Source organism: Glycine soja, chromosome 8 (genome assembly GCF_004193775.1).
Source record: "Glycine soja cultivar W05 chromosome 8, ASM419377v2, whole genome shotgun sequence".
In the NCBI taxonomy this organism is placed as follows: domain Eukaryota; kingdom Viridiplantae; phylum Streptophyta; class Magnoliopsida; order Fabales; family Fabaceae; genus Glycine; species Glycine soja.
Window position 1 is genome coordinate 20,583,293 of NC_041009.1, and position 113,787 is coordinate 20,697,079.

At 33.0% G+C, this 113,787-nt stretch overlaps 7 protein-coding genes and 1 pseudogene across 11 annotated transcripts; 5 read left to right on the forward strand and 3 right to left on the reverse strand.

Annotated features, from left to right (window-relative positions):
* Positions 1–12,355: 12,355 nt before the first annotated feature.
* On the forward strand, positions 12,356–15,070 carry LOC114422673 (pentatricopeptide repeat-containing protein At3g29230-like). Its single transcript, XM_028389148.1, has one exon. The coding sequence runs from the start codon at positions 12,435–12,437 to the stop codon at positions 14,247–14,249; it is 1,815 nt and encodes a 604-aa protein (XP_028244949.1). The 5' UTR covers positions 12,356–12,434; the 3' UTR covers positions 14,250–15,070.
* Positions 15,071–17,034: 1,964 nt separating this feature from the next.
* LOC114422675 (UPF0301 protein Plut_0637-like) lies at positions 17,035–18,578 on the forward strand. Of its 2 annotated transcripts, none has more exons than XM_028389150.1 (2): positions 17,035–17,265; positions 17,608–18,578. In XM_028389150.1, the coding sequence occupies exons 1-2, from the start codon at positions 17,118–17,120 to the stop codon at positions 18,363–18,365; spliced, it is 906 nt and encodes a 301-aa protein (XP_028244951.1). In that variant the 5' UTR covers positions 17,035–17,117; the 3' UTR covers positions 18,366–18,578. The 2 variants fall into 2 exon arrangements, with proteins under 2 accessions (XP_028244951.1, XP_028244952.1); XM_028389151.1 differs by having other exon boundaries at positions 17,128–17,265; positions 17,588–18,578.
* Positions 18,579–19,267: 689 nt separating this feature from the next.
* LOC114422674 (probable mitochondrial saccharopine dehydrogenase-like oxidoreductase At5g39410) lies at positions 19,268–22,855 on the forward strand. Its single transcript, XM_028389149.1, has 2 exons — positions 19,268–19,990; positions 22,008–22,855. The coding sequence occupies exons 1-2, from the start codon at positions 19,325–19,327 to the stop codon at positions 22,695–22,697; spliced, it is 1,356 nt and encodes a 451-aa protein (XP_028244950.1). The 5' UTR covers positions 19,268–19,324; the 3' UTR covers positions 22,698–22,855.
* Positions 22,856–23,067: 212 nt separating this feature from the next.
* On the reverse strand, positions 23,068–51,933 carry LOC114424004 (annotated as a pseudogene).
* A 1,532-nt stretch (positions 51,934–53,465) lies between these two features.
* LOC114422677 (tRNA (guanosine(18)-2'-O)-methyltransferase) lies at positions 53,466–56,349 on the forward strand. The gene is made up of 5 exons (XM_028389152.1): positions 53,466–53,965; positions 54,493–54,631; positions 54,957–55,018; positions 55,218–55,356; positions 55,835–56,349. Exons 1-5 carry the CDS (start codon positions 53,466–53,468, stop codon positions 55,961–55,963), a joined length of 969 nt encoding a protein of 322 aa, XP_028244953.1. The 3' UTR covers positions 55,964–56,349.
* A 630-nt stretch (positions 56,350–56,979) lies between these two features.
* Positions 56,980–62,231, reverse strand: LOC114424434 (phosphatidylinositol 3,4,5-trisphosphate 3-phosphatase and protein-tyrosine-phosphatase PTEN1). 3 transcript variants are annotated; one of them, XM_028391282.1, is made up of 8 exons: positions 61,884–62,229; positions 60,516–60,827; positions 59,715–59,891; positions 59,066–59,179; positions 58,653–58,847; positions 58,047–58,283; positions 57,734–57,835; positions 56,980–57,350 (listed from the first exon to the last, which is right to left on the reverse strand). In XM_028391282.1, exons 2-8 carry the CDS (start codon positions 60,789–60,791, stop codon positions 57,198–57,200), a joined length of 1,254 nt encoding a protein of 417 aa, XP_028247083.1. In that variant the 5' UTR covers positions 60,792–60,827; positions 61,884–62,229; the 3' UTR covers positions 56,980–57,197. The 3 variants fall into 3 exon arrangements, with proteins under 3 accessions (XP_028247083.1, XP_028247085.1, XP_028247084.1); XM_028391284.1 differs by lacking the exon at positions 59,715–59,891 and having other exon boundaries at positions 61,884–62,231; XM_028391283.1 differs by having other exon boundaries at positions 60,516–62,229.
* A 628-nt stretch (positions 62,232–62,859) lies between these two features.
* LOC114422678 (cyclic nucleotide-gated ion channel 2-like) lies at positions 62,860–68,356 on the reverse strand. 2 transcript variants are annotated; one of them, XM_028389154.1, is made up of 8 exons: positions 68,200–68,356; positions 67,354–68,029; positions 65,837–66,052; positions 65,418–65,731; positions 64,853–64,964; positions 64,493–64,729; positions 63,746–63,832; positions 62,860–63,643 (listed from the first exon to the last, which is right to left on the reverse strand). In XM_028389154.1, the coding sequence occupies exons 1-8, from the start codon at positions 68,223–68,225 to the stop codon at positions 63,155–63,157; spliced, it is 2,157 nt and encodes a 718-aa protein (XP_028244955.1). In that variant the 5' UTR covers positions 68,226–68,356; the 3' UTR covers positions 62,860–63,154. The 2 variants fall into 2 exon arrangements, with proteins under 2 accessions (XP_028244955.1, XP_028244954.1); XM_028389153.1 differs by having other exon boundaries at positions 68,132–68,345.
* Positions 68,357–101,430: 33,074 nt separating this feature from the next.
* On the forward strand, positions 101,431–103,735 carry LOC114422679. The gene is made up of 2 exons (XM_028389155.1): positions 101,431–101,586; positions 102,316–103,735. The coding sequence occupies exon 2, from the start codon at positions 102,452–102,454 to the stop codon at positions 103,253–103,255; it is 804 nt and encodes a 267-aa protein (XP_028244956.1). The 5' UTR covers positions 101,431–101,586; positions 102,316–102,451; the 3' UTR covers positions 103,256–103,735.
* Positions 103,736–113,787: the final 10,052 nt, after the last annotated feature.

Sequence of the window (113,787 nt, forward strand, 5' to 3'; positions counted from 1 at the left end):
CTATGGGTTATAGATATTTCATTACTTTCATTGATGAATTTTCTCGATGTACTTGGGTTTTCTTAATGAAAGAACAATATGAAATTTTGTCCATTCTCACTTCTTTTATTAATGAAATTAAAACTCAGTTTAGTAAGACAATTAAGATCCTTAGGAGTAATAATGTGAAAAAAATACTTTTCTTATGTTATTTCTTCCTTTTTGTCAGCGCAGGGCATTCTCCACCAATCCTCTTGTCCTCATACTCCTCAACAAAATGACATTGTCGAAAGGAAAAATATGCATCTTGTTGAGACTGCTCAGACATTATTATTTCATGCTAATGTACTTGTCCGACATTGGGGTGATGCAGTTTTGACAGTATATTTTTTTATTAATCGGATGCCTTCTTCCTCTATTAAAAATAAAATACCATATTCCATTTTATTTCCTAAAGAACCATTGTTTCATGTTGATCCACGTATTTTTGGATGCACCTATTTTGTTCATAACTTGTCTCCAGGTCTAGATAAGCTTGTTGCTCGAGCCATCAAGTATGTTTTCCTTGGATATTCCAGATTACAAAAAGGTTACTGGTGTTACTCTCCTATTCATAATTGTTATTATATCTCTGCAGATGTAACATGTTTTGAAGAAAAACCATACTTTGCTCCCTCCATGGTTGAGTCCAATACTCTTCAAGAAGTTTTTCCTATTCCATATCTTGGTTCATCACCTTTTTTGCAGGAATCAGAGTCAACTATAGATTCTACCATAGATATTCCTAAAAATCCTCCACTTGAGCAGACTCAAAGATCACTCATCGTATATCAACGTCGTCCTCGAATTCCTAACGCAGAACTTGAAGGTAATGAAAGACCAGCTGAATCATGTCCTACTCCAGTGGATAACCCAGCCATAGACCTACCCGAAGAGAATCTTGACTTGCTTATTGTTCTTAGGAAAGACACTCGATCTACGCGTAATCCTTGTCCTATTTATAACTTCTTAATTTATCATTGTCCCTATTCTTCGTACCATTCTTTTATTTCCTCTTTATCTTCTGTTTCTCTTCCTAAAAATCTTTGTGAAGCACTTGATCATCCAGGATGGTGACAAGCCATGATTGATGAAATGCATGCTTTGTAGCATAATGGTACTTGGGAGTTGGTTCCTTTTCCCCCAAGCAAGAAACCTGTTGGTTGTCGATGGGTATATGCTATAAAAGTTGGGACCAATGGATAGATTGATTGCCTCAAAGCTTGATTGGTAGCCAAAGGTTATACCCAAATTTATGGCCTAGATTATGGAGATACTTTGTCCCCTGTGGCTAAAATTACTTTTGTTTGACTCTTTCTTGCCATAGTTGCCATCTGTCATTGGCCACTGTATCAGTTGGATATTAAAAATGCATTCCTACAGGGGGAATTAAAAGAGGAGATTTATATGGAGCAACCACCAGGATTTGTTGCTAAGGGGGAGTCTAGCTTGGTTTGCAAACTTCAGAGGTCTCTTTATGGACTCAAACAATCCCCACGAGCTTGGTTTGGAAAATCCAGCTCAGTTGGTCAAGCTTTTGGGATGAAACGAAGTGAAGCAGACCATTCAATTTTTTTATTTTCATACCTCATTGAGTGGATGTGTTTACTTTGTGGTCTATGTAGATGATATAGTCATAACATGAAATGACCAAGAAAAAATTGCTCAACTAAAGGAACATTTATTTAGTCATTTTCAGACTAAGGATTTGGGAAAACTTAAATATTTTCTTGGAATTGAAGTTGCTCAGTCAAAAGATGGGATTATCATCTCACAAAGGAAGTATGTGTTAGACATACTTAAAGAAACTGGTATGTCAGATTGTAGACCAATTGATAGTTTCATGGATCCAAATCAAAAATTGCTACCCAATCAGGGGGAGCCTTATTATGATCTTGAAAGATATTGGAGATTGATTGGGAAGCTTATCTACCTCACTATTACAAGGTCAGATATTTCCTTTGCAATTGGAGTGGTGAGTCAATTCATGCAATCTCCTCATAATGATCATTGGGATGCAATAATTCGAATTTTGAGATACATTAAAAGGACCCCAGGACAAGGACTACTCTATGAAGACAAAGGAAGCACTCAAAAGTTGGATTTTGCGATACAGATTGGGCAGGATCACCCATTGATAGACGTTTCACTTCAGGATATTGTGTGTCTATCGGAGGAAATCTTGTCTCATGGAAGAGTAAGAAGCAAAATGTTGTTGCAAGGTCTAGTGTAGAGACTGAACATAGAGCTATGGTTGTAACCACTGTGAGCTCATTTGGACTAAACAACTTCTTCAAGAATTGGAGTTTGGAAATACTTAACAAATGAAGCTATGTATTGATAATCAGGTAGCCCTACATATAGCTTCTAATCCAGTATTCCATGAGAGAACTAAACATATTGAAATTGATTGTTCTTTTGTCTAGGAGAAAGTCCTATCTAAGGAAGTTATTACTGAATTCGTTAGTTCTAATGATCAACTAGCAGACATCTTTACAAAATTTCTAAGGGGACCAAGAATTCAAAATATTTGTTCCAAGCTTGGAGCATTTGACTTATATGCTCCAACTTGAGGGGGAGTGTTGGAATTACACATATTGTATGGGTAGTTGTTCCAATAAAGAATAGTTATTAATGTGCCTAGTTAGTCACATATTCATGTATCTACGAATTCACATGCATGTACATAGGTACTAGAACTTCATTAATATTCTTGTAAATTTCACATTGTATTTACTCCCTAAGTCTATATAAATATAGGATAACTGAGTGGGTTAAGCACTTAAGCATTCCACAACCTCTAGTCTCTTCAATATACTCACATTGTATGGGTAGCTGTTCCAAGATGTTCATTTGTGCTCTAAAGAAAATTTTTTCCAATAGATTTCATATAAATGAATATAATGAAACAAGTTTCACATCTTCAATTAATAAAAAAAATATGTTTAAAGTCATGTATGAAATCAAAAATAATAAGGTTTTTTTGAAAGGGCTAATGTGTCATTAATAAAAAAATATGAAACCATTTCAAAACTTTTAAAAAATAGGAAATCAATTTAGAAACAAAAAAAGGGCAATTCTTAGATTTTGGCCTAAAAAACTATTAAAAATAAAATAACACGTGAAATAGATGCACACTTACACGTAAGAATGCTAACAAAATACTTTATCAGTCACATAATAAAAAAAAGTTAAAAATACATATAAAACAGGCTACTAGAAAATTCATTAAAATCAAATACATAACTTTACATACTTGAAAAAATTTTAAAAAAATATGACACATGAATAACATGCACACTCACAAGTGTGTGGGCTAACAAAATGATTTAATACTCATACAAAAAAAAAATCTTAACAAATATTAAATTGGAAAATAAAGAATTTATGGAAAATGACATATAACATGTGATATACATACATGAAAAGAATGAAAAAAACATAACACATGACATACATGCACATTTACACGAAAAGTATTGACAAAATACTTTATTGGTCACATCATGAAAAACTTAAAGACAAAGAATAAATTAGCTAATAAAGAAACGGCAAACACATAAGAATGATCCGTTAACTAAGTTTCTATTTCTAAATTAGATCTATAATTTTGAAAGTTCTAAAATGACCTTCTTATTTATTAAAAGACATGTTAATCATTTTCATAAGCTTATCATTTTCAATTCTTGAGCACAATTTTCAACCTTTTATTGATGGACTTAAAATGTCAAACTTGTTTCATTATATTCATTTACATGAAAACCATGAGAACAAACTAATGTATAAAGCAAAAAAGAGCAATAAACATAGTGAAAATTATGTGAAAAATGAGTGTCATGAAAAAAAATGAGATTTTAGTTTTCAGTTGCCAACCTCACTCACTTTTTATACTAATTTCACCATGTTTATGTCTCTTTTTGCTCTCAAAGTTAGTTTGTTCTAATAGTTTCCAAGGAAGTAGATATAACGAGACAAGTTTCACATCCTAAATTAAAAAAATGAGTTCAAAGTTGTGTCTGAAAATTGAAAATAATAAGTTTTATATATGAAAGCGCTAATGTGTCTAAAATAAACTAAATAGGAGAGCATTTAAGAACTCTAGAAAAAAAACCAATTTATAAACAAGAAAATAAGTTAACGGGGGCAATTCTAACATTTTGGACTAAAAAAACTGTTAAAATAAAATGACTGATGACATAATGCATGCTTGCAAGTAAGAGTGCAGACAAAACACTTCATCAGTCACATAATAAAAAACTTTAAAATAAACATTAAATGGACTAATAGAGAATTCATTAAAATAAAATATGAAGCACGTTGTACATACCTAGAAAAATTGAAGAAAAAAAACATAAAACGTGAATAACATGCACAGTGACACGTGAGTGTGCCGACTAAACAATTTAATACTCATATCATAAGAACCTTACCAAATATTAAATTTGCAAATATAGAATTTATTGAAAATGACATATAACATGTGATATACATGAAAAGAATGAAAAAACATAACACATGACATAATTGCATGATCACACTGAAAGTATTGACAAAACATTTTATTAGTCACATCATAAAAACTTAATAACAAAGAATAAACTAGCTAATAAAGAAAGGACTAACACATAAGAATGATCCGTTAACTAAGTTTTTATTTCTAAAATAGATCTCTAATTTTGAAAGTTCTAAAATGACCTTCTTATTTATTAAAAGACATGTTAATCATTTTCATAAGCTTATCATTTTCAAATCTTAGGCACAATTTTCAACCTTTTAATGATGAATTTAAGACGTAAAGCTTATTCTATTATATTCACTTACATGATAACTATGAGAACCGACTAATGTATAAAGCAAAAAGAGAAATAAACATGGTGAAAATTGTTTAAAAAGGGAGTGTCATGAGCAATTAGAGAAATGAAATATTAGTTATCATTTTCTAACAAGACTCACTTTTTATACTAATTTCACCATGTTTATGTCTCTTTTTGCTCTCAAAGTTAGTTTATTCTAATAATTTTCATGGAAGTAGATATAACGAGACAAGTTCCATATCCTAAATTAAAAAAAAAGTTCACAGTTGTGTTTGAAAATCTAAAATAATAAGTTTTTTTAAAGGACCGATGTGTCATTAATAAAAATAAAATGACACGTGACATAGATGCACACTTATACATAAGTGTGCGGACAAAATAATTTATCAGTCACATAATAAAATAGTTTTAAAAATATTAAATAGACTAATAGAAAATTCATTAAAATAAAACATGAAACATGTTATACATATCTAGAAAAATTGAAAAAAAAATAACACATGACTAACATACACACTAGCACATGTATGTGCTAACTAAAAAATTTAATACTCATATCATAATAACTTTAACAAATATTAAATTGGAAAATAAATAATTTATTAAAAATGACATGTAACATGTGATATACATACATGAAAAAAATAACATGTGATATACATGCACAATTACACGTGAAAGTGTTGACAAAACATTTTATTAGTCACATCATAAAAACTTAACGATAAAGAATAAACTAGTTAATACAAAAATTTCTAACACATAAGAATGATCCGTTAACTAAGTTTCTATTTCTAAAATAGATCTCTAATTTAGAAAGTTCTAAAATGACATTATTATTTATTAAAAGACATGTTAATCATTTTCATAAGTTTATAATTTTAAATTCTTGTTCACAATTTTCAACCTTCTTTTGATGGATTTAAGAAGTGAAACTTGTTCCGTTATACTCACTTACTTGAAAATTATGGGAATCAACTAATGTATAAAACAAAAAGAGAAATAAACATGGTGAAAATTGTGTGAATAGTGAATGTCATGAGCAATCGGAAAAAAAAATGAGATTTTGGTTTTCAGTTTCCAACGAAACTCACTTTTCATACTAATTTCACCATGTTTATGTCTCTTTTTGCTCTCAAAGTTAGTTTGTTCTAATAGTTTTCAAGGAAGTAGATATAATGAGATGGGATTCACATCCTAAATTAAAAAAATATGAGTTCAAAGTTGTGTCTAAAAATTGAAAATAATAAGTTTTTTGAAAGCCCTAATGTGTCATGAATAAAAAAATATGAGACCATTTAAGAGCTCTAAAAAAACAGAAAACCATATTACAAACAAGAAAATAAGGTAAGGGGGACAATTCTTACATTTCGGACTAAAAAAACTGTTAAAATAAAATGATAGATAAAATATTAAAAAACAAAGATTTAATTGGACTAATAGAAAATTCATTAAAAGAAAATATGACACATGTTGTACATACCTAGAAAAATTGAAAAAAAAAATAACACATGACTAACATACACACTCACACGTGTGTGTGCCAACGAAATAATTTAATACTCATATCATAAGAACCTTAACAAATATTAAATTTGCAAATATAGAATTTATTGAAAATGGCATATAACATGTGATTTACATACATGAAAAGAATGAAAAAAAAAGGATAACATGTGACATACATGCACAATTACACCTAAACATGTAGACAAAATATTTTATTACTCACATCATAAAAACTTAATGACATAGAATAAATTAGCTAATAAAAAAAGGACTAACACATAAAAATGATCCCTTAACTAGGTTTCTCTCTCTCAAATAGATCTCTAATTTTGAAAGTTCTAAAATGACCTTCTTATTTATTGAAAGACACGTTAATCATTTTCATAAGTTTATCATTTTCAATTCTTAGACACAATTTTCTACCTTTTATTGATGGATTTAAGACGTAAAACTTGTTCTATTATATTCACTTACATGAAAACTACACAAAGAGGCTATGTATAAAGCAAAAAGAGCAATAAGCATGGTGAAAATTGTGTGAAAAGTGAGTGACATGAGCAATTAGATAAAAAATAATAATTTTCAGTTGCTAGCAAGACTCACTTTTTATACTAATTTCACCATGTTTATGTCTCTTGTTGCTCTCAAAGTTAGTTTGTTCTAATAATTTTCATGAAAGTAGATAAAATGAGACAAGTTTCAAATCCTAAATTAAAAAAAATAAGTTCAAATTTGTGTTTAAAAATTCAAAATAATAAGTTTTTTTTTAAAAGGCTAATGTGTCATGAATAAAAAAAATAGGAGACCATTTAAGAGCGGTAAAAAAAATAGAAAACTAGTTGACAAACAAGAAAATAAGTTAAAGGGGCAACTCATACATTTTGGACTAAAAAAATAATTAAAATAAAATGACAGGTGATATACATGCATACTTACACCTAAGAATGCTGACAAAACACTTCATCGGTCACATAATAAAAATCTTTAAAATAAATATTAAATGGACTAATAGAAAATTCATTAAAATAAAATATGACATATGTTGTATGAACTTAGAAAATTTGAAAAAAAAAATAACACGTGACTAACATACACATTGACACATGTGTGTGCCAACGAAACAATTTAATACTCATATCATAAGAACCTTAACAAATATTAAATTTCCAAATATAGAATTCATTGAAAATGACATATATCATGTGATATACATACATGAAAAGAATGAAAAAAACTTAACCTGTGACATATATGCACAATTTCACATAAATATAGACAAAACATTTTATTAGTCACATCATAAAAATTTAACGAATAAACTAGCTAATAAAAAAAGGATTAACAAATAAGAATGATCTGCTAACTAGGTTTCTATTTCTGAAATAGATCTCTATTTTTGAAAGTTCTAAAATGACCTTCTTATTTATCAAAAGACATGTTAATCATTTTCATAAGCTTATCATTATCAATTCTTGGGCACAATTTTCCACCTTTTATTGATGAATTTAAGACGTGAAACTTGTTCCATTATATTCACTTACATAAAAACTACAAGAACCAACTAATGTATAAAGCAAAAAGAGCAATAAACACGATGAAAATTATGCGAAAAGTGAGTGTCATGAGCAATAAGAAAAAAAAATGAGATTTTAGTTTTCAGTTGCTTATGAGACTCACTTTTCATACAAATTTCACCATGGTTATGTCTCTTTTTGCTCTCAAAGTTAGTTTGTTCTAATAGTTTTCATGCAAGTGTATACAATGAGACAAGCTTCACATCCTAAATTAATAAAAACTATGTTCAAAGTTGTATCTAAAATAAAAAATAATAAGTTTTTTGAAAGGACAAATGTGTCATTAATAAAATAAATATACAACCATTTAAGAACTCTATACAAATTAGAAACCAATTTAAAAACAAGAAAATAAGTTAAGGGACAATTCTTACAATTTGCCCTGAAAATTTGTTAAAAATAAAATGACACGTGGCATAGATGCACACTTACACATAAGTGTGTGGATAAAACAATTTATCAGTCACATAATAAAAAACTTAAAAACAAATATTAAATAGACTCATTGAAAATTCATTAAAATAAAACGTGAAACATGTTATACATATATGAAAAAATTGAACAAAAAATAATACATGACTAACATACACATTGACACCTGGGAGTGTGTGTTGACTAAACAATTTAATACTCATATCATAAGAACTTTAACAAATTTTAAATTGGCAAATAAATAATTTATTGAAAATGACATATAACATGTGATATACATACATTAAAAGAATGGAAAAAAACATAACATGTAGCATACATGCACAATTACACATAAAAATATTGACAAAACATTTTATTAATCACATCATAAAAACTTCAGGACAAATAATAAACTTGCTAATAAAGAAATTTCTAACATGTAAGAATGATCTGTTAACTAAATTTCTATTTCTAAAATAGATTTTTAATTTTGAAAGTTCTAAAATAAGCTTCTTATATATTAAAAGACATGATAATCATTTTCAATTTTTGGGCACAATTTTCAACCTTTTTTTATGGATTTAAGACTTGAAACTTATTCCATTATATTCACTTACATGAAAAAAATGAGAACCGACCAATGTATAAAAGAAAAAGAGCAATAAATAGGTGAAAATTGTGTGTAAAGTGAGTGTCATGAGAATTTAGAAAAAATGAGAATAGATTTTTTAGTTTTCAGATTCTAACAAGACTCACTTTTGATACTAATTTCATCATGTTTATGTCTATTTTTGCTTTCAAAGTTAGTTTGTTCTAGTAATTTTAATGCAAGTGTATATAATGAGATCGGTTTCACATCCTAAATTAATAAAAAATATGTTCAAAGTTAAATTTGAAAATAAAAAATAATAAGTTTTTTTTAAAGGGCTAATGTGTCATTAATAAAACAAATAGGAGACCTTTAAGAACCATGAAAAAATTTAAAAACTAGAAAGTAATTTAAGGAGTAATTCTTACATTTTGGCTTTAAAAACTTTTAAAAATAAAAGAACACGTGACATATATGCACACTTACATGTAAAAGTTCTGATAAAACACTTTATCAGTCACATAATAAAAAACTTAAAAACAAATATTAAATGAACTAATAGAAAGTTCATTAAAATAAAATGACACAAGTTGTACATACTTAGAAAAATTGAGAACAAAACCACACCTAACTAACATGCACATTGACATGTGTGTGCTGACTAAACAATTTAATACTTATATAGTGAGAACCTTAACAAATATTAAATTGGCAACTAAAGAATTTATTGAAAATGACATATAACATGTAATGTACTTACATGAAAAGAATGAAAAAATTAACCGTAACACACATGCACAATTACACGTGAAAGTGTTGACAAAATATTTTATCAGTCACATCATAAAAACTTAACATAAAGAATAAACTAGTTAATACAAAAACTTCTAACACATTAGAATAATTCGTTAACTAAGTTTGTACTTCTAAAATAGATCTCTAATTTTGAAAGTTCTAAAATGAACTTCTTATTTATTAAAACATATGCTAATCATTTTCATAAACTTATCATTTTCAATTTTTGGCCACAATTTTTCACCTTTTTTTATAGACATAAAGACACAAAACTTGTTCTATTATATTCACTTACATAAAAACTATGAAAACCGACTAATGTTTAAAATAAAAAGAGCAATAAACATGGTGAAAATTGTGTGAAAATTAAGTTTAATAAACAATAAAAAAAATGAGATTAGGTTTTTTTAGTTTTTAGTTGTTAATGAACTCATTTTTCATACAAATTTCACCATGTTTATGTCTCTCTCTCTCTTTTTTTTTTATTTTTTATCTCAAGGTATGTTTATTCTAATAGTTATCATGTAAGTAAATATAATGAGACAAATTTCATATCCTAAATTAATAAAAAATGTGTTCAAAGTTGTTTCTGAAAATTGAAAATAATAAATGTTTTGGAAGGGCTAATGTGTAATCAATAAAATAAATAGGAAACCATTTAAGAACTTTATTAGTCGCATCATACATATTTTAACGAAAAATATTGTATTAGCTACTAATGAAACAACTAACATACAAGAATGATCGGTTAACTTAATTTTTATTTCTCAGTTAGATCTCTAATTTTGAAAACTTTAAAATGACCTTATTTATTAAAAGATATGTTAATCATTTCTATAAGTTTATCATTTTCAATTTTTGGACACAATTTTTAACCTTTTTGATTTATTTAAGACATGAATCTTGTTCCATTATATTCACTTATATGAAAACTATGAAAACCAACTAATGTTTGAAACAAAAAGAATAATAAATATAGTGAAAATCATGTGAAAAGTGAGTATCATGAGCAATTAGAAAAAATAAAATTAGATATTTTAGTTATCTAGTTGCTAACATGACTCACTTTTTATACAAACTTTATCAATATATCTTTTTGCTCTCAAAGTTAGTTTGTTCTGATAGTTTTCATGTAAGTGAATATAATGAGATAAGTTTCACATCCTAAATCAATAAAAATATTTTCAAGGTCGAGTCTGAAAATAAAAAAAACAATAAGTTTTTTGAAATGGTTAATGTGTCATTAGTAAAATAAATAGGTGACCTTTTAAAACTTTTAAAAATTAGAAAATCAATTTAAAATCAAGAAAATAATTTAAGGGGCAATTCTTACATTTTGACTTAAAAACCTTTTAAAAATAGAATGACAGGTTACATACATGCACACTTATAAATGAGAGTGCTGACAAAATACTTTATGAGTCAAATAGTAAAACAAACTTGATAACAAATATTAAATGGACTAATAGAAAAATTATTAAAATAAAATATGACATATTGTTTACATACCTGGAAAAATTGGAAAAAAAAAAAACATCACAGGTGACTATCATGCACACTAACATGTGTTCTTGACTAAATAATATAATATTCATATCATAAAAACCTTAATAAATATTAAATTGGCAAGCTAAAAATATATTGAAAATGAAATATAACATGATTTGCAAACGTGAAAAAATTATGCCATATGACGTACATTCACACTTATCCGTGAGAGTGTTGACAAAATACTTTATTAGTCACTTCATAGATAAAAATTATCAACAAAGATTTGATAGCTAATAAGGAAATTGCTAAAATATAAGAATGACCCATTAATTTAGTTTTTATTTCTAAATTACTTCTCTAATTTTGAAAGTTCTAAACTAACCCTCTTATTTAGTAAAAGACATGCTAATGATTTCCAAAAGCTTAAATCAGTTTTAATTTTTGGACACAATTTTCAATCTTTTTTTATTAATTTGAAACCAAAAACTTTTCTCATTATATTTAATTATACTAAAATTATGAAAACCAACTAATGTTTTAAAAAAAACAATAAACATGATAAAAATAGTGTGAAAAGTAAATCTCATGAGTAATAAAAATTATGAAATTATATTTTTTTAGTTTTTTAGTTCCTAATAAGATTTGCTTTTAAGATAATTTTCATCATGTTTATGTTTCTTTTTTTTTTTCTAAAAATTAATTTATTTGGATAATTTTCATGTAAATGAATATAATAAAACAAGTTTAACATCTTAAATTAATAAAAAATTATTTTAATGGGCTAAACTCAAGAATGATAAGTTTTTATAAATGACTAATGTGTCATTAATAAAATAAACAAAAAATCATTTCAAAACTTTTAAAAAACAGGAAACCAATTAAAAAACAAAAAAATAAGTTAACCGACAATCCTTATATATTAACCTTAAAAGTAAAATTACACATGAGATACATATCACTTACACTTGAAATTAATGATAAAAAATTTCATTAAAAAACTGTTATAATTCAGTATGTTCGTAAAAGACTACATCTTATGCTAGTCCACATTGTATTCAATTATTTCTTTTACTACACGAAATAATATAAGTTTCTTATTCTCAATAAAAGTAAAAATAAAAAAAAAGAAAAGAAAAATGTGTTGGTATTCCTTTTCAAACTGTAATGTAAGGATAGCGTCGTCGTCTAGTGAAGCCGTTTGCTATGCAGTGTGTGTGTGTGTGAGTGGCGATGCAAATGCAAGTTCCGGTGGGAGGGCGAGTCCCCACATGGTTCTCTCGGCAAAGACTCCTCGAAGAGAAGCTGTGCGACCTTCACAAGTGCAGCAATTTGGACTCTGTGAACCAAATCCACGCTCAAGTCCTCAAAGCCAATCTCCACCAAGACCTCTTCGTCGCTCCCAAACTCATCGCCGCCTTCTCCCTCTGCCGCCACCTCGCCTCCGCCGTCAACGTCTTCAACCACGTCCCCCACCCCAACGTCCACCTCTACAACTCCATCATCAGAGCCCACGCCCACAACACTTCCCACCCTTCTCTCCCCTTCAACGCTTTCTTCCAAATGCAGAAAAATGGACTCTTTCCTGATAATTTCACGTACCCTTTTCTCCTTAAGGCCTGCACTGGCCCCTCCTCACTTCCTTTGGTCCGAATGATTCATGCCCATGTCGAAAAATTTGGTTTTTATGGGGATATCTTTGTGCCCAATTCGCTTATTGACTCCTACTCCAGGTGTGGCAGTGCCGGGCTTGATGGGGCCATGAGCTTGTTTTTGGCCATGAAGGAGCGGGATGTGGTCACTTGGAACTCCATGATTGGTGGGTTGGTCAGATGTGGTGAGTTGGAGGGTGCTTGTAAGCTGTTTGATGAAATGCCTGAGAGGGATATGGTTAGTTGGAACACCATGTTGGATGGGTACGCCAAGGCAGGGGAGATGGACAGGGCGTTTGAGCTGTTTGAGAGAATGCCCCAGAGGAATATCGTTTCGTGGTCGACGATGGTTTGCGGGTATAGCAAGGGTGGTGACATGGATATGGCGAGGGTGTTGTTCGATAGGTGTCCAGCCAAGAATGTGGTGCTTTGGACGACGATAATAGCGGGGTATGCTGAGAAGGGGCTCGTGAGGGAGGCGACGGAGTTGTATGGGAAGATGGAGGAGGCTGGGTTGAGGCCTGATGATGGGTTTTTGATTAGCATTCTGGCGGCGTGTGCTGAGTCTGGAATGCTTGGGTTGGGGAAGAGAATTCATGCTTCTATGAGGAGGTGGAGGTTTAGATGTGGCACTAAGGTGTTGAATGCGTTTATTGATATGTATGCCAAGTGTGGTTGTTTAGATGCGGCCTTTGATGTCTTTAGTGGAATGATGGCGAAGAAAGATGTGGTGTCTTGGAATTCGATGATTCAGGGGTTTGCCATGCATGGACATGGCGAGAAAGCGCTTGAGCTTTTTTCTAGGATGGTACCGGAAGGTTTTGAGCCAGATACATATACATTTGTTGGCCTTTTGTGTGCTTGCACTCATGCTGGCCTTGTTAATGAAGGGCGTAAGTACTTTTATTCGATGGAGAAAGTGTATGGGATTGTTCCTCAAGTTGAGCATTATGGTTGTATGATGGACCTTCTTGGCCGCGGCGGACACCTGAAAGAAGCTTTCACGCTTTTGCGCAGCATGCCTATGGAACCCAATGCCATTATATTGGGTACTCTTTTGAATGCTTGTCGGATGCATAATGATGTAGATTTTGCAAGAGCTGTGTGTGAACAGCTGTTTAAGGTGGAGCCAACAGATCCAGGGAATTACTCCCTTCTGTCAAATATTTATGCTCAAGCAGGAGATTGGATGAATGTTGCCAATGTAAGGTTACAAATGATGAATACAGGAGGTCAAAAGCCTTCTGGGGCCAGTTCCATAGAGGTAGAAGAAGAAGTGCATGAATTTACTGTATTTGATCAGTCGCACCCTAAATCAGATGATATATATCAGATGATTGACAGATTGGTACAGGACCTAAGGCAGGTTGGATATGTTCCGATGATACATCAGTAGAGATAAATGAATATCATTTGATTGCCTTAGTATGCACAGCACAGCACAGCTGGAATGATGCTTCAAGGAATGAATATGATTTTTTAGTTGAGCACAGTGCATTGCTGGTTTACTAAAAACAGGTAAACAAATCATTGTATTCATCACTACCACTGGTTTAACCACAAAGTTGTATGCATGGCTCATGGCTGAACCTATGCTTCTGGTGCAAGCATCACAGTATGGATCCCAAAACTCTGCTTTCAGCATGGCGTGATATCTCTTGCATGATTTTGCCTATCACAGTAATTGCTTGGTTGTTACAGAATGAATCTCATTGTTGGTTTAGTGATCCCAACTTGGTCAGAATTTTGCATGTAGTCAGCTGGTTGCTCAATTTTGTGTTTGGAAGTTCTTTTATGGTTTTACCTTTTAAATATGTTGGGGAGATTGAAGGAAAGAACGGAAGAAAGACTATAATATTGATGAGCAATCACGAAACAAAGTTGTGTGCATGGCTGAGCCTATGCTTCTGGTGCAAGCATCATCCACCTTCCTACTACCGTTGGCAGGAGCTCTTTTGTAAAGTCAAAGAAAGGGAAAATTGTGAAGAGAAAATGCTCTGATTCTTCCTGTCTACTACTTATTGTAAAAAGAAGCTACACTTAACATATGTATACTGGGTGGCAATTCCACTCTTGACCGTACCAATATTTCTGTGTGCTGGTTGTTGCCATGGTGCCAATTCAGCCCTTTTTATTAAACTTGAAACATTTACTTGAGCGAGATTATTTTCAGAGCTACTTGCTACCTCTAATCTACACGTCGCTCTACATTTGTCATTTTTTGTTTTTCTCAGTGTTAACTTCTCTCAGCCTATGCTTCTTTAGTTTTATCTCTGTTCATTTCTCATGATGACCAAAAGATCTCATGGTGACTAATTATGCCAAAGTGAATTGTGCAAGCCTTCATTTTGGATGATGGAATGCAAATGGATACTATGTTTGTTTTTGTTGACGTTGATAATACTTTTCTGCCCTTCATCTTGTTACTCTAGACAGTAAGTACTTGGAAACCTCTTTCTTTTTCTGCAATAAATCTTATTCTATACATTGATTCTTTTTCTTCATTTGTTATACTGTGTACATTCTTTAGCATTTGGTTGCTAATCTGACTTAATAGACTTTTGGATTAGGAATTATTTTTCTCTGAGTAGTTCATAAATCTTCCATTCATGAAACTAGGAGGAAATATTGTCCCAGCATGGCAAGCTCAGTAGACTACAGCACATACTGTATAAGTAGAGCATATTCATTCCTCACAATAGAGTATTTATTCTTAGCTAAACAGTCACTGCTGATGAACTGATAGGGAATGACATTGCATGCATAAAGTCTGTTCCATAGATGGTATGCCATTATTCACCAAAATAAAAGAAAATATAGATGGTATGCCATTGGAATCACTTCATGGTAACTATTAGTAATTTCTTTCCATATTCAGAAGATTCGGTTACATCATGTCTGTCCTACTCCTAACAAATTACTTCATATATGATCTTTGGATCCGTCAATGACATTGCACATTTGACAAAAAAAAAATGAAGGTGAAGGTTAAGGTTAAGCTGAAATTGTATTCTGGCATGCCAAATAGATGAATAGATGATGTATAATGACAGGCATCTTTGTTCATTAATTTTTATAATGACATCATATATAATGACATATCATGTATAATGACAGGCATCTTTGCTCTATAAATTTATTCTAATTTGAGTTGTTTTGCATAAGCCAATCCTTCTGTTGAGTAAGCCCCGTGACCCAACAAAGGGGTTCATCTCATGGTAGGCCACATAACTAAATGCAAGCATCATTTCTAAGGATATTGGGACCATAATCATCTACTTATCAGGTAATTGACTTGTTTTGAATGATAAGATAATTAGCAAATCGCTACCCTTGCACAGCATAAGAGTTTCTCATAGGAGGATCTCATCAAAGTGTTCATCTAGTACATCTTTATTGTTTTTGGGCTAACACATAATAACCGCAGAGAAAATTTTATTCGAAGCAAAACTCATTTAAGTAAATTTTTATGTTACAAAAGATTAGTCTCATCACTTTTACTTATGGGAATATTTTATTTTTAGAAGAAAAAAAAAATACATCAAATCACATAAATTATGTAGACTTGGATCTTGACCCACATTTTACCTACCCTTGATCAAGTCCAATCCAAGTTTGAATAAATAGTTTTACCAAAATATCATAAATATTCGTCTTAACTCGTATCATCAACAGAAACTTTCCTATTAATTCATCGACATTGATGTTGTCACATTGACCCATCTGGTCATTCTACGATAAGAGGTCAATTCCAGAGTAATCAAACACTAATATGTAATGTTCCTCTCTAGTTTAATGCTGCCTAAGTTCTCTCTCTCTCTTTTTTTATCTCTTTTTATCTTTGAATCCCATGTGTCCCCTTCTCTATAATGTCGAATATCAACAAGTTGAAAACATTTTCAAAATTGGAAGTTGGTGCAGAAACAAGTTAAGAGGCATAGAATCTGACACATCACCCAAAAAGTTTTTGATCCATCCAATACCCCCAAATAAAGTTCCGTGGAACCCTACGTGTTGGTCATTCCATGTGGCATTTGTCAAAGTTTATCCACTGGCCCATACTTTTGAGACACCCAACTTGGATTAGATGCCTTTGTTTATTTTATTTTATTTTATTTTTAAAAAACAGATGTAGATGTTGTAGAAAACACTATGTGGTGCAGATTAAACCTCTTTCCCCATTTATATTCATTCCACCAAAGTCTCGTCTCGTCACTTCATTTCATTTCACTTCTTATCTGAATTTACAAGGAACTCAACTAACATGGAAGCATGCTTTCTCTCCCACAATTCCTTCACCAAAACCACCGATCAACTCATCCCCACAATAAGAAACGGGTCTCTACCACACCATAAGCGATCTTCTCAACATCTTCAGTGTAGAAAAACTAGAATTCCACTTCCCATATCATGTAAGTTCCTCATATTAAGATCAATATTCATTCATTTTCTAGCACTGAAGTATGAGTAAAAATAGTTCACTTTTACACATCTGATCACAAAAAAATTACCATCTAAGTTGTGGAGGTATACAATATTACTTTAAAAATCATATATAGTGATAGTATTAAGATGTAAACCTAGAATTTTTTATAAACCATCCAAACCTTTCATCGCTGTAATTATACTATAGTGATCTTAGGTTTATGATCAACTTTATTATAGTTATAGACTTATAGTGCATGAAAATTAAGCTTATTTCATAGTCTCAAGATCTAATCCTTTTAATCTTAGAATTTGTGATGTGATCATAGGCTGCCACATGTCATCACCATCACCGTTTGGTGATGATGACAAACCTACCCTAAGTAGTGATTGGCGATCTTTCCGTGCAAAATTGGTGGCAGGAGAACAATTAACAAGGCATGTTGAGGAGGTGAATGATCTAGACACTGTTGTGGATCATCCTCCACTGATCACCATTGGTGACAAATGGGCACACGTAATCCACGAGCCCGAAAATGGGTGCTTACTAATTGCCACCGAAAAGCTTGATGGGGTCCATATTTTCGAACGGACGGTCATCCTTCTCCTATCAACTGGGCCCTTAGGCCCATCAGGGATCATCTTGAATCGTCCATCGTTGATGTCCATCAAGGAGACTAGATCAACGGCTCTGGATGTGGAGGGCACGTTTTCCAATAGTCCCTTGTTCTTTGGGGGGCCCTTGGAGGAAGGGATTTTTTTGTTGAGTCCAAAAGAGGGTAATGGTGGTGATGGGGTGGGGAAGAGTGGGGTGTTTGAGGAAGTGATGAAGGGTTTGTATTATGGGGCAAAGGAAAGTGTTGGTTGTGCTGCTGAAATGGTGAAGAGGAATGTGATTGGGCTTGGGGATTTTAGGTTCTTTGATGGGTATTGTGGGTGGGAGAAGGAGCAATTGAGAGATGAGATAAGGGCTGGGTATTGGACTGTGGCTGCGTGTAGCCCCAGTGTGGTTGGGCTGGGGAGTGTGGGAAGTATTGGGCTTTGGGATGAGGTTCTTGGGCTTATGTCCAGAAGGAAGGTCATGTGAGGTGATATAGAAATAGTTTCCAACAAGAAAGTGAGCTTTGGACCTGTTGTTATAAGGATCTGACAATTTCTAGGCATAAGAAAAGAAACAGAATTGTCTGATTCGGTTGAATTCTTACGTGCTGTAAGCCTTGTAAATTATAATTATTTTCCAAATTGATATGTCTTTGTGTGATTCGTTGTTGTGTTTAATTGTTTGATGACGTTCACTCGAGAGATTTTTGCGTTCTTCACGGTGAAAATATCTGGTCCTAAAAGCAATATATCTGTAATCCATAACTATTATAACCACAATTATTTCAATTGGTATATACATCTACTATTCTCGCAACTGTTTTTTCCATTATTACTCATCCAAAAAATAAAAGCAAGAAAAAAATATTATCGGTCTTAGGTCTCAGGTGAGGTGGATAACATACTTAACCGTCTTACTATCACACGAATCTCAATTTTTTGGTAAAACAAATTGCCTCATTTGGCCCTTGTATGTATAAATGCATTTCACCCTTATAAAAGTTAAATGCTAGGAAAATGATTTGTCATATTTGTGTGTTTCCTACAGTATTATTGTTCATTACAACCTGTTGTCGGAATGATACTGGAGCAAGTTATCGGATTCGACCATGATAGAATAAAAAAAAAAAATCACTGGTGAAAGATAACCAACATCGTTATTATGGTGACTAAAAAAACAAATTGTTTTTAATAATAATTAAGCCAAAATTAATGAACTTGAACTCTAATAATGTAAAACAGTTTTCTATAGGAATACTTGTTGGGGACAAAGCCTAATAAAATTACAAAAATGGCATTTATTTGGGCACGAGACGTGACGAAAGCATTTACGTGGCAATGGGTCGGTTACTCACTTACTCGGTTGGTTTTGGATTCATTTAAAACTTGTGAGTGAGAGTTGCCCTTTTAAACTTATTTCATTGTTCTCTTTGGAAGAAGAAGAAAATGGAGGAGGAACAAAACGGCGGTCGTTTCGACCTCATAATCCTGGGCGCCTCAGGCTTCACAGGCAAATACGTCCTCCGCGAAGCCCTCAAATTCCTCAACACCCCATCCTCCCCCCTCAAATCCATAGCCATAGCGGGCCGAAGCCCACAAAAACTAACCCAGGCCCTTCAGTGGGCCTCCAGGCCCAACCCTCCCCCCTCCCTCCCCATCCTCACCGCGGACACCGCCGACCCCTCCTCCCTCCGTTCCCTCTGCGCCCGCACGGGCCTCCTCCTCAACTGCGTGGGCCCCTTCCGCCTCCACGGCGAGCCCGTCGTGGCCGCCTGCGCCGCAGCGGGCTGCGACTACCTCGACATCTCCGGCGAGCCCGAGTTCATGGAGCGCGTGGAGGCCGCGCACCACGAGCGGGCCGTGGAGACAGGAGCGCTTGTAGTATCGGCTTGTGGATTCGACTCCGTGCCCGCGGAGCTCGGCGTGATGTTCAACTCCAGGCAGTGGATGGGGCCCGCCGCGCCGAATCGCGTGGAGGCTTACGTGGCGCTTGAGTCTGAGAAGAGGATTGTGGGGAACTTTGCTACTTACGAATCTGCGGTTCTCGGTGTTGCCAATGCGCACCAGTTGCAGCAACTCAGAAGGTCACGCCCAAGAAAACCTAGGCCTCAGGTTACATTTTTTTTTTTAAAAAAAGAAAAATGTTTAGTGCCTATACTATAGTTGAATCTTATTTTTACTTTTTAGTCTCTAAATTCTTTTATCTTTGGTTGAATCTTGTTTTTACATTTTAGTCTTTTAAACTTTTGAAATCATGAAATTTAGTTAGCTGAATTTTATAAAAAAAAAATAAAAAAAAATTGTTCTTAGTTACTCCTCGCAATCTGAACTCTGAAGTTAAAAAATCAGATGCAGAAATTAGGAAGTAAGCCAATAGATTAAAATTGTGTTTTTTATTATGTTATTGTAAAATTATGTCTGAAGCAATTGCTTTTGCATTCTTTTTTCTATACATATTTGTTGGATTTATGTTGAAATAGGCGTAGTAACATTTTCAACTGCAAATCAAACATGCATTAAATTGTATGATATAAAAGTTTGGAAACAAAAATAGAATTCAACAAAAATATAAAAACTAAAAACATATTTTATCTCTTTTTACAATTATTTACTTTTTTTTCTTGGAAGATTTTAAGATTGAGAAAACCAAGGTATCAAAACAAAATAAGAACTAAGAATAACAATTTTATGAACTTAAGATACCTAAGGAGAACTTTTGTTTAATTTTAATGTTTGGTTACTTTTTTAAGACTTAAAGGCTTGAACTTGTTTATTTCCTTGACTTTTGTTGGTATACTTGTTTATTTTGCTCAAGACATATAACTTTTTATTGTTAACTATGAATGTTTCATGGATTTTGGTTAATTTTTTAAAATTTGTAGCATTTATATGTATATAGTATTAATTATTTAATATGTATAAAAAAATTCACAATAGCTGTCATCTTGCTATGGCCTATCTTGCTATAGGGTAGGGTTTTGGGGTTGGCTGCTATGCACTGCTATCTGAGATTGATAACTATGGAAATAACAATTATAGGTGTAGATAGACAAGAGTAGTTCTTTTAGTTATTAAAAAATCTGATTCCAAGTGTCCTCCTTACAAGGCATATGAATGAGATTTTTGCTGGTATTCATAATTCAGAATACTGTCATGAGAAGGTATGCATCCTACAATTGCTTTTGCATTCTTTTTTCTATACATATTTGTTGGATTTATGTTGAAATAGGCGTAGTAACATTTTCAACTGCAAATCAAACATGCATTAAATTGCATGATATAAAAGTTTGGAAACAAAAATAGAATTCAACAAAAATATAAAAACTAAAAACATATTTTATCTCTTTTTACAATTATTTACTTTTTTTTCTTGGAAGATTTTAAGATTGAGGAAACCAAGGTATCAAAACAAAATAAGAACTAAGAATAACAATTTTATGAACTTAAGATACTTAAGGAGAACTTTTGTTTAATTTTAATGTTTGGTTACTTTTTTAAGACTTAAAGGCTTGAACTTGTTTATTTCCTTGACTTTTGTTGGTATACTTGTTTATTTTGCTCAAGACATATAACTTTTTATTGTTAACTATGAATGTTTCATGGATTTTGGTTAATTTTTAAAAATTTGTAGCATTTATATGTATATGGTATTAATTATTTAATATGTATAAAAAAATTCACAATAGCTGTCATCTTGCTATGGCCTATCTTGCTATAGGGTAGGGTTTTGGGGTTGGCTGCTATGCACTGCTATCTGAGATTGATAACTATGGAAATAACAATTATAGGTGTAGATAGACAAGAGTAGTTCTTTTAGTTATTAAAAAATCTGATTCCAAGTGTCCTCCTTACAAGGCATATGAATGAGATTTTTGCTGGTATTCATAATTCAGAATACTGTCATGAGAAGGTATGCATCCTACTTTCCTAGTGGATGATAAATTCTGTTCGTTTCTAAGATCATGTGATAAATTGACTCCACTCCCACCTGCTTGTTGTTTCTGTTGTTGGCTGGGGCTCCTCACAATGTCTTGGACTGAGATTAACTTAAGCTAATGTATATAGTGTCTATCCTTTTTTATAATTTTAACATTGTGTAATTTAAAAACTTATATTTTCATTGTTGTAGATTCCTGGACCTCCTACTTCAAAAGGAGAAACTATAGAGAACAACAAGAAAATTGGTCTTTGGGCAGTGAAGTTACCTTCAGCAGATTCAATTGTAGTTCGACGAACGCTAGGGATTCTAACAGAAAACCTCCATGGTCTCCCTGGGCTGAACGAGAGTGCTGAGACAGTTGAGAAAAGGGAAGCCTTCTGGTCATCTGTGAAGCCAGCTCATTTTGGTGTGAAAATAGGCTCAAAATCTTTCTTGGGCATTCTCCGAATCATCATGGTTGGAGTTTTCATTGGTCTTTTTGGAAGTATTGGTTTTGGAAGGCAGCTTCTTTTGAAATTTCCTGAAATATTCAGCCTTGGTTGGTTCAGGAAGAATGGCCCCTCTGAAGAGGAGGTGGAAAGTGCTTCCTTCAAGATGTGGTTTGTTGGACATGGTTATAGTGATGGGAGCATTGCTTCACAGGGAAACACAAAACCTGACATGGAGATTGTAACAAGGGTTATGGGACCTGAAGTTGGATATCTGACCACACCAATAATTCTTATTCAGTGTGCTCTTGTTCTTCTCTGCCAACGTGACAGCCTTCCAAAAGGAGGAGTTTACCCTCCTGGGATCATCTTTGGTCCAACTGATCTCCAGGAAAGACTTCAACAAAATGGAATATCCTTTGATGTCATCTCAAAAAGCACCATTTCTTGACTTTTGCAGTTTAGTAGAAACAAGTACTGTTCATAAAACTGAATTATTATAAATGAGTGGGGATAGACTATTTCTTTTGTTTAACTAAGTTTTATAAGGATATACTAAGATTTGGCTTGATATGCGTTTGGATCAATGAATCATATTTTTTTCTGCTATACTTGCTCAATTACTTTTATCTTGAGTTCAAACAACAGTGGGTGGTAGGGGAGAAGAAAATATCCATGTCAACCTAACATTAAACAACATATAAAAACATTTGTAACAAAATATATTTTAATTTTATTATTCATAAAATGGTGTAAAAATGACATGGGAAAATAAATGTGCATTTCAATGAAGTGTCAAATTGTTTTCCGATAGTATTTACTTATTTGTAAAATTCCATCAATGCCATAGTAGAGAAAGCACGACAAACAACTTGAAACCTAGAAAATCCAGAACGCTTGCCCAAACTCTCAAATTGTTTCTCAGTTCTTTCCCTTCCACCAGGTGTAATAAACATGATGATATCAAGAATTGAAATCATTTTGTAATCATTTGTAGGTTCTGAATCTACTGGTAGTATGAGATCCCCAACTATGACCTTCCCGTTTGGTGGCAAAGCTTTGTGACAATTGCTTAAAAGTTATATGGCTTTTTCATCCGACCAATTATGGCATAGCCTGGAACAATGTTATCCACATAAGGACACAAATTTTGATTACCAGTACATCAGTGAGATTTGATCAAGTTATCCAAAAAAGAATTATTGAACTTTAGGGAATGTGTTTACTAACCTTTAGCATTATGGCATCACCCTGTGGAACACCTTCAGACATATTCCCCCAATATGCTCAACCCCTAAATGAAATTTTTTATTTTATGAAAATTAAATTTTTTTTATAGAACTGGTCACTCTATCATTATACTTCTAGGAGATGTGGTTGAATGACTCCTCTAGAAACAAGTAGTTGTGGCTAGAGAGATGGATTGATTACCTGGGTGGTGAATTTTCAATCACATGTGGGAGGTCAAAATTAATCCCTCTTAATTGAAGGGTATTTGGAGATGATTGATAACAATTGTCAAATCATGTCAAAACAAATAAAAACTTAGAAATTTTGCAGTATATGATTAATCTAAATCGATTCAGAGATACGATTCAATTTGATTTTTACTTTAGTTCACTTATAAATAGCAAGGACAATTTCAACGAATAGTTTGTAGGCACTAGAAAGAAATGTAAAAACACATAACAGAAATGCGAAATCTAAATTGAAACAAAATTTTAGTTGCAGAATACAAACAAAATTGCACAAACAGGGTGTAAAATAGATTCGAGATCATCAATCCAATTCACCAAACCAATGCAAATCAAATTATCATAGTTCTGCATAGAATAATCAAGTTGTGAAAGTTCAATCAATGTCATTAGAGTTAGTTCAATCGAATTAATTCCTAAATTCAATGAGATCACAAATTAGGTTGGAATATCATCCAAACAATTTGTCATTAAGTTCAAAATTAGGAAAAGAATCCCTAACCTAATTTGTTTTCAATCCTAAGCATATTCATAATCATCAAAATTGAAAATAAGATTGAAAAAAAAGATAAACATTCACATAGACTAGAAATATTAAACCAAAACTCAAATTCAGCCTTGTTTGGATTGGATCTTGGATTGATTGAGTGTTTAACCTTTCATGATCATCACTAGTGGAAAAGCCATGAAATTTGTGCAAGAAAAAAGAAGAATGTTTGCTGAAAACTTGTTCCACTGGTCAGCGATGCTAATCGGCAAGTGCATCGAGTCGCACAAGTAATATAAAACAGTAAGAACCGAGTATCGAATCACATGAAACTTGTTTCATTCAGAAAGCATCATTCAGTAGGTAAACATTTGTATAAAGCCAGTAAATATAAAGAGAAGTTGTGTCTACAGTTCTAATTTAACTACAAAATTAACTACCTAAATGTGAGAGATAAATAGATGATTAAAACGTTGGATCTTTCTACTAAACAAAATGATGTAATTAACTATTTTTCTCTATTTAAGGTTGTTTCTGTGTTCTATGCCGAAAATGACTACTCAAACCAAGATTCTTCTAGTGAATGAATCTAATTCTATTTAAACTTCGTTCTAGATCCCTTGTCGAACTTAGCTTAAACGAATTGCATTAAGATTACGACATATTATAAACTAAATCCTTGCACTCTGTGTCCAAACATACAGTTCTCTAGCCTGCTCTATCAAGTTCTAAGGATTTAAAGTACTTCCCAATGCTAAAAATCCTAACTTTACACACAAATGGGTGATCAAGCCACAAGCATGCAAGAATTAAATACAGATAGAAGCAATGAACACATAAAAACAACTTTAAATAGATAGTGAAGAGTTTTACATCAAAGCTCAGCAGAAATCCCCAACAAGAAATTTAGCCTTCCATTGCAAGTTAGCACCTTTCAGCACCAAGATAAGGTTTTTGAGGGAAAATTAAGATTATAAAGTGGTGGGGATGTCTCCTCCACCTCTAGAAACCTAACAATCACTCTTAAACCTAAAATCCTCTTGAAAGCTGAGGCCTTTCGTTCAAGCTTTTCTCTCTTGCTCTGTTATGTCTCTCTCCCCGAAGTCTCTCAGAACTCCTCTTTTTTATTTTTTGACAACTTCAGTCTTTCAAGGGCTTTTTGATCCTGAAGGCTTGCTTAGCGCCATTTTCCTGCTAAGCGCGAGTTAGTGAATTTTTGCTTAGCGAGCTGGGCACGCTTAGCGTGAGAAGAGACAAATGACTCGCTGAGCGAGCGTTAGTCGTCATTTACGACTAACTTTTGTATTGAAAAGTTTTATGAAATTTATGTCTTTTCCCCGATTTATGGTTCTTTTTTTAGGATTGTACATATTTTTTATGTTTAGTTTAATTTTACTTAGTAGATACTCCCAATATTGTGAATTAAGGTGGTTTAACTTCAGTTTCAGGTCAAAGGATGGAAAAAAAAGAAGGTTAAAACAGCTGTTGTCTCACTAAGAGAGGCATATGAGCTTAGCGAGGATCATTCGCTAAGCGAGACACTCAGTTTGCTTAGTGGATTGAGAGGATTTGGAAGAGAATCTATCATTCATGCACGTGCCCAGCATGCCATTAGCTCGCTCAACGAGTCATTTGTCTCTTCTGGTCACTAACTCGCGCTTAGCGAGAAAATGGCGCTAAGCAAGCCTTCAGGATTAGAAAGCCCTTAAAAGACTGAAGTTGGAAAAAAAAGAGTGAGCAGTAGAGGAGAGACATAATAGAGCTGAAAAACATAACGAGAGAGAAGAGCTTGGACGAATAGCTTTAGCCTTTGAGAGATTTTGAGTGATTGTTAGGTTTTAGAGGTGGAGGAGACACCCCCACAACTTTGTAATCTTACTTATCCTTCCAAAACATGTTCTTGGGCTGAAAGGTGCTAACTTGCAATGGAAGGCTAACTCTTTTGTTGGGGGTTTCTGCTGAACTTTGATGTAAAATCCTTTACTATCTATTTAAAGTTGTTATTATGTGTTCATTGCTTCTATTTGCACTTAATTCTTGCATGCTTGTGGCTTGATCACCCATTTGTATGTAAAGTTAGGATTTTTGGCATTGGAAAGTGTTTTAAATCCTTAGAACTGGATAGAGTAGGTTAGAGAACTGTATGTCTGGACACGAAGTGCATGGATTTAGTTTATATTATGTCGTATTCTTAATGCAACTCGTTTAGGCTAAGTTCGACGAGGGATCTAGAACGAAGTTTAAATAGAGTTAGGCCATTCACTCGAGGAATCATGGTTTGGGAGAGTTGTTTTCGGCATAGAACACTAAAACAGTCTTAAATAGAGAAAAATACTTAGTAAGATCAAGTAGGTTCAGTAGGAAGACCCAATGTTTTAATCATTTGTTTATCTCTCACATTTAGATAGTTAATTTTGTAGTTAAATTAGAATTATAGACTCAATTTCTTTTTATATTTACTGGCTTTATACAAATGTTTACCTATTGAATGAATGCTCTTGGAATGAAACAAGTTCCCTATGATTCGATACTCAGTTCTTACCGTTTATACTACTTGTGACTTTGTACACTTGCTGATTAGTATCGCAGTTAGGTGAGTGCGAAGCGAACAACGAGCTGATGGCGCGTTGACCACGTGCATGAATGACAGATTCTCCCAACTTGCTAAGCGAGCTGAGTGCCTCGCTTAGCGAGACACCAGTTGCTTCAACCTTTTTCTTCTTCATCCTTTAGCCTGAAACTGAAGTTGAACCACATTAATACACAATATTGGGAATATCTACTGAGTAAAATTAAACTAAACATAAAAATATATACAAACCTACAAAAAGAACCATAAATTGGGGAAAAGATATAAATTTCATGAAACTTTTCAATACAAAAGTTAGTCGTAAATGATGACTATAAAACTCTCCCAGATTTACAGTTTTGGTTGTCCTCAAGTAAATAAAGAACAATTCACTTGTCCTCAAGTGACAAAATCACAGTGGTTATGCAAAATTGTATTTGTTCCAAAGCATTCAATCACATGAACACAAGTGGCAAACAATGCTTCAACCAACAAATTTTCATAAAGATATGCAGAATTGCAAAGATATGAACATGGTTATTAAGCAACACAAATGAAATAAGCTAGCAAGCAAGACAAGTATCAAGGAAGGTTCATCAAGCCAAATCCTCACGGTCACTTTTCACTCATAAGAACAAGTGTTTAAGGCAATTATTCAGTCAACAACCAACACAAGTCTCAACTTTTGCATTTCATCTCATGACATACAATCACAAACAGATAAATTGAATCCAAAGGACTTTCTTGGCTTGTAATGAGGCTGAGCTGCAAACAATTCATGGTTTTTCTAGGATGCAAAAGCTTAGGTTCTAGGAGAGCATTCATCCTTAGGTCAACTTTTTTCTTTTTATTCCAACTTCTATTGACTTGCCACATACATGTAAGGCACTTAGCTTGAGTAACAACACACACATACTTTTATTCTTGAAATTTCTTGAAATTTTCTTTGAACCATGATGCTCTCCTACAACCTAAGAAAAGGTAGATGGAGATTACAATTCAACAGGCTCAAGTTTAATTCAATCAATCAAATTTAAGCTCAACGTGGGTGCAAGGGATAATTCATTCATGAACAGGGTAAGCTATTTGGCTAAGTGGCTATTTCAATCAATCATGGCCTTCATCATTTCCAAATTCATGCATTCATTCAGTATTCAGAGATTCATGCAAAAGTTGGTACTCAATGCTAGTCGATCTCTCACAATTAAGGTTCACACAACTCACCGGGTTATGGCTAATGATTACCTTCACAATTTACCTGTCAAACCAACTAACATTTTCACTCACGTCCCTAATTCATGTTCTTTCTTATCTAATTATTGCATACTCATTCAAAGCATGTGATCTCATCATCGCAATTCACTCAATTCATGCCATTGATTGATTCAAATCATTCACAAACACAAAATTTTCAAACCCAAGCAAACCACTGCATATATAAATGTAAACTGTTCAAAAAGTTGTAAAATTTTCTGAAAAAGTAAAATAAATACTAAACTAAAACTGAAACATAAAAAAAATTGTATCTAAAAAGCAGAAAAATAAATCATAGTCTTGTCATCACTCATCATGCCCCGATGTGGGCTCATCCTAAGGTAAAGAAGGGGCATCCTTGGCTAGCTGAGGTGTCTCATGTGCTGTAGTGGGTCAGGGATCCCAGGTGCTCTGCGCCGCTGCTAAATCAGCTGTATAATTAGTGTCCTCGGTGCCTTCCTCATCCTCTGAGACCTCCACTAATGGTGTAGCAGCAGGTGAAGTCTGTGGAGTGGCCTCTGATGTGACCTCCGGTGTGGGTTGTGCCTCTGGCTGCGACTCCTGGGCTGTAGGAGCCTCACCTCCCCCTAGTGGAGAAGGCTGGACTCTTGGCCAAGCCACCTGGGCCATAAATGCCTCCATGCTCATGATGGGCTGATGCTGAGCCAAATCATGGATACTCTGCATCACCAAGCATAAGCCATGGTGAAGGCTTTACAGCATCGGCACTAGAACGTTTGAACTCTACATGGAGATGCCGAAGGCTGGAGCTGGAGGAGCAGAAGAAGAAGGGGCAAAAGTGTCCGATGGTCCCCGAGCCCTAGCTTTGCGGGTCCCCGAAAAAGTGATCGTGGGATCATCCGGGTTCCAGTAATTCTTCCTGATGTATGCCAAATTAATGGCAAGGCTCAGGGACTCGAAGGTCAATGAGTCTGGAACTACTCCTCGGGCCACGCACAAGGCTGTGATAAGTATAGGGAATCTAAGCCTAGAGGAGTTGGACTGAGCCATCTGTGAGATCTGGCCTGATATGAGTGAGCCCACGTCGATGTCCATCCTCATAACAAGTCCATAAACTAACCTCACGTTGTCCATATTCAAATCGGAGGTGTGAGAGGTGGGGGCGAGGTTAGAATATGACAGGACGCTCCAGGTCTGCGCCACTGTATTCAAATCCTTCCTCAGGAGCTTCCAGGTGCGCCCTCTGCATTAAGTACAAATCCCTTCCTTGGGATGTAGAGTTTAGCGACCAGCTCCTGAGGGTCTATGCGAGTGTTGCAGAACCTGGTATATGCAGTATACTGCTCCCCTGGCTCTAGAACTGGTGGTGTCTCCAGAAAAGCATTAAGAGAGGCAACATCAAATTTAATCAACTTCCCCCGCACTCGGACCTTCCTGGGGGATTTGTCTTTAGGATCATATAGGTTTGCATAAAATTCCTTGAACCAGGCCACATCTATGTGCCCATCCATCTACCTGGTCAAGGATTTATGCCAGTTCTGCCTCTCAAGTTCCCTGCGGAACTCATCGTACTCCGTGATGTAAAAAATAACATTCCTCTCTGGAAGAATGTTCCAGGAGTGAATGTTCTGATCATATCTCTCCCAGGCGCCCACAGATATGAATCTGGTAGTGTCATAGGGCTCCCTGGGTCTGGAGGCGGTAGCTTTTCTCTTTTTGGAGGCCATCTCCATCAAAAAGAACCACAGGAATCAAGTTAGACATGTTTTATTTCAAACTGAAATCAGAAAAATAAAACAGAATAACTGACTGGGCGCTTAGCGAGATAGACTCGTTTAGCGCGCCTTATGAAAATAATAAGATACACTTATCACGCAGGGCGCACTTAGTGCGACTACACAAAAACAAAGACTCTGGCTAAGCGAGACACACTCGCTTAGCTGAAATAGCACAATGGCTAAGCGAGCATGGCTCACTAAGCCTTATTCTCGGACATAGAGCTAATTGCGCTTAGCGAGATTGACTCGCTTAGTGCAACACACTACACAGGATTAGCGCCAGCAGGCACTTAGCCCAAATTTGACTATTGGAACATAATTGGCTTAGCGAGCAGGCTCGCTAAGCCCAATTCCAAAATAGAGAAGAAATTGCGCTTAGTGAGACTGACTTGCTTAGCGCAAGAACATAAAATTAGAAAACTAAATTTCCTTAGGCTTAACGAGATTGACTCACTTAGCCTAGGCTTATTCAAGCTACAGAGGCATGGTTGCTTAGCGAGACTGACTCGCGTAGCCACCAACAGAAGACCAAAAGCCTCTTAGACTCTGACCCAAGCAACACAACTCGCTAAGCATGGAACGCCGACTTAGTGAGTTCATACGAACACAAACAAAATCTGGAAATTTAAATGCTCGTTAAGTCGAAGTGCAGTGGCTTAGCGAGTTCATACAGAAATTCAAATATTCAAACAAAAACGATGAACACGCTTAGCGGGATAGGGTCGGCTTAGCGAGTTCATCAGAAAACCCCAAAATTCATCCAAAATTGATGAACTTGCTTAGCGAGCAGGCTCGCTTAGCGAGTACATCGAAAATTCCAGAAAAAATTGGGGCTTTGCAGCCCCTAACTACAGGCCACTATTAGGTCTCAAAACCTAATCAAATCAAAGCAATATAACCTACATTATGTGCGAAACGAAACCCCTAACAACATACAATCTAACAACTAAGCAAACAACAACAACATCAATCACAAAATCGAAACTTTAAGAGCAACTAACATGGCTTCTATCCTAAGGTTCAAAAACAAAAATTTAAAAGCAAGGTACAAGATACTTACTTGGATTTATGAGAGTGTTGAGAAAAGAAGGAAGCAAAGAAGCAAAGATGCAAGGGAAGTGCAGTGCAGGAATGTCAATGATGAGTATGAGAGATATTTTTAAATTATGCACAAAAGAAACTGCCTAAGGCAGCAATGTTTATTTTTGGCAATTTCGACTGTCTCACTTAGCGCGCGTGACTCGCTAAGCGAGCACTCAGTGAGGTTTGAATTTTCAGATTTTAAATTCACGCGCTTAGCGGGACATCTAGCTTAGCCCAATTTGAAAATTAGAAAACCCGAGAAGGATTTGGGCTTAGTGCGAAGGGTACGCGCTTAGCGAGATCTACAACTCTGATTGGTTTGCAACTTTCGCTTAGCAGAACATGTGTCTGCTTAGCGAATTAAATGCTTCTTGATGTAGTAGTGGGGCACGCTTAGCGAGACTATCTCACTTAGTGCAATTTCAAACCCGAGAGGGATTTAGGCTTAGCGGGCTGACCCGTTGGGCCCAATTCACATGAAGGTCCAGACAGAGAAGGAATTGCGCTTAATGCAATGATTGCACTTAGCGAGATGATGTTGTGTGCTTAGTGATAAGACTCGCTTAGCCTAATTCCATTAAATGCAATTCTAGAGAGGTTTTTGGGCTTAGCGCACAAGTCTCGCTTAGTGAGACCTCATTAGCCAATGGGTAGGGGTTGATGCGCTTAGCGCAAGTTGAGACTCGCTCAGTGCATGAATGATGATTCGCTTAGCGCACATGGCGCGCTGAGCGAGTGGATGACTGAAAATTTTTCTAAGAAGTTATTTTTCATCCACAACTTCAAAGAAGCTTTGACAACCCCATTTTCAAAACTGAACATGTTGATGACTTACTCAACAAATCACAAATAAGTTTATCCTAACTATATGCAATAATTAATGAAAATAAAAAGAGCTGGGTTGCCTCCTAGTAAACACTCGTTTAAAGTCATTAGCTTGACGCATATTACCTCATGGATCTAGAGCAAGCTTGGCTCTGACCATTAGAACCATCTCATTCTTAAGTTCCTCAACCTTTAAATAGACATTCCGGTCAAGTAAGTACTTTACTGCATCAAACAGATCAAACTTGATCTTCTGATCATCTATGCCCATTTCTAGTTTACCCTTTCCCGTATCCACCACACAACCGGCGGTTAACATGAAGGGACAACCCAAAATCAAGGGGATTTCAACGTCCTCTTTAATATCCATCACAACAAAATCTGCAGGGAAAGTAAAATGCTACACCTTGACTAGAACATCTTCAATCACTCCATATGGCATTGTAATTGATGTGTCTGCCAGTTGTAGTGTCATTCTAGTTGGCATAATCTCCAACTCTCCAATTCTCCTACACATGGAGAGGGGGCATCAAATTTATACTGGCCCCCAAATCAATGAAAATTTTACCAACCAACACTGCACCAATAGAGTAGGGAATAGTGACACTCCCAGGATCCTTATGCTTAGGTGGAAGGATTCTTTGAATCACCGTACTACAGTTCCCTTCCACCACAATGTTATCATTCTGGATGTATTTGCTCTTTCTGGTAAGCAGATCTTTCAAAAACTTAGAATATAATGGCATTTGTTGTAGGGCTTCTCCAAAGGGAATGGTTATCTCTAATTTCTTGAAGATGTCAAGGAAACGAGCCAGATGTCGCTCTTTGTCTTTCTTTGATGGCACCAGAGGGTATGGTGCTTCCTTCCCAGTACATGAGACAACCTCTTTCTTCTTTTCTCTTGCAAGCTCACTCTTTGTCTCCCTTTCTCCCTCTTTCTCTCTATTTTTTTCATTTTTTTTCTTCTTTTTCTTTTTCTTCATTTATTTATTTCTCTCTCAACTAATCTTCTTCTTCCTCTTTTTTTTTTCTCCAGCCACTAATTCTTGGTTGTCACTAATCCTTCCCTCATCCTCAACCAGGTTTGCCTTTTTGCTCTGGGTCATGACAACTTTGCATTCTTCCTTTGGATTCTTCTCACCGTTTGCTCCAAAATTGCTAGAAGAATTCTCTGCTATCTGCCCAGCTGCCCCACTTGAATCTCCAAGTTTTTAATGGCAGACTCGATGCTCTTATGATTTGACATTGTAACCTGCATAAATTGAGCTAAAGTCTCCTCCGGCTTGGTGGTTCTGTTATAGAGGCTAGACCCTTGGTTCTGAGGCCTATTGGATGATCCACATTGGTCCTTGTTGAACTGATTTCCAGGGTTGGACCTTCACTGCCCTTGATTCTGGTTATAATTTGAACCTTACTGGTAACCTGCATATCCACCTGCATTAAATCCTGGCCTGCTTTGGTTTCCCATGTGATTTACCTCTTGGGTTGTGTCATCCAGGGGAATACAGTGTCCGGATTCATGAGCCCCTCCGCATATGCTGCAACCTCCAACTTGCAAAACAACTGAATGTGAAGGTTGATTAACCTGCAATTGATTAGGCAACTGACTCAATGTTTTTGTCAATGTCTCAAGCTGCTTATACAACAAATTATTTTGTGCCAGTAATGCATCTTGAGAGGAAAGCTCCAGCAGGCTTCTCTTTGTGGGAATGTGAGTCCGATCATGCAAGATGGCATGATCACTTGTAGTCATGTTTTCAATGTGTTCCATAGCCTCTTCCGGGGTCTTCAATTTGATCTTCTCCTTTGCAAAAGCATCCAACAATTGCTTGGACTGCGGCCTTAACCCATCTATAAAAATGTTGAGTTGAATTGGTTTTGAGAATCCGTGAGTCGGTGTTTTCCATAACAAACTACGAAATCGTTCAAGTGCTTCACTTAGAGACTTATCCGAAAACTGGTGAAATGAGGAGATGGTTGCTTTTCCTTATGCTGTCTTAGACTCGGGGAAATATTTCTTCAAAAATTTCTCCACCACTTCATCCAAGTCTTGAGACTGTTTCCCTTAACTGAATGTAACCATCTCTTTGCTTCTCCAGACAATGAAAAAGAGAACAAACTCAACCTCACTGCGTCCTCAGGCACACCGGCAATCTTGGCTGTATTGCAAATCTCAATGTATGAGGCCAAGTGTGCATATGGGTCTTCGTTTGGCAAGCCATGAAATAGATTTCCTTGAATTAACTGTATCAAGGAGTGAAGGTATGTAACATTGTGTGCTTGAACTTCTGGTCGTGCTATACTTGTGAAGAATTGTGGCACAGTCGAGCTAGAGTAGTCTTCAAGGGTAACCCTTCTAGGTTGATCTTCAGCCATGATATTAGCCCTAGATGCACCTACTTCTGGTTCTCTTTGCTCTGGAAAGATAGAAGATGCCTCAGAAGATTGAGCTTCCTCCGAACCTAGTTGTGCTGTCCTGTCTTGCAAAAATTTTCTTTTTCGCTCTGCGTTATTCCTCCTACAAGTGGCTTATATCTCCAAATCCAATGGAGCTAAATCACCTGCAGAAGGGTTACCTCACATACAAAACTCTAACAAGAGAAGCAGTTAACCAAATCAAGAGAAGAATAAATTTATTCACACAAAAATCAATCAAAGAATAAAAAATCAATGCCTACAAACTGAACTATACTTCCCAAATGGAAAAAAGTTCCCCGACAACGGCGCCAAAAACTTGTTCGCTAAAAACTTGTTCCACTGGTCAGCGATGCTAATCAACAAGTGCATCGAGTCGCACAAGTAATATAAAACGGTAAGAACCAAATATCGAATCACAGGGAACTTGTTTCATTCAGAAACATTCATTCAGTAGGTAAACATTTGTATAAAGCCAGTAACTATAAAGAGAAGTTGTGTCTACAGTTCTAATTCAACTACAAAATTAACTACCTAAATGTGAGGGATAAACAGATGATTAAAACGTTGGGTTTTTCTACTAAACAAAATGATGTTATTAAGTATTTTTCTCTATTTAAGGTTGTTTCTGTGTTCTATGTTGAAAACGACTACTCAAACCAAGATTCCTCTAGTGAATGAGTCTAATTCTATTTAAACTTCGTTCTAGATCCCTTTTCAAACTTAGCTTAAACGAATTGCATTAAGATTACGACATATTATAAACTAAATCCCTGCACTCCGTGTCCAAACATACAGTTCTCTAGCCTGCTCTATCAAGTTCTAAGGATTTAAAGCACTTCTCAATGCTAAAATTCCTAACTTTACACATAAATGGGTGATCAAGCCACAAGAATGCAAGAATTAAATACAGATAGAAGCAATGAACACATAAAAACAACTTTAAATAGATAGTGAAGAGTTTTACATCAAAGCTCAGCAGAAATCCCCAACAAGAGATTTAGCCTTCCATTGTAAGTTAGCACCTTTCAGCACCAAGATGAGGTTTTTGAGGGAAAATTAAGATTACAAAGTGGTGGGGATGTCTCCTCCACCTCTAGAAACCTAACAATCACTCCTAAACCTAAAATCCTCTTGAATGTCGAGGCCTTTCGTTCAAGCTTTTCTCTCTTGCTCTGTTATGTCTCTCTCCCCGAAGTCTCTCAGAACTCCTCTTTTTTATTTTTTGACAACTTTAGTCTTTCAAGGGCTTTTTGATCCTGAAGGCTCGCTTAGCGCCATTTTCCCGCTAAGCGTGAGTTAGTGAATTTTTGCTTAGCGAGCTAGCGCGCTTAGCACGAGAAGAGACAAATGACTCACTGAGGGAGCTGATGGCACGCTGAATGCATGCATGAATGACAGGTTCTCGCAACTCGTTAAGTGAGCTAAGTGCCTCGCTTAGCGGATGTTACTCGCTAAGCGCATATGCCTCGCTTAGCGAGATACCAACTGCTTTAACCTTCTTCTTCTTCATCCTTTAGCCTGAAACTGAAGTTGAACCACATTAATGCACAATATTGGGAATATCTACTGAGTAAAATTAAACTAAACATAAAAATGTGTACAAACCTACAAAAAGAACCATAAATTGGGAAAAAGATATAAATTTCATGAAACTTTTCAATACAAAAGTTAGTCGTAAATGATGACTAACAAAGAACATAAGTGAAAAGTGGGAGAAGAATGAACAATAGTTGAGAGAAAAAGAGAGAAAAAAGATTTTGATCCTAAAGCTTGCACAACAAGTAACTAAATCTATTTTTGTACAAAATGAAGTAACTAACTAACTTCAACTAATATATATGGTTACTACTCAGAAGGAAGGGATGGGCCCTGATTAGACCCATCTAATCAACCTAATTAAACTAACTACACAAAGCAAACCCTAAATTCGCAGCCCAATTACTCAAGTGCAAAGGTTCTGACTTCCAAGCCTAATTTGAGCCTCGAAATGGCAGAACTGGCCCAAGCTTATTTGTTACAAAATTGAAGATCATTTTCTTAGCTTTACAGGGACTACTCACATGTTCCATTTGGAGTTCTATAGTGTCCTATAGTCCCTGCACAAGTTAGATAGGTCAAGTAAGCAAAAAAATCCAAAAATAAGCCACAATTATCAGTTAAGCTCAATCATTTTCCTAAGACCAAAACTAAGTTAAAGTGAGAAAATAAGGGTCAAAGAGGTTTCAATTGAGCTAAAAATAATAGAAAATACTAAACTACAAATACTCAATCAAATTCTCCCATACTTTATCTTTTGCACTCCTAGGCAAAACTAAAAGAAAGACTAAGAAAGAGAAATCAAACTAAAAAAATTACCTCGACTAAAAGAAGGGTATGAACAAGGCACACATATTTTTCAATGGATCTTAACAATGCACAAAAATGAGAGATAAAAAATGGAAGAATGGTCTCAAGGTAACAAGCAACCCATGAACACATGATCACAAAATGCAAAGTGGACAAGTAGTCTAGTCAAAATTAAGAATGTACCATGGTGATAGAAATCTTTCAAAGAACAACACTCAACCTTTCCAAATGTGTATGGGTTTGTGTTTACACTCAAGTACCACATGTAGCTAGCACATCCAAATTTTGACAAGACTCTAATCCATTCAACTTGAAATACACATGCATCAAAGATCAAAAGGACTTTTATTGGTTTGTAATGTATGGCTTATGTAAGGGTGGATATGAGAAGGATATGTAGGCTAGAACTAAGGGAAAAGAGGGACAATGAGGGATAAGTCAACAAGTAAAAAGATGGTTAAAAACAAAGAAACAAAGTGGAGAGCAACAAAATTAAAATAACAAGATCTTACAAGAATGAAAATGAACCACAACACATTTTCTTCTTCTTCTTTTCTTTGTTTGTATAATTTTTTTTTTCTTTTTGAACTTTAGCTTTTTATACTCCCATTTTTTTCTCTTTTCTTTTATTATTTCTTTTTCTATTTTTCTTCTTCTTCTTTTTTTTCTTTTCAACAAGTCACAAGAAAATGAAATGACGAAAACAAAGGAACTTTCATAAAATAAAGTACAAATCCCCCACACTTGTGTGAAACCCATTCCCAAAACAATTCCAAGGCCCTTTTTTCTCCCTAATGTTTAGGACAACATGGTTTTGCACTTTTTGGTTTGTAATGAGCTACAAAATGAAAGAAGGAGTTAAAGGCTCAAAGAGGGTGACAATGGATATCAATGCAAGGTAGGCTTATTTGGCTAGTGGCTAAAAGAAAGAAGGCCTTAATCATCTCAATCAATGCATATGCAACAAGGAATGACAAAAAAGAAAAGGAAAAACCTAGAGTAATCCAACACAAGGGTGAAATCACACATGAAAGAGCATGAATGGAATAATGCAATCCATCCACAAAATCCTAAAACTCACAAGGCATCATTCTATCACACATGATCCACCTCAATTTTTTTTAAAGCCTACTTATCACTTCCATAATTGCAACAATGGTTCACTTCAAGCGCGAAACCTTTGAACCAAAAAAAAAAAAATACATCTCTCACAATTTATACAAGTTAGAAATCCTATGAAAAAGTGCCTAAACTAAAAAAAACATTAGACAACAACAATTGCAAAGTCTAAAATTTTTATTTTCTGTATGTAAAACAGTAAAAAAAAAAGTAAAACAAAAAAATACAACAAAACAGAAAACATGAAACATAAAACAATAAAAAAATAGAACAACGTACAAGTACAATAAAATAGACAAAATAGAATATAGCTAAATAAAAACAAAAAACAAAGAAAACGAAAAATAGAAAACAAACAATTTTTTTTCTAAACCTTCCCCCCACACTTGAAATGCACATTGTCCCCCAATGTGAGCATGTAATGAAATGCAAACAAAGAGATAACATATAAAAGAAAAGGAAAGGAAACTCCTCAAGTGTCATTCAAGGCACATCATCACATAAAATTGGCAAGACCAAAGAGAGGTTCGCCACAAATTCTTCCTCCACTTGGGGGCTCTCATGAAAAAACTTGAGTTGGTGACCATTCACTTTGAAGACTTTGTCAGTAACTTCATTTATAATCTCAACTACACCGTGGGGAAAAACATTAGTAATAACAAAAGGTTCATCCCATCTAGATTGATGTTTAACATAAATAAGCTTGAGGCGAGAGTTAAACAAGAACATTTTTTGGCCAATACTGAACTCCTTCCTAAGAATCCTAGAGTTATAAAACCTCTTCACTTCTCCTTGTAGATCTTGGAGTTCTCATAGGCTCCTAAGAGGATCTCTTCAAGCACGGTGCTTAATCTCCACCGGAAAGTGGCATGCCTTACCAAAAACCACCCTATAGGGAGACATCCCCAAAGGTGTTTGGTAAGTAGTCCTATGGGCTCATAGAGCATTCTCAAGTAGCTTGCTCCAATCGTTCCTGTTGGGTTGCACTACCATCTACAACACTTGCTTGATTTCTCTATTAAAAACCTCCGCTTGCCCATTAGTTCGGGGATGATAAGTTGTACCAACTCTATGCACAACCCCATACTTTTGGAGCAAGGATGACAATGACCTGTTACAGAAGTGGCTCCCCTATTCACTGATAATGGCTTTAGGCACACCAAACCTGCAAAAAATGTTAGATCTCATAAAATTCACAGCAAGTTTAGAATCATTAGTTCTTGTGGCCTTAGCTTCAACCCACCTAGAAACATAATCAACAACAAGTGAGATATATGAAAAACCATGAGAAACAAGAAATGGACCCATAAAATCAATACCCCAAACATAAAAAATCTCACAAAAAATAATGGGTTGTTGAGGCATCTCATGCCTATGTGTAATGGTCCTTCTCGCTCTCTAACACTGCTCACAGTTGGTAGAAAAATTATGAACATCACTAAAAATGGTGGGTCATTAGAACCCACAATCTAAGATTCTTCTAACCGTCTTCTAAGGACCAAAATGACTGTCAGTAGGTGTGCCATGACAAAACTAAAGAATAAACTGAATCTCATGATCGAGCTCACACCTAGGGATCACTTGGTCACTACCAAACCTCCACAAGTAAGGATCATCATACACATAATATTTGGCATTACTCTTAAGTTTATCTATTTGAGTCCTAGATGCTTGTGGTGGGACAATAGATGCAACAATCAAATTCACAATGTTAGCAAACCAAGGTGTGACATGTGATGAATGCAACTGCATCAAATGCTCATCAAGGAAGTTATCCCTAATAGGGAGGGAATCAATAGGTCCCTCTATCTTGCTCAATTGATCAACAACCATGTTTTCTGCACCACTCTTGTCTCTGATCTCAATATCAAACTCTCGAAGAAAAAGCATCCACCCGATCAATCTCGATTTAGCATCAAGCTTCTTCAAAAGTACCTCAAGGTGGCATGATCAGTAAAGACTGTAATATGGGAGCAAAGAAAATAAGATCTGAATTTATCTAATGCAAAAACAATAGTCAAAAGCTCATTTTCGTTGGAGGTGTAGTTGACTTGGGCTGCATCCCAAGTGCATGAGGCATAAGCAATGAAATGTTATAGTCTATCAATTCTCTGCGATGAAACAACCCCAAGTGCGTAGTTGGAGGCATCGCTCATGAGCTCAGAGGGAAGCTCCCAATCCGGTGGCTACATGATGGAAGAGTTGGTAAGCCTCTTCCTCAGCTCCTCAAATGCCTCTTTGCAAGGCTGGTCAAACACAAAATCTACATCCTTCTGAAGAAGCTTGGACAATGGTAGGGCAATCTTGCTAAAATCCTGGATGAATCTTCTGTAAAAACCTACATGTCCAAGAAAAGAACGCACTTCCCACACAGACGCAAGGTAAGAAAGATAAGTATTAACATCGATCTTGGCCTTATCAACCTCAATACCTCTACTAGAGACCAAATGCCCTAAGACTATACCTTCATGGACCATAAAATGACATTTTTCAAAGTTAAGAACAAGGTTAGTTGATGGAAGCTTGCTTGAGAAGCTTCTATGGAGGCTGAATATTTGAGCTTCAATAAGGTCCTTCAAAGGTGATTTTCAGCCATGGAGTTGCAGCGGAAGATAAATGAGAATAGGTGAGAGGAGGTCCCATCCACTAGGGAGTAAGCCATGGAAGGAGGAGCTTTAACACCAAGAGAGTGTCTTGGATAAGAAGCTTAGAGAGGAAGCTTCAATGGATGAAGAGAATAAGAGAGAGAAAGTGGCATGGAAAATTAAAGGAAGAAAATGAGAGAAGTTGAACTTTGAAGTGTGTCTCACAAGACTCTCATTCATCAAAGTTATGACAAGTGTTACACATGTTTCTATTCACTTTGTGAATTTCATTTTCATTTCATGTGAATCTAAGAAGAATATTCAAGAATATGCCAAAGGCATCTTAACATATTCCCTTTAGATGCCACAAGAATGAAAAATGTGACTCTAGCACATGCGAAATGAATATTCCAAGAATATGCCAAAGGCATCTTAGCATATTCCTTGAGAAGCTAGAGGGGGGAAACTACATACACCCCTCCAATAGCTAAGTTCACCTCATGACAAAATACATGAAAATACAAAAAAGTCCCTACTACAAAGACTACTAAAAATGCCCTGAAATACAAGGCTAAAATCTTATACTACTAAGGTACCCTTAACTCGTAGGGTAGGGTGTTCTTAATTTGTAAGGTACCCTACAAACCTAAAATGGCCAAAATACAAGGCCCAAAAGAAGGAAAACCTATTCCAATATTTACAAAGAAAAGTGGACTCATACTTAGCCCATGGACCCAAAATCTATCCTAAGGCTCATGAGAACCCTAGGGCCTTCTCCTACATCTCTGGCTCAATCTTCTTAGAGTCTTTTATCCAATACCCTTGGGGGGTAGGATTGCATCATCCCCTCCCCTTGAAAAGGATTTGACCTCAAATCCAGAGGTTCTTGAAACTCTGGGCTTCTTCCCTCAATACCTGTAAAAAGAATAAAAACATATATATTAGTGGTGTTGAGTATGTTAGAGTAAGGTAAGATCTGAAAACCCCTTTCCTGGACACTTTCCTATGAGGGAACATGGTTCCTCACCAACTCAATGAGTGGTGCTACAAGTATAGAAAAATATGGGACAAACCTTTTGTAAGAGTTTGTTAAGTCATGGAAACCCCAAATTTCCCTTATACTTGGTGGAGTGGGCCACTCAAGAATTACCTTTATTCTCTTAGGATCTGTGGGAACCCTTTGATCACTATTTAAAAAATTAAGGAAAGTAATGTAATAAAACATACCTTTTTTTATATTTTCATGTTTATTACTCCTACCAAAAAGTATGACAAACCTAAGGTGTCCCATATGAGCACTTAGGTTTGTATTGAAACCAAAAATAAGAACAAACCTACCTAATGAGTCCCTATGTATGCGAATCATGAAGATGTTGGATGCATGTGTGATTTTACAAAAGAGGGTTGCACCACTCAACACATTCATCATACCACCTATCATAGGGATTTGGTGCCTCATAATACCTATTTTAAGCACCAACAAAGCACATGGGTTTAAGCTCTTACGAACTAAACCCTCATCCAAAAAACTCTTTTACTTGAAGAATAACCTCAAGCTTAAGAGGTATGGCAGTGCTAAGGGAGGTTTCCCTTGATATGAGAAGATAGAAGGATTGTTTAGGAATGAGTGCTATTTTGATATCACCTTTTGTTACAAAATGATTTTCCTTCTTAAGAATCTTCTTGAAGGAATCATTTTCCTTTTTTTTTTCCTTCCCCTTGGCCTTTGAAGACAAGGCCTTACTATCCTTCTTTTTCTTTTGTTTTTCTTCCGCATCCTTCTTATCATCTTTGGGCTTAGAAGGTGCAGTCCCTAAGATGCCTTGTTCTTGGTCTTTCTTTGGATAAGAGTGAGAGCCATAAGATTTTGAAGTAGGCTTCCTTTTAAGTTGTTACTAGGTCATCTAGGTCCCTATATGGAAGGAGCTCAACCTTGTCCCTCACTTCCATATTAAGTCCACCAAGGAACCTAGCAATACTTGTTCTTTCCTCCCCTCTAAGCCCAACTTTCAAAAGGAGTAGTTCCATTTGTTGCATATACTCTTCAACACTCATACTCCCTTGTCTAAGCCTTTGGAGCTTATCCATAAGCTCCCTTTCATAATAAGAGGGGATGTGCCTCTTCTTAAGGGAACTTTTCAAGTCATTCCAATACTCTACTGGAGGATCCCCAAGAATCATTCTTTCCCTAACAAGGGAAGTCCACCAATAGAGGGCATACCCTTGGAAGCTAAGGGTAGCCAAAGGAACCTTCCTTTCCTCACTTGTATGATGGCAAGCAAAGAGTTACTCAACCTTCATTTCCCAATCTAAATAAGCCTCTACATTATCCTTCCCATGGAAGTATGAGAGGTTAATGTTAGCCTCTTGAGGCTTTCTTTCCTTTTCTTTCCCATGGGAGTGAGGTCTAGGATGTGACCTATGCCTTCCTTTATAATAGTCACTAAGTTCTTCACTTAGGCTCTTGTAGGAGTCATGACTACTATAAGAGACATGTTTTTCTTTCCTTAACTCTTTTAGTATTTTCCTTCTTTCTTCTTCCCTTATTTGTTTCCTCTCATCTTGACTTATTTTTACCCTTTTTTTCCCTTTTCTTTTCTTTCTATTTTTTCTTTCCATAACTTGAGGGAACTCAACTCATCTAATATTCTAGATAGAGGGTCCTTATGAATAGTACCCTCACCATTAACACTAGATGAATGATGACTCATGTTGGTTCCTAAGTTGTGGTTCTTTCTTGTTTGGGGTTTGCAAAAGGGTAAAAGCTAGGGTTCAAAAGAACTCAAGATAAGCATGATAAACAAGAAGGAAGTATTATGCAATAACAAGATAAACTAGGTGTGACTAGTAAAGAAAATAAGCTATGAAGGTAAGCAAGAAATGTAAATTAGGCGGATCCTAAGAGTGTTTGGATGACCTCATTTAAGGTTCCCAACAAAATACTCACTATCCTAAGGGAAAAATTGCCTAAAATTATTACAAACAAATGGAAGTTTGGTAACCTATTGGAGGCTCCCAACACACTTCCAATGAAAGACCTTTTTGTTACAAAATTTGAAAGCAATGAAGGTAAACGTACAAGTGTCCAATTACAAAAAAAAAATCCTCAATTTTGGTGGCTATTCTCTCTTTGGTGTTTCACTCAACTTGGAGTGCTTCTTAGTCCAATAGCTCTTAAAGTGGTTGGCCCATTGCTTCTTGACTCAAATTCTTCAATGGATGACACCGATCCTCCTTTCCAAATCCATATATGGAAACTCACAAAAGAGGAAACAAAGAAACAAGCAATAACCAAAGACAAAAAATGAAATGAAAAGCTAAACCAATAGAGTTTTAACAAGACAATTTTTCAAGGATTATTCAACAATTAAAGCAATGAAAAGCACATAAAAGCAAACTAGGACTTAAAGAGAAACCTAGAATGACTCTAGAGTATAGTAAAAAAACTATAAAAGAAAGACTAAAGAAACCTCTAGTTTTGACACTTGTTTTCACACTACTTTTCAATTGACATTTCAGAACTAAGATTGGTCTAAAATAGACACTAATTATAGAACAAATCATGAGCCAAAACAACAAGCACACTTTCCTTTCACTTTTTATTTTTATTTTTCGTGGACACTGATTTTCTTTCCAACTTTTATGATTTTTCTTATTTTTTCCTTTTATCCACATCACTTGGTTCTTTTTTTCTAATTTTTTTCCAGATATCTAGAAAATTCAGTAAAAATTTCAGCTCAAAATTCGCAGTGCCCAATTCCCATTAATTTTTTTAAGTTTGTGTGTTCAAGTTGCTAGCACCAGTGATTTCAGGCTATGAATTTGTTAAGCATGGTATATTGATTGCCTTAGGCTTACTTTCAACTTTCATATGTATGTTAAACTCACCAGGATTGTTTACCACATTTTTAGGAGTTCAATATACACTTAGGATCAAAATTTCAGCCTGCAATTCAATCACCAAAACCCAAATTCACAATGGACACAATCATAAGGAAACCTAAAAGTTCAAGAAAAGGTTCACAATCAGAGACTCTTTAAGAATTATACATGAAAATGTTAAGGACTAATTAACATGAAAGATTTTACTCAAATCAAATAATAGGCTAAAAAAATTTCATACACTCATGAAAAAATGAGTTAGACAAATAAACAAGAAAAATAAAATTCAGCACAACATAAGAAATCTTATGTGACAAGTTTCATGACTAGACATGACTTCTATGACAAAACTAGAATAGGTGAACATGTCACTCTAGATTTTTGAGGTTTTCTTCTGCTTTAATGTTTTTGTAATAATTTTATGGTTTAGGTTTCAACCACAAAAAAATAGCAATACAAAACTCAAAGGAACCTAAACTTCACAATTCATGGTTCAAGAACAAGAACAAGAAATTTGAACCATAGAAAATCAAATCTAGTTTCTATAGCAAGTTTAATCGGTGGGAATTCTAAAGAATCATGTTAACAACATTCAACACAAGACATGTGAGAAAATACATGGAGAAAAATGAAGAAACAACAATGGAGGTTAATAGAGGTTTAAGGAGCACCTACTTGAAGCTCTTTGCTCTGATACCACTTGATGGAAGCTTGCTTGAGAAGATTCTATGGAGGCTGGATCTTTGAGCTTCAATAAGGTCTTTCAATTGTGATTTTCAGCCATGGAGTTGCAGCGGAAGATAAAGGAGAAATGGTGAGAGGAGGTTCCATCCATTAGGGAATAAGCCATGGAAGGAGGAGCTTCACCACCAAGAGAGTGTCTTGGATAAGAAGCTTAGAGAGGAAACTTCAATGGAGGAAGAGAATGAGAGAGAGAAAGTGGCATGGAAAATTAAAGGAAGAAAGCGAGAGAAGTTGAACTTTGAAGTGTGTCTCACAAGACTCTCATTCATCAAAGTTGTAACAAGTGTTACACATGTTTCTATTTATAGCCTAGGTCACTAACTAAATGAAATTCACTTTCATTTTCATTTCATGTGAATCTAAGAGGAATATTCCAATATGTCAATGGCATCTTAGAATATTCCAAAGATATCTTAGCATATTCCTTTTAGATGCCACAAGAAGGGAAAACATGATTATAGCACATGGGAAAGGAATATGCCACAAGAATATTCCAAAGAAATATTTTAAGAATATGCCAAAGGCATCTTAGCATATTCCTTGAGATGCTAGAGGGGGGAAACTACACACACCCCTCCAATAGTTAAGCTCACCCCATGCCAAAATACATGAAAATGCAAAAAAGTCTCTAGTACAAAGACTACTCAAAATGCCCTAAAATACAAGGCTAAAATCCTATACTATTAAGGTACCCTTAACTCGTAGGGTAGGGTGTTCTTAATTTGTAGGGTACCCTACAAACCTAAAATGGCCAAAATACAAGGCCCAAAAGAAGGAAAACCTATTCAAAACTTGCAACAACTTTTCCTCATGCTCAAGTGAAAGGTTGCTATATATGATGACTGTGAGCTTCTAAGCATCATCTAAATAGGTATATTTAAGGCGCTCAGGTAGTGGTTTCAGCTCCAAGGAAGGTGGCTGAATAGTGGAAGGCAAGGGAAGGTTGACGACTGGTGGAAGAGAAATAGGAGGCTTAGAACCTGCACTTGCATCACAATCAGAGTGAATTGCAGAGGAAATCTCTGCACAAATACTACATATAGCAGTAGACTCATCAGAATCATCACAGGCACAATCAAAAGAACCAAAGTCGTGAAAGTAAAAAAAATCAGAAAATAAATCTGTACAAATATCTACAAGAAAAAAAGAATGCTTCTCAGCATGTCTCATGGCCTAAAAAATGTTGAAATGCACAACATCATCACCAAACTCCATGGAACGAGTTCCTACATGCACATCAATTTTGGTCCTAGCTGTCATCAAGAATGGTCTCCCTAGGATCAATGTTGTCCCATGGTTGGAAGACTCATTCTCCATATCTAAAATGTAAAAATTTGCTGGAAAAATCATATCCTTAACTCGGACCAGCACATCTTCAATGACTCCAAGTGGAATCAAAACACTCTGGTTGGCTAGATGGATGACAACACAAGTGGGTTTTAAATCACCAAGATGTAATGATCTATAAACTGATGTGGGCATGACATTAATTGAGGCTCCAAGGTCAAGCATGACATCTATAAAAGTGCAATCTCTAATGGTACAAAGGACAGTAAAAGTGTCAACATCTTTGCACTTCTGTAGCAAGGTGGATGGTGGAATAACAACAACAATTTTGCTATGTATAAGTGCAGAAACATTTTTGCCCATCTTCACTTGCTCATTTCCTTTCTACTTCCTCTTATGACTGCAAAAATCCTTCAAGAAATTTGCATATTTTGGAATTTGTTTGATGGCATCCAAGAGGGGAATATTGACTTCCACCCTCCTGAAAGTCTTAGGAAGATCATAATCAAGCTCCACTTTCTTTGCAGGAATGGATCTAGAAGGAAAAAGTAGAGAAATCTGTTTTGGCATTGTGATCAATTTTTGCACCAACGTCTGTTGGCTTTGGAAGCTCTCTGCCACTCCTCAAGGTAATAACACTCACATTCCCCTTAGGATTGATAATTGGTTGTGCGGGAATATTACCAGAATCTTGTTGCTACAACTGGTTGACAGTTGTAGCTAGCTGTCCAATCTAAGTTTGCAGGTCTTGGATGGTGGCACTTACATTTTGTTGAAACTGAATGTTGCTGGTGGCCATTTGCTTCATCAGCTCCTCCAAGGAAGGTCCAGAACTGCTATTCTGCATAGGCTATGCAGGTAGAGGTGTAGATTGCTGGAATTGTTGTTGTTGTTGTCTGAATGGAGGATGTTGTTGGATCAAGTAGCCTTGAAATAATTAAGAAGGGGGGGTTGAATTAATTATTAGTGAACCTTTACTAATCAAAAAACTTATCCTTCTTAATGTTACTAGATTCAATTAGGCTTTTACTATAATGTTAAGAAAGTAAAGAACAGAAATAGAAACTTAACCAAAAGTAAAAGCGATAATTAAAGTGCACTACGGAAATTAAAGAGTGTAGGGAAGAAGAAGACAAACACAAGAATTTTATACTGGTTCGGCAACAACCCGTGCCTACATCCAGTCCCCAAACGACCTGCGGTCCTTGAGATTTCTTTTTGACCTTGTAAAAGCCTTTACAAGCAAAGATCCACAAGGGATGTACCCTCCCTTGTTCTCTTTGAACAACCAAGTGGATGTACCCTCCACTTGAACTTATCCACAAGAGATGTGTCATCTCTTGTTCTCAGTTACAACAACCCAAATATATGTATCCTCTACTTGTACCACAAAGGATGTACCCTCCAATGTGTTAAGACAAAGTTCTCAGACGGTTAGTCCTTTGAAACTTTGTGAAGGGGAAACAAAAGATATCTTAGGCGGTTAGTCCTTTGAAATCTTTTGTTTAAGGGAAAGGGAAGAATCAAAAGAATTTTCAGACTGTGTCGTTTTGAATTCTTTGAAAAGGGAGGAGGGAGACACAAAAGAATTCAGGCGGTTAGTCCTTCGTTCTTTTGGAAAAGGGAGAAGAGAGACACAAAAAGAATTCAGGCGGTTAGTCCTTGGCGAATTCTTTTTGGCAAAGGGAGAAGAGAATGAAAAGATATAGCACACTTTTGTTTTCTGTGAAAGAACAAAGTTTGGAAACCAGAAAACTCAGAAAGCTTTTGGAAAAGGAAGAAGAAGAAGAACTTCAAGAAGATGTTCAAAGAGATTCAAAGGTTGTAAAAGAATATATGAAAAAGTTATTGAAATGCAAGTCAAGGTTTTGCTTTTATAGACTTTTCATGTCTGGTCAAGAAAAACCATTGGAAGAGTTATAACCTTGAGAAAAACCTGAAAACCATTGGAAGAGTTACATCTCTTGATTTTTATTCAAAACTTGTCACTGTTAATTGATTACCAAAACCATGTAATCGATTACACAAAGCATTTTATGAAAAGATGTGATTCTTCACAATTGAATTTGAATTTCAACGTTCAGATACACTGGTAATCGATTACCAATATATTGTAATCGATTACACCATTTAAAAAATAATTGGAACGTTGCAAATTCAGTTAAAAGCTTTTGAAATCAAACTTTGTCACTGGTAATCAATTACAGGAAACTGGTAATCGATTACCAGAGAGTAAAAACTCTGGTAACTTAGAAAATTTTGAGAAAAACTCTTTTGAAAAACAAAACTGTGCTGTTTGTTTTTTGAAAAATCTTTTCAATACTTCCCTTGTGAAGTCTTCTTGATTTCTTCTCTTGAATCTTGAATTCATCTTCTCTTGAATCTTGAAATCAAACTTCTCTTGATTCTTGAATCTTCTTGATTTCTTCTCATGAAACTTGAAATTAAACTTGATCTTGAACTTGTTGACTCAATCTTGAAATCATTCTCTTGGGATTTTTGTCATCATCATTTTTATCATCAAAACTACTTGAATCAACTTGATTCATCACCATGAAGCTTATTTCTACAGATGTTGGTATTTGCTTGAAATTGTTGTTGTCTGAATGGTTGTTGTTGTTATGTTTGTTGCTGCTATTGTGGATCAGGACCATAGCTCAAGTTCGGATGATCTCTCTAACCAGATTATAGTTGTTGGAGGAAGGATTATATTGTTATTGTTGAGGTTTGAATGGCTATCCAGGTTGCATGATAAAAAACATCAATAACTTATTCTGTTTCTTGGAGTGTGAAAGATGCATCTGTTGGATGATCAAAAGCACAACAAATACCATACAACCTTGGTTGATTAGCTGCCAGCACATTCTGATGTTGACCAATGGCTTGTTGTCTTACAAGGGATGTCAATTCTGTAAGTTTATTCTCTAGCCTCTAATTGTTGGCAACCATAGAAACAAAAACTTCACTTGCAGCAGCTCTGGATGGTGCAACAACTCTAGTACCAAATTGTTGGTAATTTGCTGCCATGTTGGAAATCAATTGTTTGGTAGCAACAAGAGTTTTGTCAATTAAAGCGCCTCCACTGACTGCATCAATCATACTTTTGTCCATTAACATCAGCCTTTCATAAAAATATTAGAACAACAATTACTCACTGATTTGATGGTGAAGACATGTAGCGCACAACTGGTTGAATTTCTCCCATTACTCATATAATGCCTCTCCAGGTTGTTGCCTTATACCACAGATTTCTTTCCGGATGGATGCTGTTTTGGATGTAGGGAAGAATTTCTCTAAAAAATTTCTCTTCATATTTGTCCAAGTGTTGATAGTATCTGGTTGAAGGTACAACCAGTCCTTAGCCGCACCATCCAGAGAGAATGAGAATGTTTTCATCTTCACATAATCTTCATGAATGTCATGTGGTCGCATGGTGGAACATACTACATGAAACTCCTTAAGATGCTTGTGTGGATCTTCACCTGCAAGACCATAAAACTTTGGCAGCAAATGGATTAGTCCAGACTTTAGCTCATAACTAACCTCAGTCTCAGGATATTGAATACACCAAGGTTGATACACAACATCTGGTGTAGTCAATTCCTTGAGAGTTCGATTGTTATCAACCATTATATCAACACTAATTTTTTTCAGAATCAGAAGCAATATAAACAGGTTCAACAACAAAATTAACAATGAGTTCAGTATGTACTATACTACTATCCAAAACTACACTATCATGCAAAGCTACAATTATACTCTTATTACTTCTACTCAACCTATGAATTGTTTTATCTATCTTAGGATCATATGGATGCTGATTTGGACCTAGTCATGCACAAATAAACTCATTAGTGACAATATAGACAGAAATAAAAAACAACTACTCTACGAGGATATTATTCACAATATATGCTAAAATGCTATAGAAAATGGAAAACTGCCTCAAACAATTTTTTTAAAAATTCAAAAATACCACAATAAATGTCTAAAAATCGTTTTTGATTTTTGGTGATTTTTAAAAATCATGAAAATAGAAAAAAAATCCAAAAGTGGCCTAGATCATTGAATTTGGCAAAAATGACCCCTAATACCCATGTTCGTCCTTCATAAGGGCACCTTGATGCAACAATTTTTTCTACACTCCGGCAAAGTTTCAGTCCATATTGAGATAGTCGCGTGTGAAATGACCAAAATGCCCTTATAGCTGAAACTCATATTTAGAGGTTGAATTTGCGAATTTTGACCCAAACCAAACCCCAAAGGAGTTAGTTTTGCTCGTAATAGGGGATAAACTTTGGACACCAAGTTGTGTAGCGAAAGTCCACAAGACAGTTTACTTCTGTGACACACAATGCACCACACTATTCACAAACACTACTGCTCTGCACTACTACTATGTTTTACTGCTACTTTGCTCTGCTAATCAATGTAAAACACTCTACTACTCACACATATTCTATAGAACAATACTAACAAGACCAATGCAATATGTCAAACAAATAAAACTAAGAAATTATGCAGTACATGATTAACCTAGATCGACTTAGAGATACGATTCAATTTCGTTCCTACTTTAATTCACTTACAAACAACAAGGGGAATTTCAACAAATAGTTTATAGGCACTGGAAAGAAATGCAAAAACGCAGAACAAAAATGCGAAATCTAAACTGAAACAGAGTTTAGTTGCAAAACACAAACAGGTTGTAAAACAGATTCAAAATCATAAATTCAATTCACCAAACCAATGCAAACAAATTATCATAGTTCTGCAGAGAATGATCAAGTTGTGAAGGATCAATCAATGTCAGTAGAGTTAATTCAATTGAATTAATTCCTAAATTCATTGAAATTGCAAATTAGGTTAGAATATCATTGATTGAGCTAAAAAAATAGAAAAATACTAAACTGTAAATGCTCAATCAATGATCAATTTGAGACATTTTCCAGTTCCACCTCCTACATCAACCAAAGTTGATATGCCCTCATATCTTGTGTATACTTCAAGTATTTTTTTTCACATGGGTTGTGCATTATCATTCATTGCTTTCTTACATACGTGGTTTATTTTTGGTTCTTTCCCAAAGTACTCAAACTTAGACATTCCATGAACCTTCTTGGATAGGTCAATCTCGGGATCAATAACCACTTCCTTAAAATTCAACCTATGTTACAAAAAAGTTAGCATTTCAATATGTATTTTCATATATACGAGTTAGTAACTAATACTTGACTACAATGGTGACAAATAGCAATGATTCGAAGCACAACAGGATTTCCAATCCTAGCAGGAAAATGGGGGGAACAGATACTCAATTTCAAGTAAGTAAACAAAATTCCATACTAGATATCATATAGAATTTTGTGGAAACCAATGTATATAAATGATGATATTAAGTAATAAGCAAAGCAAAAATACTTACCATACTCTCAACTACACAGGGTGACATAGAAATGATGTGAATGAAGTGGGATAACCACCACCATTTTCATCATGGACGAAATATTTACTCGATGGTGAGATTGCATAAAATCGCATGGTGCTACCATCCTCATCAGTGAGAAGAGAGTAGCTAGCAAGCAAGCGCAACAAACACTCGAGCCTATTTGGCAAGTCAGAGTGGTAGTGGTGTTGTGTAGGTAATAATAACCTGGAAGCAATTTCACTGGGTGACATGAAACCACCACTTTATTCTGAGCTTTCCTTTGCAATGATCTCAAACACGCTGAGCTCAATTGCAGCATTTAGAGTTGCAAGAAAGACCACATTGGAACCAAGCACCATGGCATGGAGGGTAATATCAATGTCCTCTCTTTGTGGGATGAGAGTTTCCACCACATGGTTCTCTTTCTTTGAGGAACACAAACCCATGTTACTTTCTTAATTTCAGTTGATATAGTTTTGTGATCTTTTTCTCTTTTGGTGATCATGTTCGTATATATGCTTCCTTAATGTGCTATTTTTATAGGCACATTCAACACTTGCAGACCATATGTACACACACACACATTAAAAAATGTCTTTCTTTGCTTCTTTCTCTACCTCGTTTGGTTGGTTTTGAACTTTTTCGTTGTTTCTCGTGGCTGTAACGTTGTTCAACTTTTCATAACTCTGATATTTCTTAACTTTTATTAGTTAAATAAAATGCTAATTAAATACATTGTGAGGCTGACTTCATGGTATCACCGGTAGCAATTGACACTAGTGTGATGGAAAGAAAAAGTTGAAGCACAATTAAGAATATAGAACTCATCAAATAAGATCATTTCTTGTCGATCTCGGGACAACTAAAAGCTAATAGTCATTGGTTAGTCATTGTACAACAATTAAGGAAGGAAGAGAATGTGACACACATAGGGTTTTTTTGGCTACAAACAACATTATACTTGAGAGTGGGGATTGAGGAGAAGACACTAATACTAGAAGTGGTATTAGTAGAATTTAGTTTAGTTTGGATGTTTTTTCTATATGAATACCAATATATGGGATGTAATAAATAATTGTCAAAAACTTGTTATTGAAACTTAATTGTTTAAAGTCTTACATGTTCGTCCTCAAGAAAAATAGAGTAGAGAGATGAATATATTTAAAGTATTTCTTATCAAGAATGACCCAGTTAAGATACTATTGAGAGAATCACATTATTGGCTATTAGGATGATTTGAATTTTTCTCCAATAATGAATGATATGATTTAGAGATTTGAGTCGACATACTTATTAAGTTTTAAAATATAATCTCATAATCCATAAGTGTATAAGTATGAGGTTCTTAAATGAGTCCCACACTTACACATCACCTATACCTACTGTTTATAATTTAAGAACGGTACTTCTCCGATTCAAAAATTCTACAAATTTTAATAAATGGATCTCACAAGCAACCACTTATGTTATATTTTATCATTTTTTTTCACAAAAATACAAACATATACATATTGCAATTTATTTAAGATCCAATGCTTATATAAGGACCTAGTCCTATTTAAGATTCTGCTTCAACAATAGATACTCTACAAACATGTCTTTTTTTTTTTAATACAATGATAGATATCATGATTGGGAATGGCCTAACATATAACATAATCTTAAAAACCATTAGAATGTAAGCGAAATATGACTTCAATGAGCAAATAGATTTTTTTAACAATATGTAATTACATTACTTTTAATTTAAAAAAGGATATATTTCGATGTAATTCTTAAGATGTTATTTGTGTTATTTTTTCCCATCAAAATTAAAATTTCATTTCAATAATTCATATAATAAAAATTTATATAAAAAAAATGTAAATTACCTAAATAAAACTTTAATTCCTCTCTCTCTCTCCTTTCCACCCAAACGAATATCTTCGCTCTATCCACCAAAAAAAACGAGGAATGTGTCACTACTGAACTGTGCAATATGAGTGCTTGCAAAACCCTTTCATGTTTCTCCCTCTCTTCTTCCTCTTCCTTCTTCAAACCCACCCTTCTCCACCCTCGCCAACGTCTAACCCTAACTCGGAGATGTTCCACGTCAGCCCTACTCGAAGAACCGGAACCCCAATCTCCGAGCGTTCAGCACCTCCTCACGAGTCCCGACGGCGTCTCCACGCTGATGAAGATGGACCGCAAGCCTCTTCTCCCTCACGAGCCGCACGTTCGCTGGTTCCCTTACCTCGACGCCTACCGCTGCCGAAACGGCTGCGTTTTGAGCAGCGCCGAGGTCGTCCAGGCCCTCGCGCCCTGCATCTCCGACGACCGGAGGCAGAGGTTCGGGAGCGTGGTTCGGAACCGGAGCTACTCGGTCTGCCTCGTCGTGGAAGGGCTCTGCGACTTCGGCAACGTCTCCGCCACGTTCCGGTCCGCGGACGCGCTTGGCGTCCAGTCCGTCCACGTCGTGTCGTGTGACGCCAACAAAAGGTGTTGTTGAGGTGAAATTTTAGTAGCACTCTTTTTTTCACTCTAGATAGATTGAATGTGTCATAGTGTAATCATAATTCATATTAAAGCCTCCATTTAAATCAGTAATGTTGATGTTTTTGCATCGTTTTTAGCAAGTGTAAAGTAAACTACCATTTTAACCCTTATGTTTAGGGACTAAAATGACCGTAAGTAGATAAATTTAAGGACTTGGATGAAACAACTAGAAATTTTGATCAGTTTTATAGTCTAATGTGATAACGCTATACACTTTCAGGAACCAAAATGATGTTTACTCATTTTAGAGTTTACAGAAGTAATGCCAATGCGTGATTTGAATTTCAGAATTATTGACGTGTTATTATTATGAGTTATGAACTGTGTTGTTTGGACATTGTTGAAACTGCTGTTGTTGTTTCTGGTGATTATAAGAGGGGTGTTGCGTTCTGATTTTGTTATTATAATCCATAACTGCAGTTAAGAGACTGCTTTCAATTGAAATGTTTTGCCTGGCTTCCTTGTTGCAGGTATAAAGATAATCGCCATGTGAGCATGGGTGCAGAGAAATGGTTGGACATTGAACTGTGGAACTCTACAAAGGAGTGCTTTAAAATGTTGAAATCACGCGGTTATCGAATTGCGACAACTCATGTGGGAATGGATGCGGTATGGTTTGTTTCTGCTATTTTTTATTCCCATTGCAGTGCTTTGTTACAAATATGTACATAGGGGACCAATGTCTGGATAAAGGTGAGGGTTGTGTTAGGCAGTTGACCCCCAAAGCACCAACTTGAAATTTTGTTGAATGTTTATGACATGGTTTTATCTGGAGAAATTGTGTGCAACCAGTAATCATAGTATATATTGCTGCCTTGCATTCATTATTTGATGAATCTTTTTTTCTCCATTTGTGTTTAATATTATAAATCCAAGGCAAAATCTTCAAATGACATGCAGTGAAGTTTACTGACCTTTTTCTTGTTGTGTACAGGTTTCTATTCATGACTTAGATTGGTCCTGCCCAACTGCAATCGTGGTTGGGAATGAAAATAGGTTATTTCCTTCATTTTCCTGATGCTCAATGTTTGTTGTTCATGGAGTACTGAGTCTGCTGACTATTAGTAGTCAGAGGATAACCAACTGTCTCTACATTGAATTAAAATATTAAATAATTCTCATATTTCCTGTAACTTAGGTTTTACTTTCTGCTCAGGTTTTGTATGTATTTAACAGTGGCTATTTCTTGTTGCAGGGGTATTAGTGATGAGGCATTGGAGCTGTCAGATTTGCATTGCAGTATTCCTATGGCAGGAATGGTGGACTCTTTCAATGTTTCAGTTGCTGCGGGAATCCTCATGCACCACTCTGTTTGTGATAGAATATCTCGTATGGTAATGATTTTAGTTTATGTACTTTATGTGGTGCAGAATGACAAATCAATTTTAATTGAATCTTATATCTGGGTTTTGTGATTCAAACATTGATATTGTAGAGATGGGAAAAAACAAGTTATCATATGCTTGCTCCTATAGGAAAACAATTTAATTTCCAATTTTGATTAATAACAATCCAATTGCTATGCTACTACAATTGAGCATTTGTTTTCTTCAATGGGATATTCCAATCTTCTTTTAATCAACAAAGCCATCTATAAAGTGCTTATTCAGAATAACACTGTTTTTCCCCTTTTTTCTTTTCCATTTTATATATTTCCTGTAAATAAATAACTAAACAAGATCTGTTGTTCAAACAAGTTTATATGACATCAAACTCAACTCTGGTTTTATAATTTGTTAGTGACTGTCATTATCAAAGTTTGCTGTGTGCCGTTTGAAATTTAGCAGACTGAAATTTCCATAATGTTTGTAGGGCCGTCATGGTGATCTAACAGTGGAAGAATGCCAGATTCTACTTGCAGAGTTTTCTCTGCGCCATAGCAAGAGTTCGATTAGTATTGTTGAAGATTATGCAATGCGTAAAGCAGCGACATTGACCTAACAGCAATAACAGGAAGTCAAACTTCTTCTGACTGTGCTTGGCTGCTTGCCTGTACTTGGCAAGGAGACAAACCAGAGACTAGATTGTCTCTGATTGATTGAATGATTCCTACAAACTAGCATTAGCTTATGCATGCTGTGCAAGGCTCACAGATGACAATGGGGACCTTACCAACACCCAGCTTCTGTTTGGACTATAGAATATTTCCTTAATGATGTGCTTACTAGCCCCACTTTACTTAGCAATGGGGGAATGATGCTGCCAAAAGTGCAATTGCAATTTTATTTATGTGGATTTTTCGGGCCTTACAGTATCTAATGGTTTTTATTTGGATGAGAAAAGAAAATAGAAAAGGGAAATTTTTTACCTCCTATTTTTAAGTAACATCTCTATGCATTATTGGCATCCTCTTCATTCCTTTTTAGCTCTTTCGCTTACATCTTATGACATGTCAATTTTAATAATTTTATGAGTATAATTACTTTCTCTTGAAATCACGTCACACTTCTCTTGTTTCAAGCCTTTTTTTTTTCACCTTTAATAATGTAACTATATACGTTCTTATTTGATTCTCTATTATAACCAATTTGAAAGGATTATTTTATGTACCATGACCTTTTAATAGGCTCTTAAACTTTGATAGTTTGATTTACTAAAGAAACACGTGGTAGACATGTTGACAATAATACATGATATATTAATGACCTAGAATCTCAACAAAAAAGAAAATCAATGACATGTCTAAAATTTGGTTGAATTGCAGTGATTTTTTTTTCAGATGATCAAAATTAAATTATCGAGAAGGGTTTACTTTTGATCCACCCTCAGTAAAAAGGGCATTACACTATTAAAATGTTGCTAAATCATTGAAAGAATGCTAATTTTTTTATCTGCAATCATCAGTCAAACTCAATAATGAATTTTTACACGAATGGTGATTAATAAAATTTAAACATCAAAATTAAATCCAAGAAAACTAGTGAAATTTTGCATTATAATGCTCTCAACTTCATCTTCTGCAAAATGCTACTCAATCACTAACAATACAAAAATTACACTTACTCTCCATGCCTTTGGCCAATGAAAAATTAGACGGCAAAGCAGTTGGAGGAATGAATGCTCTTACTACATCACACCACAAGGGACTCATTGTTGGGATCATTTTGCAGGAATATGCTACAGCAGTAAATTGAACATGGCCTTTAATATTATGCAAAGATATGTGGAAATATTATTATAAAGAATCATCATTAGAATATTCATCATTGGATATACTTGACGATGAGTATCCTGCATTAGCAGGACCAAACAATAATTCTAAGCAGAAGTCAGGGCCACATATTGATGTTCCTTTCTTCCCAACTTTGTCCAACTCTTGTATTGGGAGCTACAAAATAATAGTTACAAAAGGGAAAACACAGTCAAACACACTACTGTGGATTCTCTATTTAATTGTGAATGTCAATCCAATAGAAGGCAAATGACATGCCATATGAAGTTCATTTCATATTCACAACTGTACTTTTAAAAATAATATCATGCATTTTAAAATCATGATAACTTAGTTTGTTTTGTCTACTCACTTATATTTCTGTATCTCATGGTATAATGCTTATGTTATATAAGCCTCACTTTGAAGAGATTTTCCATGACAAAGGAAATATTGTCTCCCTTTTGGTTTTAGTCATTTTGAAGGTATAATCCCCTTCCATTTAATATATCAGCATACAAAACTAATAATACCATGAATAAAGGATGAGATGAGATTACCTGTAGTAAGCTGTTCCTAATAAAAGCTGTATTAAAACAGCAGTAGAACAGGCGCCCTCCTATCATTTTCTCATAGAATGTGAGCCGTACATCTCCTGTTACCTGTCCAATAATTTAAAGTCAAATCAGATATTTGCAGACAAAAGTGAAAATTGATATTGGATAAAATAACTCCATTAGCAATACTTCTTGTAGATGTTGTGTAGTTCCATATGTTTTTCTAATAGAAAGGATTCTAAGAGCAAAGCTGATTAGATTGCTTGATCAGTCATAATGGTTTGTAGGGCATTTAATGGTGTCATTGATTACTTACTTGTATAGGTTTATCAAAATAATGGTCCAAACATGATTTTTGGTATATTGCTGGACTCTCTGTGTCCATTTGAACTACAATGCGAGGTTCTTCTGTTTCTGATTGATTTCCATCTTTATCACCTTCAAGAATAGAGATATAATAGCGAGGACTATTATTTCTCTGATACCCTTTCTTAATCTGTCTACAGCAGCCACGATAAGCTTCCACTGGTGGACGATACACCTCATTAGGAATCTGTAAACAAATAGGAACCCGTCTTGACAAAAATAAAAACAAAGTCTTATATCGAATCCATTATTTAAGGATGTTCGTAGTGGTGCAACTGAATCTTTAGAGATTGGTAGAAAAAGAGAGAAACTAAATAGTACTAGTATTGATGAGATGTGTTGTGAAACAGTAATTATCGGGCTCAATAACTAGTGTTGTACAAACTTAATGAGACTATTAGCATATAATTGATCCAAATGTTTTAATACTACCCTCAGCTACTGCAAATTAGCCTGCTAACAGAAAATAAAAATATAATGTGGGATCCATAAACCATTCTAGAAAGATAAATCAATATTCCAAACATTGTTGTATCACAACTTGTGGTGAACTAACCTCGTGTAGCTCTGAGATAACAAAGAATATTGTGTCAATGTTGATTGTATCATAAAGCCGGATTCGCCGTAATTCTCTGCCACATGGCTGAGGCAAGTTCACCTTTGTCGGTCCATTTCCAGTTCCCCTTGGGACAGAATTTGAAAGTAGACTATCCCAGTATGCTACGTATCGACGCTGGCTTGGTATTGATACCTGATCCCACATATGCACAAAAAAGTAATTGAACTTAATTCTTTCATTAATTTCACTGGGGTAAGAGAGTACACATTATTTTCATATTCAAAACCATTTCTTATTAGTTTCATTCAGTGAATTGTCATTTTTTTTTAAATGATACATTAACCAAAACTTGTGTTAATGAAGATAGATTTACATTTCAAATTGTTGGAATTATACCTAACATAACTTACTCCTTCATTATTGGTTGTCCGTCTATCTGCATACAATTGAAGAGCCTCATCTGCTGACATGCCGCAATAAGTTAGGTATGCACTCACCATTAATCCAGTTCTACCCTTTCCCGCCTGCATTATTGGAACCAAAGAATACAAATGAAAGATGGAACTATTTATAGTTAAAGATACTAGAGGAGAAAGTAATTTACTCATGTTTTTAAGATCTGAAGAATTCTCTTCTTTGTAGCAAAATAATTAATCTTAGAAACGTACAACCAAAGTTTTGCTTGCAAGACTGTAAATTGCACTGGTCATCCATATATTAGGGGAGTCATATTTATACATAGTTTTAATTGGAAGAAATTTACATAATCTTTAAGAAATATCAAATATAAGCTTCTAGGATCAATGAGAGTGAATAGTCGCAAGTCCACACAAATTAATGCAATCAGTAGCAGACCTAAAGACAACTTCAGAACTCGTCGAAAAGATGTCAAGGCATCATTTGAAGATGAGATTGAAGTTGTTCACCTCAATTAAAACCTCATCTGCCACACTATGATATTTATTGAGTTATTTATATCCCCAGAAGTTATTATGATAAAATTCTAAACATTTATTTGAAATTTGTTAATGATCCAATAAGAAGTGTGACCCCTCATACCATGCAATGAATAACAGCAATATTTTTTGGGTCACTTGACAGCCATGAATCCACACTTTCACAGAAAGCTTTGATCATTTCAAGAGATGGCACATGGTTATCATCAAAGGGGTATGCTTCCACGCGTCCATAGAAGTTATCTGGATCATAACTTTCTTCTATACAGAGATTATAGATCTGAAAATTTTAGAAGTGATTGCCTTAGCTATAACAATGAGTGATAGTGGGGTAGGAGAAAAGTAGAATGAAAGGTACAAATGTCATCTGTTAACATTGCCAAACAAGAAAACAATCTTGACCAATCTTCAGAGTATATTCTGACAAATGCAAAAATAGGTAACAATAGTGTCATCCACTTTTATGAAGATGCAAGTTACATCAAACAGCCCAAGAAAACTGAATATCAGTAGCAAGGAATGCCAAACTAAAATCATAATACCCCACAAGTGGCCTCTAAGTATGACAAGTACACAAGAAATTGGCCTGAATTCAAGGGGATAAGTCTAGTCTTTTTCATCAAATAAATATGACATTAGTGCCATTTGAAAGATTGGTACAAGACACGAACCACTGTCATGCGCTATACTAGATTAAATAACAAAGACAAATTGAACAAAAAAAAGATTGATTTAAAGAACAAAACATTCAAAGATTGATAACCAAAAAATGTCCATGAACAAGTTCAATAGACATAGACATTAGAGCAGAACTACACAAGTATGGATAATCATTATCAATATCACATTGAAGGTTGACAAGAAGATAATATGCACTATACATGGCCATAGGTTGAAGGTGCACCTTATAATGGTCATAATGTCTCATGTCCAACACAGATTTGACTTGCCATAGAGGATTTCGATACATTGCTCGCATACGTTGTGCCGGAAATGACATTGCTAATACTCGGTCTGTGATATATGACATGTCAAGATCATAACCAGCAATAAGCATTCTTCTTCGTTGCTTAGATACCAAGTTGCGAATAAAATTCTTGGTAAGGTAATTGATCATTTGATTATGTAAACTTGGATCCTCAATTTTAGGTGGTCCCTGCTTTGTAAATTTCAACCCCATTAGGTTGATATGCCAGGTTCCACACTGACAAGGTACCTTTGACAAAAATAAGAAGTTTGTAATGTAAAAAATAGAGTGATAAAGGTTAGATGCACAATCTAAAAGAAAAAAAAAATAGTTAACTATCTAAAAGTGAAGAGAGAATGTCACCAATAAATAAAAATGAAAAATATTGAGTTACAGAGTTTGAGATTGCTAGAACCACTGAAGTTGGGGTGCAAAAACATTCAAGAGAGAAGAAATTCAATTCGAAGGAGGCTAATCTCTATCATAGTTGTTGAGGAAGACAACCATAAAAAAATGTCGAGAAACATGACATATTGCAATATCATTAATCTTGTCATTCTTTTAGATTTATAGTACATATTGTACTCCATTGCAGGGTGCACATTTCTAACAAATATTCATGAAGGTGTGCAAAGAACTCATGCAATCGAAGGTGATGCAACTGCTACACCCATTATGGCTGATCAATTGACTGCAACAAAAGTGCAGAGAAAAAAAAATCATTCTCATCTAACTCAGTAAAATCAAGAAGGAAGCATTACAAGTATTCACTTTGTTGGTTCTTTTTCAATGTTATAATAATGATCAAATACAATTCAAACAACATTTTATAGAAGTTGCTCTTATATTAATCACTTAGCGGAAATTATAGGTTTCAAGCAACATCAGGTTGTTAGCGGTTTTAAACTATAGTCCACAATCACAATTGCGACCACAATATTTTGAGGTCTCCACAAAGCATTGTGGCCATATTCGTAAGCAATTTCCCATGATGTTGCTAATTGCAACGTGCAATTTAAAACAATAAATAAGATATACTACATCCTCCAAAGTATCAATTATAAAAATTGCATTTATGATCCATTTTGTACAAGATGAACAAAAGGTTTGGTTAAAGTTATCAAATTTTATAATTTTTTTGTTCTTAGATTTCCTTTACAAAAAGATAAAACATTTGGGCAATTGATCCATTTGCCTTCCTAGATCACTGCAATCAACAAATATGTAATTTTTCACAGCCTCATTATAAAACAAAGAAAAATTAAAATAAAAGACAGAGAGAGGGGGTATGATCAATGATGGTACTTAATTAAGCGGAACATGTAGCTGCAGATCAGGACTCTGAAATTGAAATTGCAGAAAGCAGCAAAATCTAGGGCTCCAAAGGAAAGTAGGAGACCCTAGAGAAGCCAATGGGAGGATGAAATGATGAGGACCTTCATGACCCATGTTGTGATAGGTTAGGTTGGTAACAAAAGAGAGAAAAATTTGGGAATGGGATTGGCAGAAATGCTTTGCCATTTTTAGAGGAAATGATGACCTCACTTCACCACAATATATTTCCAAATTTGGACACAACACAACCGAAAACATATGAAAGGCTCTGTTCTGTTCTGTTCTTTCCCATTTGTATTTCTCTTCTGTTTTGTTTCCTTTCATAAGGGGCCAAATCAAATACCTTTATTGCTTTTCATTCACTTCACTAGTATATACTCTTTACAAATCTTTCATTTAAATTTATTCGTAAAATTAATTTGCAAATGCATACCTTTCTCCTGGTTTATATTAGATCCAAAAATGTTAGATTTTGATAGATTAACGTCCTATAGAGATCATGTGAGAAACATGTGGATTATAAATTCAGTATTATTTATGTTTGATGTTTTTATGAAATGCTAATGTTAATTTTTTTACACTCTCAAATAATTAGAATCATATACATGATTTTTAAATAAATTATAGCAAAAGTTAACAATTTTATCATTTATAACAATTTATGATTGAATATTAGTATGAAAAACATTGAGAAATGTTATTTATACAATAATACATAAAATAAAATAAAATATAATATAATATAATAAATGATACCATGGATTGAGGCAGACAAGTGCTATATAAAATGTATGAAAAAAAAAACTGAAAAACATTCATGCAATTGCTATATTTAAGTTGAATTCATATTTAAATTACAATGTCATATATTATCTAATTTTAGTATGTATTATTATAAAATTAAATAACTACTTGACAATATTTAGTTAGATTCTGATACCAGAACAAAACTGTAAAACTGACTCTACTACTTCTCAACCAATCATCCAATAAGCACATAACAGCCTCGTCAGGGGATTGCTCAAGATACAAATCCCATGAAAAAATCATTATTCTAAACTTAAAATCAAATGAAAGAACAGGGCCTCAGTGATTTTTCAAATACTCATACTCACTTTCTTGCTTTTCCTATTTATACATTTCATGAATGATTCCAGGACTTCCACGGAAACTTCAACATGGACACAGTTTTATTGAGGATCAAGAATCAATAACGAGAAAAAACATGGACACACCAGCTTTCATTCAAGGTGGTCATGTGGCCTTAATGACATGAACAATGCAGCATATTGCAAGAGCCTGCGTTCAGTGCCTCCATTAGTGTCCCTTACAGGGATCACAGGACCTTTAGTCCTCTGCCTGTAACGTCTCCAAGCAAATTGAATGTTGACAGCAGCCCAAGTTCTCCAATTGGATGAGTAATATCTTGCTGTTCTTTTCAGCCTCTCATTTGCAAATTTGTACCGGAAGTGATCAGTGATGTACCTCAAGTTATTGGCATCAAGGCCAAAGGCTTCTGCTGATTCAAGACATACAAATGTGGCGGAGGAGGCCGGAAGTCTGTCGATAAACGGCCGACGAAGGCACCATGAAAGTAGCTCGTCACCCAAAAACCCTCCGGGATCAAGGATGCTTGAGGCTACCATGCCTTTGCTAAGGCTTTGGTTGCGTTTTATGCGCCCTCGGACAACGAACACCATCCTTGGTACAGGATCACCTTCTCTGATTATCTGTTTTACAAGGGCAATAACAACATGATGGTCTTTCTCTACAAGGAATGCTTGGAAGAAAATTTGGTCTCAGATGATACAAATTGTTTACATGATTAATACCTTTTCGTCTTTAGAGAAGACTAGGGGCTTCACCCTGTCACAGATGTTGTCAAGAATAAGATCATCCATGTTGTGGAATAGAGGAACCTGTCAAACAGAAACAATTACTTATTAGGAGAGGTTGCTTACATAGCCATAGCAAAAGGGTTTTGTTATTTGCACATCACAAAGTGATGATGTAATTTTCCCTATGCAGTAATACTGTTGTTTCTATAAATATGTGAACATCTCGGGCATGAAATCTGCAGGACTAAACACTTAAGGGTGGTCCAATAATGGATAGCCTAATAGGCCTAACAACAACTACAAGGATAGATTTTAATACTATTTTAAAATTTTGAATTTAACCTTTACTCCAAAAAACTAGTTTATAGGGTGAAAGTTGCCCCTAACATATATACACTATTTCGATCATATAATTAGTCAATATAGGATCTCCAACATGTTGCGGTGAATTTTGTAACAGGATTATTGAGAAAATTTTGTAACAATTGATTGGCCTATCATGCAAGCAGAGACCCATGTGTTTGAGGCAGCTGAGCAAGCAACTAATTTCTCTTCGGGAAAGTGATATAGAAAAATTCTGTAATAATTTCTGATGGAGTCAAACAACATTCTAGTGTTTTGATGTAGTGATGATTAAACAACATTATTATTAATATAAAAAAATTCTTAATCTAACATCTAAGAATACTAGCCAACTTATTGAGGCATTTATCTAACTTCTTTCATTTGAACATTACTTACCTTTCTAATGAGGTCGAGGCAAAGATGGCGCTTGATGTCCCTCCTCAGCCCCTCCGGCAAGTCTTTGATCATTTCCATCTCATCTTCTCCTCCCATCGCTGCCCATCTTTGACGTTCAAAATGGCGAACTCTTTGTCTTAATCGCGATGGCAACTGCCTCCTCCTCATCCACCATTCCATGTCACGACATCTCAGCTGCATCTTTCTCTTCTTTGCCATGACTGCATGTAAGAATACCTACACAGTAGCAATGATTCCATTTGTTTAGACTATGTTTGAGTATGAAATAGTTTTTCAGCAAGTGCAACAATAACCAGCATTTTTTCATATTTACTTATAATAATATTGTACTTTGCATACCTGAATGTTACCAATCAATAATGTGAAAAGCAATAGTCCACTGAGTACTATGCATATACTGAAAATCACTTCTAGCCAGTTGCTTGTGGGTTCAAGATCATTTCCGAAAGTGCTGCAAGAATTGGTAGGGATCATTCAAACACACAGATGCTCAGTACATCAGGTGTGAGGCTTATTTCATGTACAATATAACTTTGGATACATCTCAATCATACACATTAAAGAAACATTTTTGCATGAATCCATATGCAATCTATTTTCTTAACTCATTAAAACTAATAACTAGATAAAACAATATTACATATTTCTTAATGTGTAACATTGAGTTCTTAACGAGGTATTGGAGGACAAGTGTGAAGTGAAAGTCTCATATTGGGTAGAAATGAGAAAGTCGAACACCGTACAAGTAAGGATAAGATTCATAAATTTGAGCTTTAAAGTTTTTAATTAAAATGTAGTATATAGATTAATAAATAAATAAATATTATACAATAACATGAACAAGCACAAATTTCTGAACTTTGAGAAATAGTAACAATAAGAGTTTGTTTATTGACCAATATACCTGAGGGTCATCAAACCCCAAAAAATGGGATAAAGAATCTTTACAGCCAAAGAGTTGCTGGATATGACAGGAAGTGCCCATTGGTAGATCCCATATTTGAAAGGTCCTTGAACATCTAAGCACAAAGGCTTTCTTACCACTGTTGAGTTTCCACCACATGAATCTGCTATCGCGCTAGCTGGTAACAAAGACTGGTAGCATATCTCCTCTGAGCATGACACAGAAAGATTGCATCCATTAGTTCTCTCACACTGCTGCCGGAGGCAGGATGCAACACGTTGAATTGCAAGGACATACCAGCACCCTCCAGCAACCTATAAATTAACCATGAGGGAAAAAAATATTGAACTTTTTAGCAATGAATTTAGTGACAACTTGATCATAGACAGGCTCAAACATCAGTTGTGGGATTTGCTTACATGAGAAGCAATAAAATAAGCTATGAGATTGAGACCAAAGCCCCACCAAATAGTGCCAAAGATGTAGCCTGTGACTTTTTGCATTCGTCTCATCATGCAGATGCTATGGTAAACCTTGGGGAGAAATTGGAACAAAAAAATCAATAGCATTATTGTCATAATGATTTTAATTTTCTCTTCTCGTAGCAATTTTGGCACTATCAGCCAAAACACAACCTGCAAACAGAAGGAAAACAGGCAGAGACAAAACAGACTAGTGAGTATATGCTAATTATATTGGCTTCTAAAGCCACCCTCTATATAATTTAATTCGCAACTGATTTGATAGAACAAAAAAAACTCGGATTCAATCAAAACTTTCAATTTAATACATGCTGTAGAAAAGCCATTTCAATATAGTCAATTGAGCAGGAGGCAACACATGAATGGAGATACCAAAACTCCAAGAGGTCCAAGACAAAGATGTGACTGTGAACCATTGACATGTACTACATACCATGTGAAATCACTGAAATGTCTATGGTTTAGTAGGCCAATAATACTCGATGGAAAGTAGCAGACTGTGAAATCAAACTTTCAACCTTATAAGCACAGTGCGTTAAGACTTAGAAATTGAGCTACCTACTTAAAACCCTTAAGTTTCTCATTTTCTACCCCAAATCTACAGAAATTGAATCCATCGAATTCTTCTAAAACTTCTTTTACTCAAAATATACTAACCAAAACATCAATTATATATAAAAAAATTGAAAACATTTAATGGTTAATTTCATATCTATAATATCATTCAAATTTTATTATTTTTTCACAAAAATTTTAACTTCTAAAGTTCAAAACTGTTTTTACATCCTTAATCCATCATAATCATTATTTTTTATAAAAACAAGATAAAATTAAGGGTTTTAAGTAGGGAAAATCGATGGAAGATCAAATTTGCTTAATTATAAAAATAAAGAAACTTATTTCTTGAAACAAAGTTGAAGGATCAAAATCACACATACTATAAACAGAATTTTGTTAAAAAAATTACGTTTCTGTGATATATTTTTAAAAATTTTATTGTTAACTAAAATAATATAAATCAGCTTTTTTAACAAGTATAATATTTACTTAAAAAGAGAATATTGACAAGGTTGTTGGGAGCAATAATTGAAGAACCAAAAGTTTATTTCATATAAAAAAAGTTCTAATAAGACACTCGTTACCATAATTTTCAGTGTTCTTTCACCTTAATTTTTTAATCTGTTCTCCCATTACACTTGACAACAGGATCCATTATTGTATACAAAAAAAAGGTCATTTCACCCCAAAAAAACAGAAAAATTTTAAACAAGTGAAAGGTGTTATTAACGTTACTTTTTTCAATTACCCCACTGTTCTCCTCCAATCTCCAAAGTGAAGACCGAAGTGGCAAACACGTGCGAGTGAGAAAGAAGATAGAACGAAAGAAGCGAGTGTTTGTACTTGGCAGTGTGGGATAGAGTGAATGAAACTAGCAATTTACGAAAAATCCTTACCTGGGGAACTGGGAGGATCACGAATGCGTCGAACCAGAACCCCTTCAACGATCTCAGGTAATGAGACGCGATGTCACGCGCGTCCCACACGAGTTTCCCGCACCCCACCACCAGCGACTCCCGCGACACGTACGCCAGCCTGAACTGCAGCCACACGTGCAAGAGGTGCACCGCGTCCACGCACGTCCGCGCCACCGTCACCATCGCCGCCAGCCCTCCGTCCATGTACAAACACGGCGACCCCTCCCTCCCTATCGACAGCGAATAGAAGAACAGCGGGTCTATCGCCAGCGCCACCCCACGCGCCAGCAGCAGCGCGCGGTTCCACCTCTGCACTCGCTTGCTCCGCGGATCCAGAACCCGCCCGAACGGCCCCCGTGTCAAACCAGACACGGTCCGGAAGCCGAGGACCTTTTTGGGCCGGCTCTGGATTGGAACCAGAGACGATCCAGCAGAAGCCTCCCACTGCAGCTGATGGTAGGCACTGTCGCAGCTGGTGGAGTGAAACACCGGCACGCCTACCTGCGTGCAGGCGTAACACTCCACCCCGCTGCTAAATGGATTGTCATCCACAACAACGGTGTCAGTACTGACACCGTTACCGTTGTGAAAGGTGTCGCTGCTGCTATCTCCATTGCTAATTGAATTCCTTGGTCGCAACTTTTTGCTAATCCACCTGTGGACATAACAATAATCATGTGTTAATATGATATGCTATGTTGAACTTGTTAATCAAGTAGTGTATCAAAATTCCGACAAGACGTGATAATCATTATACATGTGAACTCTCACGATAATCCACTGATACATGATTACTTGAGAGGAGGAGAGAATTAGATAAGGTACCGAAGGAGAGAGGAGGTGTTGGGCATGGTTGATGATATTGGAGAGGAAGCATTACATGGAGGGTTAGAGTGTGTGGAAGATGGAAGAGAGAGAAGAGTAGTGTATGTATATAAGAAGAGAAAGGGAATGAGAGGGATGAATTTGCAAGTGAATTGGAGCTTACGGTTACGCAACGTTGAGGGAGTGGTGGTGGGGTTGGTACTCGCTACTCATCCCTGCTCTTTCGCCGTTTTCTGTATAACTTGGGACCACTTTCTTTTTTGTAATTTGCCTCCTTCTTCTTACACTACTCTCCTCCTTTCTTCTTATCCTTCAACTTTGCATCCAAATAGCATGACTCATGACATCGGCAGGATAATGCAATCTTTTACCCATTTATATTTCAATTTGATTAAAACTTTACATCAACTTTATATGCAAAAATGTTCATATGTGCATTAACTATTAAGTTAAAAATTAAAAATAATATACTCAAATTTAATGTGCTTGTATAACAAACTATTGAAGACATTGCTGTTTTTATTAAAATTAATTCTACTCAACTTTAAACTCTAAATACCAAGGATGTTGATCGTGATGCTTGTTGTCTGAATTGTTTAAAATCTTTTGATATTTGTATTCGATTTTTATGCGTAAAAATAATAATTTCTAAATTGTTATACTTTAAACCTTGTAATTAGTAGTTATAAAATTTATTTTATTCAGAAAATTGTATGGTTCATTTTAGAAGAACTTTGTAAGTTCATTCACTTTGTTTTTATTTTAAATTTTGATTTTTAGGTTACAAATATACTTATCTAAAAAAATGCTATTGGCATTTTTTAATATTTTATTTGTTAATAACTTTCTTTAAACACTTTATTATTTATCAAGTAAAATTTTAAGCTAACAACAACATTAAATAACTTGAATTCCCTTTATATTAAGGTTATTTACAAATTTGAGACATAAAAATATCGTTCCTTTAGTTTAAAAGTGAAAAAGATAAAAAAAAAATAGAGATAATTATATGTGATAAATGTCACATACAATACAATAGTGACAACTTTTTCCTGTTTGAAACTGCAAATAACGTGTCACAAAAAAAACGGCAAATAACGAAATTCTGATATTAATGATGCATGGTAGCATGAGAATACACCCCAATAATAAAAATCATTTAACAAATCCAAGAATGTGTAATCAACATTATTTTTCTTTAAAATAAAAGGTATTTAATTTTTAAAAATTCTCAAAAAAAATAAAATTGTAAGCCTTGTATTTTGAAACGTATAATAGCCAAGAGTACAATGATTTGAAACAGGAAAACATTCTACTTATCTTCGCATACCAGCTGGCATCTTTTCTGTTGAACAAATAAAAACAAAGTACATTAAATATTTCCAAGCGACACATAACAATAATATTCAAATCGAAACATTTCTGCAATCACATATTTTCTGTATTCAGTTTATTATTTTACAGTAGAAGGATATTATTAATTAATGTGCGTCATTTTTTATTTATTTTGAGTACGTTGTTAAATTATATCTTAACAATCTCGAACCCGAAATGTGTTATTCTAGACTAGAACCATAGTACCATACATCCATTGATCCAAATATTCTTTGGTTAGAATTTTTATCAATTTTTTTATGATTGATAATCTTTAGTCAATCATATTTTCTTCATTCAATTTTTTTTGAATTCAACACCTTTTTTTTAAAGAACAATCTTAATTTTACTCAGACCCATAATATGTTGAGTTACAAAAGTTAAGGTTCGTATCTAAAAAAACAAGTTAAACGTCGCCTCTCAATTAATATAATCTTTATTTAATAAAAATTAAACTTCGTTTACTTGCAACAACAAAAAAATGTCTAGAGATTTCCCGTACATTATAAAAAAAATGCCAGTTATTAGAGATCTAATATTATACTATCCCAATTAATATAATCTTTATTTAATAAAAATTAAACTGTTATTAAAGATATTTTAAATTTATACTGACAATATAATAATTAAAATGGCAGTTTATACTAACTTTATATTATATTGTTATTATAAATATACCAACAATCATTCACGATAATATCTAACAGTTAATATTTATTTCTTTTATTTTCACATAAATAACAAAACTTACTCTCTTTAATACATCATATTACCTTATAGTGTTTCTATCAGTTTTGTTGCATATAATGATCTTATTGACTCGAATGGAGTTATCATAAAAAAATCCTTGCAGTTTTATAATTTATAGTGTAAGAAAATAATTACATAATAGATACTTCATATTTTTTATTTTTTGTAAATGATCAATTCCTTAAAGAAATAAAACGTAGGATTAGGATAAAATATTATTGTTGGAGACAATACTAATTTTTTTTTATTATTGTTATGAGGGATATTTACAATAATTTTCAACTGTTGTTGAAGTTACCGGAGTAAAAATCGTCTTAGAATATATTTTTTTTAAAAATTAAAAAAATTAAAAATTCTAAGACGGTTTTCTAAAAAAAATACTTTATGAAATGACTTTTGGAAGAACCATTTTTTTTAAATTGAAAAAATTCAGGAGACGGTTTTTGAAAAATTTTCTTAGAAAGTAAATTTTTTACGACAATTTTTAGAAAATCAAATTAGAATATATTTTTTTAAAAAAATAAAAAATTAAGGATTCTAAAACGGTTCTTCAGATAACTGTCTTAAAATGTCTTTTTTTACAAAAAAATAAAAAATATTATTTTATTTATTGATATAATAAAAATATTATTATTAAAAAATTGTATAGATATAATAAAAAATATTATTTTCTTTTTATTTTTAAATCTGGAAATAAATTAAAGTAAGATTATATTTGTAATTATAAGGAAAAATAAAAAGTACTTCCTTATATTATATCCTTAAATTTATGTTTAATTGTGCAAAACTAAAAAAAGGCAAGCAAAAATATCTATGCAATCTTGCAAGGATAATTCAAATAAGAAGAAATCTAAACACTAAAATGGATGTGAAATTAATTCAGTCCCTCGCGGTTAAAAAAATTAACAATGTGCATATAATAGTCAAGTAGTGAATCACAAATGATAGAAAATATAACAATATTTGATCATCTATCAAGCAGAAGTGGTACCAACTAAAGAAGTTTGCATAGCATTAGGACCACTAATTGTGCTCTGGCCACTATTTACAATAGAATTTAAAACATGTCCAATAACCTAAAAACAAAACACAACAATACATAATGTTCCTTAGGCTTGATGTTCCAATAGAATTTAAATGAAAGAATTTAATCAAAGTGTCATAAATCAAATCCATTGAGAGGCTATAATTCTAAAAGACAAGTGTGATAAACTTATTTATGAATTATGAAGAAGGAACCATTAACTACATGAGATATCAATGCAGTTATAAAAGTCAGGAATAATAATGGTTTTATGATGGTATTCACCACTAGGATAATGGGTTCATCCTAAATAAGTTCATCAACAAATAGAAATTCTCTCCAAAATAAGAGCAAGACTGGCACAAGAGAAGATTAAGACATTTTGGAGTTTATATGGTGTACTGATTACACCTGGATAAAATGTCACTCCAACTAAGAACTAAAATTCATAATAATTTAATTATTTCCCTAGAAAAATATTCTAATGAGAAGAATAGGAAAATTCACAGAAAGAGTCCTTTACACTTAGACAATTAGTAGAACAACTTTTAGTTTATTTGAAGAAATAAATTTATTTTATAGATAAATGTGTCAGTTAGCATAACTCAAGCAGTGAAAGTTGGGTAGAAATAAGGTTTAGATGACGTCAGTTAGCAATTCTTAATGGTCGTTCTTAATATAGAGGTTTCTAATTGTTAATGTGATGCATGATAACCAATATATGCAAAACATGAAAATCTACACTTCTACTTAATTATTTTCTCCAACCCAATTGAACCACTATTTACATGATAATATGTATAATGAAGAGGTAGATATTGTTAACTTATTGACAAATACATCAAATTGTCTCTAATAATAAAGTAATCGGAAGTCCGAGTGTCAAATTTATAGGAACTTTGTTTGTACTTAGATTAATTCAAACTCAACTTACAAGCAAGAGATAAGAAATTTAAAATAGAAGATAAAAAGAGGTAGGAGATAAGATAAAGATTTGAAAGAAAAGATAAGAGATTTAAAGATTAAAAAAAATAGAAGATAAAAAAGATAAAAGATTTAAAGATAAGAAAAGTAATAGATAAATGTGATGATAAAAGAGATACTTCGGAATGCAAATATGTTGGGGCATAGTATGTCAAAACTACTTGTGATGCAATGTTAATGATTTTCTCTATCTAATGATATCTATATTTTCACCCACATCTACTAAGACATTCTATCTTTGGTTTCCCGCATGAAGAGACTAATTTATCTATTCTTTTCTCCCAAGTTTCTTTGGAAAGATAAAAATAATAAATTGCATTAAGATTAGAGATGCGTCAAATAGGCTAAACGAATATCAGTCTATTTCTAGCAATGATTTCATTTAGATTCTCTTTCTAGTTTTTTAGAAAATAACCATTTTTCAATGCATTATCCATGGATGGTCAGACCATAATAAACAATTAAGCACATACAAGAGTAATAGAAACAAGATTGCATTTAATAGATAATAAGAAAGAGTTACATTACAAGAGTTGGCCTGCGAGGCTCCCAACAATGGGGTTTAGCCTCTCATTGCCATGAGAGACTTTACACTTTAGGGGCTGATATGGATGAAAGAAGGGAAGGAATTGATAAAAGATAAGAGGATAATGGACATAGAAAGAGGATTTCCCCTATTAGAGATGCTTAGGCCTATGATGTTTTCATTAGAGAGCTTTAAGTCTCTAGAGTGGTGTATTTTTCTTCTGTTTCTTACTCCTTTTATAGGCCTAAGGTGGCTTATTTTTCACGCTGACTTCGCACTGGGCACGAGCTTTCGCGCTAAGCGTGCCTTTGGACTTCCTCGTGGACCTTCTTCTCGTTAAGCCTGAGTTTTCCCGCTTAGTGAGGGTGCGCGCTAAACGAGTGGTCCAATTCTTCCAATTTTTTCTTCAAGGCTTTTTCTTCCAATTTTCGCATCGATTTTCCTCCAAAGCACTTGAAATCTTCTTCTTTTATCTTCTACTAATCAAAAACTGCAAATATATTAATTTCTTTATTATTTCATTAAAAAAACTAGTAAAGTAAAGAAATTACAATCATTTTTAGCCAAAATTGACTATCAAATTAACTCAAATTTCACAATTATCAGATATGAAGAGCTTTATAAAACAATCATCCATCCAAAATCTAAAAGTTTCACATGTACCCTGCTGCAATCAAATGTAAAAGACTCCCAAGAAAAGGAAAAGTAAAAGGAAGAAAGAAGGTAAAACAATTTGGAATGAAGAAGCTACATAAGCACATAGTGAAGCTTTCATTGTTTCCTTGCAATGTATACTCCTTATGAACATCGGTAGAAATTAGTTAGCCCTTTTGGATAAACAAAAGATAGCAGAACAAATAATGAATTAGATTTTTTTTTAACTCAAGTACTAACAAACACAGACAAAAAATTATATATTTGTGTGAGAGCCTGAAGGCTCAAGTAATGAGCCTTTATCTTTGCTCAACAATGAGCATAACAATTTTTATTTTCTCATAACAATAAATCACACGTTAAGTGATATAGTTATACACACAGTTAAAACAGATTAACCCAAGGTTAACTTCTCAATTTGTTAGACTGTTAAGGCCTACATGAGATGGTTTACCAAAAAAATGCCTACATACAAGAATGTTCCAATAAGCTGGGGAGTGTATTAGATGTTAATCTCCATGATTCAAGTAAACCACATAGTAATAAAGGCCTTTCTTTGGGCTGAAATGAAAATTTTCAAAGATGCATGGATTGTCAGGCATTACATTAAGCTATGGTGGGACATAAATTAATATAAAAAAAATCATTTGCATTTATAGTGAAAAGGTTACAATTTTGGTAATAAACATAAAATATATCAATATTGGAATGCATGCTTATGAACCTTGCAAGTATTAGAAGTATTGAAATACAAAATTTGCTTGTTATGTAGTTCAAATTACTTTTAAGTTTGCTTTATAACAATAAAACAATAATAAGAATCATATTGAAAGAGAAACATGGTTCCTTTCTTGGAAAGACAACCCAAAAATTTGTTTTTTTAATTAAAAAGAAAATGAATTTTCTCATTATAAAGATTTCACAAAACCCTCAGGCTCTTTATACTATAAAGTCAAACAATCCAGGTTTCAATTGCAGCCATGCTTGTAGAAGGCTGGCTAAATCATAAGTCTCCATTACTTGAAGCCAATAAGCATTGTATGATGGAAACTCTAATAACTTTAAAACCTACCTGAAGTACCCAGATGAAGATTACAAATATCAATGATAATATGTATATTGAAAAAAATCAACCGCAGATGCATGACGAAGATTTAGGTATTAAGTTGAGAGGATTATCATATTGATATATGAATATGTGATTTTCTTCATTGATCAGATCCTTCTTAAACACAAATGCTGACAATTAGATGTAGTAATACATTGGTAGTAGAAGGAAAATAGGAATGCATCATCACACAAATGTTGGGTCCCAAACTTTTGGAGAAGCCAATGAAACTCTCCACCATGACTTCTTTCACTTTTCAGTAGTTGTAATTGATTCTCTATGCTCCTCTTGCACATCAACACCATCTATTGTTGGAAGGAAAGAGTTGCACCAAAAAGAGAAAAGACAGAATACGAAACCCTTTGAATCACTGAAAACCATGGACTAGAGTACTAGAAGTTATCACTATGTATTTGTCTAACAACTACTAGTTGCAACACAGCCTGGTTTTCCAGAGATAGAAAATCTACATGAGAAGGGGGCCTTCTTGGCTTTGACTTAGAACATTAGTGTTGTCCCTAGAAACTGATATAGAGGGTGTAGAACCAACAACTAAATCCTTTTGAATAAAAGACAACAATAATTACAAGAACAATCAAAATAGAAAAGACAGAAGGAATGGCATCATTACAAAAATAATAATAAAACATATTATAACATAAACAATAAATCATAAAAACTTTTGTCATATAAAATGACAAGACTCACAATTACAGAGGTGATTAGCAGTTCAATGATTAACATAGCAGCATCCATTTTTTCAACACTATCAATTGATAGGTTAACATGCATCTCTTTGTAATTGCAGTGGATATCAATTCCAGGTTTAATTTCATCCTGAAAATGTAAAAATTAAATAAATGGAAAACAAAAAGCAAATTCAAACAATTACAATCATTTCCTCCCAAAATCAAGTTATAACATTTCAAAGTCATCATGTAGAATAAATGTCATGTTATATTATCAAGTGAAGGAACTTACTTTCTCTCCTATGTCTACTTTGATTCCATGAATTTCTATCTTTGCACCAGTTTCCTGATACATGCATATATCAGAGATCAATTAAAAAAATGAACAAATTTAATGTTGTGATCTCAATCAGCAGATACAACTTACTGACTTCAAATCAGCAGATGAAGGTTAAATTAGATATCAACACCATGATCTTACCTTTACTAGTTGTTTTTTATTGTCACCTTCAGGCCCATATATTAGACCAACAAAATTTTACCCAAGATATTCTTGGACTTGTAAAGATGGTATTACATATAAGAGTTTTCATTGTATTATAGAACTTCAGATTTAGTTAAAATTAAATTACAAAAAGAAATGTCAAACTTTAGCATTAACATATCATAAGCAAAAGAGGTTGAGTCATTTTGCATTCTTAGTATGCAGACCAATTGGTATACAAGTAATATATTTTAGTTGTAATATAGATTGGGTTGTTAGTGTGCCTAAATTTTGAAGCTCAATTCAATGATACATCTTATACTACAAGTTAGTTTTAAACTTTCTCTTAATAATATGAGGAAGGAGCTTCTCCAACAACATCAACCATCAGGAAAGCAACTAAGGAAAACGGATGAGAAGATCATTTAAAAGTCCGCGCATAGAGAAATTGCAAAAATGGAGGAGTGAAGGTGATGTTATGCACCTGAGAGATTTCAGAGAGCAAGATCACGAGAGTGACACCGCTTGAATAAGCAACGCAAGTCTTGAGAATATGAGACACAATACAACTCCATCCAAGTCCATCGGAACCTTCGTCATCTTCGTTTTGATCACATTCCAATGAAAATAGCCTGGATCTTGCGTAATCCACGAATTTGAGGAAAAGGTTCTTGTTCTTCTTCCTTCTCCTTTTGTTGATCTTCGTGGCAATGGTCTACGTCCATGGAGGAACCTGTCTTTGTATCACAAGCGTAGTAATCTCGATGCTCCATTTTTGAGTTGTTGAGTTTTCAGATGCAAGAGGTGGAGACGAGAGAACTCTCAGGGGTTAAGTGTGTATGGAGGCTTGACATGATTTTCAATTGAAAAGCTTGCAAATAGGTCTTTACCTCCGAAGCCGAGGGGTAGCTTGGAGCGGGGTTTGGAGATGCAGAGGATTTCAAAGTTGGACCAGCACTTCACAGACGAGGGCTTGGTCGAGGCGTTAGTCGCCATTGAGGACCCCGATGACGATGTAGTTGATGTGATTCTCAAAGCCGAGGAGGAGGTCAAGGTTACAGAGGCTAACGTCGGCGTCAATGGCGACCACAAAGAAGCCCAGGCGGGCAAGGGAGAGGCCGTTGTTGGTGGTCTTGCCCACGCCGCCTTTATCGGAGGTAATGATGGTGACCGCGGGATGAAGTCGAAGAGCTCCGGCTTGTGGTTCCACTGGAGGAGGGCAGTGGGGGTTTAGGTTTAGGATTTTTAGGGGTTAAGGTTTTAGAGGGGAGGAAAGAGGAATGGGGGCAAAGGATGAATGTGTAGTTGGGGGCAGTGGTGGCACCGAGGAAAAGGTGGAGAGAGGGCATTGGGAAGAGGAGAGAGGGAGGAGAAAAAGAAGAAGATAGCGAGCGAGAGGAGAAGAACAGGCGTACATTCAAAGTTAAAATTACCCACATTCAAAGACGATTTTCACAAAAACGTCTTTGAATGATGTAAAATGACGATGGTTTCGCGAAAACCGTCATTGTTTTGGAGTATTTAAAGACGGTTTTGCGAAAATCATCTTTGAAATGTTGACAGTATTTACAAAATTGACACTGCTACACAAACGATGATGATTTTTCAACAATCATCGTCAAGATTGCGTCGTAAAAAAGAGTTTTTTTAGTAATGGGATCTCATCTACTAGTAATATGACCATAATAATGTATATATATAAGTGAAGACAAATAATTGTTGTTAGGTCTATTGGATCACCCACTATTAGGTTATTATTGTAACACTCACAGATGTTTAGTCCTACAAATTTTATGTTTGAAATGTTCAATATTCGACATGAGGATAATGTGTTATATATATATAAGTGAAGACAAATAATTGTTGTTAGGTCTATTGGATCACCCACTATTAGGTTATTATTGTAACACTCACAGATGTTTAGTCCTACAAATTTTATGTTTGAAATGTTCAATATTCGACATGAGGATAATGTGTTACAGATCCTACATCGACTAATATAAGTGCAACTTTTGTAACACTAATTTGTAAAATAAATACTTTAAAAAATGTAAATTAAGTTAAATTTTATTTTAATTTTAATATATATAAATAAAAAATAAATACACAATAATGCCTCAAAGCCAAAAGTTTGTCATCAAAGACCAAGCTAGTGTCATTTGGAGCATGATTGATGGTCCTTCTTTAATTCAAATAGGCGTGGCCCTTAGTGACGTATAGTGAATAAGATATGGAACTTGCATGCCTCAGGCTTTTAATTCAGCTTTCCAGTATCTAATTTACCTTGGACTCTAATGTCGGATATGAGATGGAAGCCACCAATGTTGGGTCAAGTGTCTCTTATACAATTGTGATGGATCAGTGATTGAAGCTGGTGCTTAGGCTACTACTGTGGTGGAGTTCTCCCAAATGATAAATTGCTTTGCTGTTAAGTTGGGAATTGTTTTATCTTGGATAGCTAAACTATAATGAATTTTATTTGGAATTAATAGAGGCTTTAGTAATATATTGTTTTGTATATTCTGTTTCTCAAATAGTGGTGAGCCATTTGAATAATGGTTGCTGTGTTACACCTTCCTTATTATAATTTGGTTTTGAGAAAATTATGTGCTCCTTCTTTTCTCTGTATGATCAATTATCGTTGCTTTCAAAGTGACATGACGGGTAATTAATGAAGGGAATCAGAGATTAACTTGCTTATTTAATATTGGTTTCCATCCATTCAGCACCAACTTAAACCAGGTAACTTAAAATTGAATCATCATGAAATTAATTAAGCACTACACCAACCGAAATTATAATGTTTAAACAATGAAGACAAAATCGAAAAGTGAAAGTGTTAATTCACCTTTTATCAGTGCAATTAACTAGATAGGAACTGTGTGAAAGGACAGCACCACGTGTTTGTTTGTATAAACTAAAATATATATACAACTGCTTTGGAATTTCCCTTTGACTATGATAGTTCTGTTGTTACTGTTATCGGGCTATATTTTCCATTATTTCAAACAAACAGTTTATAACTTTATATCTCTTCAAAGGGAGAGCTAACTGTATCACCTTCTATTATTTGGCACACGTAAGTTTAGAATAAAAGTTGCATCATCACACATATGCAGGAAAAATCTTCCATGTAGTAGAAGAGAAATTAGATTAAAAAAAATGGTAGAATTCATCACTTTTTATTTTATTTTTGTTACGTACGGTGCTTATCACAAGCTACCAAAGACATAAGATTCAGAGTGGAGTAATGAGGGAATCAAAAGAGGTGTCGAAAGAGAACTAGGAAAAATCTATTGGGATTGCATTCAAATGAATGATGTTGGTTACATTTAGTTAATTAGTGGGAGCTCTTATATATTTATAGCGGTTACTAACATGAATGTAGTGATGCATAATGACATGAAAGTAAATTTATGAAGACATAAAATAGTGTGCATACTATTTTATATATATAATTTATAATATATATATATATATATATATATATATATATATATATATATAAAACTAAAATCAATATATATATATATATATATATATATATATATTAAATACTAAATTGAAATTTATGTATTGATTTTAGTCTTTTATATAAAATAGCATGCACATTATTTATGTCTTCATATATTTGCTTAAATATTACTCCTATTTATTCAAATTTTATTTGTTGCTAATAATTAAAGTCTTATAAAATTAACTTTTAAAAAAGTCTTGTCAGATTTAAGTTAAAGTAAAAAATATATTTTTACTAAATTCACTTATAATTTTTAACAATGGTGACTCTACACACAACCAGACGAGTTAACACATTGACGCTTCACACACAAAAATAAAAAATACACAAACTTGAAAAATGGTCAAAAACAAATTTAGCTTTTTTATATATAGCATCATTCCAATAATTGACGCTTTAGTACACCTACGTGTTCAAAACAAATATCCACATTGGTAAATTGTTTTTTTTTTCTATTTTACATTAGTAATTATTTTTTTTAATTACTAAAATGGTCAAGAAGTCCATTATACAAAGATGGCATACTTCCCAATAATGGGGAAGATTCACCTGCAATGTAATTCACTTGAACAGTGGGAACATGACGAACTTTATGGAGAGGACACAATCTCATTAATTAAGGACAAAATGTTGTAGAGCAATATTGTGAACAGAGGAGAAAAATTTATATAATTGATCTAATTGTTCTTTTTGCGAATGGAGATAAGTTAGAGGTATTCTATTATTAATGCTAGAAATATGACAAGAATGCAACAAATCATGAAAAATTGTGATCTCTCTTACATTTGGTTCAAAGACACTTGTGAAAAGAGTAATGACTTGCATTAGTTTATTGGAATTCGAAACCTCATAAATATTAGCATCACAATAATTTGCAGTTATTTATTATTTAACATATTCTCAAGCGATGTAACATTATATAGTATACTAGTCAGTGTATCCGTCTAATGGACGGGTTGATAAAGAAATGAAATTTTTGTTAAAATGGATTAGATTGTATAAAAAAATAGATTTTTAATATGTACATTATACCTATTATAAGATTTTATCCCTGATCAGTTCACTGTACATATTATATAGACTCTACTTGTGACAGTACGCATATGCATGCATCTGTGAGTATTGTCTTACACGACACCTCCCTCCATATGATCTGTTTGCCCTTCAAAGTGACGTTGTCATTATCGGCATGAATTCACATTTCCTATGTCTATCCCTAAACTGCAATATTAAAATGAAACCAAGTTTTTAAATTAACTATTATTACATTAGAATATTGAAAAAAAAAACATAAAATAAAGAAGTCTAAAAAAATAAATTAAAACCAATCACAATATATGAGATATATTGAAAAACACATTGGATATGCTTCAATTTATTACCTTGTTTAGTGTATGGATGATTGAAGATTACTCTTCTAAGAATTATTATGAATTTCAGTCATTATCACTGAAAAATAGATAAAAGACAAAAAAATTATTACAAAAATATGAACAAAATATATTTTATAGAACGTCAAAAAGGAAAATATATGGATGAGAACAATCGTCCATATATTTCCAAAAAAAAAGCATTTGAGATTCCCATTACTCCTACAATCCACATTAAATATTAATTAATTGTTTTGTTGAAATAGTAAATATAAAATTAAAGAGTACCTAAATATTTCTTTAACTTGCGAAGCTGAATAACAACAACTACAAGATTGGAACAGTCATGTTGATCTAAATGTTTTTGCATTTCTTCAGCATATTCCTCCCACAAAGTGCAATGTAGTGAATTATACCTTTAATTTGAATAACAAATAAAAAAATATGTAAGTAAAAAAAATAATTTGTTATTAAAATAATATTATACATACTCCAAATCCTGTAACATGATATCCAAGACTTTGGTCCTTTTTTCCATTCTTTACAATTTCCTTGATGTTATCCTTCTCTAGAACATGCCCAATAACATATGGAACCAATAAATATAAAATTAATTAATATTAACAAACCAAAAGAAAAAATGCAACTAAATAGAATCAAAGTAAAGGATTGTGTAGATGCTAACCAATAAGTACGTCTTTTGTGGTTGATGAAAGAATGTCAGAAAGTGACATGAAATCAAACTGAAAATTTGGAATTACTTCATCCTCAATTTTAGAGCATATTGTGTTTCCCATAAAATTTAGTTTGAATCTGTGACTGCTTGTTTTGTATTTGACACTATTTTGAGTAACTAATATATTTTGAATGATATAAGCGGCTCCTTCTTCTAGAATCCCTTGATACTTTGGTATCAATCCTTTATTAAGTATGGATGCATGAATTTTATCTGACTATAAGTCAGAAAAAAATGAAGCAATAAGAGTATTGACACAAAACACATGTTACATAATTTTTGGATAGAATTGTAATAGTAGTTTTAGTTACCTTTACATCTAGCAATATCATCTCAAGACTCTAAATGACTTTCGGATTTTCAAACTCTGGTAAAAACCATAATCTAATAACACGAACCTTCAACTTCCAATTAGTTCTCACAGCCACTATGTTAGAGAGGAATGTAAAAGCCATAGTTTAAACAAATTACTCAACTTGTTTACACTTGGTTGTAAGGTTTAGTTCTATTGTTTGGTTGTATGGGTCTATATATAGTAAAATAAAATATACATTACAGAGTTGAGTGCATATTAAACGGTTCATTAAACAATGCATATTCAATGCATGTAAACACCCGTGTTTAGGCTGAGTTTGGGAAAGATTGAGTCTAACCCCAATACATACTAACTCATTCATACATCCGTACTTAACAAAGAATTGTGATAATCATGTTATTCTTGAAAATTTAACATGTATTATAAATATGCATATATCAAGTAAAGCTTACAGTTGACCATTCATTTACAACAAAAGACAATCATGAGTAATAAATAAAAATAAGTGGTAAATCGTTTTTATTCTATTTGATTTGTTCTGACCATTAACTCTTATCAAATTGAATACCAAAATAAAAACTTTAATTAATAATTTTTAATTAAATTTGACCGTGTGCTTATTATAATAATTAGAAATATATTTTCATCAAGTTTAAATATTACAAATAAAAATATCTGTAAAAAATATTACAATTTTAAATATAATATAACATTTTTATATTAAGGATTTGTGATGAAAAATATAAATATTTTTAACAAATAAAACGTAGGTAAACCAAAATAAAAACCTTAATTAAGTTGATTGTTAGTTTATCTTTGGAAAAAGTGATGATCACATTCACGTCTTCCAAAAACTGATTAGATACATTTTTTATTAGATAATTAAAAGGTGATGAACTCTATAAAACATTAATTAAAACACTATAAAGAATTAGGCGCATTATTATTTACGTATTTCAAAAACCTTAATTAATAGCCATACTTGCATTTGACGTGTCCTTTTATGCATAGAATCACTGAGTTGCTGGTGCATGCGACGATTTGTTTAATTATGTGAATAAGTGATTTTGAGAAGAAATTGACGTAAAATAAACGAGAAGTTTTACATGCAATTCAATTGACTATATATAGAAAGATATATATATATATATATATATATATATATATATATATATATATATATATATATATATATATATATAATGTTTATGTACTGAAATAAAACAGTTTTAAAGAATTTAATTACTATACAGGAACGGATCTATAAAAGAATGAGGGGGCCTTGGTCCCCTAAATGTTTTACAATTTTAAAAAATATAGATTAAAATTATATTTATCTTAAAGAAATTGATTTTTTATTAAGTAAATAAATATATTTTTAATTTATAGGAATTGAACTTGATATTAGAAATTTACAACTTGCATGCACCTTTTTTAACCAATGGAAATAGACTTTCTTGGTATAAATAAATCTAATTTGAACTGAGCATTTTATCTCTTAACATTATTTTTAAATTATAAAATTAATATTAATTTTTTTAATAAATCTTATCTCAATATATTTTATCACATTTAGTTATTATATAATTAATTTTTATCTCTTAAATTTTTTTAAATTATAAAATTAATGGTAATGTTATCTTTTTTAAGAAACTTGGATCTAAATATTATATTTAATTAAATTTTACTTATTATATAATTAATATCTAATTATTAAATTCTATTTTCTTGCAACTTAAGGAGTTTTTATTTTTCAAATCTTATATAAATAAGACCTGATAAAAAAAATCTCATACAAACTTTCATTGAAGATTGTTATAATTTTTAAACTATGAAAATATACAATAACATTTGTTGTAGTCACAAACTATGATATTGATAACATTGACAAAGATAAAAATGTATCGCACCACATAAACGAAATATTTTTTTAATTTTTCATATTTAATATTTAATATTTTAGTAACGAGATAACACTTTGTAATAATATGGAAGATAATTTTTTTTATCAAATGCTTGTTAGTATACATTGAACAAAAATTATTGAAAAATCATTAATTATTGATTTTTCCGTGACATATAAGAAAGACGTGTTTTTTTATGATAAAACATTATGTGCTTTAATATATTGTTAATGTAATTAACATATTAAAACATCATATTATAAATATTTTTGTATAATCATTTTTCTCTGTATATGTTGGGAAACATCAATGCTATTTTCCTCTCTTTAGACTCAAAATAGACACTTAGCGGAAATGAAAAAAAAAAAACAAGAGTAGAGGGTAGAAGAATGACACCAAGAATTTTTAATGTGGAAAGTCCTTTTAATGAGCCAGTAAATATTTTCACTATTAAAAGTAGAATTACAATGACTATCTCAATAAAAAATAATATCTCTTAACCTCGCTAATAAGGATGATTTACAATTTCTCTCAACTTTCATCAAGTGTGATGGAAACTAGAACTCTCATTCTTACTAGCACTCATGTTTTTCTTCTCTTTGAATGGAATGAGATGTGATGCTCTAACTCTTCACAAGTCTCCCTATTTATAGGAGAGGGATATGACTTCCTTCAAGAGTGAGTGTTAGATGTCAATAAATGAGTTACATTCACAAAACTCATTGTAACTCCAATCTTCACTTTCCTAAGTGGAGGGTGTAAGTCTCAAGGTCAAAAAAACAAATTTTAAGTCCTTAGAAAGTGCTCCACAATTTCATATGCATGCCTTAAAATATGCTCCTCAATTTTTTATGTATTTGAATTTACATGTTTCCTTAAATGTGAATCAACCTTAATTATGGAGGAATTTCTAATAATATAATCATAAGTATAATGGACAGAGGTTCATTTAAATTGATAATTGTGTACATCATTCTAATTTTTATAAAAGTGTTTTTCAAAAATATGTATTTGTATATAACTTATATATAATTTAAATAAGATATTAAGAATAAAAAATATTTTTAATTATATTTTGTATATTTAATTTTAAAAATATATATTTCCATTTTTAAAGAAAGAAGCGAATGACGTAAATTATAGAATAAAATAGAGGAATAGAAAATTTTGTGTATTTAAACTTATTTATCTAAAAAATTTATTAAACTTATTTTATTTTGATCATGAACATCTGAGAGATTTTTAGTTTTTTAAAATAAAGTAATCTTATCACAAAAATCAAATAAATAATGTTTAAATTTTCTGTAACATTATTATTTTCTAAAAAAAATGTAATTCTTCCGGTTAATTTTTCTATTTTGGAAGTAAATATAAACACAGACTATAATGCTATTTTTTACTTTATTTTTATGATATTTATAAGATGTGTAAACAGTGAGCTATTATTTATTACTGTTATGAATTGAAATGATAAAAGAATAATAAAAATGATTTTATTTTTGCATGAAAACGAATTATTCTGAAGATAATTATATATTTTGAAATATAAACCACAATATTATAATATCAATATATTTTTTACTTATTCAATTTGGTCAAATTATATAATGTAAAAGACTTATGACATACTCTAAAATTTGACCTTGTTATTAATTAGTTAATTTAGCTTATCTAGTAAATAAACTTTATGGAATTGATGCCTTATCTTATGGTCATAATCATAATCTCTGTGAAAAACATGTTGCATTTTAAGGTTGATCGTACCAAATTATTTTTGGGGTTAAAATGGAAGTTGATTGATTCCGTAACAATCTATTTTTTTATTTTGCGTGTTAGGGTTAGGTCATGCGTATGCGAGATGGTAGGGGACGTCTGTTTCCAATTTTTTTTCGGGAGGTGGAAGGTTCGTGGTGTCTGCGTAACACTTCAAATTTCGTCGGCTCGTGCATTAATATTGCATGCAATTCATAAATTGATAGACGTGTAGTAGTATAGTTAATATTTTTGTTATCAGTGACTTACATTCAAAATACACACTCCACGGATACCTCATTAATTTGTTGGCAAAATTGTTGTCTTCATTTTTTTATTTTGGTCCCTTTTTAAAATTATTCATGTATTTTGTTTTCTTTTTTTATTTAATCACGCAATTTTAGTCTTCAAGTCCAGATTTAGACATCGACTATTACAAAGGAATATTGACGGTCACGTGTTACATTTTAATTGGACGATGATTGTCACAGATGAAATGCATTGTTATTGTCATTGGTCGATTAAAATATGACACGTGACTGTCATTGTCCAATCAGAACGTGACATATGTGACCGTCAACATTCATTTGCAACCATCAACGTCTAAATCTGAATCTGGACGTGGGGACCAAGATGACGTGATTGGATAAAAAAGGAGAACAAAATGCATGAACGATTTTAAAGGGAACCAAAATCAAAATTGGAGATAACTAGGGGGACTAAATTTGCAATTTTACCTAATTTGTTTAGGAGTTTTCAATTCAATAATTGAGGAACTTTTGATGCGTTCAGGTGAGATCAAAGTCAAGGATTATCTTAAACAAATCAAGATAAATTTTATTCTTAGAAATGTAAATAATAAAAAGAGTTTAATTTTCAAACATTTTATGTTGCAATTTTTTTTATATAATGTTGGTCCAAAAATTTGAAAACATATGTAAGAGAAAAGACTCCGCTAATAATAATTATTTAAATTTCACTGTAAAAAAAGTTATACTCGAATAATCGATTGACGTTGATCCAAAAATTTGTAAACACATATAGGAGTATATCGATAAAAATAGTCTATAAGTTGCACTAATAATATGTTCACCTTAAAATAAATATAATTTTTTATTATCAACTAATTAAAAAGTGACTTTAAAATAATTATTATAAAATCAATAATTTTATTATATGTTTTAATTTATAATTAAATAATGATATACAATATCTTCGCATTATCAGTGTATTTAAATTAATTTTATTAATAGTAAATGGGTCCAATTGTAACATTTTTTATTGTTGATTTCTTGATGGTTCACACACTATAATATTTTACATGGTGACACTTCACTTAATTCTTTGTCGGTCAGAATCTTTCACTGGTCAAAATTCTCCATAAATAGTCGTTTCTGAGACCTCGACAATCTATTTTGACTGCTTTTAAGATCAATGGCTATCTCCACAAATCAACACGAAACTTTTTTAACATGTTTATCCTCACTCACACAATTTCCAAGAAATTTTTCAGAAAACTTCCCAAAATGTCATTCATCTCATAACTACTTCAAGTCAAACACCCTTAACTATGAAATTCTTAACTGCATGATGGGTCACTGAACAGTAGATGTATCTTGTTGATATACATAATATCAATTAATTCCTTTAAGTTATCTTCAATTGTACCGTCTCATACCTGTACAACCTCTGTATTTCTCTCCTCCTGGTGTGATTCATCAGAGTGTTACACCAATTCTTTATACACATTGTCCATTATTATTTCCTTTGTGTGTTTGTTTTGTTTGGGAGAATGCCCCATCATTATTGTTGTTTTACGTGTATGATACAAACTATTCATATTCCAAAATCTTGCTACTGTAATAAGCTAGTAATGATATTGTTGAAAGATTCCAACATAATACTCATTTGTTTCCCTCTTCCTCTTGGAAAAGCAAAGCAAAACAAAGCACTTCCACATCTTTTTTTTTTTAATTTATTGAAATTTACAAAATAATACTCCATGATTTTCACTTTTTATTAAGTTTGTCATTTTTAATTTCATGATTTCAATCATTAATAAAGAATACATTTCTAACATCTTCCTTAAGCAAGAGGAATGAGAAAATAGAAGGGTGTTTGAACTGTTGTAAAGAAGAAAGACTGCCATAAGTGGCCATAACCCAAGTTTGTAAGATGATAAACAAAAAAATGATAAACCTATATATCAGCCTCTTACAATAAGCATGCATAAACTACCACCCAATGATGCCGGAGAAGAGTTTTGATTTCCCTTACCCGAGTTCATGGCAAATTTGGATTACAGCTAAATTTCATATCGGAATGAGTTAATTAGTGAAATGAAATGGATCAATCATGATCTTTCCAACTTAATTAAATAGTTGAAAAAATAAACTAAATTAATGATAGGAATGAGGAAATGGAACATTATTGAGCTAGCATAATAGGAGATGTTGTCCCCACCTTGTCTGCCATCATCCTTTTTGTTTCCTTTTCTATTTTATGTTTTCTTTTTGTTTGTAATTTCGTTATTACAGAATTGATAATTCTGTTATGAGGTTAACAACATTAGCATCCTACATGATGCTCTATATATTGATGCTTTGTATGAAGGCAGACGATAAGAAGAAATGCAGTTTCCTTTCCTTACCTTTTCTCTCTTGGGAGGCCCCTAGTCCTCGAACTCTAGGAATCCTATTTCAGAAGCCTAACATTTGGTGCTTTCAATGAAAGCATCAATGACCGATTCCACTCGTTCCAAGTCCACTATGAATTGCATTGAAGAAGCCATTGTTGAACTCACTTCCAATCAACTCAACCTCATTGCTACCCAAAACGCCATGTCCACCAAACTGGACGAACTTCTTCAGCAGCTGGCCCTTTTTTAGACCACTCAACATTCTTTATCTTCTTCCTTTGCAAAGTCACCATCAACAAACAACTCTATGAACTTCGCAATGATAATGGCACCAATGGCGCAACACAGCACAAAAGCCATATTATCGATGTCTCTAGAGAAGCAGTTGGCAAGGTTATCAAACTCGAGTGTTTATGCAAACTCGTGAGAGTTTTATAGACTCGACTCGTAGACTCGTAAGAGTCTACTTCATATAAAAATAATAACAAGATATCTATAAATAACATACTAATTAAAATTTCAACAATATAATAAAGCAAAACAGTAAATCATAAAGTTCAGAATATTTAAATAACCAAGTCTAGTAATAATACATCACCACTAAACAATAACTTGTAGAGGTTATAGTAGTGGTAGATTATTCTCATCGAGGGTGATTTTATTAGAGAACAAGAGTTTGATATTATTAAATGTGAGAATTTTGTATTTGAGAATAACATGTTAAAAGGTATGTTGAATGCTAAACAGATAGAAAACAATAAAAAATGACTTACATTTTTGTCTAATTTTTTTAACTTGCTAACTCGTTGACTCGGTGGTAAACTCGAGAGTCTACCGAGTTTACTTAGAGTTTATAGAGTTTACCTAGAGTCTACTAAAAAAAGAGTTTACTCAAGAGTCAACTCGCAGAGGACAAGTGGACTCGGAAACTCGTAAGAGTTAGCGAGTTAACTCGAGAGTTTGATAACCATGACAGTTGGTGACAAAACTCACTTCAATGCAATCACGACCAGTATCGACACCAGAGTTCTCATTGAAGGTGACCGCTATAGTGAAGAAACAAGTTACGGCGCAAGTGATTTTGTCGAAGGCATTTTGACACTACCGTATCCGCCTTGGTAAGCTATCGCCACCTCTACGATGGGCTCTACAATTCCATCTACGGTGTCTTCGTTGGCCTTCAAATTGTCGCAGTTGTTAGAGTTGTGCAGAAAACCACTGTCAGTTCTCAAATGTACTCAACGGTAACAACAACGACAGCTCTGATGAGGTTCTCGACATTTTTGGTGACTTAATTTCCTCGAGTTCCTCCAGTGACACACTTAAGAACTTGATTCTTTTCACAAGTGTCAGTGAAGAGACCAAGTGAATCGTAGGATTTGTTATTCTGTTGCCATGTTCCACTGCGCATTTTTGGCGAGGGCATCAAAGCACTGCCAAATCCATGAGTTCTTCTCTCAGAACTTGTTCCTAGGGAGCTGAGAGGCGTTGTGGGACCTGAAGGAGGCGGAGACGAAGCTGGCACAACTGCAAAGGGAACACGCGGAGCAAGTGAAGGGGTTTCGGAAAGAATACATAAGAGAGATGGAAGTGGTGAAGATTGAGAAGGAGTGCAAAGCCAAGAATCGCAGGGAAGTCCTCAGAGTAGCCAACGAAGAGCACAAGAAGCTCGAGGCTCAAGCCTCGCAGCTCAGAGCGCAGGAGCACGACCTTGAATGATACCATCTCGATCCTTTGCTTTTCAATTTTTTCTCCTTGTTCTCAATCTCAATCGTAGCTTTCACGATCCAATCCTCCGATCCTCCAATCACCATTTGCCACGTTAACCCCACTCACTCCTTCCATCCCACTTTCACATTTTTCTTTCACATTTTATTTTTTTTCTTTTTCAACGGGAACCACACTCCCCAATGCCCTTGCAAGTGTTTTTTTTCATCTCTCCTACACTCAACAAAAATAATAAAATAAAATAAAAAACTCAAAGCCCAATTCTCAAACTTTATGCCTTTTAAAATTGCTCTCCAATTACTTTTGGTACCATTTTTCTTCTTGTTCTAGATCTTACTTTTGCAGCATCCTTGAAATCATGATTTGAAGTCCCAATACCTTGAGGACAAAGTATTTTTCATGGATAAGGGAATGAGGAAATTAAACATTAGTGAGGTGGCATAATAAGAGATGTTGTCCCCACCTTGTCTACCATCATCTTTTTTGTTTCCTTTCCGTTTTATGTTTCCTTTCTGATTGTAATTCTGTTATTACAGAATTAATAGTTCTGTTATGAGGCTAACGGCATTAGCATCCTACGTGATGTTCTGTACATTGATGTTTTGTAACAGGACGATGATCAGAAAAAATATAATTTCCTTTTTGTTTACTAGAAATATAATCATTCTAAATGTTGAAAGTTTCCGTGAAAAGGGTTTTCATTTTCATGAGTGCACCAACTCATTCTTTTTTGTTTATTTATTTATTGCATATCTTTGATAGCAAAATGCACATAAATGAATAAAAATTAAAACATAAATTTAAATAAATAATAAATAAATGTACCAAAAATAAATAATAACTAGAAATACTAGGATTATTGCAAGGGACCCATCTACCTTTTGTTTATTTATTGTAAAATTAATGTTGAAAGTTTCCGTGAAAAGGGTTTTCATTTTCATAAGTGCACCAACTCATTCTTTTTTATATTATGTATTTATTGCATATCTTTAATAGCAAAATGCACATAAAGGAATAAAAATTAAAACATAAATTTAAATAAATAATAAATAAATGTACCAAAAATAAATAATAACTATACTTTTATAAAAAGATATATTGACTATAATTAAATCATTAAACCCCAAACTAGTATCTCTTTATTATCAGAAAACTAGTATTGTCTCTCGTCTCAAATATTAAAAGGAGAAGAATTATGAAACACTAATTAAAAAAGTTAGTTAATAGATATTTTAGAAATAATAATATTAAATAGAGTAAAGTTAGTTGAATTTTTTTATATTTAAAAAATGTTTTTTTAATATTTGAGACTACAGGGGTTAATTTTTTTTTAGAAGAACTACAACCTCTTTTAGTTAAATGACTGGTAGAGTTTTGAAACCTTTTACTTTCAATCATGAAATTAATTGAAAAGCTAGGAAGCTTATTGGATTTTTTTTTCGTCATTTCTTTATTTTCTTTTCGTCTTTTCAATCAGGGAAAAAAGTGTAAGCAGTATATGGAATAGTGTGTATGGAAAAGATGTATGTTTAGCTTAGGTTCCAAGTTTGTTAATAATTTTTATAAGCAAAAGGTGTTATTTTTGTATATAGCTCAAATTGTACTAAAGTAAAAGTTTGAACAAAATAATTTTCATAAGATTTATATTAGCAATATGTTTTAAAATAGACCGATAATTGAATTGATTATAAGAAGATACTAATTCAACATTCAATAATTTCATTAATAAAATATAATAATAATAATAATAATAATAATAATAATAATTAAATATTACACAAAATAATATTTAAAAAAGTATAATATCGAAACTTTATAAATACTAAAGATACAGCTCCTGTTATAATTAACTGTTCAAATTCTGATGGCTGCTGGAAAATCTTAATTCTGATACAGCTCCTGATGTAATTATCTGTACAGTTTTTTTTTTCTTTTTTTTAAAAGTAAGTCCTAAGTGTATCACCCATTTTTGCAGATAAAATTAACGAGGGTGAAGAGCAGATGATACATGGTTAAAGTTGTTCTAATAATCAACTTTTTTAAATATAATTTGAGTTAGCAAATAATTTTTTTTTGTAGAATTTTTTTTTCAATGATAAGTTTGTTGATTTTATAATAAATATTTTAAAATCATATTTAAAATAGTTTTTATTAATTAATTTTGTAAAAAAAAATTATACTTATAATGCATGAAATTATACTCTATTTAAATGAGTTTATTGAGAAGGAACATTATCCTTTTTAGAAGTGTATGTAGTTTATATGGCACTGTAAGTTGGATGTAATATTTTATTTGTATAACATGATTATAATTTATGAACGAAGCATTTTCTTTTTGAAGAAATAAGATATTTTTCAAGTCATTTACGAATGGAGAACCAAGAAGGTGCCTTTGCCGTTGCAGAATCTTTTCACACTGATTCTTTTTTGTCTTTGGTGCATCTCACATAGTAAGATGTGAATACGAAGGTCGAGAGATATTTCTTTAGGAAATAAAGAAGGAAGGGAATCTTTATACATAAAAAGCTTGAATTAAAATGGTTCAGGTTGCTGTCTTTCTCGCATTTTAAATCCCCTGAAAGTGAAACGTGATGAAGAGAAGAAACCAAGCTTTCTTAAAAATGGAAACCGAAAGCAAATCAGTTCTAAAGTTGATGACTTCATGGCAATGAGATTCATTGCCACATTTATCATTGAACAATTATTTTTCCTCTCAAATATTTGATATAGACTTAAGTTATTTTAATTAGGTGATCTATTATGAGAACTAAAACTACCTCAGTGTATTTCCTTTTAATAACATAGGAAATTAACTTAATAGATCCTATGTAAAAAGAATTCGTTAAAAACCCTCGTTACTACTGTAACAAAAATTAAACCCTTGTTACTCAGAAAAAAAAAAACAGTACTTTAATTTTTACAAGCAAAATAATTGTGTTGCTAAAAGAGTAATTAATATTATCAATATAGTTTTTTTACTGCAATATTATATATCAATATAGTTATTCATATATATAATCACACAACAATTTATACACCACCATTTTTTTGCTAGCTATTTCTCTCTATATCATAACATTTATTATATCTCACACTTCTCTCTTATCTTTTTATCTCTTTTAATTGTAAAATTGGTTATACAATTTATTATATAAAAAATTTCTAATCAATATTATGACAAGACATATACTTTATTGACATATCAATAGATTGAGATGAACACATGAATAACATATTTTTATTTATTTATTTAATCTTTGTGATTTTTGTAAAGTGGAAGATCACTTTAAACCTTTTAAATGAGATGAGATATCAAATTGAATTATTTAAAAGATAAAGAATTATTTTGAACCTTTTAAATAAATGAACTTTCTCTGAACAAAAAAGAAAAGATAACTACCTAAAATAATCATTTAATCTTGAATGCATGTGAGTCTAGGGTTTTTTTGGCGAAAACATATTGTCCTGGTCATCTTTCCTACGTTGACAAACCCATGACAAGTAAAATCATGCAATTTTCAGCCAAAGGATGAATCATATGAAATTGCTTGTGTTTGAGTTGTTTTTCTCATTACTTTCCTGTGAGTTAGTGCAAGAATCATGTAAAATAGATTTATAAATCCACAAAATATGTAGATTTATTATTTAGCATTTGCATGTTGATGTTATTTATCTGTTTCTACATAATTCACCCTGCAAAATATATAAAACAATTAAAAGAGGTTAAACATAAGAATAAAAATAGAAAATTGGTAGAATTTTAGAGTTCGTATTTATACATGACCTAATTACGTAATTCCTCAGTGTTTACTTTAGTTTGTAATAATTTTGTCCTAAATTTATATATTTCTCAAGAATACATTTTCATTAATGTTAATATCTTGTCTTAAATATTCATGCTATTATTTAATTAGAGCTATTTTAATCTAAAAATAATTAAAAGTGATGTATATATGTAAGATAAAAAAAGTAATATAATCAATAGTATCTCATACTTGTTAACATACCATGAACAAACAAAAGATTACTTTAAACTATTCCAAACATAAAGATGAAGACTATGGTAGGTTATATATTTGTTCAAAATGTATGTAATTTTGTATTTATGTATAAAGAATGTATATTTATCAAATTTTCAGAATTATGTGTAAATATATTTTATGTGCACAAAATTTTTACTAGAATAATTTCATATATGTAAAGTATAAAATTGTCACTATCAATTGTTCAAAATCAATTTCGATATATTACCTAACGCTAACAAGTGTCATTGGGATCCTGATTCACTGTCAAGAGAGATTTCTTAGTAGGGGATTGTTTGACGCTGTAAATACCCAAGCAGCACAACTTAATTGGCCTTTTCCCCTTTGGTTCGGGCTAAACACCATTGAGATTAAACACTATTTTTTCACATGTTCTTCATTTGAATTGAAAAAACACTTTTGGGATACAAACATTAATGTCGATTAGTTCATGAAGATGGTAGAAGATATGGGTAGTTTTTTTTTTTCAATCCAAGAGGAGAAGAAAAATCATATAATACTTAAAATAATTGAATTAAAGTTGCTTAGTAGCATGAAAGTTGGGGAATGAAGACAAAAATTAAAGTTTCATTTTTTTTTTTGAAAAACTAAGCAAGGATGACTTTTATAAAAACTTGTAGAAGGCCCACATCCCAATAAGTGTTTCATTTGCTTCCCCATAAGACCAATCAATCACATGCTTTATTCCCTTAACATATCCCATACAAAAAGAAGCACACTTCCAACCAGGTTGTATTTGATTTAACAAGACTCCACCGCATATAGATGGGTGGGAAGCACGCACAAGATAGTGTTAGAATGGGCATGAATAACACTAACAACCCTATTTCCCCAAGCACAAGCACATTTCACTTCACGGTCTCCAACAACTCATATTTGAATCCGATGTCTTGTGCCTTTGAAACATTATCTATAGTGATTCATATTATGAGATTTTAAGATTTAAATGAAGGAGTATAAGTATGTATGTACACATAACTAACATACATGTACATACAAGTGTGGCGTGTGTTAACTGATGCTCTAAACAGAATCGAACTCTAAAATCTCTCTCGAACTTCATTTCAAGTTAAAATTAAATAAATAAGGCAACGAAAATAGACTAAAATTAATAAATGAACACCCAATGCACAATTGATATGATATAACACAAAATGGGTTTAGTGCACATGAACAAGTTGCTTAACACCTTGAAAGCTTTTCAAATGCCTATATACACGAATGTACATACCATTCCTATCATTAAATAAATTGAGATTATAAATATAACAACCACAAACTCGTATATAAGCTTCCATAATTAAGAACTTACATCACTGCCTCCATTTCGTTTGGGTCAAAAGCCTCATTAACCCTAATCAAAGAACCAAAAAAAAGTTTAGAACAAAAGAAAATAATAAAAAGAAGTTGAGGTGGTATGGTACATGCAAAACTCAACGTGGAAGGATATAGAAGGATATGGAATGGCCCTGGCGTACCTATAGCCAACCGAGGGTGTGCACTTGCACCCTTCATTTTTTAAAATTGATCAAATTTGTAAATAAAATTTCATATTTTTATATTTTTTTATTTATATTTATATAATTGAACCCACTGATTTTATTTTTTATAATTTGCACCCACTGACTTAAGGTCTTGGATCCGCCACTGTGGAATGGAGTAGAAGAGTGTAGAGACTCCCAGAATGTGTGGATCATTCTAGAGAATTAATCTCCACCCTAGGATACAAGTAATCTCCACCCTATGATACAAGTCATCTCCACCATTCATTGTGGAAGTGGAGTAGTATAAATAAGGATAAGAACTTTCATTCCTAACCATTCCAAGATAAGAGTGAATCCACTTCTTGAAAGTGAGAAAGCTAGAAAGTTAGAGAGTCTCTTTGAGAAAAGATAAATATCTTGAAAAGTCTCTATCCTCACGCTTGAGTGAGTCACCTTAGAGTGAATCAATTTTGTAAACACAGCCTTGTAACTTTATTATTCTTTTATATAATGGAAGAATCTCCATATTGAAGAATTATAATCGTGTGTTCTCATTACTACCTTTAATTACTAAATGTTTATTTTAATTTCACGAAGCGAGAAAGTCTGAATTTTCCGAACCCATATATGTATCTCCATTCTCCTCTGGACGTACGTGTGAGATTAAGGAGCTAGTATCAAAGAGTAGATGATCGACGACCATCGCTGTACAGTGTACCCGTAACATTTAGGAACCACATGTTTTTTATGGAACTCTGAGGTCGAAAATAGCGAGTGACAACCCGACACATGCACACTTCTAAATTCCTCAAATAATTGGAAAACAACAAAACCCTTATCTTTCGTGGGGCCTTCAAAATAATGGGTGCAGTTCTTTTCAAACCTTCCGTACTAATTAAATGCCGTACCTCTCCTTCTCAAGTGTTGAAGTAAAATTGAAGCAATTGCCTCCTACTTGTACATGAGGACAACCAAAATATTAATCAAGAGTATTTAAATAACCTACCTCTTTCATTATTTTAATTGAGTTAGCCCGAAAGGAAAAAAAAAAAAAAAAAACATGTTCTAGGTGCTGATGAGCCTGGTCTCTTACGTGATGGGTACCTACCACTATGAAAATGAATGAAATGCGATTGATTGTTAATTACTGGTGTTTCACAAATAAATGTAGAGACTGGCCTAAACAGCAATGCTTATCTTGTAGCCTGTCAATAGTAAGACAAATTAGAGAGTACTGTACGGATTACGGAGTAGTGAATGGGTACAAATGGTAGTTAGTTAATTTCTTCTAATTCTGAAATTCACTTTCAATGAAATAGGTTTTTTTAAGGGTATCATTCAATTGAATCGATGTTTCTAAATTACTTACACGTTTCATTGTTATTTCCATTGTTAAAGGTAAATACATTCCACTTATATTACAGAAAATTATATAATTTTTTTTTGAATGAAAGTTTTCTTGAATTGAGTCCAAGCAATTTAATAGGTCTGCACAAATTTCGAGGCTCGAACCTCAAAGAACTTACAAGGATCTTATAAATTACATATTAATAAGATTCTTATATTGGTTTGATTTTAAACTTAAGTTAGTGAGAGATATATATGAATCCGATTCTTATTAATGGACAGCCTATGATGGTTATAAGTTTTAATTTTGATCTGACACAAACTATCTTCCATATATTACAGAAAATTTTGTAACAAAAAAAATTACAGAAGTTATTGGCATTTTACAGGAGAGAAACGTTAAAAATTTTGGTGAGAAAGTTCTTAACTGGTATACGGTATTTGTTCTGGCTATAGTTCGTGGACCATGTTTTCCTCTTACATAACCAACAAGGCAATGAAGCTTCTCTTAGTACAAAAGTTTCTGTCCCTTAGCCATAGTTTTGCTTAGATGAGCATGGTGCTCCCCTGAAGTAGGTTCTTTCATGTCTTAATTTTGTTTTGATCATCATTATTATGGTATGGAATTCTTCCAAAATTACTTTTAACATTCTAATGTAGATCCCAAAGTGAAGATATTGCACCCTGAAAACTATTAGCCAATCCTATATCACCTTGAAATTCAGACATGCCTTTCTTGACTCTTAACATCCCATGATTTGCCAAGTACTACTTGATTAGCTTTCTCTCAAATATTTGATTTGAATTAATCCTTCAATTATTTTTTTTTTGTTGATCTTGCTATTCTATTAATTTGAGTGAGTTGACGGATCAAGCCTCTTTCAAAAACTTTTACTGGTCCTTCAAAACTCATTAGGATCGATTAAATATTCAATTTTATCATAAAAACTGGACCCAAAAAATAAAAATATCATCAGCAAAGGAGCAAAACAGTGGAAACACAAGTAAGAGTAATGATCAATCAACCTAATACATATCCACTCATTAGTTCTAATATTATACACTTTCTTTCCCTTCAAACCCCAATTATGTTCTAAGACATAACCTTCTTATCCAACCTCTTTGGATTTTAGTCCCCATTCAAAGTTTGTCCTTAAGGCTAGCTTTTCTAGATTTTGCTACAGACTCAGGTGGTCCATGTTGATCAAGTTGTTTCCCTAACTCTTCAGGGTTGCCAATGGCTACTTTCTCTTGTGGTTTATTAATCTCTTTTATAGTCATATATACTTCAAAACCTCATTCTTCTTATCCAGCATATTATTATCGTCCATTGCCCATCATGCCACATTTCGTTCATATCATTCATGCACAAAGGTGACCTAGGAGATATAATTTACACAACATTCTTAGAACAAATAATGTATCGTGTGACACAAACGACAGATACGGATTATCTAGAACCTAAACTGGCTAGATCCATTTCTCTTCCTGTTCATGTATCTTGTGGTGGGATGGTATTTAAGTTTATAAATGGAATAGACAATACGATCAGTGTCATCTGAGTTTGAAAAACTTGCCACTATGACTGTTCATTCAATTCCAAAAATAAAAATAAAATCAATTCAATAATAAGTAAGTTATATGAATTTTGACCCCCACTTAACCCAATTATTATAATCAATATTCCATGATTTTACGTTTAAATCAATTTTCTGTTTTCACTTTTCATGATCACTCCCGAGACTACAAGTCATATTCTTGTCTTCTAAGAAATTGTATTTATATAATTTGTTTATAAATATTTGTATGATATAAAGAGAAATAAAAAATAAAGAAAGAAAAACAAGTTTGATAAGATGATTAATAATATTACTAGAAAAATAAATAACGATTAATATTATAAATTTAATATATATATATATATATATAGGTAATATTTAACTTAATGCAAGGAACACCCATATGTAATATTCCTCTGCTACAATATATTCTATTATTTCTATATTTCGCCTCAGTCAATGAGAGTACTTTATCTAGGGCTTGGACTGCGCCTCTAATCTTCTATACATATATAAGAAACAAAAAACCAATTATTAGCATTAATAAAAATATTTTAAATAATTAATCTTAATTAATTTAGACAGTAAATATATTTAATAATAATTTTTATAATTCAGGAGATATTTTCTTTTGGAGAGCGTCTTGGAAATCATGAGATTATATTATTGTATTTCCCAATAAAAATATTCTTTAAACAATATTTCTAAAGACACTTATTAGTATTCCTAATTTTTTCTATGTACTTAAATTGTTAACAATATATTTACATATAATTGGTTGGTTCGAATATTTTAATTAAGGTCTCGAAATTTAAGTTTTGATAAAAAAAATATAATTAAAAAAAATTCAACAAAAAGTGAATAAATTCATTGATAGAGATTAGTTATTAATAAAATTAATCACTCCAATGTCATGGTGACCAAAAATTTATCTATATATATATATATATATATATATATATATATATATATATATATATATATATTTTAAAGTTTCCACTTACATGAAATAAAAAATATATCTCATTAATAGACTTCATAATAAATTACAAACAAAAAGAAATTAACAATTAAACTATTTAAATTTTTTTATAATTTTGATATAAAAATACTTTATTTCTTATATAAATAACTAGAAGTAATGTTATTTTTTCTTCATAAAAAATGAGCTAAAAACACTTTTAAAATCCATTAGATATTTGATTTATAGTTTTGTACAACTAATGGCTCTCATATCTTCCCATGATGTCTTCTACAAACCACAACTCGCTGGCAACGGCTAGGGGGCCCCAGCATTTTATAACGTGTGAAAAATCGATTTTACCCTTTCGCAATCTAGCATAACTTGTGAAAAATTGATTTTACCCTTTCGCAATCCGTATGAGGTTTTAAGAGGCTCATAGGATTTTTTTTTTCAAAAATATAATTTACAAATTAATTTAAAATTAATGATTTAAGTAAGAATTAAACCTATGACTTTCATGTTATTAACACAATGCTCTAACCAACTGAACTAATAGATCAATTATGTTATAAAATAATTAATATCTCTATATATAATACTAAAATTTCTAATATATATTTAATGTACATGTAAATTTACATAATAAATTTTGTGATCATTAATTTTTATCTAATAATTAATTTGTTTACATATATAAATTGCAAATAAAAATGATAGGTTTAATAAAAAAAATTACACATGTAAAAAAAATATCAAATTTATTTAATTATCAATTGTTGTAATAAACATATAAATATATCATTCAATTAAATATCATATTTTTTTAATTTTCAATCACTATAATAAACATTCAAATATATCATTCAATTAAATATTAAATTTATTTAACTATTAATTACTGTAATAAACATCTAAATACAACATCCAGTTAAATATCAAATTTATTTAATTATCAAATTTTTTAAATAAATTAAATGTATAAAAAAATATAATTTAAAAAAATCAAAAATATGGATTGTCAATCCGTATGGCCATACGATTGGTTCATATGAATTGACAATCCGTATGGTTTATACGGATTAACAATCCGTATGAACCATACGAATTGACAATCCGTATATTTTGAATTTATTTTAATACGCACCTCTTCCTCTCTGTCAACAAAAAATCACTGAAATTTACCGCATATCCATAAACAACGCACGTGCACCACCGACGATAATAAACACTCACAAAAAGACGTTAACCGGAGCAAGTTACACTAAGGGAGTTGGAATTTATGAAAAAAAAAGGTGTTGCAAAAATAGAAAAACTAGTATGCTATTTGTAACCCAAAATACCTATAAGGACATTTCTGGTATTCTAAAAAACTGCTGGGTGTACCAGCAAAAATGCTGGATGCCCCAAACAGTTCCCCAACCCGCTTAGGCCCATTTGTACAACAAGTTATAACCCAAACTACTTATCAAATTATTGGTTGTTGCTTCCTATACCTTCGTTAATGTTTTCTGTATTTCTCATAGTATTATCGAAAATTTATTTTTTAATACAAAGTGCAGGAAGTTTTACCCTAAATTATTTCATCCATGTAACTAGTAAGCTTTGCATTTGTCCATTCAATTTTTGTTTAAACAATCTAACTCGACCAAACTGCACCGTGGCTCCATTGTCATGTAGTTGTTTTTAAGACAAATGTTAGGTTAATTATTAATATTTTGTTAGTGGGAGAAATCAAATCCATAAATTTTCTCTCTTTTTTTTTTACACCAAACCAACCTAATAATTCCTTCATCCTCATATATTTTGTTTCTTGCATCTCACTGACACCCAATTATATTACGGAGTACTTAATCCGTAATGTAATCTTACGTTATGAATTGAACATTTCGTAATTCCATAATTTTACATTATGCAGTAACCATTTTGATAACGATTATGCAATACTTTGATTATAAGAGAACGATGGAGAACCATTTGAACAAATTGCTAAATGGAAAATGAAAATTGGATAAAGATCAATCGAAAAAATACAAAATTGATCAAATTTTACAAGTTGTTGAAAGGAACCATGATTTGAAGCAATGCTACTAGTCTAAAGCTAAAAATTGAAACCATTTTTAGTACACTTTTAAAATAGTATTTAAAGACTTAAAATTAAAATAAAAGAATTAACGGATTCTTTCATTTCATGATTATTAACTCGATTTAAAAACGTTGAATAAGGTGTGGGTGAGAGAGATACGGCGTCGTTTACTGCGCCACTTGTGTGGAAACTCCGTAGCTGGCTGGCTCCACGCTAAAAACGTTGTAGAGATAGAAAAATAATTGAAGGGTTTTCCTTAACTCTCTTTTTCTTTTTCTTTTTTTGAAAAAAAAAATTCAATCTTTTAATTCTCACTCTATCATGATTTTTGCGTTCAATTGCTTCCACCTTCGGTAAGTTCTTCCGTTTCCTCCCCTGCTTTAGTGATTATGCCTCATTAATTCTTCCAATCTGATTTCACATTTTGGTTCCCCATTCTTCTCGCATTTCCTTTAATTAGGGTTTCTTTTTTCTTATCAAATAAAACTGGAGTTGTAATTGATTTTCATTTTACTCACCTGGTTTGGTTTTCACATTTATAAGTGTTCTCATTTATTTGTTGATTTGGATGCTGTCATAGATTGATTGAATGTTATAATATTCTGATATGATGTTATAAAGGTTCAAAATCAATTCCACAAAACTCTAAACTGAACAGGCACGTTGTAGGCGAATGGCAGTGATTTATAACGAAAATGATTTATGTTTTTAATTTTTTGTATTAATCTCCAAGATGCATCTTCCGAGTTTGGATTTATGTTTTATAAATATTTTATACATATCTATATATATAGTTCATGGCTTTGTGTCTTTCATGTTCTAGGAATAGCCATGCCGATATATCGAATACATATTGAATCCAATATGTGTATCTTATCTGTGCATCATAGTTGAGAATGCTTATAGAAACTGTCTTAAGTGCATGTTCAAGATTAACATTAGTGCTCATGTTTATGATCTTAGGCATGTGTTTATCATTTTACTTTAAGGAATTGTTTCATTTCTTTTCATACAACATTCCTCAGTATTGTGAAGGTGTTACAGGGTGTGTGTTCTGACTTCTGACACTTGTTTTGATTTAGGTTTAAACTTGGTACACCTCTGTCACAAATGATATGTTTCAAACTTGATGCTTTGACCCCGTCATTAGTGACCACATTGAGGTCCAAATGATGCGTGTTTCCTGACTATTTCTATAGTATTGTGACTTGATTCAGAATGTGGAACTTTGCATCTAGTTTAATTGCTGGAAGTGTGGGTCTGAAAAATGATTCTGCAAAACCAACTCACCCTGCTTCAGAATGTTCTGATGATGAGACTTCTATGGTAACCAGAGAGGAAAGGCTGGAATGCCCAATATGCTGGGAATCCTTTAACATTGTTGAAAATGTGCCTTATGTCTTATGGTGTGGCCACACCCTTTGTAAAAATTGCATCCTTGGATTACAATGGGCTGTGGTGAAATTTCCAACGCTGCCAATTCAGCTTCCGCTTTTTATCTCCTGCCCATGGTGCAACCTTTTGTCTCTCCGTTTAGTTTACCGGGGAAATCTGAAATTCCCTCGCAAGAACTACTTTCTTCTTTGGATGGTTGAGAGCATGAACGGTGATAGAGTGAAGTCGCATTCTACTGTTTGTGGGGATCATCAACCAGTCTGGCCAATACTTAAAGACAGTTTAACCAATGGAAGCCAAGAAGGCCATGGCATCCCTTGGAGAGGGCAAGTTTGCCATACAGAGTCTTCAAGTTCCAATCAATATCATGGCAATACCAGTAATTACCTAAGTATAGAAACACTGCATACATCACTGCGGAAGTCGTTGGTTTTATTTGTTCATTTGATAGCAAAGTTCCCATTGATCATTATATTTCTTTTGATTGTCTTATATGCCATACCAGCCAGTGCAGCCATTTTGGCTCTGTATATACTTGTTACCATTCTGTTTGCTCTCCCATCATTTCTCATCTTGTACTTTGCATATCCTAGTTTGGATTGGCTTGTCAGGGAAATTATCACTTGATATTGAGGCTGTATTTCTGCTTTGCAAGCATTATGAATGTAACTTTGCCTCTCCTTGTGGCCCCTTCATCCAGTGTCTCTACTTCGTAATTGGCCGACATTTCCATTTATCTTATCATATATAGCCCCAGTCAATCTCAGTACGCCTTTTGAATCTTTTTGGCTCTGGTTGAGCTTGGCTGGTTAGGAGGAGGGATATCAGTTTTTGGCATAAACTATTTGGACAACCAAGGCCGTGGAGTGAATAAGGTAATGAATCGTGATTTTGCCTTTTCCTGGTGGCAAATGGTTGTTTTTATCTGTATTTGAACTTCAGAAGAACACCCTAATTTATTCATCAAGTGGGTCATTATCAGAAAAGCTGTTTTTTTTTTTTTTCATGGGCACATTTGGATGCTCCTATGAATACTGCTGACAGTATTTTTGCTAATTGTAATCTGTAATTATTATTAGTAGATTTATTTTCCTGGCAATTAAGATATATTGATTTTATGTTTTATTAATTTGATATGATATGTAAAAATTTAAAAAAATTAAATTTAAGTCAATATTTAAGAGAAAAATAATTCCTTAAAAAAAGATAAAAATAAAAAAGATATTTGACATAGCATATGTCACATGACTTGGTAAGAAAGAGATTAGTCCTAAATATTGTTATTTTCAAGCGGGAGTGCTCAAATTCCAGTTTTTATACAAATTCATGGATAGGTTCAACGATTTATAATGGGATTCAAGTCTTTACAAGCTACCTCTCAAAATAGGGCTTGCTATTGACACCTTACTATTTAAATTCCTCAAGGTGTTGGTATTGTTTATTTTGACGAAAATGTCCCCGCACAACGGGAACAAACTTTTGTTGAGTATCTTGAAAAATACATAATGAAATAAGACTCGCTCAAGTCGATAGGCACATAATTTGGCTCACAATCGAAGGAAGCTAGTGAAGTAACATATCTCATGAAATTGTTGTGTAAGAAAAAAGGTGTTCAAAAAACACACATTACGGAATAAAATGATTTATTTTGTATTTAAATTATATTATAAACAGATGACATATTAAAAAATATACCTGTTGATGAGCTCTTGAAATATAAAAATTCATAAATAGTGTGAAGACTCTCTACCTGTATCCACATCATCAAGACTGACCTTTATTAGTCAAGAACTTTGACAAATGGAAAAATAAGAATAGAGAAGTGATGTTAAGGATATCAAATTTTTTATCAAATCAAAATCATTATTGATAGTATCCTTTTTTAAGCTATATTATTTCTTGTTACCTTTTATTGCTAACCATTTAGCAATTAAAATTGAAATAATAATTGACCAAGTCAAACTTGTATCTAGCCGCCTTTTCAACCCAAATTTCAAATACAAAATCATACATGTTTGTTTCTCTTCTTTCACCAAATCTTTCATATTATTTATATTTTCAGTGCTAGCAAAAATATAATAATATTTCACCTTTTTTTAAATCAATTAATCATTTAATCATATTAAATTCTCTAATTTAATTAATCATCAAATATTAAAATAATTTTTTAACAAAGATTAGAACACTCGTTTTTGTGTGATCCCGTACGTTCAATATTAAGCCGATAATATATTAATCAAGTTAATATACTAATCAAAGTAAGCGTCTAATAACCCTCCTTAACGTCCGGATAGCATGAAGTAACATTTTACTTTCAAGAACCATTAGAAGAGTAGTGTGATAATTTCTTTCATCTTTACAGTTCTGGGTTAACTCTAGAGTATGATATTACTGTCAAACTCGAGTTAACTCATAATGACTTAAGAAACTCATTTCTTCTTTTATTTAATTTTTCTGGCCAGGATATAATTTTATTCCTAGAGTTCAAACTGATTACCAAGAGTTGATGGATTCCTTCTTGATTAATCATTAATTCTATAAGTATTTAATCATATCCAATATCCATTCAATAAGTGCTCTAAAGCATTTGGTGTCCGAAATCAAAATACAACAAATAACATGTTAATTACTATGACAATCTCAGGTCAAAGAAAGCTATTATACCTTTTCTTGAAAAAATTTTATTAACAGTTTATGATAAATTTTAACCATTAGAAAATTTCAATTAAGTCAGTTCAATGATCACATCAACATGTGACTCGTCTATATATGCAAATTAATAAATGAGATCTATTAATATTTTTCCAATAAATACTATCACATATATATTAATTTATCCGGATTATTGATATCCTATTTACAATAATCCTATGATTGAGAACGATTTAGATTAAAATTAGAACAAACTTGTTTCTCATTATCATAATCTCTATTATAATAACAAGTCTTTAATTTTAATCAAGGATATTATCAAATGGACCATTTAATCAAATGGTGAAATATGACAATGAAAATAAAATAATACTTTATTATTAGAATTAGAATTGATTACATGATGACTTGGATCGTGGACATACAAATTTATTCCCAACAATCTCCCACTTGCCTAGAACCAATCATTCATGAACTTCATTCCTAATTCTCATTTGTGCTTGTCAAACTCTTTTATGACAAACGCCTTGGTGAAGGGATCTGCTGCATTCTCCTTTCCATCTACCTTTTCAATCTTAACGTCACCATGTTCTATTATCTCTCTAATCAAGTGATACCTTCGCAAAATATGTTTGGACTTCTGGTGTGATCTTGATTCCTTTGCTTGAGCAATAGCCCCATTATTGCCGCACAATAATGGGACCGACTCTTCTATTGAAGGAACCACACCAAGTTCAAATATGAACTTTTTCATCCAAACAGCTTCTTTAGTGGCTTCACTTGCCATTATATATTCTACTTCAGTAGTTGAATCTGCTACCGTAGCTTGCTTGGAACTTTTCCAACTTACTGCTCCACCATTTAAAGTGAAAACATATCCTGAAATGGATTTGCTATCATCTTTGTCTGATGCAAAGCTTGCATCAGTATAACCCTTCAATTTCAATTTAGAGTCTCCATAAATGAAGAATTGGTCTTTAGTTCTTCTTAAGTACTTAAGTATGGTCTTAACCACTTTCCAATGTTCCTCACCAGGGTTTGCTTGATATTGACTGTGCATAAGCGACATCACGACGTGTACAAGTCATGGTGTACATGATAGCTCCCACTGCACTAGCATATGGTACTCTACTCATGCGTTCTCTTTCTTCAGGAGTTGTTGGACAATTCTCCCTACTAAGAGTAATTCCAACACCTACAGGCAAATAGCCTCATTTGGAATTATCCATGTTATATCTCTTTAAGATAGTATCAATGTACATAGATTGGAAGAGTCCAAGCAACCTTTTAGATCTATCTCTATAAATCTTTATACCTATAATATAGACTGCTTCTCCCAAATCCTTCATGGAGAATTGTTCTGATAGCCAAATCTTTGTGCCTTGCAATGTTGGTATGTAATTTCCAATTAGTAATGTGTCATCTACATATAACACTAAGAAAATAATTGCACTCCCACTGACCTTTTTGTAAACACATGGTTCTTCCTCACATTTAACAAACTCGAACTTTTCCATTGTCTTATTAAAATGAATGTTCCAACTTCTAGAAGCTTGTTTCAATCCATATATAGATCGTTGCAACTTGCAAACTTCATTACAACCAGCCAATGAAGTGAATCCTTTAGGTTGTGTCATGTACACTTCCTCTTTCAACTCACCATTAAGGAAAGTTGTTTTCACATCCATTTTCCATATCTCATAATCATAGTATGCTACTATGGCAAGTAGAATCCGAATTGATTTGAGCATTGCCACAGGAGAAAATGTTTTGTCATAATCTATTCCTTCTTGTTGACGATATCCTTTAGCAACAAGGCGAGCTTTATAGGTCTTGACCTTTCCATATGCTCCAATCTTTTCTTGTAAACCCATTTAAAACCAATTGGTTTTATATCCTTTGAAGCTTCAACTAAAGTCCATAATTTGTTGATCTTCATTGATTCTATTTCAGATTCCATGGATTTTTGCCATTTGTTGCAATTCGAGCTTCTCATGGCCTTTTCATAGCTCTTAGGGTCATCATCATTATGATAAGCCTCATTTGACATGTCATCTTGCACCATTAAGTTTAATTTATCAGGTGCACGATGCATTCGAGTAGATCTTCTAAGAGGTTCTTGTGTTGGGTTCAAAGGTTGTTGCAATTGTTCTAAGATTGGTTCATTAACTTCTTGAACAACGACTTGTTCTTGAACAATAACTGGTTCTTGAGCCATAATCGTTTGAGTTGAAGAGCTTTGTCCTAATTTCAAAATATCAAAGAAAGGCCTCTCAGTTTCCATCTCATGTTCTTGAGTTATGTTATCATTGGTGACTTGAGTCTCATCAAGTTCAATTTCTTTACCATGATTTCCTTCTACAAGAAACTCTCTTTCCAAAAAGGTTGCTCCTCTTGCCACAAACACTTTATGGTTAGAAGGTTGGTAGAAATAATATCCCATTGTTTCTTTAGGATAACCAATGAATCTACACTTATCAGACCTTGCCTCATGTTTATCTGTTTGAAATCTTTTAACATAAACAGGGCAACCCCAGACCTTGATGTGTTTAAGACTTGGTTTCTTTCCTTTCCATATCTCATGGAGTTGTAGAGAATGCTTTTGTAGGAACTTTATTTAGCAAGTAGGCTGCTGCTTCTAAAGTATATCCCCAAAAGTTTAATGGAAGATCGGTGAACCCCATCATGGATCTAACCACATTTAATAAGGTTCGATTTCTTCTTTCAGATACACCATTGTGTTCTAGTGTTCCCAGAGGTGTCCACTGAGAGAGAATCTCATTCTCCTTTAGATAGTCAATAAAGTTATCACTAAGATATTCTCCTCCTCTACCAGATCTAAGCATTTTGATACTCTTACTAGTTTTCTTTTCAACTTCACTATGAAATCTTTTAAACATTTCAAATGTTTAGGTTTATGTTTCATAAGATACAAAAATCCATATCTAGACATATCGTCAGTGAAGGTGATAAAATAAGAATATCTTCCTTTGGCTTGAATCTTCATGGGCCCACAAACATTTGTATGAATTAGTCCCAATAACTCAGAAGCTCTTTCTCCACTTCCAATAAATGGAGATTTAGTCATTTTTCCTTTGAGACAAGATTCACAAGTTTCATATGATTCATAATCATAATTATCAAGGTAACCTTCCTTGTGCAACTTGTTAATTCTTTTCTCGCCAATGTGACCTAGCCTACAATGCCAAAGATATGTTTTATTTACTTGATTATCTCTTTTTCTTTTGAAACTAGAAGAAACATGCATAATCGAGTTATGATTGACATCAAGTAAGACATAAATGCCGCATTGGAGATAACCATTAACATATAAATCATCATTATGATAAATTGAGCAAATGTTATTATTAAAGATAATGCGAAAACCTTGTTTGTCCGACATGGAAATTGAAATAATGTTTGAAATAAATTTCGAAACATAATAACAATCTTCCAATACTAGCGCTTTGCCAGTAGGCATTATTAAAGAAACTGATCCTAAAGCTAAGGCGACAACATTTGCTCCATTCCCTTCTTATAGATTTATTTCTCCTTTCTTTAACCATCTAGTTATTTGTAGTCCCTGCAACGTATTGCAAATATTAAAACTAATGCCTGTATCTAATACCCACATTGAAGAATCAGTGACAGTTAAAGAAATCATAAAAACATTTTTCATTAATGTCTTACCTTGTTTCTTGTTTTTCAAAGAATCAAGATACTTCTTGCAATTTCTCTTCTAGTGATCTTTCTCCTTACAGAAGAAACATTCAACATCAGTTTGGTCAATCTTGTTCCTTTTGTTCTTGGGTTTGGTCATACCACCCTTAGGTTCAAGATGCTTCCTTTTTAGTACTTTGCCTTTCTTCTTGGAGCTCTTGCCAACTACCATGACAGTTCATTTCTTCTTCTCAGAAGAAATTTGATTCTCATAATCAATTTGCAGATTAAGCATCTCATGCAAGTCACAACTCATCTTATTCATGTTGAAATTCACAATAAATTATGAAAATGAATCAGAAAGTGATTATAGAATCAAATCTTGAGAAAGCTCTTTCCCAGGAGTGCACCCCAACTTCTCAAGTTGTTCTATGAGATCAATCATCTTAAGAACATGGGGTCCAACCTTTTCATTTGTAGCAAGTGAGGATCTAAACAGGGCCTTAGATAACTGAAATCTAGTCGTCCTGCTTTGACCACCTTACATCTTCTTAAGATGTTCGACGATCTCATATGGGTCCATGTCTTGATGTTGCCTATGGAGTTCTGAACTCATTGATGCCAAGATAATGCACTTAGTAATAAGGAACTCATCTAGATACTTTTGAAAAACCTTGGTTGCTTCAGCATCACTCAGATCAGGTGTTTCCATGGGAGGCTTATCAATAGTATCAATAAGCTTTTCATGCATGAGAACAATTCTCAAGTTGCGGTACCAATCATCATAATTGGCTCCGACTAGTTTTCCAGATTCAAGAATACCACAAAGCAATAGAGAAGACATACTGTGAGCGAGCCACTTGGTTATCAAGTCGTTTCTCATACACATTCTAAGACAATGTATCATATACATTTTCAAATCAAAATAAGAAATATCATATCACATAAGTTCTTGACTGTCAGGCCAATCCTATTGGTATCAATAAATTAATTTTAATACTTCCCTAGGTTGTCTAGGCGCTCAGTATATAATTAATTTCAAAAACACACATCCTATACAAGAAAAAAATAATTATTAATTATAAGTCTCTTGTTTGTCAGGTCGTTCCTTATTATTAATCATTAAAAAAAATTACATCATATGTCTCAATTTATCTTTTTTCTATAAGTCCCCGTCGTTCCTTATGATTAAACAATTTAATAAGATAAATCAGATGACAAACCTATTTATCATTGAGATATATAACAACTATATAATTACGCACATAGCATATATATATATATATATATATATATATATATATATATATATATATATATATATATATAAATTCTCTCAAATAATTGAATGAGACACAATGCTTGAAGCACATACCTCTTTGATATTACATATCCTAATGCAACGTCTTTCCATTAAATTAATATCGAGCAATTTGAAAATAAAAGAATTAATAACAAATTGCTCAAAATTGAAGGAAAGGTTTAATCTTTTAAAAGGAATCCAAATAAAATAAAAAATATTTATTCTCCTTTATATAAAAATACAACCGTATATGATATGGAACACCTCCAACAAATCAAGCACTGTATTAACAACCAATTGCAAACATTCCACTAATTCAAAACAACATCCACGTAACAAGATTACAAATTGCACAAAAAAAAAATTGATTTGACAATGTAATCATGCAATCATAACAGGCAACATTACATGTAAGTAAATAAAAATTGAAACTTTTTCAAATTTTTGTTAAATATAATTTAAATACAAAAGAACCTGGCTCTCATACCAATTGTAAGAAAAAAAGTGTTCAAAAAACACATTACGGAATAAAAGGATCTATTTTGTCTTTAAATTATATTATAAACAGATGACATATTAAAAAATGTACATGTTGATGAGCTCTTGAAGCATAAAAATTCTTCAATAATGTGAGGACTCTACGTGTATCCACCACACCGAGACTGACCTCTATCCGCCAACAACTTTGACAAGTGAAAAAATAAGAATAGAGAAGTGATGTTAGGATTCTTTCAACGAGCAGCCCAAGACTCTCTTTATAGCACGCTAAGGATATCAAATTTCTGATCAAATCAAAATTATTATTGATAGTATCCTTTTTTAAACTATATTATTTCTTGTTACCTTTTATTGCTAACCATTTAACAATTAAAATTAAAATAATAATTGATTAAGTCAAACTTGTATCTAGCCGCCTTTTCAACCTAAATTTTAAATACAAAATCATACATGTTTGTTTCTCTTCTTTCACCAAATCTTTCATATTATTTATATTTTCAGTGCTAGCAAAAATATAATAATATTCCACCTTTTTTGAAATCAATTAATCATTTGATCATATTAAATTCTCTAATTTAATTAATCATCAAATATTAAAATAATTTCTTTAACAAAGATTAGAACACTCAGTTTGTGTGTGACCCCGTAAGTTCAATACTAAGCCGATAATATATTAATCAAATTAATATACTAATCAAGGTAGACATCTAACAACACTCCTTAACGTTCGGATAGCATGAAGTAACATTTTACTTTCAAGAACCATTAGAAGAGTGGGTAATAATTTCTTCCATTTTTACAGCTCTGGGTTAACTCTAGAGTATGGTATTACTATCAAACCCTTTTGAGTTAACTCATAATGACTTAAGAAACTCATTTTTTCTTTCATTTAATTTTTTTGGCCAAGATATAATTTTATTCATAGAGCTCAAACTCATTACCAAGAGTTGATGGATTCCTTTTTAATCATATTCAATATCCATTCAACAAGTACTCTAAAGCATTAGGTGTCCGGAATCAAAATATAACAAATAACCTGTTAATTACTATGACAATCTCAAGTCAAAGAAAACTATTATACTTCTTCTTGAAAATTTTCTATTGACAGTTTATGGTAAATTTTAACCATTAGAAAATTTCAATTGAGTCAGTTCAATGATCACATCAACATGTGACTCGTCTATATATGCAAATTAATAAATAAGATCTATTAATATTTATCCAATAAATACTATCACATATATATTAATCTATTCGGATAATTGATATCCTATTTACAATAATCCTATGATCAAGAACGGTTTAGATTAAAATTGGAGCAAACTTGTTTCCCATTATCATAATCTCTATTATAATAACAAGTCTTTAATTTTAATCAAGGACATTATCAAATGGACCATTTAATCAAATGATAAAATATGACAATGAAAATAAAATAATACTTTATTATTAGAATTAAAATTGATTACATGATGATTTTAGGCCATGAACATACAAATTTATTCCCAACATGTTGCACCTCTTTTTAATCATAAAACGACGTCCAAATGACCTGATCTAACAATAGAGAAACCAAGATATTCCTCAAGGACAAATGATTACTGTTGCACCTCTTAGATGCTCCATTTACAAACATGAAATACAACAGTAACATACATATTTGTCTCAAAATTAAAAAACCTAAAATCTCGTAACAAAATAATGTATAAAGAGAAAAAAGTTATATACCTTTTATAAAGTTATCCAATTACAAGATAAATTTATTAATTTTTAAAATAATTATTTTAACATTAAATTCAAACGATGATTTATTAGTGTATAAACATCGAATTCACGTATAAATTACGTACTTGTAGAAGGGGCATAGATCCAGCAAACGATAGCCATGCATGCTAGCATGGCTAAGTTGGTCGTACAGGAAACACAAGGTGGTAGTACCCCCATGTATGGCTATCATGATCTTGAAAAAGAGGCAAGTAGCAGGTCAACCCAAAATTAGAGCTTTTCTTTGTGAATATCGTCCATCCATCAAGATCTTGCCTGTTGCCACGTTTTTCAGGTAAAAGTCTCGTAGCCAAGAGAGCGTGACACATGAGCCCTTGTCTATAGCCAATCACTCTTCTTTAAGAAGTTCAATACTGTTAATTAATAAAGTTAATCTTTAATTTTTAAGGTAAATATTATAACAATTAAAAAAAACTTATCATATGACAGTTTTCTGATTATTATTATTTATTTGTTGAATTTAATATTTATGTATTATTAATATAGACTTTTACATTATCAATCAATTAAAAATAATTATTAATATAATTTTTAAAATAATTATTAAATTTAATTACATTAATAATTTATGATTTAATAACGGCATAAAACTATTTTATAGTATTATTTGATAGCTTATTTTCTCTCATTCTCACCAATGGAATTTTTTATATTGGATTCACTAACTTTATGACAGTGTAAATTCATGACATATTTGCTGATATTAAATCGAACATGAAAGTACGTAGAAACGAATTCTGATTGAGTCTAGAAAAGCCCGATACAATTAAGAATTGTGTAATGTGTTACTGGTTTGGCTGCTTCTGACCAGGGAAGCACCACTCGGCTAACAAGTCACTCTTCCCTTGTTTCCTTGGAAATTCCTTTTCTGTTCTCTTTTCCAATATGTTTGTTTTCTCTTGCTATTTTTTGGACCTATAATAGTTTAGGTTTTGGAAAGAGTTTATCTTTCAAACAAAATATTAGTCTGTCTAACAAAATAAACTTTGTTATAAAATTTATGATATAAAATGTATATTTAATTAATCAATGAATATATTAACTTCTCAACAATTTAGTCTTTGAATTTTTCAACTTTATAATAATTTATTGTTATATTTAAAAAGCTGCCCATTAAATATAACTGATAGATTTAGAAAAAAAAAATTAAAATAATATATTGTTTGAAAGGGCGAGAAGACTAAGCTTAATATATTAAAATAATATATTGTTTGAAATTTCCGTTTAATCATATCTTTAATTTAGACGATGTTCCATTCCT

Coding starts and splice junctions, on each gene's coding strand:
- LOC114422673 (XM_028389148.1), top strand. CDS start 12,435: ATGCAAATGCAAGTTCCGGTGGGAGGGCGAGTCCCCACATGGTTCTCT.
- LOC114422679 (XM_028389155.1), top strand. CDS start 102,452: ATGTGGAACTTTGCATCTAGTTTAATTGCTGGAAGTGTGGGTCTGAAA.
- LOC114422677 (XM_028389152.1), top strand. CDS start 53,466: ATGAGTGCTTGCAAAACCCTTTCATGTTTCTCCCTCTCTTCTTCCTCT. Junction 53,966..54,492: donor TCGTGTGACGCCAACAAAAG/GTGTTGTTGAGG, acceptor TCCTTGTTGCAG/GTATAAAGATAATCGCCATG. Junction 54,632..54,956: donor CTCATGTGGGAATGGATGCG/GTATGGTTTGTT, acceptor TGTTGTGTACAG/GTTTCTATTCATGACTTAGA.
- LOC114422674 (XM_028389149.1), top strand. CDS start 19,325: ATGGAGGAGGAACAAAACGGCGGTCGTTTCGACCTCATAATCCTGGGC. Junction 19,991..22,007: donor CAAGAAAACCTAGGCCTCAG/GTTACATTTTTT, acceptor TCATTGTTGTAG/ATTCCTGGACCTCCTACTTC.
- LOC114422678 (XM_028389153.1), bottom strand. CDS start 68,163: ATGTATCAGTGGATTATCGTGAGAGTTCACAT. Junction 65,732..65,836: donor CTTATTTTATTGCTTCTCAT/GTAAGCAAATCC, acceptor GTTAATTTATAG/GTTGCTGGAGGGTGCTGGTA. Junction 63,644..63,745: donor TCTTCTCTAAAGACGAAAAG/GTATTAATCATG, acceptor CTTGTAAAACAG/ATAATCAGAGAAGGTGATCC.
- LOC114422675 (XM_028389150.1), top strand. CDS start 17,118: ATGGAAGCATGCTTTCTCTCCCACAATTCCTTCACCAAAACCACCGAT. Junction 17,266..17,607: donor AATTCCACTTCCCATATCAT/GTAAGTTCCTCA, acceptor ATGTGATCATAG/GCTGCCACATGTCATCACCA.
- LOC114424434 (XM_028391282.1), bottom strand. CDS start 60,791: ATGGGGTTGAAATTTACAAAGCAGGGACCACCTAAAATTGAGGATCCA. Junction 58,848..59,065: donor GGACAACCAATAATGAAGGA/GTAAGTTATGTT, acceptor ATGTGGGATCAG/GTATCAATACCAAGCCAGCG. Junction 58,284..58,652: donor TTATCTCAGAGCTACACGAG/GTTAGTTCACCA, acceptor ATTTGTTTACAG/ATTCCTAATGAGGTGTATCG.